Raw genomic sequence first — 144,179 nt, forward strand, 5'->3', positions numbered from 1 at the left:
TAGGATTGGTGCTCTTTGATTTTAGCCTGGAGTTTAGCAACAAAATGTATTTCTAGGGAGAAAAAGTACTGGCTGTTAAAAACCGGGGCTGCTGTTCCAGGCCACAGCAATCCTCACAGCTGAGAGGTGCCCAGCTGCTCCTGTTCCTGCTCCTCCCTGCTCAGGGACTCGGTGACACAGGCTCTGCTTGCAGGCAGTGGACCAAAAAGCAAAGATTTCCAAGCACCAACTCACGTAATCATGTTGACCTGCTCATCCAGGTCAACACAATCCATATGCTGCCAACAGATGATGGAAGGCTGGCACAGAGGTTTCACCTTCGTGCTGTGTGGCAAAAAGGAAGGTGATGCTGGGAAGGGCACGGTATTTCTCAGTTGGAAAGCAACTCAGAAAAAAAATCTTGGAGGCCAACTTCTTCCACATACTTTGTGTTTGAAGTGAGTCCTTTGTCTACAGATCTGTCATCCCTCTGGTTAGCTGATCACCCAGTCATGCTCTCATTTGGCAAGGAAATCCCAGGAGCTACTTGATGGCTTCCTTCATGGGAATAAAATTTGTTCCAAGCAGGAGCAGTTTTCCCTTCAATTCTAAACAAAGATAATTTTTTCAAAGTTTCCTTTAAATCCTGGGGCCAGAGGAATGAGGAGTTAGCACAAGAACAGGAAGAGCACAAGAACAAAACGAAACTTCTCGTAAAGTTCAAGCTGAGAAAGTTGAAAACCTATTAGCTTAGGAGCCAAGCTTGTGATGAAAGCTGTGAAGTATTTTTCCTGAAATAGCAGATATCAGAAATTTTTAAGGGGAAAATAATTTTTTGATGTTTTCCCGGTTGAGCTGGTAGAAGGAAGGTAAGTAACCCCTCATCCCCCAAAATACCATCTCGGGAGAGAAGGAACTTGTGAACAGCAAGAGTTACTGGTCAGCCAGGTGCAATCCAGCTGTAGGATCACAGGCCATTGCGGCACTCTCTCTCCCCTTTGCTAAGCCTGCTGGACAGGCAGATTGCAACATATACAGTGCCTTTGCCTCTCAAATCCCATCTTTGGGAGGACTGGAAGAAACAGAGAAAGGTAGGTCAGTAGAGACTCTGCACATGGACTGTGCATCTGTGGTAATTTTGTACTGCAGAGCAGAGACTGGTAATAGAGAGGTTCTTTGAGGCATTTCTCGTGCACATCTTCTAACTCCCCTCCAAACGGAGAGCTGTCAGGCTAAGTGAGGGCATTCTTATCCACATGAAACATGAGTCAAGTAATGAGTGCCAAGAACTTTGTTAAAAGATGGTTCATGCCTAGAGAGTAGGTCACACAAATCCCATAATTATGTACTACCCTCTAATTATGACATCAAGATTTTAATTTTGTGTCTCTGAAAATGTTTTCAAAGTTCAAGGGTCCTGATGCAATAATTGCCCAAAAGTGTAGAATTCGTAACACTCCTGCTGGTGAAATATCTATTTTTAAGAAAAATATTGGCTCCCATTCTACCATTGACATGACCAATGGAGAGATCAGCTTTAGCTAAAATACAAAAATATATTTGTCTGGATCTTTCTTTATATTTGTTTTGGAAGCTTTCCTGGTTAATTATAGCAGTACTCAGCTCAAGCTGCAAATACGGACTTAAAGAAAGAACTGATGAGTCATTCTTTACTGAATGACACTTTCTAAAGGTAAAGATCTATAGTTTAACTTTATTTTTTTATTCTAACTCTTTCACCCTCTACAGAGCTGTAATCCCTGTAAGGTCGATATTGCTTAACAGCACAAATAGTCTTTGTGAATTCAAGAACTATTTGTACTCCTCTTGCACAATTTATGACTATTGCTATGGAATAGCTCAACCAAAAAGCAAGCAGGACTGGAAATTTCACGCTTGCAGCTCTTGTAAAAAATTGTGAAAGGTGGTGGATAATATTATCTCACTTTTTGGAACCAGAAAAAGTCATGTAATTGGAGTTTGCCAACAAAAAGAGTAACAAATAATGAAACAAAGAGGTATCTTGTAGATGCCTGAGCAGAACTTTGAGGACAAGTTAAATAAGTAGCTTAAGCTCTGGAGACACATAGAATGACTACCACTGCCTTACCCAGATGGTGTCTGTCTTATCTAGGCAATCTCAGTAAAAAATAGAAGTTTAACCTGTCTAATTAACACTGATTGTGAGGGTAAAGATAACTGGGTTCAGAGCACAGATACAAACAGGACCATCAGTGTTGAGAGCTCATCAGTAGCTGCACTTAAGCCCAGTGTTATCAGGAGGAAAACTAGAAAGGAAATAAATTACCAACAAACATATTGTGGCTAACAGCAGGTTCACAACTGACCAGCCACGAGTATTTACAGGCATCTCACCAAGCAGTCAGTAATTAAGCAGTGGATATAAATAATCCTAAATGAAGGGTTTGGTAAATGAATTGCTTCAGTATATCACAATACCACAGTCACAGCTCTGTAGGCTACTGCATGTGCAAAGCCTTTCCTTGTTGTTATTAGTGCTCCCATTTCTGTGATTTGTTTGGGGACATGCCTGTAACTCAGATTTTCTAACTCTTGCAGCAGAGAGGACACAAGTGCCCAGCCAGCCCGAGCCTTTGGCTGTCCTGGCATTGGTAGCAACAAAGTGACCATGAGCATCTCCTCAGTTCAGGTTTCACTATTTCACCAGGCATCATTCTGAAAAAACAATCCATGTCCTTTCCCTCTTTTCCTCTCTTTTAGACTTGCCAGTGTGTTAGAGAGGAACTACACAAGGAGAAGGATTTGCTCAAAGTAATGGACTCAAAGCCAGATGTAACCTGTGTGCTTCACTCCAACTCAGGAGGGGATGTCTCAGGAAAAGGAGGCCATGTGTAGAATTACAGCAGGTAAGTGCTTACTAAAAAAGGTCTACAAAAATACAGTACAGATCTTAAACCCAGAGTGTCTGCTGTACTGAAGGATTAAGCTTATCAGTAGGAGTGGAGAACAGTTTACTTCAAGCATTATTGCTTAATTTCAAAATTAAAAAGTGACAGCTGCAGAATTACCAACTTGTTGGTGTCTGATATACACACTTCAATCTGCAGGCAGCTGACCAGCACTGTGGGGTTTTAACTGCTGAGAAATTTCCCACTGAAGAATGAATTCATGAAGGACTGGTAAGTGCATGCTGCACACGGAATTATACAAGCCCTTTTCGAAGTCAACATCAGGAGCAAGACTGTATTCTCTAAATTTACTTTATAGCTGGTTGCCGTTTCACAGCACTGCTTGTAACACTGCAAGTTCTAAGTTTGCATGGGATTCTTTCAAGCAGTGAGCTGTTATTCATAATGAAAGTTATAAATTCCTTTAAAGATCTCCTGACTTTAAGAACAAGCTCAGTTGCTGCCTTTTAAGAAAATAACTCCAGGAAGCTCCATACATCAAACATATGAGACCTATGAGACCTTTGCAGTTAAAATATTGGTATTTTATACATATAAATGCACACATACTTTTGATGAGTTTTCTAGATTTCTACAGAATTTGAGCAGCAAAGTTAGCTCCTGATTCCTCTTACTGCCAGTATCATCCACAGAGGAGTGTGAGAAAGCAAAAAAAAAGAAAAAAAATTTAAAAGATCCCTCAGAGTTGAGAGCAATTGAATTTTCTAGAGACACTTGTACAGTTTGGACTTACTGAAGCTGTACATGACTGAGGTTCACTCCTTTAAAAGAGGGGAAAGCTCTCCCTGCCAAGGAGCGATGTGTGTCCACCAGCCCTGGGCAGGTACAGCCCAGCTCAGGAGCTGCTCAGCCTCCCCGGGGCTCACGGGTGAGCAGGTGGCTCTGGCTGTGCTGATGTACCAGAGACATCACAGCGTGTCCTGGTTTGCCAAGCTGTGGCAGAGGCTTTTGGTCAGATGTGCAGTATCTGTAGTTATAAAAAGACAGGCTTAGGAAGGTCTGTCTGGGTAATGATGACAACCAGTTTGTCCTCTTTCAAACACCAGCAACTTTTTCTTTCTGTTTTACATCTGAAGTTGTTTAATTTTTTAGAAGTTTAGTGCTTTTATTTTCTGGCATAAGACCCTCAAGCTCATTAGCATTGCCCTATTGAGGGAGGTGGAAGGGAAAGGAGACTTTTTGTTGTCCAATTTTTGCTGGCTCCTTCACTCAATCCTCCCTGTGGTGTTGTACGATTTTAGAAGACAGAGATGTCTTTGTTCCTGAGGCTCCCATGCAGTGTTGCTTTGCCAAGCTTGCACTCTCTGAGCCACGCCGTTTTGTGTGGTGACCTGGAGCCCATACCAGTCCCATGGGCAGCATGCAGGACCTGCCAGTGGCACTCCTGCTGCCCTCCAGGACAGCACACAGCTTTAACACAGCAGCTGCCTCATTCCCTGCTACAAAGGGATCATTTCCTTTGCTCAGGGAAGAGTCCCTTGCCTCACTCACTGATGCACAGACTGAGGCCACACTATGGGGTGGCAGAGCAGGGAGTAAGCAGTATTTTGTCAAGGCAGTGCAAGAAGTGAGCAGCCCCTGAGTGCCAGAGTGCTGCTGCATGTTGCTGCAGAGTGCTGCTGCCCACCACCTCCTACGGCACCAGGGGTGGGCAGTTAAGTAAAGGAAGGTCAAAAGTGCTTACAGCTGCATGGAAGAGAGAAACCCAGTGCCGTGGCTGTGTATGTCCATGGTAGCTGTCTATTTGGGATTTCTATGTGGTTTCCTCACTCTGAGCAAGCCAGGTGTTCCCAGCCTCTGGATGCAAATCCATACAAACCACCAACATTTTATAGTGCATGCAGTGGTGCTGGCCAGCTGCCATGTCTCATTTCTTGTGTTCTCCTTTCGCTTGAAGGAACAGGTGTCCTGATTTAATTCAAACAAGTCTAGGATAAACCAGAGAAAATAGCAGCTCAGAGGTGTTCTCTCCAAGAGACATGTATTGCATAGGACCAGATATTCTGGAATTTTGTTCCCTGGGTATAGCACATACTTAAAACTCTTTAACTCATGCAAATTTTTCTTCTGGCCCACGCGATGTATTGCAGTGGGTGGTTTTGTACTGACAAGGCTGGCTGCAAAAGTGGGGTGGAAGTTCACAGAGGACTTCAGATAGGACCAAGACCTTATTAAGCTGGAGTCTTTGAGGTTTTTCCAGTTTTCTCTTGGATGTTCCATCAGCTAAAAGCAGCACATGTTTTTGAGAAGCCAAGTTTCCTGTATATTTCATACTTTTCTGTTTGAAATTAGCCCTGTGAAGTTCTTAGGCATCCTTGTACGACTTTCTATACTATGCTCAACTTACTACCAGAAATAACAGCCACACATCTCAAATTGCATCTACTAACTCCAGGCACTCTCCATGGCTGGGTCAAGGTCCTCTTCTGCCAACCTAAAAGAAAAGCTGCCTGGGGCAAGCCAAGGGGCAGAAATCCCACCAAGAGTAGCCCCCAGACTGCATCTTGTGGTCAGCCTACTGTCCAAGGCTGACTAGCCCTTCTCCAAGCTCCCTGGGAGCACCGGCACCCCCTCTGCGGGAGACTCACTGCCCGCAGACAGGGCCAGGGACCCCCTGGGATGGGTATTTCTCACAGCAGCAGAATGCCAGGCCCAGCACACCTGCAGATGCCCTCTCCAGCTGCTGTGTGTGAGTTCAGGTCCCATGCCTGCATCATGCTGATTGCCATGTGGGACAAAGGAGTTCAGCTCTGCTTGGGGCTTGCAAAAGCTCCACCTGAAGCAACAGTTTCATGAGATATGCTTGAAGTGATTTAACATCCTTCCAGCCTAAAACTCTATGGATATCAACAGCCGTGAATTAAATTCTGACATGGGATAGAGTTGCCATCATGAAATGCATAACCCTCTTAAGTGATAACAGGCCTGAACAGCTTTTCTCTCTCTAGAGAAAGACTCTGTTACGCAATGGAAAAAACATTCCCAAGCAGACAGCACACCCCCAAAAACTGTGATCTTACCTGTCTTATAGACAGATACCCTTAATTCTCATCTGCCTCCCTGGGCTCAGCTTATCTTATATGGATAAAGCCATGTTGAAAGAAAAGCTGTAGTGAGAAAGCAGAAGAGATGAACAGCAAAGCCTTTGTTAACTGTATTTTGCTGTCTGTTGAAGAAATACTTAGGAAAAAGCTTTTAAATGCTCTTAGCAGTTCTAGTGTCACCATATGTATGCAAGCACCAGCATTGTATTGGACAAACCTCAGATCCCTGCTATTTCTAGTAAAATTTTAAAGGAAAAAATACGGACCAAAAAAAAATTCCTTTTTATGTGACCTTTAAGGTTCTTTTGATGCCTTAGGTTTTAACTTTCATATTTTTCAAATCCTGTACTGCCTAGTGTGTAACTCTGAAGTTTCGTGTGGCCTGTTAGCTGCTGCTCTCTCATGCTGGTTAGACATAACAAACCTCTCTAGGTTTGCTCTCCAAGGACACCCAGATTGTCCTAGGTCCAAAATGTGTAAACTAAGGCCTCCGAAGAGGAGGGCAAACTTGGGGTAGTTACATCATTAACTGGGGTTGCAATGGGAGAATTGATCCTGATATGCAAATGAACCAAACTTATAAAAGTGTGACAAAGAACCCATGACTCAGGGTCCATCTTGGGTGTAGCCTTTTGACTGCCCAGGGTGTACCTTTGAGGGCCCTTCAAATAAAAACCTACCTGTATTCTCTTATTCTTGTCTAGTCTCAGTTTCTAGGTGGCAACCTCAGGCATCACTTTCAGCAAAAGTAAATTATTCTAACATTCAAAAATTGCTATTTTTTATTACTGTTTCCTTTATTGTAACATTACCTCCTGCCATTTCTGTGGTTATATTTTCTTCATCACCTGCCTTATGGAGGTGCCAGCAGTGCTGGGGGGCAGACCTGAGATGCAGTGGTGATGCATGAAGAATATGAAGAATTGCAGTGACCACAGCAGCAGAAAAGATTTGAGCAATGAATTGCAAACTGTAGCTGGCAACAGTGGGATGGGGACTGTAGCAGGTAGACAGAAAAGTCCTCCTCTGTTAAGCTAAACAATGGAGTTCAGCCTGGGCTGAACAGACAGTCAGTCAAAATCCTTGAAGCAGCAGGTCCTGGGGCTGTGTAAAGCAGAGAGGAAATGTGAAGAGCAGTGTAGATGAGAGGTAAAACAGAGCACTGTGCCCCAGCAGAGTTCATCTGGCTTCATCTGTCTCCGCCAGATCAGTAATGTAGGCAACACAGCCTGCTCTGTCGCTGTGCAAGTCATGATAAAAAACCCCTTTTAAGTCTTCCCTGGTGAGCTTCTGACAGAGCAGCAGTGAGGATTTGCTTCCTGACAAGTTCTCAGGCCTCCAAAGGGCTGGAAGGTGGGAGAGCAGGCACAGCTGAAGGTGTTTATGTGGGGGTTTCTGGCAGGGATTTTGTGGGCACATCACTCTCAGGGAGCACAGAAGTCACCAAGCTACTTGGAGGAGAAATATGAAGAATGTTTATTCAGCATTTTGACAGTAAGCAATGTGGCAAAGACTCAAGAAACTTGTTGGCCAAGTCCAGCATCACTGTAGAATCTGTGTTTTCTTGCATGGACTTACTGTGAACTTTGTGAAGTGTTTCATCTTTGTCTTCGAGGCAGCTGCTGTGCACGAGGGACAGAGCATGGCTGAAGGTGGGGCTGTACCCCACTCCCTGCACAAACTGGCAGGAGAGCATCAGCTACGGCTCCACAGCTCCCCTCCACTGTGGGTGGGCTCCTGCATGCACTCAGCTTAGGAAAATGTTTCTTCTTGCTGGAAAGTCAATAAACAGAGCACATAAACGTGGTGATGGATGCCTGCCTGTCCACTCAGTGCTGAAGGACAAGCACAACACAATTTCTTTCATCCCAATATCATCCTTCTGAGTGAGCAGCAGCCCACATTTAGTGGGATGCCAGGATGGCTGATTCTGCTGGGGACTTCCTAAGCACAAGCTCATTGCAATCCATGACAGCGTGACAGAGGACACTAGAAAGAGGAGCTGATTTTTGTACTTGGGGGCATAGACAATGTCAAGGTACCCATCAGAAGCATAGAGAGGTGGGTACAGGAGGAAAGGAAATGTAGTTTCTGCCATAAACCTGAAACAATCCCATACTGCCCAAATCCTGCTTTTTTTCTCCCTGGTTACTGAACCAGTTATTGAGCTGCACCTACCTCCCGTCTGCTTGGCTACATTATTTGCTCTTTCACTCTCCCTATGATAATACTGACAATGGTAGGCAGCACTTCCCAGTGCATATGTGCAATTCCCTTTTCTTGCTGTTTCATTTTCAGACTGCTTCTTGGGCTGATTCCCAAGCCAGTCCTCAGGAAGGTCACCAGGGTCTCTCAGAGCCCCATGCGTCCCCACTGTGGGCTTCCCACTCTGCTTTATCCTCCTCCTCCCGCCTCCAGCTTCTGCTGTCTTTGCTCAGAAAGATGACGTGGGGCTGGAAGCCAGAGGGGGAGTGGTTGGGGTTCAGCAGGAATATGATACAGTCCACACATTTTTCACTTTGGGTCTTGTCTCAGATTTTGGTTTGTCCTGCGATAGATGCAAGTCACTGCATTGCTTTGTGTATACAGAGCAACAAAGCTTTTCTTTTCCTTTACAGCCTGCTTTAGCTTAACTGCAAAAGAGTAAACCATGAACTGCTCCTGCTGTGCAGAGTGGGGATGGCTGTGTCCATCATTCAGCAGGGGTGCTTGTCTGCACAAGCTGTGCTGCCGGCACACGGATGGGTGGCTGGGATGTTCAGGGAACAATGGACACAGGATTGTCCAGAAAATGGCTGGTGCAGAGATGCTGCAGAGCAGTCAGTGCCATCAGTATGGCAGTGATAGCACAATGCTAGCAGGGTTCACTGGCAAGTGCTGCCCTGCTCACAAAGGTCTCCCTGCACAGACGGTACCATGACGGACAGGGTTTCTGTTTCTTACCAGAGATGCAAAGATTAGGATTTCCAAAATTTCAGCATGTACAATCAGGACATTTAAGCACCTGTATGATGTGCACGCTTATCACACAGATGCATGTGACATACACAAAAAGAAAAAAACCACATGATGCTTCTGTGTGGTGCACAAAAATATGAACTTGGTAGAGATCTGCTGGGAAGTGGCACAGTAGTCATGCTGTAGTCTCATACCTGGTGAACCACTTCTCTTTTTCAATAGATGGACTTGGTGGCAGTAGAGAGAAAAAAAATGCATGTTACAGATTAATAAGACACAGAGACAGATTTTATTTTGAACCAAAAGTTAAAATTTTATTTGGAATATCAATATACCCCAAAAAAATAAAAATAAAAACTTCCTTTTATGTAATGAAATAGCCATTTGAAAATGGTAAAATAAAGATATTTATCATACTATTCTCTTCTAGTTATTGTACACATATTAAGGTTGTTTTTCTGAATATAAATCTAGCTTGAGCTTTAAGGCTCCAAAAAGCCTAAAGCATGTAGTGGCCCTTTTGAGAAAGCAGATAAGTCAATCAGAGCTGCATTTTTTCAGCAGGCAGGCCTGTTTGAAGCTGTCCAGGACTGAACAGAAAGGAGATTTCTCAGAAAGGTCACTGCTTCAGGGAAGTATTATTTTATACCCATTGGGAAATACACTCTAACCCCTCTTCATGCAGCATTTTATATTATTATGTCCTGGGGAGGGCCCTGGTTCCCCTTAGCTGTCAAGTTAATGTGCAGATCCAATCTTATTTGTGTTGGCACAGTTGATTTAATTTAAGAAATCAAGTCCTACCCTGTGATGTTTGCTCCGCTAGAAATTAAGTCAATAACAAGACCCTGGTGCTGCCTTTACCCCTGTAAGCAAAAGCCTGTGTATGGTGCACTGACTGCAACAGAGCGTTCACGAGAGCAGGATGGGGGACTTGTCCTTTAACTTGCTTTTAATAAAATAAATGGAATGGAAAATGTATTAAAATAAAACAGTGCAAACCCACTGGCAATTCTGGGTTACAATTCTTCCCTTGTAGAGGGCTCACTAATGCTAGGCTGGAAAATATGACTGAAGACCCACATCAGAGCTGAGTAATGCCCCAGATGGTTCATGTCACCACTCAGCAAAAAGGGAATTTGGGACTTGCATCACCCTCTGCAACTGGGCTCCACCGGGCTGAAGCAAAGCTACCTGAAGTCACTGGACATCTCACCAACAATCTCACTTTCAGCAGGCATTGGAACACGTCCTGAACTTATGCAGTATAGTCTGAAATTATCTTTGATTCTTCCTTGATCAAAGCCATTTTCATTACTTTATGTTTGTGTTTATGGTTCCAATACAAAGATGTTATACTTCTGCTTCTGGTTCCGAAGTACAGGATAGGCTACAACTACTAGAGACATTACCGCAGTAATGCATTATATGTGGCACTGCTTACAAAGGCTGCTGTTTCATGCTCACAATAATTGGTCTCTTACAATCTTTGCTGCCTGAAACCACCTGAATATTGATCCCTGAGGTACCATCGTTTTCAACTAAAATGTCCCAAGGTTTTACTTTCAAGAGAAAAAAATAAGATATACCCAGGACTTGAACATGTTATCAGACCATGGATGTTCCTCCAAACAAATCCACAGACCCATGTTTGCACTCAGGGAGTGACTGCCTAATTAACTTCTGCAGGAGGGACCCCTACATGGAAGCTTTATTCCACCAGCCACCCCATCCTGGGCACCTGGCACTGTGCAGCCCACCTTCCTTCCACATGGCCTTTCCTCATCTTGGAAAGGAGTGAGTGTTCAGCCTGGAAATACTTTGTCCTGGGATATGGAAAAAATCTCCCTGTGTGTCTGTCCTGCAACTTGTGCTCAGTATTTTATTCCTACTACCTAGCCTGGCTCTTCTGAGTGATTCCTTTTGCACACTTTGGCCCTTACTCCTGCAAGTAAAACTCCTATCATTTTACTGTGAGATGCTGGTGAGAGGTCTCTTTTGGAGCCAGCTGCTCCTAGTTGGGCATTATCAGTGAGCCCAGACATAAATAATTTGTGACTCTGAGTTACAGAAGGTCTGTAAGAATGAGGGGTTTCCTTCTCATCACAGGCACAGTTTATAGAGGATGCAGAATTATCCAAGCTTTTGTTCTTTCACTAACTAGTTGAAAATATTTTCCTTAAAGTGTTCACTACACAGAAGTAGTGTTGAGGAAGAGCCAAATTCTGCTGGCAGCTGCCTAAGCGTAAATCCATATTGACCTTTCTGGTTTTATTTCAGTACATTGAATTAATGCATCAAAACATAAAATACAGACTTAAACCCTGGTAGAGTGACCTCATCACCAGTGGAACTTTCCTGACTGTTAACAGTGGATCCCGTAACAGCATTTCCAGCATCTCTCATGGCTGTCACAGGTCTCAAAATTTATATAAAGTTTGAGTTCCCCATGGCATGTGTGAATGCAATAGAATTACAGATTTCTTTAAATTAATTAGGGAAAAAAGGGTTCTGGTAGTGGACATAAAAATCTGAAAATACGATTCCAAGACTCAAACCAGGGGAAATAAGTAGGACCCAATTATCTGTGTTTGTATCTTGTGGCTCAAAGGTTGGAACAGCTGGAGTACTGTTGAGGTGTCATTGTATTAGGGTTGAAAAGCTCAGTGTTTAAGTATATGCAGGTGGGTTAAATGGGATGTCTAAATATGATGCATGTATGTTTTAGGGGAAAAAAAGTAAGAAAATCAGTGTCAGTTGTTTTTTGTCTTATTGTCAAATTCTTTAATGCCAGTTACCACCTTGGGCTCCAGTGGAAAACCTCAGAGGAAAAGCCCAATGGTACAGTAGGGCCATAGGACCTGTGTAAATGCGTGTGTGATGTTACAATTTCTGAAGCAAATGGCAGTGTCACAGCCAGTTCCCAGCGTGACAATAAATGCTCCCTAATTTGTCACTGTACCTTACATGTCTGATCCTGCTGCCCCATTCCTACAAGGGCGCTTGTCTGCAGCCCAGTCACATGCCAGGATGCCCCCTGCATTTGGTGCTGAGCTCCCCCTGCACACCAGGGGTGCACCTGCACTGCCTGCTGAGGAGGTCACTCGGGCTGGCGACTGCACTGGAGCCGCTTCCCAGGCAGCAGGGAAGCTGCCTCTCCCACAGCCAGCCTTGTCTGGGAGGGCAGTGGGCATGGTGAGGAGCAGGTGCTGGAACAGTGCAGAGGTACCCACGAGGGTTTCGGGAGATGGGGAAAGAGCAGGGGAATTTCTTGCTCTGCTGAAGTCAGTGTTGGCATTGCCAGCATTGCCAGCCAGCACCTAGAAATGTGGGGTTTTAATCCTATGCAATTAAGGAAAACAGAGTATGAAACAGGGTAGGCGGTTGTTTGCAACCCATCCCGTTTTTGGCCTGTGTTAAACTTAGGCTGCAAGTCCTTGCCATGCTGGGATGTCACCTGCCATTGATAAAGGTTATGGGACTTTTAAGTCATGAGCCATAAGCCTCAAATTCACAGGAGATGCGCAGGGCTCCTCCCCCTCTGCTCAGATAAAGGCAGTCAGGCACACTGGCTCTGTTCAAAGCACAGCAAAGCCTCCGCTGACTTCAGATAGTCCAAGAGTTCTGTCCCAGCTTCAGCTCCAGGCACTGCACCACTTCCACCCCTCTTGCTCTATCTGAGAGACTTAAGACACACAGGACTGAGGGTCTAAATGGCACAATGGTGGGCTTCTACTAACGCTTATCAGCTAATTACAGTTGACTTTTAATTTTGCCTTTTCCACTCTTAACCAGTCTTCTTAACCTGCTTTTTAGCCAGGGCAAAATTAAACATGAGGAAAAAGGCTTATTCAGCATTATAATTATCTACTCCCAAGCTGTATAACAAAATGGTTTACACATTTAATTGGTTTTGTCTAATATTTTCACGTATACAGTAGTCCTATTAATGAATATCATAGCTTCATTACTGCATATCACATTTTGCTATGTTTTGTACCATAAAATAATGTCAGCACATCAATAACTTAAATAACACAAATGTAAACTCATTTTCTGTTTGTTATAATTATGATTTTAGCCTGAAAAGGCGTTTTGATTTGTAAGACCATTCACATAATATGGAATGCAACTTTATTTGTTTTTCTTTTGTATATAATGAGACACCGAAAGCCCTTGTCATCTCTTAACAGGATACTAAAGCAGCTCTGTTTCATGAATGACAGCACAATTAAAGCTAAAAATCATAATTAAAAAACCCCCTCTGTACTGTACAATCTCAAATTAAAGCAAGAAAGATAATGACAATCTTTTGCATTAGCCAGGAAATGTGATTCTCTGCCACTGGGCTGTTTTTTCTTGTTGACAATTTACAGAATGTGTATATGGGTGTAGTTATAGGTGTGTGTATATTCTATGCAGAACAGCAGTCCCTATTTTGTTGATCTAGTTCTTCTAATTGTTTAGTTAAACTACCTAGCTGTTACAATTTAGAATACTACATTAACACATTTAACATCAAGTTTACATACTTGCGTCTTTGAAATACTAGGAACTTTTACACATTTTATTTGGCTTCGTAAGGACTGGAATACCACAGATAATGCAATCTACTTGTCTTTGAAAGAATATGGCTGTTCTCAACTAACTCTCTAAGGTTCAGAGTGAAATGCATTTCTCCTTATATCTGTAGCTGACTTCAGAGAAGAAAGAGTGTCTTCTTAAGCGGTCAGTCTGATGTTACAGTACAGATTCTGCAGAGATATATATTTATTTAATGAAGGATTAATTCTCTCTGGACTTTAGAGTCAAGCTGTTGCAGCAAAATTACTTCATTTAGACTATTTTTTTCTACACAAATCTCAAGAAAAACCTATTCCAAGTATGTTTTGTAGTAGTATCTCCACATGACCAGAGGAGGGCACTTTGAACATCTTTGCACTGCCCAGGAGGCAGATGCAGAAGCACAGTGATACCCAATGTCGAGCATTCCTGCCACCTCTCCCAACTCAGGCAGGCATCGTTGTGTCTGCAAAAACACAGAGTCCCGATTGTACCACAGGGCTGTGTTCTGAAAACAGTGGGCAGATAAATCACTCTCTTCTCGCTAACTGCGATTTCTTCCAATTTCCCCCATTTAATTCAGTGTTGCTGCAGGCGAAATTAAGAGTAATGGATAATTCCTAAAAATCTCGTGAGGGGAGTTGTCTCCCTCTCCTTCCTGAACATCCCTCTGCTATTAGCCCCTGGTAATTTAGCAAATATTGATTGATTTAACCCTCTATGACTTATCCTGCTGCAGAAATTCCTTGCCTTTAACTGAAAAATGCACTTGGAAAATGCACTCTCTGAGATACGTATTGCAACAGTGCATCTTTTCACATTAGACTCTTGTAAAAGTACTGCTCCTTTCCGCCTTCTGAGGGAGGTCACTCTGTGTCCCAGATCTGCTCTCCTGGCAGAGAAATCAATCTCTTCTCTTTTCCATTCATAACCACAGTGTGGAGTTCAGCCAGTTTCCATGCAGGAAACATCTTTTTGGGCTTCATTTTGGCTAGAGGTATGAACCTTCTATGGAAAAGATTTTAATTCTGCAATCTTGTTGTTATTATAGACAGATTTTTTTGTCACCTCTGCTTTTTTTTTGTTTAACGCAGAGAAATTATTAGGAAGGATTTAGAAACCTTTTTTTTTTTTTTTTTTTTTTTTTTTTTTAAATAAAAGTCTCTCCTGAACCTTGGGGAAACACACTGCTTATTTAATGTACTTTTTCTCTCCCCTTAACATTATTCCATTTCTCTTTTCTTCTGTTTTTTCTTTCCTTTTTTCTTTCCTTTTTTCCTCTTCTTTCTTTTCTCCTTCTTTTCTAGAGCAGACAGGTACAAGAAGGAAGTTGTCTTTCACCAGCAGTCCTTTGAGATAGAGTAGAATTCAGTGAGTCCTCACCATGATAGGATCATAAACTTACTGGGTTAAACCACGCTAACTTTCCCTAAGCTGCCAAGTTTTAACTGCACCATACATATATGTGTTTCCTTGTGCCTTTTTTTCTTATAATTTTGTTTTTCTTGATGACCCTGAGCTATGGCTTCTTGTTTCTACCACTAGTCAACCTTTCTTTCTTTTCTGGTTTTGCCGATATAGGCCTCAAAGAAAAAATGGCAGAAGAGCACAAAGTAGCTGAGGTACATGAGAGAGGACCAGATGATGTTCTGCACGTGGGAATGGCACTGGCCCTGCTGCATCCAGGAGAAGACCAGGTAATTGATCACGCAACCAATCAACATCTGAGTGATCTGCGACAAGGTGATGAACATGGCAAACTTGCGTGAGACCCTGAAGCCAGCAGCTCGCAAGGCATAGTACGAGTACATGACGGCGTGTACTCCATAGTTCATGGTCATGAACCAGCCACCGCCAGCCACCATGTCCTTGTAGGAGTACCAAGAGTAAAGTAACACAGTAATGTGATGGTACCAGTGTAAGAAGATGAGCTTCTGCTTCCTAAGAATAATGAATATTGTATCACCTGTAATAAAAACAAAACACAAAAAAAAGAAGAGGGGAGGCAATGAGAAATATATCAAACAATTCTGTAATTAATGCAGTGCTCTCTTCCCTTTGCTATTGCTGGAGAATACACTACTTTAGAGCATGAAATCCACCTTACCTCTAGATCTGAGAGCCTGTCTAATCCAAGAGCCAGTTTGGCTCCTAAGCTCTATGCAATCTTTAGAAAAGCAACGCATCTACATTTTCCTGTATGGATAACTCCATTTGGAAACTCCATAGGTTTACTTGATAGCCTTTCGCTGCAAACATTATCCACAGAAGTCTGAGGTGAGGTAGGTGGATGTACATGTATTATCTCTAACTGTGAGACTGTCCATTATATACTGTGAGACTAGAAGAGAAATACAGCTTGACAGAGAGCAGAAAACCTAGAGGAAGCAGCACAATGTCCTCTGATTCAAATGTCTACATGCAAACTGGACCTAGTTAAAATCACTAGAGCCTTTTGAGCTAATACACAAAAAAGCTGTTGCATAGGCATCCTACCATAATGAAAGAGATGCTCCCAAAAAGAAATTTGGGTTATGTTGAAACACACATCTCTTTTCTGCAAATCCATCTTACTATTGTAGAAAAGTAAATATTATTCCTCTTGTTTTTTTTCTTCCTTCTGCTTCTCATGATTGCAATGAGCATCTCAATTAGCTATATTGATATGTATGTATGCTACTTGTTTTCCACTGTTATACACACAGTGTTTTCAAAAGGATCCCTGGGATCTGAACCCGGGGACTTAGTTTGATGTGTAAGTATCCCAGGAAATCTAAGTCATGAATATTAGTCATGGATGGAAGCAAAACTGCACTGTCTTCACAAGGTCTATAATAAACCATAATGCTACTGTTCACTTCATTAACTGCAAGATGTTGACTCATATTTTAATAAGTAATCATATGTTCAGTTTATTATTGCTGTGCAGTTCTTCCTCAGTTTTAGCAACTAAATTTCTGTGCATTTGCAGCAATTTAAGCAGCAGGAAACCAAGGGATTCTGACACAGCAAGGCAACTGGTGTCTGTCTTACTCTAGTTTTAATGCTGATGAATTGCTGTCCTCTAATTTGCTGAATCAAATCACCTGCTGAAAGGTAAAGTCTTATTTTTGCTGTACACCTGAACACAGTGAGAGCAGCAGTCCTTTGAGGTTTAATAAGGGCATAACCTTAAATGAAAGCTGGTGGGCTGCTCCCTTCCATTAAAACAACCCTTTCTTACACTAATAAGCCACAGATGAGAACACATGAAGACTGACTTCCTAGTTGGCTTTCACATGTATATCATAAGTATCCTTATCAAGAAACTGCTGCAGAGATACAAATTTATAAAAATCTGGACTGGAAAAGCTAGGGATATTATGGGAAATTGGTTTCTACTTGGAGGAAGCAGACAGCCACAACTTTCCATGTCTAGGGAGGAAGCACCTTACTGTTCATAACTGTACACTTAGATGTGTATTAAAGAATGAAAATTGCAGAATGGAGGAAGAGCCTGACTCAAAGCTTCTTACTGACACAGCTGCTATAGCCCACCCTTCACTTCTGTAGCCATGGGGCATGTGACTGCCGATTATGCCACTCCTATTTGCCTACAAGTAGCTCAGGAAGAGGTACAGACCACATTGCTTTCCCTTCTTGACTGCCCTGCTGTGTATAATCACTGCAGTTTATTCCCAGGCTGAGAAAGGTCTTATTCAACTGCACATTGATCTAACTTCAACCAAGCTGGAATTTACCACTAGAGACTAAAACACGTAGTTTGGGGTTGGTTACACTTACTCAGTTTTTCTGAGACTTAAATGAGATTTTGATGATGATGAGACCCTTCTTGTGCTTCCTGCATGGACATTTCTTCTCTAAAAACACATATATGCATATGAGAGAAAGAGAACTCACCTAGTTCGGGTGCTTTGCTTAGCACAAATGCATATGCCCAGAATTTGCTGACAGGTCCAATGTAAAAACTCTGGTCACACACTGACTGTTTCAGGCCTTTGGTCATCAAAATGTACAGCATATAAGCACCAGTTCGAACAGCACCGAATATACTTTAAAACAAAAAGAGAAAATTAAGAAAGGTCAGTGGACATTCGAAATCTACATGCCATCCCTCCAAATCATTATGAGAAAAAGGCCATAATTGCGCTGAAATAGTAAGTTTGAGACAGCTTAAAAGCTGGAGAAACTCTGCTGGCTTCTGGGAAGTTACTCTAAACTCAGACTTGTAAAATGGAATGCAGCCACATCCCCTGATGAAAGTCTGGAATGGTAACATCAGTGTTTTTTATTTCATTACTACAGGAATGATCCTTCCGTTTTCAGGAGCAGGGAAACATCTATTTCAGCTCTAAACAACATGCAGAGTTTTGATGCTGATGGCTGTGAAACGACAAGAAATGAGTCAATAAAATGCTATATTTGCAACATAATCAGGACCCATTCCCTCTTCGGATTTCCTCAGAGTTTCCTCTCATTTCTCCTTGTATTTGTTACACCTGCAGGAGCTCTGAGCACAGCCAAACCCAGGTAGGATACACAGATTTTGATGAGGAATCTCAGAGCTCGTGTTTTGGTGCACATGCTTGACTTCATCCCTCCACAGGTCATTGCTAACAGAGGAAACAAGTAGTTAAATCAAGCTGTAAACAGCAGATTCACCTTCACCTCATCAAAGTGAGATGCAAGGTAACAGTGTTCTGTAAATGAGAAACATCAAGAGATTTGTAACGGTATTAATTAGTGCAATTACAGAGGGGATAGGTTGACATCCATCTCATGTAAGGAACAAAGGCTTCTGTCTCACCAGCAAGGATCTCTGCAGAAGGAAATGCCTCACTGCTTTATGGCAAGAACATGCCTGCCCATTGTCTACCACTGTAGCTTGGTGGCGCTTCGTAAGGTGTGATGAATACTTGGTGAAGGAAGTAGTTTTCAAAAAAAAAGGAGCAAAGACAGACACAATCTATTTTGGGATTGAGTGTATCTTACTTTATGCCTACATCGTATGTCCTCATCCCTCTACCCAGCTCCATCTTATCTCCCCTCTAACTTCTTTGTGACCTTGACCTATCCTGGTTCCCACTCTGCCTCGCTGTCTTTTGTGACTATTACATGGCAGCAGGCAAAACAAGCCACCTAAAACTGGTGTACAAACACGTGTGGGTAATGCAAGCTACCATTTATGCAAAATGTGTGAAAGAAGGAACAATTCCTCTGAAGTTATAGATTCTCTGTTACTTTTCCTTGTCTTGTGAAGTCAGTATTCTTTAAAAAACATGTTTTAAAACCATTAAGGCAGCTTCAAAAGCTGAGTTCTGTGGCAGTTTCTATGGTACTTGGTCAGACTAGATGGTTCTAGTAAGCCTACTGAACATAAAAACTGCTGACCTAATTTATATATAATATGCAGAGCATATTTAGATTTCCAAATCTGCAGCATTGATACACCCTGCTGCTAAGGAACAATGCAGAGTGCTCTCCCCTGTCCCCTGCACAGAATCTGCAGCCCAGTGGAGTGCCACAGTGCCTGCTGCTCTTTGGGCTGTCAGTGGGGGCTCTATGGCCAGGTCATGCCCATGGAGAAGTGCTGCATCCTGGCTCCTGCACCACTACCTTTAGATGCCTGAGGTTTCACTGCGCCATCAGGAAATTCAGACAATTGTGGGCACTTACCAAGCTACTATTATTATCTGCTATTTGCACAGTGGTATTTGCTCATGGGCTCTACTACCAGATGAGTCCTCTTGTGCTATGTGCAAATAAAAAACACCCTGCTGTGGTACAGGTGTGCTGAAGAAGTTTAGCTGAGTCTGTATTTCCCATTAGCATTGCCCAAAGCAATGCACATATTCCCAGGCTTAAGCAAGAGAGCTGCTGCAGTCTCTCACGTTCATCCACCCTTGCACGCAGAGGAGACAGTGCAGTGCTCTCAACATCTACACAGCCCATAGTGCATCCCCCCCATGTAGGGTTGTTTCCTCCCAGAAATGCCCTCTCAGCACACTTTTCTCCCATCTTTCAGGCATCGGTCATTTTAGCTCAGCAGAGAGTGCCAAAACCTGCAGGAGGAGTTTTGAAATGAGGTGCAACTTATTTTGTGTCTTCTCTTTGGTGTTTAAAACATGCTCCTTTTTGTTTTTCTCAGGAGCTGCATTTCTCATTCCCAAGAAGACAGATCCTGATAGAGATGTGATATGATCACTTCCTGAAGCACTGAACTCCTCAGGCTAGCCAGGGCATGCTGCTGCCTGCTCCTATGTTTTGGGTGGTTGCAAAACTGCGTGGAGAAAGAGCAGGCAGAATACCTAATGATACACTGGTCCTCCCATTAGTAAGTATCTCAGTGCTGACATTAAAAGGGAGGGAAAAAAGGAATTTTAAATTATGAAATCGAATAGCTGTGAGCAATACATCTTTCTCTGTAAAGAAGCTGTACTGCTTTTCTAAAAAACTGTTTGTTACTAAAGTTTTAAAACCAAAGAGAATTCTGTGCCATGAACACAAATGCAAATGAGAAGAACACTTGTTCGAGCAACAGGCAAACAATGATCTAAGTGTGATTGAGTATGGACAGCCAGGGATTTAATCTAGACTGTTAACAGAGCCACAGAGTCTGTGCCTGGTGGGGATTACAGTGTCCCTTTGCTGTCTTTGAGATTATATTGATGTAATTCTGCCTGTCTTTCTGTTTAGCAACTACAGCAGGGCTCTCCCTGGAGTGCACACCCACACTGATTCACACTCACACATTTTTCTACAGTTCCACAGGATGGTGGCTTCCTCTAGTTCCATGACTCTAGAAGTGACTCCAGTTACAGCTCTACATGGTGTGAGTCAGACTAATCTGTATTTTTTTATTGGTAGAAACCAAGTTACATTTTCACACAATTCACGATGGAAGGCTTTATGAAAAAGAAGGATAGCAAACTCCAAGTAACTGATTCAATTACCTAAAGAGACACCACGAGTAGGTAGCTGCTTATGAGAAGTGCTGCATGCCAAAACACTACCTTGCCAACAAGACTGAAAAAAGATCTGATGCATGCCTGCAAATGTGTCTTGGAGCCAGAGAGCTAGGACTGCTTTTTGTGCCTCTGCCACTTAATCTTGTTTGTTCTGTAAGGTAAAGTCAACCAACAAATTTCTATGTTGCAAAGACATGATGTGCAGCAGAGTGATGACATTGCTTACTCAGTAAATAACTTCTGCTTCATTCTCTCCTCACCCTGCTTTCTGCTGTAGCTTTTGTGAGGTATTGAAATGAACTGCTTACCAAAGCAGTCTGTCTGGTGGGAATCATCTGCAGGGATTTTCAAAAGAAGGTAGCAGTGAATTACTGTACAAGTACAGTCTTTTGCAACTAGAGAGACTGATCAGAAATAATCTGCACCATCTAATGCAGCTTTCTCATCTATTCGGGCTCAAAATGTCCTACATTCTCCTCCCTTCAGGCAGTGACTTCTCTGGTAGGTTAACAAAAGCCCAATTGATATTTTACTGTCCATAGTATGATCAAAATATATCCATGAGTAAAATACAAACTAATATTTTTCCCTCTCAAACTTGTTTTCAAACAGGCATTGGTGGGTTGACTCTGGTTGCATGCCAGGTACCCACTAAAGGTGCTCTATCAGTCTCCTCCACAACTGGACAGGGGAGAGAAAATATATGAAAATGTTACTGGGTTGGGATAAAGACACAGAGGGATCACTCCCCAGTTACCATCATGGGCAAAACAGAGTCAACTTGGGGAAATGACTTTATTACCAATCAAATTAGGGTAGCATGAAGAGAAATAAAAGTGAAATCTTAAAAACACCTCCCATGTTCCCTTCTTCCTGGGCTTAACTTTACTCCTGAATTCTCTACCTTCTCTTTTCCAGTGATGAGGGGAGGAGGGGGATGAGGAATGGTCCTCCTGCTACCAAAACCTGGCCACAGAAATCCAGTATTCAGAGGGCCTCAAAACATATCCCATGCATGGGTTAGGTGCAGAATTAAGAAGGAGGCAAACTGAGGACTGGAGAGCTGGGTGATGGAAAGACAGTGCAGGTGTTATTGTCTGAAGCCTATTGCTACTTTCTGCTGTCTCCATCCCACTTGCCAGAAGGGAATGAAGTATTTGTTTCTCAAAAGCCCAAGTGAGCAGCAGGTACCTCAAGCCTTCAGTACCAACCCCAGCTGGCGTTGTAGCAGGCTTAGCTCCTCCTTGCAGTGGAGGTCACTGCCCATTTTTGCTAGGGCTGCTTTCTAGGGACACCCACCCCCGCACTTGCCTCCTGACACCTATGGACACCCCAGTCCAGGATCAACACTGCAGAACTGAGCAGGGAATGTGACTTCCAAATAAGAACAAATTAAAAGTTCAGCATAGAATATAGCAATATGCCCTAAAGGACAGAGTGGAAAGCCTCTACTCTGGTTTAAATCTTTAAAAAAAATTAACCAAATCATGCAATCTGTATAAGCAGAACATGATAAAGATGGCATTGAAGGGGACAGGAGTCTTGACTATGGCTAGGGATGAATGAAAAATATGTTAGCTACAAGCTGGAGGTCGGTAGTGGAGTACCTTTTTGAAAGCATACCATCCTCTGTACCCAGTACCCAGCAACCAGCTGAGAGCAGCAGGGAGCCCTCAGACAAGAACCAGCTGTGCTGCACAAAATTACGGGCTGGTAGGGACTTCAAGCAGAACCCTCCTTTCCCAGGCCTCACAGGCTGTTCAACAGCCCAAACCACTGGGAGCCAGCTGGTTCAACCAGTCTCTGAGGTGTTGGACTACACTGTGCTATGGGTGTGCTGGGCAAGTCCAGCAGCGAGCCAGCCGGCCACCCAGACAGAGCTCCCACAGGTCCAGCTCCAGCTCCCAGTCCAGAAAAGGGAAAAAATTTTATTCTGCCCTGACCTGCTTACATGGTTACTCACAGGAGTCCTGGCAGGTGAGTCTGTGCCCTGGGAGCACAAGGCTATGGCAAAAAGCACAACATCCTCCTTTGTGAAACCCACATCGAGCAGACAGCGGTCCTGGGAAAGCAGCTGAGATGACCACACTGACTGCAGCCTGCTTGTACCATAACAGCAAGAAAAGAGGGGAAGCAGGTTCTTTAGTTGTTTGTTGACTCCCTTTTTTTATTTCATTTTAGCATGTGAAATATTTACAGAGGGAGCACTCTGAATTCAAAGGACGTGTCTAAAGGGCAGCAGGTGAAGAATGTGGAGCTCCCTACACCTTCCTTCATGACAAATCAATCCATGTTCACCTTCCTGTTCTGGTCAGCAGCAGTACTTTGGCGGTCATTCCAAGCTTCCCTTCTGCTGCTGAAGAGTTCTCTCTTAACACAATAAAATGGCCTTTCTGTGTCTTTCTGATTTAAATCCCAGCGTCCTCAGGAAAGAGGAAGGAGTTGTGCTGCTAATGCTGAGGCACAGGAGCGTGGGAAGTACAGTGACCCCTCTGTCTGTCATGTCCGAGCAGCAGGGCAGTCCTGAGAGCACACCCAGAGACAGCAGTTTCTGTTAAAAGGGGCAGCAGAGTATTTCTGTGCTTAGCCAAGCAACAGAACACATGCAAACTATGAAGTGATACTAGGAAATTGCAGGGAGGAAGCATATATAAGAAACAACTCTCAGAACTAATTTTCTTGAAAAGAAATGCAGCTTCATCAAACATACTGAACTCCCCACCAGCACAGTTGTCAAAACAGCAAAGAAACTCAGAAACTCCTGGTATTACCAAGCACCATGTACCAAAGTAGGTGTATGTCCATGTCAAAGAACATCTCACATCATTCAGTCATCCCCTTGCTGTGTTTTTTAACTCATTCCTAAAAATAAGTTTGTAACAAAGCCATTTTTCAACATGAGTGGTAGGTATGTTTACTAGTTCTCTGGAAGTATTTACAGTTTTTCTTCTCCACCTGGTAATGGTGAACTTCTTTCCAATCACTCTTATCTTCTGCAATCTTGTGAAACCTGGTCCCAGAGTACCAGCCCATCAATGATGTGCACCACAAAGGTAACACAGCAGAGACAGGGCTAGGTGACAAATTTCTTAAGAAACTGATAGATTTTGCTGCTGGAAATTAAGCTGTTTGTAAATTTCCATCTGTCTCCCATAAAACCCTGCTTAGGCCACGTGAGAAAGAATGGTAGTTTTGGCTGACTCAATAGACACCAAGGCACCTCCAGAGGATGCAGGCACTGAAGGGGGCATCTGCCAACCAGCAGAGGGAAAGGTTTTTTCCAAGTTTGCATTATTTTTTCCTAGGTGACTTCAGATAAAGTTGGTAGACCAGCATTGGGAAATGGCCTGTTCCAGGGAGGAAGGACATGAGGATAGGTCCTACCTAGCAAACAGGAGTTCTGGGAACATGCATTTGTATGGTGACCACACACTAAATATATGTTTACAGCTCTATTACAGGAAGATAAACTATTATCTGTGTGGACAGGTGAGGTAGTCAGATCACAGTGTGCTTGCTGCGTTGCTGTTGCTACAGTGACAATACTGACAATCAGGCCAGTGGGAAAGATGGAAGATTTAATGAACCATTGGCCTGCTCCTAATCTAAAATCTGTCTTTAAATTTTGTGGTGACTTCAAGTCCCCTAGGATCAGAGTACTCTGGGAAACTGCTAACCTTAATGGCAAAAAGAGAAGACAGTCAGACAAAATTTTAGTAGTTGAATCAGAATGCTTGCGGGAGTCTGACCTCATCATCTGGGGACAAAAAAAAAGAAACTGCATTTTTTTCAGTTCTCCCAGGATGTGGCTACAGAAAGGGTAGTTTCTTTATAAAGTTAAGCAAAACCAAAAGGGAATGTCCAGGCTGAAGGGTTTATCTGGGTAATGACAAATGAGGAAAGGATACACTGTGGTCTGGTTTGTGCTGACCGGAATTATGGACCAACAGCCTACTGACTTTTACTGGTGCCTGGGTGATTATTCAAAGACTATTGTTCCAACAGCTTTTGTGGGTGGACGTGCCAGACTGTTTTGTGGCTGGGAAATGAATTAAGACTATGAGAGTAGCCTCTTTAAGAGCCTGTCCGACAGAGATGACGTTCTGTCCTCCACGGAGAGGGGACTGGTGAAAAACCAGGCCACACACCAACCTTCCAGTGCACTGCAGCAAAGGGCAAGTGAGAAATACGTTTCCTGGCTAATTAAGTTTCCTTAAACTTTTGTGTCCATGGGTTACGGGGTACCACAGAGAGAGAATGTAGGTTCTGTGGGCCCCACTTTCTGGGGGGCTGACATGTGCAGGACCTAGCAAAGGAGCAGCACAACCCACTAGAATTTGCAATTGTTTCAATCTGCTTTCTGATAGCCAAGCTGCTCTTGGTGTTTGTGGATTGGTTAGATTTCATTGCAGCTGTTCCTCCACTTCTTTTTTTCTAAATGAATCACCTCTTAAGTCTTGCTGTGATTTTTTCCCACTGATGGACATATTCATCCACATCTGGCCAGCTCTGCAGGGGGGAGGGAGGAGCAGCACCAACTTCACTGGGCAATGTGTAATATGTGATGGTGCAGTATTAAAAAGCTGGATTTTCCAGATGAAATCTTCTAAAAGAGAGAAGGAATCAATCACGACTATGAAAATCTTAATATACAGTGTCACTTAAAGGTTGTCAGACTACCTAAATGTTATCTCAGATGTGACTCCTGTCTTAGTTTGTCTCTTTTATTGTATTCAATAAAATTGAAGTTACATAAGTTCCATGAATTACCAAAAAATCCTGGATCTTCTTGTATTTAAACTGGTGTAGAAACTATATGGTTTCCTTAGACTTATCTTTGATTGAAAAATCATGATATTTGTACTGTACGGTGAGAAGCCAATCATTAAGTACAAATGAAATGTGACCAATGACTGAAAGCTATCATTTGGCTGTTGCTCCATGTAGTGACTGACATGGAATTAATGGCTCTTATTTTGACTTCACAGAGTTAATGAGATCTGTTGGTAAGTCACTGCAATATAACAAGTCCTCTAAACTTTTCCACAGAAAAGCAGCCTGGAAAAGGATCTGGCACCCAATGTCCTAAATGGTCAGTGTGATGCAAGGGCAACCTATATGAAATATATGAAATATTCAGATAAAAAGGACATCTCCATTCTCTCCACAGAGCAAACCTTCCTCTGCTGTACCAAAATCTTGGTCTCCTCTGCTTTCCAACAGTGAAGACCTACCACTTCCAGACTGGGCTACCCCTGAGATACCAACCTAAATAAAATTCAGGCCAGCAACTGCTTTAGGTCAGACATTCCTGTGTGAAGAACTGCTAAGTACAAAGCTGTTCATAAGCTGGGGTCTATCCAGGTAACTTCCTTTAGACTTCGGTCTGTGTTGGCATCTCCAAGGCCCTTAACATTGTATTTGTGAATTCCTTACAGAACTTTATGTCCTTTACTCGTGTGATAGCCTTGTAAGGTGGTTAAGTATTAAACCCATTTCAAAGACAGACAGGTGAGGCAAACTGAAATTTAATTGTCCTGTCGAAAATCTGCATCTGACTTGGGATAAGAAATGATGTGCAATTTCGTGAGTCCAAGGCTGTGGGTTCAGTCTCCATATGGGCTATTTCCTTAAAAGTTGGACTTGATGATCCTTGTGGGTCCCTTCCAACTCAGGATATTTTGTGAATCTGTGAGTTGTGGTTCAGTGCCCTACCCAGGAGGTCTGTTTGATGAAAGCAGAAAGAGGCCTGACCTCACTCTGTATCAGTGAAAACAGTATAGTTGAAGTAACAGTAAACACACTTCAGTAGGACAAATTTTCTTCACAGTCCTTTGACCTACTACAGATTTTCTTTCCACTTTTTAAAGTTGCTCTCTAAACATTCAAGTCCCAAGTCCTTCATCTTAATTACCTCAGGTACACCTGTATTTTTCAAGATAAATAGTTTATAGACATAAAAGCTATTGGTACACCTCTTAACAACACTTCATTGCTTGTATATTTGGTACTTTGGCGGCACACTTTCAAGATCTAAAAATACAGAGTGAGGTGCACAGACACACAGTGCAAGTTTACAAAGCTGTGCTCTTCTAGAAACACCAACAGCTGAAAACCTTCTGACCTAGCCTGAACATCGGCTGTGCCTTCCACAGAGGCAGTCAGACCCTTGCTCTCCCTCTGTTTTCCCTTAGGAAAGTATGTTACGCAAACACCAGGGTAGATTTGGCCTGACACAGCTGGACAGAAGTGACAGAGAATGTGACCTACAAAGTGAGTTTCAAGAGCATTCACGCTTCTACCTCCTCCCCACTGTCACACCTTCTGAGTTTGCTTACACTGCTGCAGACTGCAGCAACTGACCTTAACTGTAAGAGAAAATATTTTGATTTTCTCCCTCATGGAAGTTTTGCAGTTGTTTTAACTACTGTAGTTGTTTTACACCAGTGAACTCCAGAATAAAATCAGGTATGGATCAGAATCCATGATTGGGTGCTTAACTCCTCGCGACATGACCACATACAAAAGTGAGGTGGAAAATTCAATGCCAATATTCTTAAAAACTCCTGTTCTCCTTTACTTAAGCCTTCAATTGATAAAACTACAAAAATGCAGTTTTAATCCTATTCAGCAGCAAGAGAGTCCGTGGGAAACCCATTTTAAAAGGCTCCTATCCAGCCAAGTCTATGAAGGAAAAGCCTGAAGACATAACCAGTGAGTCAACCTTGGACAAAAACAGAACCCTGAACTCTCACTGTAAAATGAAAAAATCTGGTTATTTCAAAGTCAATCTTTCAGAGGACTGCAATGCCTCCTTTTGTATGTTTGGGATTTAAGACTATCGTAACATTACTGAGCTCCTTTCTGCTCCGTATTGTTTGCATTTCACTGGGGGAAAAAAAATCACACTGGCTAATAATTTTCTCACATTTTCCTTTAAGGAAAGTAATTTTGAGCACAGATGTGAAAAAATGTTACCAAGTTTTCACTGGTGCCAATGAACTATGGTAACTACTTACATGCTCATTCTATATTTAGCAATTTTAGTGTAAAACTGTAACAGCAAAGAAGGAGGGTTTTGCCACAGTATTTTACCCCTTGTTAGCTGTGTTTAGATAACCATGCGCCCAGTTACTACAATTCAGTTGCTAGCAGACAATTGAAAGCACAGGAACAACTCCCTCACACCTGTGTCCTCCAAGGCCTAGCCTATGGATAAAATTATTTGGGACCATTATTTATTCTCTTACAACAAACAGGAAAAAGAAAAAATTATGAAAAAAGCACCTTGGTTCCATGATACACTTTTTTCTTATGGTAACTGAATATCTTTAAAAGCACTTTTTCAAAAATTAACAGAGCAGTCATTTAAGAGCACTTATGTTAATCTCTTTCTTTAAAAAGAACATAGAATTCATCCTCTTCAGCCCATGTGTCTGAAAGGCTGCAAGGTATCTATAAAATGACTAAACCATTGTAATTAAGAGCACAGTTTTCACAAATGCTTCAGACTAGAAAATGTCTTTAACTTCCTAAACTGCCTGAAAGCTTGTAATGATGAATGCCTTTGTTCCCACTTGCAATTTTACCTCTCCAGCTGAGAAAATGTTCTATTTGAAAACATCCACTTTCTTTGGGGAGGTGAATGTGATTACTAGCAATGGGCATTCTCTGTGGCTCTTCTCTGCTCCGAGTTCCTGTATCCATGCACCCCACATGGATGGCCCTCTCATGCTGGAGCTATCCCATGCCTCCACCCATCCCACAAGCAGGCTGCTGCCTCCAGTGCCCGCTGCCCACCCTGCTGTGCTGCTCTGCCCGGTTCCATGGCCACACCATTTGCCTGGGCTGGTGAATGATGCAGCTAAAATGGTCTCTCCTCCACTTTTTAATAACATGATTTCACTGCTCTCATTCATAGGGAAAACAAAGACCGGGGAAGGCAGGAGCCTTTCCATCTAGCCTTGGCACCAGAGAGTGCAAAATGTGGCACCATGCTCTGACCAGCTACTCTGCTCTAGGAAGCCATTTAAAAGGCATTTAAGTCAGTGGTTGGCATCTCTGCTGGATCTTGTTTCAAATACACTCCTTTACAGGGTGAAAGAAAATCCCAGGACTAACTCAAAAGCTCGGAAATACACAGGCTACAGTTGAGAATGCAGCAGGAACTGTACCAATGCTGTATTAGGTACCATTATTTTTATTACAAATTCTATCTCTATAATCCACTGCTCTGAATAACAGAAATGGGTCCGACCAGAACATACACAAATTTAAGGGCATGAGAACACCAAGAATTTAACAAGCCCCAACAGTAAAACCTTCCTTCTGATGTTTTGCTGCCTAGCTGCTCCTCAGCCTCTCCCACTGACCATCTCCTAACTGGGAAGGAAAACAAATGGATCTTGCAGTTCACCCACACAGTCCTCCTTTACCATCCTTGAAGGTGAAGGAGACTCATTCAGGGTGGAGTCCAAGCCACAGTAATGTTAAAAAAAAAAAAGTAGGAATAGGGGGAGATGAGGAATAACACTTTTTTTCAGTATGGTGCTTGCTTATCCTAAAACCTGCTGGTTAGAAGTACTGGAAGTGTTTTATAATGAGGTTCTCTGGCTTTCAGGACCATGTGTGTGAGCACAACCTGTGCTGATCTTTGCAGTTATTATCAGTCATTTTGGCAGAAAACTTTTCTTTGCATAAATTCACGCATACTTTGAGGTTTGGGCTCAGTCCTATCAAAATCCCAAAGCAAATTTCAGGGAATTCTCCTTCCATTTCTAAAAGAAACCCCCACCACTGAACCAAGCACACAAGCCTTGCTTTTCAGACCTGTCTACTGCACTGATCCAGATGCCTTTCTAGAAAGCTTTTCAATGCAAATCATTTGAGTTTTCAGTTGGGACCAAAACCTGAAGTCAGGCCAGCTCAGACTGATTTAGAAACTGTGCAAATATTTCACATGGCTCTAAGAAATAATATATCATTTATGCAGCTTTATAAACCCATAAGCATATGCATACATGCCTGGGTGGTGTTAGGATCCCATGTGATAAATTTTGGGGAAGGTAGTGAGTTCTGTTAAAGTGACGGCTCACTCTGCGGTTTCCACGTGAGGGCAGATACTGTGCGTCTTGCATCTGCCTTTTTTTTCTCCTTGGCAATAAATCCCTCAGTGTGGGGCCGCTCCCTTCAGCCTTTCCCTCTTGTCAGCAGATTTCTTAGTCACAACTCACCTGGCTCCCCAAACCATTTCTTTGTCCTTTTTATTGACAAAACTGGAAGGAAAGCCAGACCTAACTTATTTCTTTCCCTCCCCAGGGACCTCATTAAGCATACCCAAACAGTGACATCTCTGCAGGGCTCTCGATCAATGGACACTGTCATCTGGAGATTTTAATCACATTAACACCACAGCAGAGGAAAATCCATCCAACTCTCTCTTGCTAAAGTGGCAAACTCAACAATTCTGCCAACCGCAGCAACTACTACTCCTAAGACTTATTTGTTTGTGTGGATAAAAATCAATCTACCACAGGTACTGCCTTCCCGTCTCTCCTCACAGAGCCTGAATTACCTCTCCAGGAAATGCAATTTGATCCTCCAGGCCTGCCTTCCTTATGATTGGGAATAGCTATATTCAGACAATCCTGAGAGCAGAGCACACACACAATAAAAAAAAAAATCAATAAAGTAAAATTTTGTGAGCTGGTGGAAGAACTTGCATTGGTTACAAAGCACAGTAGAAAAAAAAATGCTGGGTGTACATCCCTACCAGTAGCTTGTGCAGCAGCAGGGAAGATAACTGGTGAAAGTGAACAGAGTTATACTTGCACAGAGAGCCTTACTCAGAGCACTTGGCAACTATGCAAGGCCCACTGGGTTTTGGTGGAGATAAGCACAGAGCAATGGTCAGGCTGAAGGGCAGCTGCACTCAATCATCACCCAAGGAACACCAGAGGACAGTGTAAGCTGCTTACAGGGACACCCTTGTAACCATACACTGTTGAAAAACACGTAGCTGTTTTCTTACAGAGAATGAAAAATAATTTTCCAGCTTACCCATGCATCCCTGTATCTCCTCTGATTGCCAAAGAGGCAGTTACAAGCTGATCAAGAGTAATTACCTATCATCTAGTTTTACTCTCTTTAGTGTGCGGCTACCTGACATTGTTTCCTGGTAACCTGGCACATGGTGGGTAGGAACTTGCAGGAACAATATTTCTTGATGAAAGCTGTTACTTCTCAAGCAACACCATCACTAAATAGTAATTGGACTTTGTTGTAGCTGAAATTCCCTGGCACCCTGTGAAGGCTGCATACTCAATGAGGTATTTTCCTTTCAAGAAGTATTTCCTAGTTCTTAGATATTTATTTCAGCAAGTTTGGACTGTGGATAGACTACTAGAAAGGAAAAAAAAAATTCAATTTTCAACTTAAGCCTTGTGTTTGGTGCAAAATCTCACAGGAATTAAGGAATCCATCTGAGGATTTCTAAAGTAGTCCATGAAGATTCATAAGCACAGTGTGCCTCTTAAGCAATCCTTAATGAAAGCATCAGGGGCATTTGCACTTGTTCCTTTGTTGTTACTGAAATTATTCTCAGCATCCAATGTCATCTCAAGGCAACCTTACAGTAGGTGCAGAATTGCAGTGATTTAAATGATAATCCAAAAAAGCAGCATTATCTAGTTCTGCAGGATAAATGAAAGATACTTACAGGATCAAATGTATCAAGTTGGCAGAATAACTGTCATGTATAGCACTGAAATGTTTGTGTTCAGGAGTTTGAAATTATCCTACACAAATAAAGCCAAACAGAAACAAAGTAAAAGGTTTAGCAAAGAGTCAGGCCAACCAATGAAGCCAGCCATGAGTAAAGCTGTAAAACTGGCAGAAGACAAAGTAAGAAAAATCTAAGTTACAGCGAAACACTAGCATTTGACAGAATAAGGGAGGCTTAAAGAAGCTAGAAGTTATAATACAACTGTAATGCCAGATCCATAAATTTAATAACAACTGGAGGCACTGAACTTCTTTTTCACTCCGTCCTCAGTGGGGCAATACTCCTGCAAGCTGCTAGAGAAGTTCAGGGATTTGCCTACAATTGGCAACTGTTTGTTTTTTTTTTTTTAATTCAACAACTTAGGGGGAGGATGCTGAATGGTACAAGCACAAGGAGACACATTTGTTTAGAAGAAGCTAAACTTGTGACAAAACAGTGACTGTGCTAAGCCACGGGCCGACACCCGTATGCAGCCAAGCCCTGCGTGCGAGCACTGCTGGGTCTGGCAGTGTTTATTAACAGCTCGTCCTCAGACAAGGCGTTGGATTTGATAGGTCATGCAAGTTAACACCTCTCAGTGTTGTATTCCCGCTGTCTCCAACAAGCACAAGCTGTTGGGGACTTACTCAGAAGAAAACACTTGGAGACACCAGTTCCCCAGGGATTTCCGCATGGAGGAGGCCCTTTTAGCATGCTCACGAACCAAGTATCGAGGCTGAGTAAAATACAGAAGTGCTGCCACATGGGGAGAGAAGGGAGGTTTGATTCCTTTTGAATTAATGATCTACTTTCTCTCTCGTACTGTTCCCTGCTTAAGTCACCAGACAGATGTTCTTTATTCCTCAAATAACATTTCAGTCTGCTCCCTGTATAAAATTTGAGAGGTAAAATTTCACTCTTGGGGGCTCTGCTTTGGGTACCATTCATACTGAGTGGTGACCTGCGATGGCTCCCATGGGCTGGGACAGGGTGAGCTCACGAGAAAGGTGTAATTCAAGGTGACACACTGAGAGTCAACACATTCATTGATTGAGAGAGAGGGGAAAGAACAGGGGCAGAACAAGCACAACAACAGCTTTTCAAATAAAGTATTGAATTCACTTTGCTAAGATGCTCATTTTCCAGCAATAAAGACAAGCAAGCCAAGTCAGAGAGAAAGAAAAGGTTTTAAAGAAAGGAGGGGCAGCTTAACACTGAAAAAGAGATTTTCATAATAATTTTTAGACAATCCTATCCGTATCTCCTGCAAAGCAGAATTAGCTAGGTCTCACAGTGACTCCTTGGTTTACTTTTAAATAGGCATGAGTAGACAAAAACAGTAAAACCAGCCTACATTCAAAATTACTTTGATGGACACAGGAATCCACAGGAGTAACAGCAGAGTGAACAAAGGGGTCAGACTTTAGAAGATGGGCATAGCATTTTGTCACATGGCATCAGTTACAATTCTGGGAGTAAGGACAGTGTTTTGCACTGTATGAATTCACTCTACACAACACTGTTTGTATTTTCCTACTGGAATTACAGTAACTTACAGAAAAGAAACTTTTCTTCTTAAACTGCTAAATCTCATCCAATGGATTTTTGTCTTCAATCATTCTGAATTTCTATTGTTCACCCAATATTCAACTTCAGCTCCACAACGGTAATTAAAAAGATGTTTCTTTATCTGTTACATAAGAAAATCGAGTAAGCATGTAAAGATGAACATGGTCCTATAAAAATAAATTGTTAAGTATGTGTATATTAAGGCTTTTACTGATTTGGGTTCTGAGAAATGTCCTGAGAATATGTATTAATGCTTTACAAATATAGGGAATGTTTCACTTTGAGTTAATTTCTTTTAAAATTTATAAGTGAGATTATTAATTCACCTTAAATGCTGCTTATTAATTTTAATGTTATTTGGCAAACATTCCTCTTTTCAGTAATTAATTTTCTCTTTGAATGTACTGTCAGGACCTTATAAAATTTCAGAGTATTTTAAGATTTTGATGGGTTGCTCAGCAACATATGAAATTAAGTTGTGTTTAAATCTCCATGGCAAGTATTTGTGAATAGCAGCTCTTGTGAGGGGACATAAATCTCTATCATCTTTCATCGATTTTCCTACTTACAAGCATGATAACTAGAATGTATTTCAGAGTCACAAATCCAAGCAACTGAAATCTTTTCTTTAAACATATGTTTTGTCTTTTCTGTTTAATTCAGCTCAGAATTGAGCTCTTCACATAAGGGCGTGTCTCAGGCTACCTTGTCAGGAGCCCTCTGTGGAATGAGTGCAAACCCCTCTACATGTGCTGCTGTGCTTCCAGTAACAGATCAGTCAACACCAGCCCCGTAAAGGCAAAGTGAGTCACCTTCTTTTAGTGAGTCTTTTTGGGTTTGTCTTTCAAATATAAGACCTGTTGTTGTGGGAATACTTTACTTTTGAGGCCGTGGTTAGCTTTGTGGCAAGCAGCTAGCGACCTTTTAGATACATTTGATACCATTTCTACTACTTAGAGAAAGTGCTTACCCGGAAGAAAGACATTTGGAAACTTTGTAGTGACATCTACTCATTTCCACCATTGCTACAAAGCATGGCTGGGTTTGGATTAGAATCTAAGTGATCTCAGGGGATGATAAGAGCCTTACAGTTGTGTGGCTTGGCTAGATGAAGAGATATTCCTTCTCTCACTGCACCTACCAGTCATCGTCAAGCTTAGCCTCTGCCTACAAACGACTGCCTCCCATTAGATGTTTTAGCTTCTTAGCCTCCTGTATTGACATGCCAGAGCTCCCTAGGGAAGACAACCTTTTCCTGTTATTAGTTAGAGCCTTGACCCTGAAACTTCTGCTGTCAGCCCCTAAAGGATGCGCAGGAGAACGGTGCCATGCTGCTGTCCTTTGTGAAGACAAGGCAATCAAACACGTTTAAGCTCCTTGATAGAATGCTACCCATACACAGACTCCTTGGCCTATAGAAGGAATTACAAAAATCCAACTGAGATGTAATGAAAACATGAATTAATGACTTCGTATCCTTCTGTGAGTCCTGGCCTCAGCTTTGCTGATTTCTACTGATGCCAGCATGACACTTCTGATAGACTCCAAGTAAGACATTCAATGAATGGCCCCAACTTTACATTCAAAGTGTCACAAATGTAAAACTGGCAATTCAGGTTTGATGTGTTTTGCAGATTTTTAACACCAAGGGATATTCAGAAATACAGGACTGACCATCACTTTGATTGTGTAGGTAAAACGGCAGTGGTTTCCTTGGGGTCATATGGGACTGAAGAAAGACCTTTTGTGTAGCTTCCTAAAAGCAGGTTCCTGTTAACAGAGAGCAACACAGGACTGCTCCCTCCCGACCTCAGTATGTAACCAGGCTGGGTAAACACACTTAATTAAAGTGTAGACAACAAACTGAAATAGAACAAAAACAAAACAGAACAAATCTTCAATGAGTTAAACAAGTCAACAAACCTGCTAGGGACCAAAAAACCAAACCAGCCCAGCAACCCCAGTATCTCAAACTGATTTCTCAGCAAAAGATTTCAGGAGATGATGTTTTCACAGGGGTTTCCAAGTGAAAAGCAAGATTTACTGTCATTGCTCCTACCGAAGTTTTCAGAGACAAAATGTTCAAAACTAGTCAGTGCTTTCAAAGGGAAATAAAGCTGCTTTTTTTTCTCAGGAATCCGGCTGGCTGCCAGTGTTGACACAAAACTTGCTCTTGACTGGGCTCCTGAATGCTCAGCAAGCTCAGCAGGATGGTGTAGTTGTTTTGTTTATTTATAAGCGTGGCAAGTTTCCTACTGTAGCAGCTACCACATTTAAATGATCTTGGCAAGCGCAGGGCATACAGGATACATTCTGAAGAAGGACCATGTCATTGCCTGGCAGGCAATTTCCTTTTCTTTTAAAGCCCTAAACACATCTTTTCAGCCTCTGCTAAGTGTTACTATTTCTGAGGATATTTGAAGCAGGTAAAATGGTAGGAGTGCTAAAAGGGAGATAAACAAGGAGTCCAGAAAAAAGCCTCACAATGACCTTGAGGCAGAATACTGAGGGCTCTCCAGGCAGGTTTTTTTTCCCTCAGTACAACCACTCACGGCAGACAAATATATTACTTAGAATTTCTGCAAGGTATTGTAAAAGTCATAGCATTTTAGCTTCCCAGAAAGCCAAAGAGGAAGTCTTTTGAAATTTAAGCAGCATTTTCCTGGATCCATAGTAAGTCTGCAGTCCTCTAAATGTATCTGAATTGACCTTTGGAGGAAGCAGGAATGCCTTTCAGACCACGAATGTATAAATGCAACACCCAGTTATGACAGGAGCCAGAAAAAAACCAAATCCAAGTTACTTGGAAAGTTAACAATATTTCCAGTGCTGCTTGCTAAGAGAGTCAGTAAGGCTGTGATCGATGGCCCCAGAAAGAACAGTGGTGCTGAAGCACCAGGTAATGGATGTTCCAATGAACACTTTTATAAGAAGTCTTTGTCTCACATTTTAATGAATTCTTTGCCATTTTTCCTGTTTTCCAGGCAAGAAGTCAAGGGGTTTTGTATGGGATTGCATGTTGCTATGGAAGCTACAAAGGTTTCATGCTCTGTCTTACTGCAAACATTTTGGGTTGGTTTTCCCCCTTCCCTATTTCACTCTTCTGCACACTACTCAGCACCCCAGAAGTGCAAAGCATAGTCATATAATTTTCATAATCAACTGATGCCAACTGCAAATCCAGCAGGGTAAATGCACAGTACTTCTGTGCAGGCCAAACATCTCACACACCCACTCCACTCTGCTTCCTCTTTTCCTAACACACAGAGGAAAGGGTGAGTTCTGCAGCACTCGGGGAACACTTGTCCCTGAATGGTGCTATTTGAGTTGATGGAAGAAGCAAACTATGGAGTTGCGAATCCCTGTCTTAACTGTGCCCTTCTGGCCAATGCTTCTTATCTGCACAATGAGAGCTCACCTTGAGTGCCTGCACTGAGGTGATCTCTGTGGCAGACTGATCCTGGCTGCTTGTACCTTCAAAACCTGAAGGCCACATTTTTCACATCACCCAGCACCACTCAGCAGCTCATGCTGGCCATGAGTTAGCTATTTCATATGATTATGATGGGAAACTCCAATTAGCAAGGAAGGAATGTGCTAATTTCAAATTCCATCTAGACAGTGTAGTGTAAATTCATGCTATTCATTGATCAGTGCCTCGATCTTGTGATTGTGGGAGGAAATTAGCTAGTGAAACTGCTTAAAAACCCCACACTGTGAATGTCAGACACATCTAAAAGTAATTTAATTTTTAAATTTGCTCTAGACATCTTCTGCAAAGGAGAGTTCCAAAATCATGCTTCCCCACCTCAAATTGAGAATTAAACTACAAATGCTTTGTGTAAGCCAGCTAGTTCCTAGTGTCCACATTCAATAGGAAAGTGCAATCAGGACTGGGATCCTGCTGGCAACAAACCACTTTACAAACTGATCCACAAATGAAATGCCATCTAGGAACCAATTCAACAGCTGCTGGGATTCAGACATTTCTGAAACAAACAATGACAATTGCTTACAGGACCTTAAAGCAAAATGATGTCAGACACACAGCCAGAAGTACAGCACCAAGTGCAAGCAAATGAAAATTACAAATTTCCACAGTGTTAGAACTTGCTCTTAAAGTTATCCAGACCGCTAAAAGTTTTGTCTGCTCTGAGATATTCTTTATCGTGTTGATGAACTGTTAAACCCAAGCCAAATTAAAGTTCTTCTGTTAGCATGTCCTAGCTATTAGAAATACAATTTATTCTCCCCTGCCAGTGTTTTGGAAAGTTTCAAGGTGATACAATTTTGGAGAAAAGAAAGAAAAGCCATGAAAAAAGCCAAACTTCTTCATTCCTGCTTTATTTCCCTCTGTAGAGTCTCTCAGCAAAAACTATTCCCATCCTGTGAAAAATAATGCATCATTCACACCTGCTCAGTAAGCAAGCCTGTTTTATGTAGCTGTGAACTAATATAATCAGGAATTACTATATTGATATTAGAAAGATACAGGTAGCAGTGTTTGATAACAGTTTGTTGGTCTGTATGTTGTTGAGTGAGCTGTAACTTACAGTCCCAATAGTCACTGAAATGAAGGAAAATCCTGAGGTCATCTGTGTACTATTACTAGTAATTTGTACCAAAGTTCATGTGTTTGTAAGGGCTACTTTTATAAGCATTTGTTTGTTCATTCATTTAACTTCAGCCACATTAAAAATTAGCATATTAAGCAGATAAAGTGGAATTCAGGTTGGTCAATTTTGCTTCTGACTTCAGCAACTACCAACAACCTGAACATGACATTCCCCATACTCAGTGTGGAGTCAACACACAGCCAAGAGATGTGCATTACTGAAAAGCAGCCTTTCCCTGTGGAGCCACCTTTTTGCTACAGTCACAAGCAATTTGTGATGGAATAACCAGAAGTCAGCTCCTGATATCGATTACAGTGGTCTAATTTACCTGTCATCAAAGCACTGAGTTTTGGTTTACCTCACTGTAAAGGAGATCAGAGTCTTGACTAAATATTCCATATACACGCACACACCCCATATAAACATAGTACTACTAGTAAGTGAGAACAAGACTAACATCTTAATGTGTTTATTTCCATTTGTAGCTTGCATGGTAAATGTATTGCAATGATAACCACTTTTTCTCATGTCCTCCTTCATTTTCACCTTTGTTCTTCAAGAGAGTTATTGATTTCTCCCCTCTTCAAATGCTCTGTGATCTGGTAAGTCAAAGGGGATCATTTCGGTGTTAAGGAGTGGATCAGGACACAACCCTGAACAGCAGAAGCAAAGAAATGCCACTTCTGTGTGAGCCTATTGTCACACTAGCAGTGCTGCTGTATGTGAAGAACCCCAAACCTCTTCAGGGCCTCTCCCAAGGCAGGTGGTGTGAAGAAGTGCCTACCTGAAGACGGCGAGGCTCAAAGACCAGAGCACTAGCGGCTTCCTCAGTTCAAATTTTGCTCGTTTGTTCATTAGGTGCCGACCACCAAATATAAAGGCAGCGTACAGAGCTGAAAAGAGGAATGATTTCTTCCTGCAAAACAAAACCAAAAAACACCTGTCAAGTGTTTAATTAGTATTAGATACACAGCAGAGTCACATACGGACATCACTGCTAAGGGCTTGTGTGCTTCCTTAAAAGGAAACTCTTTTGGAGGCATTCCTGCATCCCAGCTGAGCTTATCATTTCCATATGAAACTACATGCCTGCATACAGTCAGGGCCAGGTGCAGGCAAAATTGACCCTGGGGAAGCTCTGGAAAATGACAGACAAATTTGGCTCCCATTCTTTGTCAGTTTCCAAACACTGAACTTCTGTGAGGAACAGAATAGATATTGCAGAGCCCAGACACACTTTTGCAAGCAAAACACAGCTGGTACTTGAACCAGTTGATCACATTTTGCACTTCATTTCTCTTTTTCATACAATTTTTTGTTTCCTGCAGAATCCTCCCTATATGGCAATTTAGTTTCCCACTGTTTCCTCTAAGAAGACACTCAAAGATCATGAGCACTGCAACACACCATGATGAACCCCACAAGAAGCAGAGAACCAGTGAGGAGAGGTCAGTAGCCCCATTAAGCAGCAGGACCATGCTGGGTGGCATTGCCCTGTGGCATTGCCCTGCCCATGAGTGCTGGTTCAGGAAATCCAGTGCATTTGCTGAAAGGTCAAGCAGGGCTCTCTTAAGGAACTTCAATTACACTCTTCAAATTGCAAGTTTTATTTTTAAAACTGCCTGATAGTAGTTCAGCTCAGCAATAATCACCAAACATTTGAACTCTGCTACTATAACTCATTGTAAATCATCCATTAGAGGTCAAAAATGGACTCAGCCTGGGATTCCTTCCCACACAACACAGTATTACACTAAGACTTAATGATGTACACTATTAATGGTGGCCTAACTGGAAAGGTATCTGTTCAAGAATAGAATTTTCCCTACATTATTTATCATTACATTCACAAATACAGGGTGGACTATGGTTTTGCACCAGGTTCTGGTTCCTACTGTACCCCAAGAAAGAATGAAAAATACTCTCAAGAAAGTTAACTACTTCATCAACATCATGGAAAAGACAGAAGCAGGCTACAAGACCTCTAGTTCCTTCTGACACTGGAATCCCAAGGGCAGCAGCAGCAGACAGGCCTATGATCAGGGCATGGCACACTGCCCAGGCTTCCCATTGGGAGAGACCCACATGGTGGTCTTCATAGGATTTTCAACTGGATGTTTAAATGATAGTATGTTGCTTCACCTCAAGAGAAAGACAAGTATGTGCCGTGGTGTCACTACTGGTACCACCCAAGTGCCACCTCCAGGCTCTTCCCTTAAGATTGGCCAGCTGAGGTTACCCCATGGCAAGGAATCTGTAGAGCACAGCACGATCCTGAGGGCCAAGCATAGAGTGGCACAGCACAGCATGTGCCTGTGCCACCTCAAGGCAGCTGGTAATGGATCACGAGACCCTTGATGGCCAAGGGTCTTCCTGGAAGGTTCAGAAAAACTAAGAAAAGCTGTAGCACATCTGACTGGAAATACAAAGAAAGCACATGCAACCTTCAATCGAGGTAAATGAATTGAATTTTATGTAAGTTTGAAAGCTAAAAGAGAAAACTCCAAAGAGACAGAAGCGTATCAGTATGCATTCTGCAGCATGCCATTTTCTGCCAACTTAGAAACTCTGCTTCTACTGATGTATTTACAGCTCTGTGTTGTAAAACACAGGTAACTGCACGAAAATTCACCTGATGCTCTGAGAAGGGAGGACCCAGTGCCTGTGGTCCACTGGGTAAGCTTTAGCATCCATGCTGGCAAAAGCCCCAGGAAGACCAGGATGACCACAGAGCCCGCACCCTCTCACCTTGTGCATTTAGATGGCCTAATTGCCATGGCAATGGTTATCATGACCAGGTTTTGAAAACCACAAAGCCTCGGCCCTTATTCATATCATAATACAGAAAAAAGCATTCATTTTTACTTCACTGGTCAGGGAAGGGACAGAATCACCAATCTGATAGCATGACTGCAGTTTAGCTAGGCTGGAGATCACTAAATATTTGTTAACCAGTTTGGGTAACGATGAACAACCTCAAGCTTGCTCATACTGAACCACCTAACTATTTAGACAAGATTTATGGGTTACAAGATAGAAGCAAGCTCTCAGTGTGAGTTTGGACTGCATTCCTATCTCCTTCCCTCTGCAGCCTTTTCAGCAGTGGTGTGAAACGCAGCCCATTGCCGCCCTGGGCATGGGTGAGGGAAGGAAAGGAACTGTGATGGACCCATAAATCTGCAGTCCTGTCCAGGCTGCTCCAGGGCACTGGGAGAGATGTCTGCTTGGCCTGATTTTGCCCCTTCAATCCCACAGAAGTCTGGGCTTGCAGCGCTCAGTGCAGACAGACAGCAATGCACATGACAAGGTATGGAGATACACGTACACACATACGGCCACTCGAGCCATGTCCATGCAGGTGCCACACAGGAGGGACCCTGCAGCTCCACACCATGAGGGAAGTGCAAACCCAACTTCACAGCACTGCAGTGTGAATCCCCCACGCCAGAGTCAGGAAAGGTCTGTCTTGCACTGATCTATGCAAGGATCTCCAAAGCAACTGAGAGCAGTGCAGGATGAGATTCCAAGTCGTGCAGGGGAAAAGAATGCAACACAGTGCTGCCATGCAGCTGTCAACACGGCACAGGCCATGCAGGCTGGCACGGCAGGATGTCGGGATTCATGAGCTAGAGACACTTTGCAGGAAGGCAAGCTGGAAACAGTTCAGTTCTAGATCAAATACAGCCGAGACTTCAAAGTAATGGTTCAACTTCAGTTCCAGTTCAAGACAAAAAAAGCAGTCTGAATGAGTTAGCAGTTCAGGTCTATGTTCTGCTTGTCTCCTGTTCTTCCTAAGCCAGATAATCTATATATCTACACCAAGTAACATTTCACTTTGCTTCTTAGTAGTGAAACTATCTTTTGTGAATTCAGTCAGTTTATTGAGGTCAATAGTTACATTACAGTAATTAGAACCAAAAAATTTTAGGTCACTTTAGAGCTTTGTAATGAGTACAGCATTATTGACAATGATGGTAAATTGTACTCCCAGAGTATGCAGCTTTGTATCAGCAGTGGCAGACAAGGCAAGATTTGACTGCACACATGATGGGAACTGCAGAGAGCAGCTGTAAGCAGTTTCAGACAAGGAGGGACACAGTAGTATTATCTCCCATCAGAGGGAAGCACAATACTGAATAATGATTAGGCTGATTTTGAAATCATCACTGTTTTGATGCTTGCTACTTTTTGCACTCAAAGGACTTTGAATTTTCCCCATTTTGCAGCATAAAAATGGTTAAAAGAACCTGGCAGGCCAGATGATAGCGTTACAAAGGGGTTGCAGAGGTATGTACTCTTAAGATAATCTGATTAACTGCATTAGACTGGTATTAACCAGTTTCCTACCAGTGTTTTTATGATGGATTTTCCCAAAGATTCATGACTACAGTCTGGTCCTGGGATAGTGACACAAAGCAATGGCAGTCTGACAGAATTCAATTAGATCTGATTGATTTTAGTCAAAGGAGAGTAATATCATGTCAGAGACTGAAATATTATAGTTTATGACTTAAACATTTTCCTGAAAGACTTTTAAAACTGTATTACAAAAGCTGCAAAGAAGACTACCACACCCTGGATGGGGCCCTGACTGAGGCCTTACACTGCTCGCTGATGAAGAGGAGATGAAGTAACAGCTCAGGGCTGGGGACATTCACTGAGCACAGGCTTAACACCTCCAAGATGAGGACCACAGCCCCAGGGCTATCAGCTTCCAGGCTCGAACAGACCTCCTGCACCAAAGGGTGGAGGGAAGAGAGGCTCTGGGTATCTGGGAAAAAGGCTCTGGTCAGAGGTGCAGTGACTGCCCATCCTCCACTGTGCAGAGGAGCCCAGCTGAGGGCTCCTCACCAGGATGGGAAGCTTATCCACAGCAGAAGGGGGTGACATGGCCCATCACAGGGGCCCCCCTCAAAGGGGTGCCCAGACCCTGCACCAGAGCACCAGAGATGATGCTACAGACCCTCAGTGTTGCAAGGTACACTGTCAAGCTGGCCCCTGCAAGAGAGGCACGTGAGCATTCCCACCTGGCCCAAAGTGTGTATTAATCCATGGAGTTCTGCACTCTTCGGCGTGGCGTGTGGTGTGGTGGCGTGTGGTGTGGTGGCGTGTGGTGTGGTGGTGTGTGGTGTGGTGGCGTGTGGTGTGGTGGCGTGTGGTGTGGTGGCGTGTGGTGTGGTGGCGTGTGGTGTGGTGGTGTGTGGTGTGGCGGTGTGTGGTGTGGCGGTGTGTGGTGTGGTGGCGTGTGGTGTGGTGGCGTGTGGTGTGGCGGTGTGTGGTGTGGCGGCGCGTGGTGTGGTGGCGAGTGGTGTGGTGGCGTGTGGTATGGTGGCGTGTGGTGTGGTGGCGTGGCCACGGCGGCAATGGGGGACCCTCACCACCAGCAGAGCAGATGGAGGGGAGCAATGAGACGTCATTGGGACCCTCGGAGGGGTGATCTGCTTCCACCTAACCCCTGTCACCTCTCCCTGTCCCCTCACCTCGCCCACACACTTCTTTCTCTATTTCGTTCTTTCTGTTCTCTTTCCTTCTCTTTGCCTCTCTACTATTAAATAAAATACATCAATTTTTTGGCATCAATGTCTAACCTCATTTGGTTTTAATCTCGTTTCTGGGAATATTTTGAGCCTTCTAAGTTCCTTCCAGTTTATGCACAGAGACTTAACTTTCCTTGCTTTTCTGGGTGTAAACCGGATTGTAACATATCGAACAAGCATTCTGAAAGATGGAGGTCTGGAGTTGTTCTGGAGCAATGTAACTTTTACTATTAGCTGAAGAGAAACTAAATAGAGCAGAACAATGGCAAAAAAAAATTAACCTTGGAAGTAAAAAAATAAAATCCCTCAAAGTAATTCGGTAACAGACTTGCATCCAATAACTTAAATGTTAGCACATTCATATGTTTGTCTTCAATTCTGTTCTGCAGGGTAACGCAGTAGACATAAAGACAGGGCTGCCAAATCCTCCACATTTTTCTGGCATTTCTGTTTCTCACAGTTGTCTCCCACCTTCCTACATTTTCAGACTTCAGGGACTAAGTACTATCTCTACTGAATACAACTCCATGTTCCTCTGACAAAAGTTGCCAGCTCTTTCCCCCTTTATAGGTTTCTGGAGAACCTATAAAAAGCTGTATTTAGGCTTACTACAAGAGAGGGAGGCAAGAGGGGCTACAGGCTGAAGATGTGAGACAGATCTTCCAGGACAGAAGCACAGAGGTGGCTGTATCATGAGGCAAAGGGACAGGAAGAAGCTGGGAGCCATGATGGGAGAAAGAGAAGAGAAAGGATGACTAGTAAGCGTGGCAGCAAATGAGGGGAGCTGGCAGCCATGAGATGGACATGAAGCTGGGATAGCATGGAAGGCAAGGAGGCTTGAAGCCCTTTCTCTGCTGGAACCCCTGGTAGGGTGCTTCCTGCATCCATGGGCAAACCTATGGCAGAGGAACAGAGACAGGAAAGAGGAAAAGTATAACTGACAGGAAAGAGGAAAAGGAAAAGTATAACTGAAAAGAGGGAGGCAGAAACTGAGGATGATAAAGGAAGACAGGGACAAAGCTTCTCCTCATTTCCAGCCAGAAGTCCCACCCAGGAAAGCCTACTCAGGCACCAAGGAGTGACAAGAACAGATCAGCCACCCAAGCCTCAGGCAGGAAAACACAACACTGGGAAGGGACAGCAAATAATCCAAAGAGGAAAGCAATGGTAAACAAATGGCTAAGGAGTAAGACATCCTGACTCCCTCAGAAGTACTTATTTATAAAATGCTGAACATGTTAGAATTATCGCAGTATTCTAAAATAAGGGGCCAAAGCCTGAGGGTGAGCCTCATGTGCAGCAGCGCGAGACATCCCCCGTCTCTGATGCAAAGTGAAATAACCCTGAATATTGCAGTACTGCTGAAGGAGGTAGTTTTGAGCCCAGATGCACTGCTGCCATTTTTCCCCCTGAAAACAGCAGACTGAGTCATTATTGTAGAGTTCTCTGATGTTAATGAGTAAACTGAAACAGATATGTATATATATATATATGTGTGTGTGTGTGTTATAAAATTGACTATTTCCACAGGATTTTCCTTAATCATCAAAGAAAGTCTTTCTAGAAATGCCCAAAGGACAACCTCATCATGGATTGTTTATCTTTCATCATGTAATACAGGATTATCTGCCTAACAGCATTCAGTAGGGGAGCAGTAAAGTGGTGTTAGCCTCCTCTTTCTACATTCTATAGGATTCTTAAAGCTTTTTTAAATCAAGACGTATTTACTTTGCACATTCAAAGCTCATTTTTAAATTCACTACCACTCCTTCATATGCTGTAAAGGGAGCACAAGGGGTTAAAAAATCCCCACTGCAGTTGCCAGAGCAGAGTGCTGCTGGAAAGTAAATAGGCAGTTTCAGACTCCTGATGTTTTTCTTTTGGCCTTCTTCATCACCATTTTACTCATGTAAAAAAAAAAAAAAATTACTGAAAAAAAAGATAAATAAAAGAATGTTTGGTTATATGAAATATAAGGGAAATTTCCTATTCCTTTCTCCCAGCTTTCAACAGAAAATAACAACAATCACTTGTGTTTATAATTGAAACTGCTAACTTGAAAGTCTAACTGAAGTGCTTTAACCTGAACGCATGTGAATCCCACACCACACCCATGTCCACAGATCAGCCAGCAGGGCTGGTAGCCTTGGCAAAGTTACTTTCTCTCTGGTACTTATTTAAAAATCACACATTCTGTATAAAAAAGGGTGTGAAAACGCTTCTCAGTCTCTCAGTGTTTCTACCTCAGAAATACTGTCAAAGCAAATCTTTCTCTCTCTCTTCACTGATAGAATTTTGACAGAACTGGCAAGAAGAGATCCAATGTGTGGATATGCCAGATCTGTGTATGAAAATATAACCTGTAGTCCTGGCTTAGATTTGAGTTTCTGCAGCTGCTTCCCATTGACCGTAGCAGCCTTTGTAATGGAGAGAGAAGGACACACGGAAGAGGAAGATCTGTCTGATACACGCATGCCAACACAGTCTGATTTATTCCTACAGCTCAATATCCTTTGACATTTATATTTAGCACAGCAATGATGAGAGTCACACACACGTAGGTGATTCACTGATGATGGTCTTTGACGTAAAAAGCTATCAGAGAATAAACAGGGACATATCTCATACCAGTCATCTGACCCCTTGATTTCTAAAGCCTGCCTCTCAAAAGGCCATTCAGCCTCCTTGTGACAGGTACTGTTGGATGTTCAAGTCTGTGCTTCCCCAAAGGCTGGAGCAACTCTCCAGGCGCCTCTCTCCTGTCTGGGAGCAAGGGAAGAAAAGTCAGAGCCCTGGGAACACATATGGGCCAGGGACTGTTATTCCCCCACATGTGCCTTCTCTCTGGGGTCCCATCACCCAATTCATGTCATTACTGCCAGACAGTACATGTGTCACTGCCCCAACTCCTTAGTCCAAAGAAAGGGAAGAAACATGGGGCCGGGAGGCTGCCAGGAGGACTGCTGTGGGAACTGTCCCAAGCACAACGTTGCTGGAAAGGATGGAAGACGAGGAAAACTTGCAGCTCTGTGAGTGCTAACGGCTGAGCTGAGGGGCAGCCTGAAGCCCAGGTCCCCCACTGCCCAGGTCAGAGTGCAAAGGGTGAGAGCTGCAGGGGCAGCAAGCTCTGAAGAGCAGCGCAACTATTTTTTTGTGGTATATCACCACCTCAAAGCCTGCTCTGGTCCAGTGGAGATAGCCCCAGCTCACCACCAGCCAACTTGCATGACCAGTGTTCCAGGGGAGCAAGGGGCTGAGCCCACCTGGGCCTCTGCCCACACCGCATTCAGTCAGACCCAGGGGCAGGAAACCACTCCTGTGTTGGCAGGGCAGCCAACAGCCCTAAAATTACAGAGAGGAGAAACAAGGGCACGGAAGTGTGGGGGCATGGGGGAAGGTGGCTCATGTCCTGCACCTCCCTGATGGTTGCATTTGTTTTGTTGAAATGTTTGCCAGTAATTTGTAACACTCATGTTTGTAAAACATGTTACAGAGTATTAGTCACATACTTAAAATGTGCGCAGCTAGGGACAAAAACAGCAGCAAATTTTTCTTGTTTTCTCTGTGAATGGGAAAATATAAGAACAGCATAGGGGTGAGAAAACAAAGTTAAAATTCAGGAACAATTTTGGGGTTTTTTTCAGCTAGACGGGGCAAACTCAGCTCTGAAGCATAGTCCCCTGTTCTTTATAAGCCTCATATAGGCTTGATGGAAGAAACCATATTCCTGTAAAAAACTCATAAACTGCAACCCCAAATATCAGCCACGTCACAAGAGAAAAGAACCTCTCAAATAGAAAGCACTTCAGAAAAAAACCCCAAAACAAGTTCCAAAACTTTGGGTTTTGAAACCAAGTTGCCAAAATTATCACTGAAAGAAAATCAGCTTCTGGCTCTGCCCCAGATTTCCTCCACCTACGCTTTGAATGGGGACCCACCCAGTGGAGACAGCAGGTGAGTGTGCTTGCTGTGATAACAGCCACTCCTGAGTTTTCCACCTGACACAGACAGCAGTGGAAGTTGCAGCCCAGTGAGTTGGCTGACTGGGGAGAGCCACACCATACCCTCCTACCCAGTTGGCACGCGTCAGCCTAAGTCAAAGCCTGCATCACCCCATCCTCAATGCCACCACACATCCCAGGGATGGGCCACATCCCAGGGGTGGCATCTGACTTCACTGTTACTGACACTGATCATATCTAACAAATATTTTTGCACAACCCCTCCAAGATTTACACTGCCAGTGCTAAGAATTGAATCTAGCCCCAGAGGAGTCACAGGAGCCTACTGGAAAAATGACCATCCCTGTCCCTGTGAAGAGCCTTTACAGAAGCTCACTGTAGTCAAGAGAAACTCCTTGACTGGGAGCCTCTGCTTAATCCATTAGCATCACTCCGACAACATATCTAGTTCTTAAGACAAAGATTTGGGGTTATAACAGGTGACAAATTAGTGTCCCAATTCCCCATGGACCCACCACAGGTTTTTCCAGACTTTGCTGAGACTTTCAGGCAGTCGGTGGAGACATGGCAGAAAGCAGAGAAGCTAATGTAGGTCATAGGCACTGCAGGTCTGATGAAAAGCTACAGTACTTTCACTCTGAATTTCATCAATGTAAATGTAAACCTCTGGCCTCCACAGTAAAAACACAGAGCTAGTGAACACTACTGCAAGTGAACTTGGGGACTACTAACCTACATCCTTCCCAGTTGAAGTCATTCTGTTTGCTCCCACTTCTCACCTGAAAGCAGTTAATGAAGATGCTAGTGGAGGTATGTCATACAGACATAGCATGAAAATAACTAGATCTACAAACCGCCTTACTCCTTTGATCTGCTTTATCTGATCAAATTAATCAATGGTTATGACATTTTGTAATTTTACACTTAAAGGAGTACCTCAACGTAAGTCCTTCAGATCTAGGAAGATCCCTGAAGAAACTCAAAACGTTATTTATATAGACAAGCACTGCTTTTTAAAACTGCTTAGCAGATAGATATTTCTTTATTAAACAGGACAAAACACAACTCAAGTAACAGATCAGTAAGAATACTGAAGCCGCCTTTGCCCATGCACCTGCAGAAAGCCTCAGCACCACAGTGGCAAGCTCACGTTCCTCTACCATTGCAAAGGCAATTTGTAAACATTCTGGGAAGTAGTGTCTATTGGATCTCAAAACATATTTAAGCAAAAATAAAAGCCGTCATTTAAAATGAAACATGGAAAATGCAGGGGTTGTAAGCAGTGTGTTATTTTTCTATCTATCCGCCCTAAAAGACATTCCAGCAGACATTGCTCCCTTCCAGCCTTCTGCAATATGACCTCAGAAAATGATGTTGCTACAACGTCAGTGGATTGCAAAACACAAACAAATAAAAACTGTTCTGGTTTCCCTGAGAGTGTTCTCAGCCAAAATAGATATGCACGATTTTCCTGTAAAGCAGAGCGCAATGTTAGAAACAGGACAGCAAAAAGTAATGCACAAATAAGACCTTACAGCCAGGGCGTGTTGATCACCTTATAGAAAGCATCACCGCGTAACTCCTTCAGTGCCAGAAAACATTAAATTATCCTGGAGCTTTGGAGGAAACCAAACTAAGGGGATGCCTGAAAAGCACAGTAATTTAGAATACTGTCCTGGCTCCGGCCAGGACAGGGTTAATTTTGCAGTAGCCAGGAGGGGGCATGGCTCAGACTCAGGGGTTATTCTACACCATCACATGTCACTGCTGTGTTGTCAGGTTGGAGGGAAGGGAGTCTCTTCCAGGGAGAAGGGGTTCCTTTTGGTCAAGTGAGCATGGCAGAGGGAGCTGTCCAGTCCTGTCTGTTGCTGGGGGTCTTCTGTATGAATCCTTCCTTTCCTGTACCCTCTGTCGTAAGTATTGTTGCTGTTATCGTTTGTTTTCTTATCTCATTGCTCTTTGCAGTAAACCGGTCTCATCTCAACCCGTGGTGCCTCCAATTCTCCTCTGCAGCAGGGGAGTGGCCAGGAGGGGAGCGAGTGAACAGAGCACAGGTTTTAGAGGGAATTCTAAATTGGGACATACCATTCCTAAACTATGACAGATAGACACTTACTTCTCTTCCCCACCTAAAGACCTAAAACCATATACGTGGATGAGAGCGTGCCAGCAATACCATTTGGTGGCCTAGCTTTGATTAAAAGGGGATACTAGTACCAGTGATATTACATTAATGGAACTGTGGAATAAAATGTTTTGCTTTCAAAACTTGTGAATGCCCAGGCGACCTGTGGAAGAGAAGGGAGCAAATGGATCTCATAAAAAAGGACATTTTGGTGGAGAAGCAAATGAAAGAATATCTTCCAACAACCCATACTGAAGAAAAATCAGGTCATCTTGAGAACAACTGCCTGCTCTGACTGGTCCCATAGTACTTCTTGATGCATGATGTCAAGGACTGCTTGATGTATCTAATAGAATCTTCAAGGACATGTGACCTTTGTCTACGGATGAGAAAGCAAATGACAAAGGATGCTAATGGACATGATGCCGTGAACCTGGACCTAAGTCTTGACTGATAGGAAACTGGCAAAATCCAGACAAAAAAATGGGGCAATCTTGTCATTATCTTTTCAGTTACCACTCTAAAACAAAGAGCTCTGCCCAACAGCCATTTTCCTTCTTAATCAACTGGGAATCAGATCAAAACAAACAGAAAGGTGTTTCAGCAGAGCTCAGAACCTGCAACAGCAAGCAATTCAGAGTAGCCAGAATGCAAATTTACATGCTGCTACCTCCTTTCAACACAATGTTTTGCCACTTGTCCAACATGTCCACTGGCAGGGAAAGTAGCATTAGCTGGTTATGTTATCATTACCAAATGACATTTTCGTGAACTACGCCTCACTACTGCTTACGAGTTTCTTGCTTTTCATTCCAAGTGGAGGCTTCAATTCTCAGAATAATCTGCAAATAAATTTGTGGGTACTTTCAACCTGGCACAATTCCCATGTCACTGACTGTGACCTATAACTTCTCCATTAAATCCAGAATTGCTTTACCTGAAATCAGTCAAGGCACTATCTTTACAGGAGACCCTTTCAAACGCAAAGGTAGAGGCACACTGGCTTGAATCCAACTAAAAGTCTTTGAGGAGCATATTAAACACCTTGAGAAATACTGCAAGCAGTAAACCAGTGGAAGTAATTTTCTAATTACTGTCAGAATTTTCAGGATCTGAGGTGGACAAAATTTAAGAGGCAGTATGACATTCCTAAACCTGTAATAGAAAAAATGGGACAAAGGAATGTAGCAAAAGCTGTACTATTACCAACACCTGTTCCTCAGCTAAATATCACAGCCTGGCTGTGTTTTGGCCATTTCCCGCAGATATCCCACTTGCACTTCTGAACAAGTCCAAAACAATCGGCATAAAGCAGCAGGAGTGGCACAAAGCAGTACAAAGTACATGGCATTAATGTAGCTTATCTCTATCCTGTCAGCAATATGGTTGCGACAGCTTGTTCTGGCTTTCCACCTCTGCCTACAGCATCACACTCAGCACACGCCCCTCTGTCTCTCTCAACAGGTGGCACGACCCACCGGCTCTCCCAAACTAAAGAGTCGGAGTCTTTGTTTTTGTTTCCAGCCACAAGGGTTTGACTGACTGCATTCTGCCCTTAGCCACCCCGTCACCTAATTAGCTGGGATACTAAACTGCTTAGTAGTATTTCACTTTCCATCACAGTGTAAGAAGACCAGGTTACTAACGGATTAGGAAGTATAACATTAAGGTGTTACATATACAAAGAGAGTTGCCTGTCCTAGTCTCTTCTAAATCTTGCTCAGAGGGGACCTGTTAAAAGACAGGAGATGCCAAAAGGAAAGCAATCCTGAAAAAACAAGGTGATGAATCTGGACTATGGTGGAAGTGGCTGCATACATGACCCAAGAGAAGGAAAAGGAGCATTATGAGGAGAGAGCAGTGATTGACATCCAGCTCTTCTGGACAGGCAGACAAATGGAGCAAGCAAGGGCATAAATATGAATATATTTTTAAACAATCCACATACATCAACAGCCAGAATTTAATGGCTGTGGTCACTAAGGGATAAAAAGCAGAACCAGCTCACTGCAAATGAATAGGAAAGCCTGTTAGCATGTCAGTGATACTGCTTCAGATTCTTTTCAAACAGGAAGCAGCCTCCCATGAAGGTAGAGAACTTCAATAAGTTACCTGACCTTGGTTTGTTCCCAAAGGTCATATAACCAAAATTTGGTTTACATCTCCAAATATATTCTGTTTCCTGTTCTTTTCTTTAATTGGATCGTACACCACTGTAACTTGTGGATTTTGCTCAAATTTCTCTCCATGGCAGGTTTACTAACTTACAGGTGGCCTATAAAGAGGTAAAAAAAAAAACCTGTTCCAGTCAAAAGCCAGGCTACTCCTACATTACTTTCTGTATCACATGGCTACTATAGTAGAATACTCTCCATGCTCATCACCTACGCTTACCACTTTTCTTTCATGGGGCTCTTGTAAAGTCAGCAGTAAATCTGCTTCCTGTATCTGCCCACCGTTTCTCTCATGTTATGATCAGATGACACATGAATCCATTTATATTGGTATCTCATTCAAGGATGCTCTACTCCCTTTGCAAAAAGAATACAAGAGTCCCTTGGCCCCTGTGTGCAGGATTTGGTGGGCAAGAGAGGGGGAAGAAAGTTTGACACTGTTCTCTCAGAGGATGCCCCGAGGTGCTCCAGTGCTTTACAACTCTTCCACCAGAGCCCACCAGCCAAACAAAAGCAGCACCCAGGCACCGGTCACCCTCACTGCCCTGCACTTGGTGGCCCCATCACAAAACTCACACATGCAACTGGGAAATCTTTGATGCTTTCTTGCTGAGCCTGCACAATTTAAACACCTACCACAGTCTCCGGGGGTGGGGCACTCCAGTTTCTGGGCATTAAGTACACATTAACAGTAGCCTGCTTTTATGAGCCTCTCCTCGGGAAGGTAAATGCTATCTCTTTGAGGTTGGTAATGATCAACGAAACTGCACATTTGCCACCCAGCTAACCTAAGTGCCCAGAGAAAAAGCTGCAAACCTGTGTATTCAACAAGTTTTTCCACTTCCATGATACCCTAGAGCAAACAGCAGTTTGCTAATGTTTACTGCTTTAGGTTTAGCTTCTTCTGTTGCTGTAGCTTGCTTTGAGATCCATAAGTGTACACATGCTACAAACGCGTATTAGAGACTTCCACAACTACTCTGCATCTGGAGCGACACTTCACTCCAGCCTATTTTCCAAAAGGCAGACAGTCTTGGAATTGAAAGCACCAAGGGGAAAGTTTACTCATGTTTTAGGAAACTATGCCAGTGATTCCCCTTCTGCCCCATTTCAAGGGGTATTCTACTTTGTTCTATTTCTCCAGCTCACTGGGACTCCAGCTCACTAAAAACAAAAATATTTTTAGAGCCCTTGACCTGCACCACCACTGAATGACCACCAACACAGACATGCCCCCATGTTTGCCTGCATCCTGGCCACAGTTGGGCTGCATTGCAGTCAGCCTGTACCTGCACTGAGAGCCAGCAGTGATGGTCTTGGGCATGAGCTCTGCTTTGCTTCTTTGGGGCTCCAAGCTGCTACATCCACATGGTCAGCACAGTGCAGGGGTGCACCAGCTCACATGGACATGTCCAAAGCAGCCCTTCATTTTGGTCCTTCCCGCTGGTCTGAATCACCAAGGTGACACCATGTACCGAGGGACAAGTGACAGAGAAAAACCTCTGAAGAAAAATATTTGAGTCCTCTGTCTTTTGCCAAGAAGGAATAACATTCATTCATGCTTGAAGTTTTGGTTCAGAAGTTTCAGTCCCGTTGGTAGAACAGGTTGGGCCAAGCAAAAGCACAGCCAGTTTGTGATTCATTGCAGATTTTTTTATTTCAGCCTACAGTTTATGTTTTAGTCCCTCTACCTGTCTACCCTGTCAATAAAAAGAATCAGCAACTCCCCACCTCAGACATTTAGCAATCTCACAGAACACCGGTGACTTGTTCAAAGACACATCAAGCCTGTAGTAGCAGAAGTTTGTTTTTTTGGGGATTGAATTCTTACAGCTTTGAGCTTCTCATCCACATTTCTGGAAACTACTGGATCTGTGTTACAGCTGCCACTCTACTCATCCTGCCCCACCCCTGGTAGCTTTTGCCCTAAATAAAACAAGGATATTAGCATGGCTACAAACCAGATGACAGACCTAACTAGACTTCAGTCACAACCGTACCAGTCATTATTACTTAAATCAGCCTGTGCTTCCTTGTTCTTCTATCTCTGTATTTAAACATTGTGTTGATATACGCCAAGTTCCCTACGGCACTGTAACACACTTTATTCATGTCTCACATGTGCTTGTTTGCTTAGATGGTGGGAAGAATAAATCCCACTTCTACTCCCCACTCACTCCTGTTAAATAATACCAGCACTATGGATAAAAATTAAATACTACTGATAATACTGCTATTAGTAACATACTAAATTAGCCTCTTAAATAATAAAGAAAATGGATTTGCTCACAAAACAGGTAAGTAGCTGAGAATGTGGCACCATGTAATTGAAACTTAACCCCACTGCTACATTTGCATTCACAGAAAGACCACAAACTTTGAGTAAAACTATATTCAAATGATTTGGCTGAATTTGGTGCTCACAGCCTGTGTTAGGCTGACACTTTTCTGAGAAGGCTCATGAACTGGTTCCATTAGACCTTCTAAAACCTTCTGATGACAGGATGTGTTAATAAGCAATGGGATTTGGGGTTAATAAGCAAATGCAGTTTGGGAGCTCCTTGAGACCAAGTAAAAGCTGGTAATGTGTCCATGTGAATTTAATGGCTGCACTGATCCAAAAGAGCAACAGTGCAAAAACATTCTCAAGCAGCTGCTTCTCTTCCTCACCATTGCATACTAAAGCATTTTAAACCATGCAGTTGTTTAAACTATAGGGGTGGCACATTAAGCACCCTTCCTGCATACATCCTGCAGCCAAAATAAAAATGTGAAAATCCTAGTACAAAACCTAATCATCCTGCAGCTAATATAACTGAAAAGTGACAGAATAATGTCTTGATGTCCTGGCATGGCTTATTCTTGTATGCTAATGCACTTCGGAGAGAGTGAGCAGTCCTGGAAAACTCTGCATCCAAAGCTCCACAAACCCACCAGCACTTGGGCTCCTTCACTATTTAGATGGTTTCCCAGCAAACTTTGTGAGCTTTCTGAATGGTGTCTCTGGGGGCAGAGTTTTAGACCTAGAGCTGCAGTTCCTTCCTTACACTAGTCAAAAGCTCTTCATGAGATGTCTCTGCAACTTCAGGTCAGCATCCTGCAAGAGAGCTCATCCCAAATGCTCCCACACCCACTGCTTCTTAGTCTATCTGGAAAAAAAAATCTCTGCTTCCTCCAAATTAAACATTTTACAAAGAGGTAAAATGGGCTGGAAAATACTTGTCTCTGATGAGGAAGTCAGACAGGCAGCGAGAAGGTTGGGGAACTAAAAATCCCTGCAGCTGCCTGCCAGCAATGGGCACGCATCACTGCTCCCGTGGCTCCCTGGGCTGCAAGTGTGTGCCACATGAAGTAAGTCCATACCTGATGATTAAATTTCTAAATCATCGTTTCCATGCAGTGCCTGGGGGCAAAATATAGGGCTCTGTCATCCTTCCTGAAGCTGTTAATACTGGACCAAAAAAATTAGAGGAAAAGAGTGGAAACAAAAAGCTGAAGGAAACTAAATTCAGATGATGGCAGTGAGTTGGGTCAGTGAAGGCAGCTTTTTCTTTTTTTTCTTTCTTTCCCTGCTCAATGCCAGACTTGTTTAACAAGACTCTCCTTGGTGAATTTTCTTTTGTAATTAACAAATGAAAAGGAAACATGCTTCTCTGCCTTAAAAGAAAAGACAAAGAAACAATGCAGCTGCCTTTTGCAATCCATTTCCATTTTTAACATTAGGAAAAGGTTTTGCTGCCTCTGCTTAAGTACAGTCTTACTTTTCAGCCTTCTTTAGTTCGGGAGGGAGAGGGGGAACAAGCAAGTGTCCTAAATGATTGAGGATTTCTGCATTCATATTAAATGATAAACACCAACAAAGTAACAGTGAGAAACAGTTTCTAGCATGCAGGCTGGGCAAACCTATCACAACAGACACAGCAGGTGGCTGATCTCACAAGGCCTCAAAGATTATCTTGCTCTTCAACCTGTGCTAACCACACATGCTTTTAATTTTTTTTTTTTTAAAGATATTTTGATGCCTTACAAAGGCTCACACAACTCTTCCCTGCCTCATGTCTATTAAAAAACCCTGGCAGGTTGAGTTTGCTCTCATGCAAGAGGGAAGGTGAGAAAGGTATATAATCTCTTCAATTTTCTTGGCACCAGAACAAACCCACAGACGCCAGCCACCACTAAGTATAGGCAGGAAGATGACTCCCCGTCATTAGGACATCCAAACTCTGGGAGACTCTGCTTTCCAAGTGCAAAACTGCTTGCCTGCTTCAAAGATGGGGCTTGGCAAGTTTGGGGAAAACAAAAATTACGGACTAGGTGATGGGCTGCATGACCCTTGAGGTCCCTTACAAAATTAAACTAGGCTTGGGCACTCCTGCCTGTACCCCATCACTTCCTGCATGACTGTGCTGAAAGTGATCACTGGGAGCACAGACCCAGGAGAAGAAAAGCTCGATGGTGCTGGGTACGGCTGGGTGTGGCGCACGAAGGTGGCAGACAAGTACTCACCTCTACCCTACAACAGAGTACCTGCAAAGAGAAACATGCAAACATAGCACTTTTAATTTGCAAAAGCTTCTTCCAACACAAATCCCCCAGGCTGCAAGGCTGGGACTTGTTGAGCAAGATGTACACAGTGAAACTCTGACTGAGATGCCTGCACAGCATGACAACGTAGAAACGACAATATACAGCTGTCCTCTGGGCAGGAAGCTTCCTACAAACTGCATACCTAGGAGAGCTGCAGAGCTATCAGCAAGGAAGGGAAATCTAGAGAAGGAAAGAAGGAAAGGAAAAGTAAGTTTGCAAGCATTAAGAGACACAAAAATCTGCCCTTGCACAGCCACATAGTGACTGTCAGCCCAGCTCATTTGCTGTATCGTCTTCTGCATCCTTGTAGCCCAGTGGCAAAGAATGGCCTCTATCTCCAGGGCCCCTGAAGAGAAGTGCTGTCTAAACCACTCAGACACAGACACCAGGAGCTGGGATGAGGCTTGAGAAATGTCTCATTACTCTGGACCTTGAGCGGCTGCAGTGGCAGTGGGATCCTCAGGGATCCCAAAGTGTCCCTGTGATGGGATCAAGCCTGCCTCCAGCACAGTGCTCTGCAGACCCACGGGTTCTGGCTGCACCCATAATAGCTGGTAGCTCAACCCAAAACAAATAAATTAAAATAAGATTCCTTTGGGGCTGACTCATAGCAGAAGTGTAGTCTTTTACCAGCCTGTGCTTCCCTTCCCCCATGTGTTCACCTCCCTCACAGGAGAACGATGAAGAACTCCAATTTACCAGTGAACAGGCTCCCACACCTCCCCAAGCCAAGCCCAGTTTTGCTCAACACTTCACATCCCCGCAGCTACACAGACAGTTTAAAAGGCTCCAGTTTAGAAGGCAACTCAGAGCCAAATGGTTAAACACCTTACTTGACAAAGCTCACTGAGCAGTGCCCATGCACAGATTCCACCTTCTTTTTATTTGTTTTGCCGAAATGCTTTGCTGCATTAGTGCATTGACTGGGCTGACAGTGCGTTCCTGGGAACTAAACAGTAAACTATGTGCTAGCCCATTCCTAGCAAATTTGTCCCTTGTAATAAGAGCATATTTTTGTCTGGCTTGGTTTGGATCAGTGGCATTTGTTATACATCACTACAGAATAAAAAGAGGGTAAAGATTTCAGAGTTTGACCCTACACTGTGTGGGCAGAAAGGAAAAAGGGAGGCTGGCTCTTAGTGATAACAATATTTATCTGAGCTCAAGACTTGGTAAGTCTTGAAGTTTTTACCAATTGATGTTGACAAGCGTTTTGTAGTTTCAATCCCCTTCCCAAGAGACCTCTTTAAGAACAGCACTGCACTGCACTGATGGCACTTGGCAGCTCAGCCATTGTGGCAGCTGATGCCAAAAGGGCTGACAGGGAATTAACTGAGTCACTCTCTCACTTCAGGTCAGCCCAGGTCATGGCTGAGGTGATGTGGAGAGACCTGCACCAATAAACCTGTATGGGTGGAAAAAGGGCTGCCAAGCTGGTGTTTGCTCCCAGTGCTAAATGTGCTTTTCTACATAATTCTCTAGCTGTGACCATGGATGTATCAAAAAAAAACAGAATCACAGAACCTTTTAGGCCAAAACACACCTTTAAAATCATCGAATCCAACCATTAACCCAGCACTGCCAAGTTCACCTCTAAACCATGTCCCTAAGCATGACATCTACACGACTTTTAAAACCACCAAGGACAGTGACTCAACTATTCCCCCAGGCAGCCTGCTCTAGTGCCTGTCAACCCTTCCTGTGAAGAAATGTCTTCCTAATATCCAATCTAGACCTCCCCTGGTGCAACTTGAGGCCATTTCCTCTTGCCCCATCACTTGTTACTTGGGAAGGATGTAAACAGTATGGAGCCATACTCCTCTTGGTGGCGCCAAGCAGTAGGATGAGAGGCAATGGGCAGAAACTAGAACACAGAAGTTCCATCCAAGAAAGAATTTTATCATGAGGGTGACTTAGCACTGGAACAGGTTGCCCAGAGAGGTTGTAGAGTCTCTTCTCTGGAGATATTCAAAAGCCATCTGGACACAGCCCTGAGTAACATGTGCTACGGGACTCTGCTTGAGCAGGGAGGTTGGACTAGATGATCTCCAGGGGTCCCTTCCAACACAAATCATTGTGTGATTCTGTGAAAAAAGACCACTCCACACCTCACTGCAACCTCCTTTCACATAACTGTCGAGTGTGACAAGGTCATCCCTAAGTCTCCTTTCCTCCAGGCTAAACAACCCTAGCTCCCTCAGCCACTCCTCATGGGACTTACCCTCTAGACCCATCACCAGCTTCACTGTCCTTCATTGGGCACAAACAAAAGTTAGTGCAACTTATTGGGAAGGGAGGGCAGGGAATGACCCTTGCTTCAGGCATAAACTGGCAGAAAGCACCGATTTCTATAGCTGAGAAACACAGATCAGCAACTCCAAGCCAAACATAAATGCTGCAGGCAAAGCTGCTCTACTGCCTGTCAAAGAACAAGCATATTTGTATCCTGTCCTTTTTATCTGCACAGGCCCAGTGGGAAATAACAGAGAGAGGATGCCAAACACTGCCAAAATACGTGGTGAAACTGCACAGAAGCCAGAAAAGCTTTCACCTCTCTCTGACTGCCAGAGAAACACTTAGGTCTGGTCCAAGCTTAGGGGCATTAATAGAAAATTCCTTAAAATTTCAGAGCACTTTGAAAAAGTTGCGTATTAATTGGTGGACCCTGTTTTTGTCATTTGACATCCCTAAGTCAGACAGCAAAACTCAACAGCTTTAACAATCTTACTTTATTTCTTAGTCTCCCAAGTCCCTATCCAATGGTTTTTCTTGATTAAGCAACCTTTCTTAAGGGACTGATCAGCTTTCAGTGATCTCTCTTCCTGTGTGACTTATTCACAAGCAGAATTGTACTGAACATCTATTCCCCTTCCCTGGGGTTGCTTGCAGTACCTCTGAAGTGTTTCATTCTGCCTTTTCCTGACTGGATTGGACAGATTACCACTCCCTATATGGGTGTGTTGACTATATCTACATTGCTTAGTAAGTGAAAAAGAAACATTTCAAAAAGCTATTCTTCATCTAAAAAATTCACATGGCCCAGCCTTCAAGAGTGAGTTAAACAAAGGTATCTCAAGGGCGGAACTACAGATCTGACCGTGTTCCTGCTGTGGTCAACCACAGGAGTCAATTCAAGCCATTTACAACCTCTGCATCCTTACAACAGGCATTAGCTGGGAGTCAGAAGGGGATAGATATCAATGCAGGCTTGCCTTCCCACTTCCTTGTGTGATTTCCACTCACTGCACACAGGTGGCATCATCCCTGGTCCCACTACAGCTTAGCTTCTTCCCAAGAAAAACTGAGAAGTCCCTAGGCTGCTGAGGAACATTCCATACAAAGTAAGAGCAAGTTGCACTCTACTAAAGAAAAAACCCAATTCGTCTCTTTCTATTAATTTTTGGCCTGTACAACCCAGCTGAACCCATTACAGTTCATTTCACTGGCATTTGTGCCAGTGCTACAAGACTGTAATTTGCACTGGTGCCAGGTTGTCTGCATTGCGAATCTGCATTGTACAACCCCATTATACTTACTCCAGTGCAGGTTTCTCTAGGGTGTGTCTGAAGAACAGAAACAAAACCAGAACTTACCAGGAGCAAAAGTAACTGAGCTTCATCTTTGGTTTACGATAGCTCACTGGATGCATCATGTATGTTACATATGAAAGTACCACCTGATGAACTTCACTGTAGGTCACTTGAAGTATCTCAGTTTAGTTATCCAGATGTAAAATAAATGTGTATTTTCTATGTCTGCATCATCTTCTTAAAACTTTGGAGACCCCCACCTCCTGCAACGTCCTGCAACACAACTGTTTGTTGGAGCCTGCTTACAGCACAAAAATCAGAGATAATAAAGCCAAGAGGGAAAACTATCTTTTTCTGCTCATTTCTCATACCTGTGCAAAATGCCACAGCATTATGAGACACATAAAGACATGTTAATATGGAGAGATTCACAGTAACAACTACCCATATACAGTACTTTTCCTAACAGTGGACTGTTGGTAAATGCAGCTGACTTCCAGCCGTAATTACTACATAAAGTGGTTCACCTGCTTTAAATGCCTGCGTAACCTCGTTACTGCTCACATTCTTCTCACACTCTGCCATTTTACAGACAGAAGACTGCGTTAAAGAATAGACTTGGCCACAGTCTTACCTGTGCTTTTGAGTCCCTTCTGTGGGGAAACGCTGTCCAACAGCAGAACTTAGCAGGAACAGATTCAAGACTTCTTCCCCTTTCTCTCTCCTCCCTGACTCACTCTCCTTATACCCAGGTCTCTATATAGCCAAACTAGTCTTGATACTGGGTCGCATTTGGTTTTACCCAAGTCAGTGCCAACCCTCCTGCCCCACAATCTTTCTTACCTTGCAGACTTTTTGGTGTCTGTGGGAGAAAATAAGGCACAAAATATTGCCCAAGACCCTGCCTCTACTCAAGTGCACTTCTGATTATTCACTTCATTAACTGACTGTATCAGGGAACTGCAGCATCAAGCACATCACATGTAGGGCACATCTACATTCTCCTTTTCAATATGTCTTCGTGATTTGCAATGTATTTCTCTCATTTAGAAGCAGAATAACATTTCCTAACATAGACTGAATTTATTCAGATGCATAGAAGTCAGCTGTCTTTACCACTCACAGATGCACTTCAATGTAATTAGTTTCATGACTATTCTCATTTGAACTTTTGCCACTAAAATGTTAATGAGTAAGACCAGATAGTGGCTTGGAAATGGGATATAGATCCTTTCACAGTTTGCTAGCTTAGATCTGGCCCATGCTCACCATGACCAAAGGTCATTACTACCTGAAGACTATTTGATAATCTGCATGAGACGAGCTGGTAGTATTAAGCCCATGCTTAGCAAGAAACAGCCTTATCATTTCCTCTCAGCAGAAACACAAAGCCGAGGAGGGACACTGCTACTTTTACACAGCTGTGGTCAGAAAATTTCAGGACACTTCACCCAGCATCTTTCACTGGCAATGAATTCCATGAAGGTGAAAGAGAAATAATTGGAGTTGAAAAAGCTTGTGGATTTTTTGTGCAAGATACAATTAGCCTCTCTGACTCACTGTCAGAGATTGTTTGCTTTTAGCACACTTGTAAAGAGAACAGGAAAAATAAATAAATACTAAACCCATAAAAGATCATACTGTGTCTAAGGTTTAGCCAGTCACTCATTAGGTTCAGAAGTGCATTTAGGGATGTGAACCATGTTAATCCTGATATGTTGTGCCCTCTTGTCAGTCCAGCAAATGAAAATACACACAACTTTCAGCAGTAGCCAACACATACTGTATCCACTCCTTTAAAAAATTATACTCTTCTGTTTGGTACTGATATAATTCAGCCCATACATAAGCACATACGAAAATTAATAAATTCACCCTGACAGCGTTCCAGTGCAAGCCTTAAAATATATTGCTACCTTTTCACAGACAGTAAAATGTGACAAGGACATGCAACAAAATTATTTGCTTAAGGATTTAAATGAACTGGGACTTGTTAAGTTTTCATGGGGAACTTTAGGATGGGTAGGCACAACAAAATTATTCAAACAGAAATTCCAAGCACTCGAGCTGGCAACCCTTCTCTTATGACTGCACATGGGGCTTGACCGAGGTTATGTTTCTCACTAACAGGATGATACCTCCAGCACCATGTTCCTTCACCTTGCCATCTAACTCTTGCCTTTACTCAGAGTCACAACACAGACGCCCAACGAATCCTGAACAAGCCCACTCCGCAAGCACCGATTTTGACAAAATAGGCAATGTGTGCAATAAATGCAATTGCCTAGCCTACCCTAGGCTTTCCCCTTCTTTAGTCTCTGAAGAACAGTTTTATTTGGACTGGATTATCTTCTGCAAGAGATTAATGGTGGGAGATCTCACAAACCCTCACCACTGTTTTGGCCACGAAAAATGAAATTAAAACTGCCAAGTGGCACCCAGTCTTCTGTGGATTTTACACTATCATCAGAGCACTCTTTCAAATGTAGTTACAGGCTACGGTCTTCCAACGTCCACATGTGCAGATGTAGGATAAATGACATGCTTGCAGGGTGCTGTTATTTCATCAATTTTTAAAAATTAATGATCAAGACTTAGTTTTTAGTCATCATATAAGATAGTAATTCTAGCTTTTTTTTTTTTTTTTACAGAAAAAGGATTGCAGCTTTGGTAAAAACCAGTCACTGCCCTAACTGGGAAGTTGTCATATATTTACATTTACATGCATATGACTGAGCCTCAGCAATTGGCAATACATGAAAGAGCCAAGAACAAGTTTTTGAGCGATGTTGTCTTAGATGTCGCAGGAGATAGTGACTGTAAATGCCTGCGGCTTTCAGATGCCAAGATCTTGGCAGCCAGTCTGGTTTTCAGAGCAGAGCTGCTCAGTACCCTTTGCAGACTCTCATAAGGTGTTTCTGACTAGGAAACTCCCAGGGAGATATTATAACCATCAGTCACTTTGAAAACCTTGAGACCCAGCAGATATCCAATATTAGGTATCTCACTTCATGCACATTTCAAAGAGAAACTTTCACATTACATGGTGCAGCCTTAACTCCATAGTTACTGGCCTGCTCATAGGCACTCTTTTCCTACCATTTCCAGATTTCACACAAATATTGCAGCAGAGTAATGAATGTCACGTTAAGATTCAATTTAATTAGTTAAGAACCCTCCAAACCTGACACCACATAAACAAAATGGCTTTCGCCTAAATTACACAGGCACCCTTCAGTAATAACCCAGCTGCTCTGTGCTTTCACTCGTTCGTCTCCAGCTGGGATATGGAGTCACCCCTTTGGTCCTTGCATAAACACCTGCTTGCACACAGACAACTTTCTAGGTAAAACCCTCAACACTAAAAAAGGCTTCAACTAACAAAACCTTTGAGACACTACGGTGTCTTGATGAGGGACTAGTGCTTTTCTCTAGGAAGCCACACCACCAGTCAGTGCTGTCATCTCAACTACAGCCGCATTCAAATTATTTGTTTATTGACTGAAATACTTATTCTAAACACACTGGATGGCAGCTTCCAAAACATATTGATATTACAAGGCAAAGGCAACAGAAGAATTACCTCAGTGTAGCAAAACCGAACCTGAATTCAGTGACTTGACAGGAAGAAAGTGCACTTTTACAGCACTGCTTGAACACAAAGCTTTGATTCTCTAGAAATGGGGCACTTTATTCTGTACTTATATTTTTCCTCAAATAGCAAGGTATGGTACTGTTGTACTACTGACAGATCTTTTCACTGTTTGCAATGATAATTCCTTTTTTTTCAAGTATTTGGGATTCTTCTGAAGTGGGATCTTCTGAACTTCACAGTGACATTCCTGAAATAACTCTGAAGAAGAAATAATGAGCCTCCCGTTACTTTACAGGTTCTCTAATACAACATAAGCAGCTTTACAAGGCTTAGCTTGTCTCTGCTGACCTAACTGCATATTTTATTCCTACAATAAACTAAAATAAGCAGGCTGCTTCCACAACAATTGACTAATTAACATAGTGCTTTTGTTACTTTCTTATTAAAAAACAATCCTAGTCTTTCAAAAATCAGACATACCAAGTAACAGCAGAGAAGATTACTAGAAAGAGAGATAGACAGAGACACACATATATCTCAATGAGCAGATCAGTGTGCTACAGTTGTTTTGTGAGGTTTGTTTTTGGTTGCTGGGTTTTTTTTTTTAATTTCCAGCCATTTAGGGTGGTTTATTTCATTGCCTCTGATTCATTTTCTCAAGTGCAGACACTGCTCAAATCCCTGTTGGCTGCTGTGTTTGAGCACTCTCCAATCAGCACTACGGTGTTTATATGGGATCTGTCTGCTACTGAGTCACTGTGTCCCTGCAGAGAGCATGAGGTCACTTGCTGCTAGATCAGAGCACCCACAGGGACCGCCTGGAGCTCAGCTGGACAGGGGAAATGTCTTTTACGTAAGCGACGGGCTCCTCTCTGCTGCCCACCATCAACTGCACTGCCTCTGCTCCAGAAGAACCCAGTACCGGGCTTTTCACTAACACAAACTTTTAGGAAAGACAGGCTTGCAAAATTTACTCTCTGGAACATCTACGTCTCTCGCACTGCGTGAAAGCGATAGCTACACACCCCCAATATATACACTGTGCCTACTGATGTTGGGAAGTATAGGGGGGAGAGGGCATTTAATTGGAACAAACCCCAGAACTGCTTTCTCAGACCAACCCTATCACACCTGTGATGGCAGACAGCATTCAGATGTGATGTCCCCAGTCTACTTCTTTTGTGTTTGCCCACAAAGGAATCAGCAAACAGTGCTTCTAAATTGTTATCATTAAACTCTCAGAACTAGTGTCTTATGGAAAAAAAAAAGACGAGGCAGCATTCAACTCAGTTCAAGCAATCGGGCAGAAAATTACAGGTTGATGCAAACTTAATTCACGAGGGTTTAATAATTTTTTTTCAAGTATTTAGTACTATTTTATCTGACAATTTGTTTTCTGAAACCCAAGTGGCTGCTCTGAGTAGCAGTATTTGATCAAAAATTCTGTCATCCCCTGGTTTTATCCACAGCTAACACTTTTTGCTTTTAGAGAAAAAGTAGTTTGCTACCCATACCAAAGCTCAGTGGCCTCAGTGTTTTTAGCTTCTTCACTTCCCTCATTTTAGCTTTACATTCTGGCTGAATAATTTGGTTAAAGGTATAAGTAAACAAATATAATCCAGAGAAAAATGAAAGGCAATGGTATCTCTAAATACTGTTATATCCACAGCAACAAATAAATAAATCTAATGTAATAAAACTATACAGGTAACAGACTGAACATACATTTAAGCTGATCCTGTGAACAACAAGAGTAAAGAAAGGGATGCATCTTGTCTCCAGCAGCTGTTTACATGACAACGAGCCTTATGTCCCAGAATGCCATCATGAACACCGGTAACACATGAAATGGTACAAATGAAGAACTATGAATGGCAGTTAAAGTAATACAATTTCTGAACCTTGTTTCACTACTGATGTTCCAGAAATTCTACATCAAAGGCTTCTTCCTAGAGACTGATAAGACTATATGCTTTTTCTAAAGATGTGACTATCACAAGAAGAACTGACAGGAAACACTTAAGGAAAGGACAAAATTTTCCTAGGCACCAAAACATTCTACAGTACTCTCATTATGTAGGTTACTAATTTGCTTCAATGCATAATCAGGCTTATTACCAGTCACAAATGCTGTGCATAGGACTTCGCTTCTCAGGCACAGACCCTTGTTCATCCTCCCTTTACAAGATGGAAGAACTCTTCAGTGCTCAGTATTTTCTTTCCTTTCTGGCACTAACATGACAATTTAGGATAAAATCATCAGATAAATGCTTCAATCTTTCCTCAGAGAGCATCTTCTGCGGCCCTTGAATCATCTGCAACTCTTTCACAACTTTTCCATCTTTTCAACAATACTGTCAATGCTGGATACGTGAATAATATTCTTTTTTCAATATCCAAAACAGTTTTTTTACCTTTATTCCATGTTAGTCTCTTTGGACATTGACTCGAGCATGTTCTGTGGAAGGAAAAACCTGACCTGTCCATAACAGCAACAGCTGATGCACCAGCACATCCTCCAAAAGAGGTGTTTGAAATCACAGGACCCTCAAGCACTGTTGGAGTGAGAGCTCCTCTGGACTCAGGCCCAGAGGGCAGCCAAAGCACAGGGATTGAATTAAAACCTTTGGACAAGCTGAAATACATGAAGCCACACCAAAGTGAAACAGAAATACGGATTTTTTAACTTTTAGTAGAAGTATATGCTAAGAGCCTTAAGCATTAAAAAGCTGCAGCAGAGACCTTAAACACAGTTCTTGCTGCAGCAGTGTTACCTTTTCACAGAATTCTTTTACTTCAGACAAAATATAGATAGAACTATACTGCTCACATTTTTTAGATAGAGTGTTCACATAAACAATAAGAGCTGATAGAAACTATATACACAAATCTTACACTTGTGTAAGACTTAATGACTGTTGGAATTAGACCAGGATAGGTTAAGAAAAGAAAAACTAGAATCATATGTTAATCTTTTGGTCAGTTAACAAATATAATCTACATTTCTGTAAGAAAAAATATAGAGTCTATAGAGTCTAGAGTATCGAGTCTAGAAAACAGAGTATATAGAGTATATAGAGCATATAGAAGAACAAGCTGGTTTTGCCTGCTGTTGCTGTTGCTGCTTGCCTTTATCATGTAACCCCCTTCGAACTCTGCCTTCAAGAAAGCTACAAGACTTATAAAATAAAGAACTTATCCCAACAGCAGCCTCCTCTGCTCTTTTACCCTGGTCCAAGAAGGAAGGGTACCCCATCAAAAGCTCAACAAAGCACACTGGATGTACAATTAAACACTGGCTGTGTGCACTTGATTTCTCTAAAAGGCACTTCATCAAAGATTAAAAATAATCAAGAAAAGCTGGGATTTCCTCCCTCTTGCTATAAAAAACAAATATGAAAGCACTCAGAGGTCGAGGCACCAGACTAACTGCAAAATGGTTAAGCTACCCACAAATGTTTCACTGGAGGTCATTCTCAGCCCTTGGGAAGAAATATGAAAGCAGACAAACTTAGGATAGCTACAACTAAAAGCACCACCTAATACCTTAACCACTGCCTCATCAGAACCATGGCCCAGAAGAGCTCCAAAGTGCAGCTCAGTTTAACACATGTTTTACGTATCTTTCTTGGGATAAGGAGGCTGAAGCATCAAAGGAAAGGCTTTGCAAACAACACACTACGCAATTTTGAGGTGAAATTTTAATTGCACAAAAATAAATGCCTTTGGCATTATCATTACAAAACCAAGTTTATCTTTGTCCTCCTGCCTGTTTGGATTGCTCGATTGTGCAAGTGAACTAATCGCCTGGTTGTGCAAGTTCCAGGAAGGTGACATTTTTTCAGCAAATACATTTAAGAAACTGAACTTCTAAAACATAAGATGCATGAATGTGATTGTTTGTTTTCCTGTAATTATTCTAGGCTGTAATTTAAATACCATCCTTCCAAATACAACTATGTAAAAAAAAAAATTCCGCATCATGTGCCTAGATTCAAAAGGCATTTTTTTCTATAGGTATGGATATATTATCAATCCAATCTCACCCTTCATGTTGGATGATCATAAAGTGCTTTTTAATGAAAATTTAGGGGGCAGAAGCCAAGTGGCACTTCACACAGAAACTTGTAATCCAACCAAAGTGATCTTGACGCACACATCTCAATCACGCCACGAAAAATCATCTTACCAAACAGTGCATGTATCACCAGCCAAACAAACAAACATACACTAAAAAATTGATTTTAAGTTTGAACATGTATTTCTTTTTCATTTACCTTTCTGTGTCTTAAGGCATTTTTTGGCAGTAATCCCCATACTGTGTCATTTCATTGTTTCTCCATAAAAATTGCCTTTCAGAAGTTTACATGTATGCATGCATCCATCTCTACAGCACAGCTACATACTCTGGATAATCCAGATGAATAATCCAGCAAATATCACAAAAACGTATAGTTTTTAACTGCAGACTTACAGGGGGACTTTGAGAACAACTGCCTGCACCCTCCTCTGAATTAGCACTACAGAATTCTAGAAAGATCTTAGTCATCTTGGGCAATTCTAGAAGCTTTTAGGCTTGTGTGTATATGCAGTCAAATTCCTCCTTTGGATGCCTCAGAACTAATGCATCTCTGAAGCCAAATGAAACAACGATACAATTCTGAGATCTTCAACAGTGATAAAGCTTACCAGTGGCATCAAGCTGAGTTTGATAGCATTGAAATCTGTGTCTGGTCTCGCTCCTTCTCAGTCAGGAAAATGGACATACCAAGCAGTTGCCAGAACAAAGCCAAGACCAATGTTTACCTGCTGCTCTGCTTTGGTTACTGCTATTAATTATGCACAAATTCCTTGAACTTTCAAGGGGTTATGGATACCCTGATGTCCTAGTTTCATTTTGCTGGCACTTACTAAACTTTCGAAGGACTTGCCTGCCTCAGATGGTCTCATCCTCCTCCGATTCGAAGTTATGTCCTTACTATTACTACTGCAGCATGACAACAAACAGAAAGCCCCAAGGCAAGTGGCACAGCTCATCCCACAGAACTCAAAGGATTATACACGGTAATGTTTATTTGTGCAACACACACAACTTCATGTGTGACCAAAGGGCAGGGGAGTGTTCCCCAACCAGTGTGGCAACCTGCAACCAGCAGAAGCCATAATCATAAGCATACTTCTCTGGGAATGCCTAAAGGGAGGACGGTGCCAAGCTCATACCATGCTCTTCCTCCCATGGCTGGCAAGAGGGTCACAATCTCTCTGCAACTTCTCTTGCATAACTGAGGACTGAATTCAGCCCTCAGTTTTTTTAGATAGCAAACTGAGCTGAAACACCTTTCATCACACAAGGCAATTTGCCTTAATCACTTCTGAGAAGGTGTGTGTAGGCAGGTGTGGAGGTAAAATCAGCCATAGAATCACAGAATTAGTTAGGTTGGAAAAAACCTCTGGGATCATGAAGTCCAACCTTTGAACACCATCATGTCAACTAGACCATGGCATGAAGGACCTCTTGTCCTGTCACTTGTTGCCTGGGAGAAGAGGCCAACCCCCATGAGGCTACACCCTCTGTTCAGGTAATTGTACAAGAGAGTGATAAGGTCCCCCGAGCCTCCTTTTCTCCAGGCTAAACAACCGCAGCTCCCTCAGCCGCTCCTCATAGGATTTAACTCTCCAGATCCTTCACCAGCTCCATTGCCTTTCTTTGGACTCGCTCCAGCACCTCAGTATCTTTCTTGTAGTGAGGGGCCCAGAATTGGACACAGCCCTTGAGGTGTGGCCTCATCACTGCCCTGGTCCCACTGGCCCCACTGTTGCTGATACAGCCAGGATGCCACTGGCCTTCTTGGCCACCTGGGCACACGCTGGCTCGTGTTCAGCTGGCTGCTGACCAGGACCTCCAGGTAATTTTCCGCTGGGCCGCTTCCCAACCTCTCTTCCCCCCAGCCTGTAGCGCTGCCCAGGGTTGTTGTGGATGAAGTGTTAGGACCCAGAACTTGGGCCTTGTTGAAGCTCAATCAACACCCCACTCCCAACCAAAGGTGCAATTAAGGGAAAATTCCCAAATGGCTCCACCCACAGCATTGCACAGGAAATGCAATGGAAATAGAGCGCTGTATTTCTTCTCCAATTATTTTCTGTTTACATGAAGCCCAGCATTGAAGAGACCCTATAAAGGCAAACCCGTAATTGCAAAGAGCTCCCCAGGTTAATCAGGTCTGCAAAGAAAGGTCCAGACCATGCTTCATAGGCTGTTCTCTTCTTCTTTTTCTAATTCTCTCCATCCTGGCCTGAAAGGAAGAGGTTTAAAAATACAAGGCCCTTTTCTACAGACCACTAAGCAAATTCAGGTTTAGCCATCTTTACACTTTCGAGCTGTAAGGAGTGATCCAAAAAGATTAGACAGAATACAGCAAATTTGTTTTGGCCTTACAGGAAACGGCAGCTTGAAGTTCCTTGCAAATAAGCTAACTTTTTAAACCTTTGAGATGCTGATCAGGTTTTGGTAATTTTTTTTTTCTTCTGGACTCATTCTCCAGTCTTCCTGCTCATTGCCCTGCTATTTTAACTGCCTAAAATATACTGAATTGAACTAAATCTAATATAGAATTACGTAATCATTCTAACAACTGAGAAGTACAACGCTAGCGGATTCATTCATTATGATCTTCTAAAATTACTTCAAAATTTGTGTTCTGTGAAGGCTGTGACTGAGCCTAAAAACACTGCAAACCTGTGATTTTTCTCTCCCCACACAGACACTGAAGTGCAGAGAAGAACAGATGGATCTCTCCACAGTTCTGCAAGCATGGGAATGGGGAAAGAGCATGCAGTGTCTACATGAGTTTGCAGCTGGGGCTGTCCATCATTCTTCTACTGATAATAGGTAGTATGGAACAGCATTATTGTCATTCTGTATTGGACACTCTAGTCTAGTCACACCAATCTGTGCAGGCTCCTGCACCACACCTTTTGTTACTGAGCTTATGTAAAAGTTACTTAGCTTATGTAAAAGTTAAGGTATGATTTTATCACCTTCTGAAAGATCACCATTTAAATACAGAGTCTGTCTCCACAGTTAACTCCAATGTGAAGTCCCATGCAGAGCATCCAGATTCCCACACATCACATATTGAAGTTTCAATGCCCTCAGGAATTTGGCTACCTGATTTTGCCTTATTTGATCTGTCAGAAAATTGGCAAAATACTACTGTGCCTGTATTTGGTCTGCTACATCTATTGAATAGTAGGACAGTTATTATGGTCCCACCCATGGAGAGCAAGAAGAAAAAATACTAAATAACAGAAGAGAGCCTGGGTGTCTCAAGCAAAATTATTATTTTATAACTGAACAGCAGCTGTATTAGAGATTAGCTGTTAGTAGAAAAAAACGTGGCTCTAGAGAATAACCTAAAGACAACAGTGATCTTTCTTGGGAGAGCTTTTCCTGCAACGTAAGAACATTACATCTCATTAAAACCTGTACTTTTTTAGCTTAAACCTTTGTGCTTTTTGATTCTGGAAGTCTGTACTTGATACTTTATTACCTACTTACTTGACTTAAGACTGGGTTCTGACTTATGAATCTACTTGCAGAAGATGACTGATTTATAATGCTGGAAACTCTGCTAATATATTCCAGACCACATTGCTAAAATGACAGAAGTTTAAGAATAAGGTCTTCTAAATTAACCTCTTATCAGACTTAGGAATGTTATTCAAACAATACCAAAAATGTACTGTACATAACAGAAGAAGCCACAGAATGGAATTATATACAAAAGAACAGTAACAGTGTTGTTCTATATTTCACTTGGAAAAAGTAACCCTAAAAGGTTTTAAACCTTCTCTGAATTCAATGAAACGAACTTATATGAACTTAAAAATGTATAGCATGTTGGGATTTTAGACCTAGTTCACATTCACTGTAGGAAATTAATAAGAACCAAAATAAAAATTTTTCAATATTCAAAAATTCTAATATAGTTGAAACCTGGGCCTCAATCTTTCACTTTGTGCATGCAGATTTGCTGCATCTTCACCCTGAGGTGAACTGAAAGCAGCTCCCAGAGTGAGAGAAAGGGTACTATCTCATGCAGGACCACAGCCCAGGCTGGTACCAAGTAAAATGCAATGACATAAAACACAAGAGTACACACCATGCATAGTGAAATGGAAACAGGAGTTATCCCCATGTGTCAGTGACTGCAGGTACAGTAAGTCTTTACAAAACAATGCTCGTTACATTTGCTTTTGAGCAGTGCCATAAAATTGAGACACTGCATAATGCTGCTCAAGGATGCCACCATTTTCTACTCAAGGGCAATGAAACATTAGTGTGACTGCAGCCTACTGGATAACACACTAACCTCTGATGAGGAGTCCAAATATAGTTATTTGCCTGACCTGGGTTAGAAATAGGATTACCATTTAAATATATTTCAGAGTCTACTGGAATAAGCTATTTCACTCTACAGTTACCTAATGGCACAACAGACTCCTCTCTCTACAAAGCCCTCGGCACATTACAGAAGTGTTTATTGCTTCTGCTTACAAGCCAAAGATCAAAAGATATCTTAAGCTAAACAGATAATAACATGAAGTGAGAGGCAAGCCATGAAAGTCATACGGACAAAGCACTGACAGCAGGAACCAAAGACTACAGCTTTGGTTAGATCGGTTTCTTCATAGCTGCTTAATCACTGAATTCAACCAGTGAAAGTGCTGTGTAGCCCTTCATGAACTAATAAGCACCCAGAAAAAATTTAGATGAATACTAATAATGGTGTACTTATGGAAAATCATAGAATCACAGAATGGTTTGTGTCAGAAGAGACCTTCAAGATCATCTATTTCCAACCCCCCTGCTGTGGGCAAGGACAGGTTCCACTGGACCAGGTAACTCAAAGCCCTCTCCAACCTGGCCTTGAACACTTCCAGGGATAGAGCATCCACAGCTTCTCCGGGCAACCTGTTCCAGTGCCTCATCACCCCCACAGTAAAGAATTTCTTCCTTATATCCCATCTAAATCTACACTCAGTTTAAAGCCATAACTCCTTGTCCTACCACTATATGACTTTGTAAAATGTCCCCCTCCAGCTCTCCTGTAGCCCCTTTGGGTACTGGAAAGCTACTGTAAGATCACCCCAGAACCTTTTCTTCCCCAGGATGAACAAATCAAATTCTCTCAACCTGTTTCCATAGGAGAGGTGTTCCAGTCCTCCGATCATCTTCATGGCCTCATCTGCACTCACTCCAACAGGTCCACGTCATGTACCCAAATCAGCACTCCCCCTTGGTAATTTGTCATTATTAAACAGAATTTGTCATGTGCAAGTACCGCAATATGCCTGCAATACATCCGTAAGATATCAACATCATCACCGCTTAAGATTCAAGCAGATTTAAACAGACACTGAGATGGATTTACTCATAAATCAGTCAAATATATAAATTCCAGGATTTGCACACATTACCTCAAGTTATTAAACAATGAAGGGTGATCCAAGGAAAGTCAGCAGACATGTAGTGCCAACATACACTAAAGAAAACAAGAGACAGAAATGCTTGACAAAATATTTAGGGAAGTCACATAGGAATAATCTCTGTAAGAGAAACATTTATTTGTATGGCCTTGAGTCTCTTCTCTTTTTGAGTTAGTATTCTTTTACAGTGGCTCATGGTACAGGAAAAGCTTGTCCTATGAAAGCTTTGCCTCAGTAAAGCATGGCAGGGCTGGGTTTGCTTCCTGAAACACAACAGCAAAACTGCAGCAGCCACAGGTAAAGCCTTAAAGACTGCTTTTGTACTTTTCAGCCACAAAAGATGCCCCTTTGAAAAGATGAACAGTCAAATGAAAAGCACTCCCTCATTGTGTGGCTACAGTTCTACAATTCTGAGTAAATCAGATAATCATCAATAGTCCTTACATTACAAATGAAACACTGATTCTATTTTTTTTTAAATAAGGTGTACATATAATGTGCATTTAGTTTAAAACCTGATTTAAAAGATCAAAATGCCTGAATACTGGAGTACCACCAAATCCTACCTAGATTACTTTTTAATCACTGCAAATCAGGATAGAAATTGCCAGCTAGTAGAAGGCAGATTAAATGCTAATGTAGTCTAGAAACTTTGAAACTTAAAATTGAATTAGTGGAGAAACACTTTTAAGCCTAAAGAAAAGATGTCCAAACAACACAGAAAAAAGTGGTGGCTGATACTTATTCTGTTGTGCTGTAGCCAGCAGGATGTTTCTCCCAGGGAATCTGAAGGGGGCTGAAAGCCTCTTGTGCTAGGCTTCACTTCAGTGAGCAAGGTCGCATGGTCTATTGGGCAGCTTCTCAGACCTCCTTGGCTGGTACAGTGTTTTATGCCTCATTTGAACCAAACCAAATCTGTTTCTTTCTCTCTCAATCAGCCTTCCACCCACTGCCTCTGCCTGGCAGACACATACAGACACCATTTTCAAAATCAGCCAGTGATGCTGCTTGCAACAACAGCATCAGGCTCCTTTCTGCGGATGGTTTTAAATTTTAGTCCAAATGCAGGTACAAAGTCTATGTTGGTTAACAGCAGCAGAAAGAAATTAATCCAAGTATCTGGGAAATACAAGTACTTTTTCAGAGAGCTGCCAAATCTGAAGCTTTAAAAAGTATCAACATACAGTGCAGGCCAATAAGTAGTACTGGATTAAACAGGAATGCTAAAGGTCTATTAAAATCATTAAAATTAACAACTTGGACTTAATAACCTCTAACTGCATTAAGATGTCTCAACATGCCTGTAAAATAAACAGCTGGAAAATCTGATCTAACTATCCATGTAACTAATATATGGGTATTTCCTTGACTCTGCCTGCAGCCTAAAGCACCTTCCAGCGGTACAAACCTCTTCCTTTATCTTACAGAAAAAGCCAAGTGGCCATCTTAGGGCTGGGGAGGAGATATGGCACAATACTGAAGAGTTAGCAGTTTGGAGGCCAACCAGGGTGGGAGCAGGCTTAGGGCTTCCAGCCTACAGGGTACTCTGGTAAGGCAACAAAACCTTCTCCTCAACTCTCTAAAAGAGGTAATTTGAAAGCTGAGTGGCAAAGTCCTGGTTTCCATTTTAAACTCTGCATTGAAGCAGCTTTTCATTCCAGAAATTCATCATCCAGCTGCACAAGGGAACGTTAAATGCCACCAGGAGCAGGTGCTGCAGTTTGGAGGAGGAGAAGAGTTCATCTGTTCCAGCACCACCACTCACCCAGTCCTGTGAGAGTATGTCACGCTGAAGAAAAAGCTTATTGCTCACCTTAGGCAACAGAAATGAAGAAATATTTCAGTAGAGCAGACCTCGCCAGAACACGCACTACCACTAACTGATAAAGATAAGGCATCTTTATTAAAGCTCTCATATTATTGTCTGTTCTGGTTTCTGTTCACTTGGGCAAATAAATCTCAATGTACGACTTACAAATAAGTCATGCCAAATGCTCTTTGTCAGAAGTATAACACTAATTCAGAGGAAGCTGGGATAGAGGAGATGGACTAATTTAATGTAAAACAAAAGCTCTGCTCATCATTTAGTTTTCACTGTATGGGTTCATGGTGACAGGCACTGCTTTTGAGACTCAGTAAAAACAAGCGGCTTTCAGAAGGATTTGGACAATTTTCTTCCCGTTTTCAAAAACTTCGTCTGCTTTATTGCCCCACACAATGATATCATCAATGTACTGCAGGCGTTCCAAAACTTTATCCTGCTCCAGTGTAGTCTGGGTAAGTCCATGGCAGATGGTAGGGCTGTATTTCTACCACTGCAGCAGTGGATTTCAGGTGTACTGCATGCCCCTCCAAGCGAAAGCAGACTGTAGCCTGCATTCTGCTGTCAAAGGGATTGAGAAAAGTGCATTAACAAGTATACAAAAGTATGTGTACAAGCACACATTGTCCTGATATTGTCTGAATACATACTTGGTCCATAAAGTATTCAGAATCAATGACAAAAATGTAAATCCTAAAGTGAGTAAAGCTGGGCCCAAGCCCATAGCATTGCCACTGAAATGCCTGGGGGGCTTTCAGAGCTTGATTCAAGAAGCTGACAGTCATTTCCACTATGAAGAAACAGGTAACAGAAGACACGAGAGAAGCTGCAAGTTTAATTCCCTCCAGCACTTACAAAAGTCACAATCAAAAATGCCAAGATTTTTCTGAAGTTTCTGTTTGCAAATGCTAAGTATCACTGATCTCACTGAATCTGAATACTGAAACCTGCAATAAGAAATCCTATGAATACTGTTCAACTTGAGGAAAACAATCATGCTTAAAAAGAACCAAAAAGGCAACTCTTTCCAGGCTGAAGTTCCTCAAAGTGTCCATGTACTCAGAAGCCTGGTTCTGTTCAGCCACGGCTGTGCAAAACCAGCACAGAGAGGCTGTAGTTTCAACACAGGGAGGGTTCTGAAGGCACCATTGACGCTGGATTCCTCTTGATAATGTTGGGGAGTGCTGTCTGTCTGCACCTAGACTGACACACAAGTGGTGAGCAGGAAGGAGAAGGCACAGAGGCAAACAGCATGTTTCGTTTACAGCAATGTTGCTGCAAGGTGATGCTGCTGTTGTATGATCTCAGGGGAATTCATACATAATGCTCTTTGAACCATGAGGAAGATGCTGTCTGCTAATTAGTTCCCTGGTAATTGGCCATGCAGTATCGTTCCTTGCATGAGGACTGCTGATATATTGGACATCATCTGATTAAAACAAGAGAAAGGAGCATTATGTGATCGCAACTTAATGAGGTGGGCTTCAAACTAGACCTAAACAAGCTGGACAAGAAAAATAAATGGTGGCTTGTTCAGAAGCCATTGAAAAGACAAGACAGTTGCAACCATCTGTGCTACTCATACAAAAGTTTAGGAGCCTGGGCTTTAAAGGGGAAAAAGTTGAAGACATACTAGTTGTTGCATACTAACCTGGACGCTCATTTTAGGACTATCACTTAGGATCGCTGGTATTTGAGAAGAAATGTCAGAAATGACCTGTACCTCCCGAAGTACATGAACACTGCGTATCAAGAACAGGCATTCTTTGAAGTGGCAACAGACACGGACACTTAATGGCTCCAGGGGAGAGATCAAAGTGGGAAAGCATTCTGGGCTGTGAGGATGCAGGGCTGCTGCAGCACAGCTGGGGAAGAGCAGCCAGACGAAGCCCTTCCAGGAGCACCCTACAAGCAGGGTCGGTACTAAGCAGGGCCTCTGATCACCCATACTTCTCCTAGAAAAGCAGGACACTGGGGACCCAGCAGCTCTGCCAAGCTTCTTAGCCATACCCATGTACAACTCCCACTTAGAAAGTCCTTTTAGACACAGGCTGCCTGTGTTAGCATCTTCTGCAGGTGAAAATACAAAGCTGCCAACAGCCCATTCACTTAAGAGCTGGACTTGATGATCCTTATGGGTCCATTCCAGCTCAGAATATTCTGTGATTCTAAATTTAAATTCATTGTTCAAAACAGTTTGGGGGAGCAGGGCTTGAAGAGACAGCAAGACCAAATGCAGGTGGTTGTGCAAAATGCCAGGCAGTGATGCTGGGGACGGCCCTGCCCAAGAGCAGCATGTCCCTGCCCTCCCTCCCATGCCAGGGGGCTTCAGACCCCCAGTATTTTGTTGCTGTTATTCACTTCTGGGTGAATGATATTAACATTTGTATCCAAATGTAAATACCTCCACCAACACAGGAGCCAAACACAAACAGGCCGATTATACAGTGTCTGGGGCACAGCCCTCGTAACAGAGATAAAAATCAACACATCCAGGGAACAAGAAAGAAAAGGCAGCGCAAGAGTGAGTCAGCAAATGTAAGCAATATGTTAGTCAGGCAAGCGTTTCTGAATGCACCACAAAGCTGCTCACACTGCAAAGTCACAGCCCCGATAACCTGGAAGACCATCCTGGTGTGAGGGCCCCCACCCCTTTGTGAGGGGACCTCTAAATTTTCAGACTGGTTTTGGGAGGGCTTTAATATAGATTTTTTCCATTGCCCTCACCCTCCCCCCCATCCTTAAGCCTAAGGAAGGAAAAAATCTGTGCCATGTTTAGAAAGACAGTGATGTGAGCATGGAAATCTGGTAAAGCAGAGGAGGCCAGCTGTGCTGCTGTGTCAGGTGTCATGATAAAGGCTGCAGGTTTCCAGGATTAGCCTGGTCACTTTGCAGGCCATGAAATGCTCCACTGAGCCTGTTTAGCCTGTGGTTTGGCTCTTCCTCCTGCCAGCCTGCATTTCTCTGCAAAACAAGTGACTGAGTGCCTCAGAGTACCGCTGTGACACGTCCCCATCAGCGCAACAGCCATGGGGAGCAGGGCCGCACCGCTCCTCTCTGCGGCCACACACATCACAACCCACTGCACTGAGTCCAAGGGACACAGCTGCAGAAAGCAGTGACGGGGAAGAAAAAGCAAGGCACAAAGCCAGGAAGTTTTACAGAAGTCACTGGATTTCACGTCACCAGCAAACTTATTTGCAGTTTGTCTGATCTAAATCCTGTTGTTCCACCACTTTGAAAATGCAGACTCTAATTAACTCACACTCATATACTCTGGCGCCTGAAGGATACTTGCTTTTGTAAATGATATTTATAAAGCAAGAGCTATTTAATACCTGCTTAACATATATCCATAACCTTCAGAATGTCTTCTATGAGTCAACACAGCCTGACTTGAAATGACATCTTTCCCCTTTCTGTTCTGTAAGGCTTTCTGCAGTGTCCAGCCACTATCCCAGAGCACAGCAGAAGGCAGCCTAAGACACTGCTCATATTAACTCATTAAACACTGGGTAGTTTTATTCTCGAAGAGGAGCACTTGCACAGAGAGGACTGCATGTAAGCCCATCTCTGGGAAACAAGCCCTTTTCAGTTTTGTCTTCATGCTTTCTAGCGATCTCCCATATATAACCATTTACTCCACAGACAGATCCTGCATTTACAACTCTTCATTGGTATTTCTGCAGGAAGCCTGTAGGCTGGTGGCTTAATCCAATTTCAGCAGCACCCAGATTTCTATCTGCACCAAAGCTACAGGTAATGGTAGAGCCGTCTCACTTCTCATCCACAAATATTTACACCCTCTTCCCATTCACATCACAGATACATCTCTCACTGACTTGGATGAATCCCAGGCCCCAATTTCAATAATGAAAGTCCTTGACAGTCTATAGTTCTCCAGACGGGTGCCTTACCCACTCTGAATGAAGCAGGTCAAGCAGGATAGTCTAGGGACCACACCACGGGGCATTATCACAGCAGACCATGGGATCCAGTTAAGAGAGGGTTGTTTGTCCAATTCACAAGAGTGTTTGTCCCCGCTCCTGCAGCTAGAACAAAACAGCTCAGACTGCATGGGTGCAGCATTTTGGGCTCACCAGCACCTAAGTATAGATGCCATCACAGGTCCTACTTAAGACACATCACCTCCATGCCGTGCTTTTTCCAGGACTGCTTTCAGGAAAGCTACACAGGCAGCCTGCAGGCAAGGCAGCTGGAGCAGTGGGACAGTTTACTGCCTCCGCTGGTCCCTTCCACTCTGCCACAGGAGACCAAGGTCCCAGGAGGAGTCATGAAAGGCAGTTCAGTTTACACAGTTGTAGCAGTGCTTCCATGTGTGTGGCATGGGGCCAAAGTTCAGCCCTGGGAAGCTACTCCAGTGCCAGCAAACCCAAGGCAACCCACCCTGATATCATTCCCTTGTGCAACCTGGCTGACAGGGAGGCTGTCCTTGTTGCCTCACAGGCTGGCTGACATTCAAGAGGGAGCATTTGATTCAGCAGCCAGGAAAAATGCATGATGGCACCAACTTTGTCTGTACATGCAATGGGAGACTCTCCAAAGTTTTGGGAACCAAAGTCTTGCTTTCTTTTAGTGTCACACAGGACTTGAGAGCTAAGAAGAGACACCTCAGCTGAAAGTCTGGAAATGGTTATTTTCATCTGGGAAGCCTTCCAGCGGCAATGGCTGTGGGCAACTCTCAGAGCAGCCCTTGTGACTGTACGGATCCACCACTTTCAACACATCCTTCCTGTTCTTAGAAATGCTGCATTATAGAGCTTTCTGTCCTTAAAGCATCTAACTCACCAAGAATGTGACTGTGGAATTCTGTCTCGACCTTAGCAAAGGGAAAAAGATAACTTAAAATACTGTAACTCTTCATGGTAATACAGTGAACACAAATGTCCCTCTTCCAAGATGTACAGCTATTTTACAACACGAAAACTACCTGAAACTCCATCGAGTCAGGACTCATTCTTGAAAATTTAAACAAGATAAGTGGGTCAAAGATGTCTGAAGCCAAATTCGTATCCCCTGTAAACAGATACAACACTATCTCGTTTAATGGAAAGGAGTCTAACGCTCTGCCAGCAATAAATATGGATCATAACTAAGGTCATCAGGACACAGCCTATGAAGACAAAATGCTGGACCATAATCATACAAGCATAGGCGAGATGGCTGTGGTCTGCAAAAATCTCCCTCAATCCTACATGCCATTTATTGGAAACAATGAAGACTGCTCACAGTACTTCCAACAGCAATGGACCACCCACAGTATCTTACACATGTAGCATGCTTACCCTGAAGCCACCAGCATTCGTTAGGGAAGATGCTCCATGACACCCCAACAGCTGAAGCCATGGGTACTGCTAAGGCAAGAAGAGCATTTGGAAAGCCCAAGGCCAAAATCTGTGCTCCCAGCTTTAATGCCAATACGTGATAGATGCTAACAGATCCTATTTTGTTACCCTAGTCCATTTTTCTTCTCCATCAAGGGCATGCCACTACAGAGAGCAGAGGAAGGAGCTCTGCTTGTTCACCCCCCAGTAAAAAGCTGTGGTAGCTCTTATCAGCCTGGTGTGTATTTTTTTCTAAATGCAGGCACATTTTTCTAAATGTAGGCACAACTTCTTTTCATTTTATCCTAACATCTTTTCCAATTATTCCATTTACAGTAACGACCATTTCAAAATATGTGAATTGTCAAAATTGTTTTACGTACCAGATGCTACATTAGGGTTACATTAGCCAACACACGTAAGTTCAGGAACTAAATCTTTTATACTGAAGCCAACTGCTGTTTTACTGTGGACTTTTTAGTATTTTTCCACTTAGTGACTGGAAAGTGGCTTTTAAAAGAGAGGGCCCTTTTATACCAGTATACGATGGGGCTGGGAAAGCTACAAGCAAACATTCTTCTTTGGTTATTACTGCCTTATTCCAGAAATCAAGGACCAAGTGACTTTATCAGAAGGTGGCAGTGGGACTACCCTGATGCAGTGCTTTTTCTGTTCAGCCAGAGACAGCTCAGGGCCAGGCCCGTGCTGCCCAGCTCCACCAGCCCAACGCCAAAACATGCACCAGATGATTCCCACCCTGCAGGGTGTTTTACAGAAGCATCCAGGGCTTGCCCAGCCACCTGTGATGCTGACTCGACTGCTCCTAAAGGGGAAAAAGACATACAGAACATGAAAGAGGAATGGGCAAAGGGTGGTAGAAAGTAAAAATCAGAAGAAAGAAGAAAATGCATCATGGGGGAGAAGAAGGAAGAAGGATCATGAGAAATAACTATGGTCTAGTTAGTTCCCTGAGTCTCTACATTTGGTAAGAGAGGGAGCGGTTTTACAATAAAACTTAATTCTCTCCGTTGCCCACTTCCTGATGACTCAGACACCTTACATAGCAGGCATCTGTGGTCAGACAAATGCCATCACCAGCGCCTGCAAGGTGCTCCTAGGACCTGAATGAGTGAACAGTAATAGAAACTGTCTGTAATCACCAAATACCAGAATCTCGGAAAATAAACAAAACATCCTGAGCAAACATCCCGAGCAGGATCAAAAGACATCATAGGCAGAAGGATCTGGGAAGGGCATTCACTGTAACTACCATCTTTATGCAGGGGCACCATTACACAAGGACCAGCTCTCATGAACATCAGGGGACTGGTTTTCAGAATGTTACTTACAGCAAAATGTTTTCCTTTATTTCCTAACAAGTGTGAGCATCCTGGGTACAAGACCAGTATCTTGTTTCAGACAGTGCCAACAGCAACATCTTAGGAAAAACTATAATGGGGAAATGCCCTCACAAAATAATGTAAAGACAACACCGCATCCTGAAATACTTCTACCTGCTAAACAACCTGTTTCATCATGAGTCTGAAATCAGTGCTGCACACTCTCATCAGCAGTTCCACTTAGCACATCCTCACAGCTTCTGCCTTTACCTAGAAAAGGCAGTGAAGCCACCCGGGGGTTTGGGCTGGCCGCCTGTGAGCACGGAAGATGCCACACGCATGTGGAACAGGACGGATCCTCATCCACACCCGTGGCCGGGGCTGAGGTGCAACAGCGTCCAGGGCAGCCAGCAGCCCCAGAGCTACTGTGCCAGCAGAGCAGAAGTCTTTGTGATGGTCAAGGTAGACAAGAGCATCTAGAGATCCATGTGGTGGACAAAATAGCTTGGAGTTTTCTGCTTGGCTGTCAAGCCAAGGAGGGTGAGGAAACAAGAAGGAATTGAAATGTAAGATGTCTACATCATTTCCTACTAATAACTAATGTTTCTTTTGCTTGTGACCTGCAAAGACATGGAAAAGGAGCTGGACAGCCAGCTCCTCCAGGGAGAACTAAAAGGAAGAAGAGCCATGGCTTTCAGCTGCCTGGAGATGATGTATGTTGGCAACAACAAAATTCCCATTAATGTTTACAGAGGACCTGTAAACATTCAGAAAGCATTCAGAAGAATCACATCAGGGGACCTAGAGGGTAAATTCCCAATTAAAGCTAAAAGGAAAAATACATAAGGAAAAAGACAGACTTTGCAAACATTTGTTAATAAACCCACTATCTGAATGGCACAGCGCAACAACTTTGGCATCCCATTTTTGTTTATACTTAGGGGATTTTACTGTTATCTTAAGCAGCTCTTAATGGCTCTAATAAATAAAAAAAGAAAAAGGAAAAAAAAAAAAAAACAAAAACCTGAAACCCAGGCAATTTTATTAGTCAGAAGGTAAGACTCCTCAATAATAGCACTCTGATATTTTTTCAAAAATTAACTTGGCCCATTGTTTCTTCCCCTTAAAACTTTCATTGGCACTCCCTGGGATTGCTCCTTCCAGGTGTATTTATACTGCTGGTGGCTCAAGACATAGACCAGACCTTTGTCCTTAATAACACTCTTGACTGACCTTAAGTTTTATGTCCAGGGGTAACTGAGGCCATCAGATATCAAAATCAACACATTCAATTTGACAAGCTCACAACCTGGATGATGTCCAATTCATTTTTTACTCACTTTGCAGACTTCACATACTGAAACTAATTACCAACAAATTTTAAAAATTCTATTTAAAAGTTATCATCAGTCTGAAGTTTTATTGGACTATCTGAAGGACAGTTCCTTTCATAAATTTGCAGTTAAAAATGGTCTGGACTTTTGCAGTTTAATCCCATGATACCAACACTAAACTGCCTTGCCTCTAATATTACAGCAGCTCTTCTCAGTCCCCAGTTACCACAATCAAGGAGACAAACTTTGCCCCACATCCTTGGCAAGAATAAAGTATTCTTCACTGCTAGTACAAGTGTAAAGCTACATAGTAATAGTGTAAGACCATTGTGTTTTCTGTACTGTTCTAATGTAGTTATATACAGGTCTTACCACCTCAGGATCACCTTTGTGACATGGCAGAAAACCAACTCTGAATATCCCCAGAAAGGAATTATTCCCTATTTTGCAGCAGGGCAAATGAGGCAAAAAGAGAAATTTTCAGAGATGACACAGGTCCTTGATTTCCATTAAAATGAGGAACTCAGGCACCTGACCAATGCCCATCTTCTGAAAGGTGACTATGGCTGCCTTCAGTTTGAAGTCAGGCTCCCCATATCCTCAGGTATCATTCCCCTCCATACCATGCACTGCATAAACCACTGCGTGTCCTCTGCAAAGTCCCAAATCCTCTGGCATGAGGTAAACCACTGACTTGGATCTCCCCCTCTTTTTCCCCACTCTGAATACCAGCTCTTTCCACAGGAGGTCAAGGACTTCTCAGCAGATGCAAGCTCTGCCCATCATTTCATGCCATGCTCTGTAGGACTTGGGTCCCTTCCCTAGGCAAACTCAGGTCATGTTGATTTTGGAGTCCTTCCACCTTGCTCCTAGTCCATAAGCAAAATTCACAGGAAAAAAATTGCACAAAAGTCAACAAGACTTGCAAGTGACAGTTTGCAATGGAGCACACAGTGCAAGGCACAACATGAAGGGCAGTAGCAGGTACCACTCCTACTCTGGATCTGAAAGCAATCATACCATTTGCAAACCTTGCACATGAACTGATACAATTTTCTTCTGCTATAAGCCTGGGTGCAGCACAGCCTCGCTGTTTCCTGTGCTGTTGACAGATTATGAAATGTTTAACTGGGTGTCCCTGCAGAGCTCCCCATGGGGCTGCACCAGCTTTCCCCAGTGAATCCAGGAAGTCCCAGGAAATGTGATACTGTGACAAAACAGGAACAGCACAGCTTGTAGCAGCAGCAGTCTGGGATGCTTTGGTCAGTGATGGGGCAGCACAGTAGAAAACAAAACCCTACCACTCCAACCCAGGGCAAGGCTCAAGTGGGCTGACAAAACTGTTGGCGAGAAAAAATTTACAGTACAGAGGTAATGCAGTTACATAAACATCTCACATGTTGATATAGCCTAAGCCAGTGAAAAGTTTGTATTTCACACAATGCTAATGTATAGTTAAAAATAACCTTTCAATCTCTTCTCTTTTCCATTAAAAGAAAAAGCACCTAAACTCTTAACTAAACTTTCCAAAAAGTGTTTTGGAACATCCACGTTCCTGAATGCCCATATTCCCTTCTAAAAATGATGGCAAGTTCCTAAATTACTCCTTGCTCCACTCATACAAGTTTATTATTCCCAGAAGTACGTGGTGTTTCACAAAGTAGAAGAGAGTAGAACTCTCAAGAGGTTTAAAATCACAGAAGCAACATGATGACAGATGTGTCCACATTCTAGGAACAGAGTAAACAAAAGGCCAATGCCTATGTTTCAGTGGTAGGCTGAATTCAGAAGACATTGATATATTTATCTTCAGGATGACATTTTGGTGTCCACCGTATTTTTTTTAAAATGTTTTTTCCCAGGACCACCCAGACAGAAAACACCTGAACTCTGACAGGAGATCTGCTGTCATTCCTCATTCCTCCATCCTTTCATTTTCAAGGAGCCAAAACCCTGTGATACTCCAATACATCAGTCTTTGGCTCAGAAAGGCCTGCAGGATGAAAGAAAGGCAAAGAAGTGGGTATCCTCTAATCTCTGCCATGCACTGGTGGCCCTGTCAGCTTTATGGCCAGTTTGCACAAGAGAGCAGCAAAAATCCCCTCTGGAGAATGACATGTGGGGGCCGGCTAAATTCTTGGGCCAACTGAATTCTGCTCAAGTAAAACAGTCTCTCTGTTGAAAACAATTCACATCTTCCGTTTGACTCCTTGCTGCAGCACAGAGGAAAGTACAGGGTGACTGCAGTGTCCCTCTCTACATCCGTCACTTGGCATCTAGTAAGAGCTCAGGGGAAAAAAAAAAATGTAATTTACATCAGGTTTTGGCTGCTACGCACACATGCCTGGAGAGATATGCTCACAGCCTCTCACTCTTGACTTCTGCATGAGGTAAGAGCACCTTTAGTGGATGAGGAGAGCTTGTTCTGCATGTAGGAAACAAACCTGTCTAGGACGATGGTGCTTGTGTGAATTATTAAAAGGCAAGTGCATTTACAAATCCAAATTATCTGACCCTGTGCCCTTCCACATCTACCTCTCATTTTGACTTGAAAGAAAATCACAACAAAGGATAAATTTCTCTCAGCACTGGCTGCATTTTCTGCCTCTGCCACATAAAAGTTTTGGTAACAAAAGGTTAAAAATAACTTCCTGCACAGATGTTTTCTTTCAATACATAAACACTTATCCTCATCTAAGGTCCACAAAGTTGATTTCAGGATCGAGTTTGAGTTGCCAGATCCCTTTAAAACCAAAAAATTCCCAGCAGTCCTTATGCAGTCCTTCTCTCTTTACTGAATCATTACTTCTGTTAAATAACAAAACCAGCCAGCATCTGCAGCAGAGCCCAACACCTTTTTTTAGGGAATAATCAGTTTCACTTTCATCCTGCTCATCCTCCTCCCCCTACTACCTGTAAGCATGCTGCCGGCTGCCAAGGGTTAAACCTTGGCTTTTCAGGAAGCAAAACAGGAGAGGAAAGAGAGAGAGGAGCAAGGAGAGCCTGCCCAGGGCAGCAGCTGGTGGGAGGACATCGGGCTGGAGCAGAGATATCCGGAGCGCTGCAGCAGCCGACGGAGCAGCAGAGGAAAAGTTTCGGTGATTTTAGGCAAGCCCTGGCGTGACGTCAGCTCTCCCAGATAATCTCAGCGCAGTCAGCACAGGCCTCCTGCCTCCCCATTGGTGAGCCCCTCGTCAGCAGACATCTGAAGATAATTATTATTGGCCAGACAATTATAACAGGAACGACTGTCACTTCGTGCTGATGCCTGAACCTGGTGCTCTGCAGCACGATGGAGAAGGACTTTGGCAGTCACCACTCCATCCAGGCATTTCTGTCACTTTGCCTTTCCTAAGCACTGGCCAGTTTTTGCTGCCTCACTGGCTGCAGCTGGGAATGGGGATCTCAGTGCAACAACGCTTCTTGCTGTATGTCTGACAGAACTGTGACTTTTCTTCAAAAATATTAATATACTTACCCATATGAGATAAAGGACTAGAGCTGCTTTAATTCTCATGCAGCAGTTTAAGGAACTGCAGACTATTTACTTCATACCACTTCCCTCTTTGAAGAAGTTTAGGAGGAGGTGCTGGGAGAGTTTGACTTGAGAAATCATTTTAAGCAATTATTTTCATAAACATTTGACTTAATCCTGAACATACTGAAATCACACCTCTCATGGTTTGAGCACAGTATGACAGTATCTTAAAGTGATACTGTATTTTATATTTAAAGCTACTCGATGGCACTATACTTAAACATGTATCAACAACAGCTTTTCAACAACATAAAGTGTAAGGAGTTTCATGACAGTAACTGGACCTGTTTCTTAACCTCCCGAAATCCTGACATTGTTAGTTTAGGGAAGGCAACTAACTGGCAGCTCTTACCACCAGAGGCCCGCAGGCTGCAGGTCCATCTTTGCAGCCTCCAACCTTGCCCTGCCGCTCCTGCCTCCCTGCATGAGAACCAGGCAGTCCAGGGCTATACCATAAAGGAGTGCATAAATGTAAAGCCAGGCATTCAGGGAGGCATGAAACCCATCAGCTCGGAAGTATCAAGCAACAGACTACTCATTTCCCCTCTGTGTCAAAACAGCACCCTCTTTACAGCACTGCTAGTCCAGGCCCAAGCTTTAAAGAGGTCTCAGTGCAATGTGTGTTGCAGGATAGGGTCTTCCATATAGTGAAGCAGGAACATCTGGAATGAAGCAAGGAGGACCTCATTCACTGCCATTAGACCAATATGCCGTCAGATGGGATTTTCAGGAGCAAATGCCAGCAAGGAAACAAGCCCTAGGATGGGGAAGAAAAGCCTGGGAGCCAGCTACTGCTGAGGGCAGAGGACGTGTACTTGCTTCAGGGAGTGATGGAGCTTGGAGCAGGCTCAAAGGACCAAGGCAAAGGAGGGGCAAGCCTTGGCTGAACAGAACCAGACCTTGCACCATGATCCTTCCCAACCAACCATACCAGTACCTAGGGGTGTATGCCACTACCTCCAGGCTTTGCATTCAAGCTTTTCCAGCTTTAGGCCTACACAGTTTTAATTAGAAGGGCTGGATAGTGCTTTAACCAGCTCAGAACTCAGAGGATATGTAAAAGGATTCACGTCCATCCTCAAACTAGGCTACATCTTCATACGCAACCTAGTCAGACTCCAAAGATACATCTCAAATTCCCAAAGTCAGGGTCAACTCCTTACTGCCAATTCATGCCCCCTAACACCCTACAGCCTTCTTTTTGTGTATTTTTTGTGTTGTAAGGTAACAAGACATTGTTCTGAGATGAGGTAAAATAGTAAATGCCACACCTACAGAATTTGTTTACCTTCATGTTAGACATTGTAGTAGTATTGCACCCTAATTTAAATAACAATTACAATATAAAATCCTGACACAGTCTTTCCTCAAACAAGTCCCCCTTGTCTTGTCTTACTGCTCAAAGAGCATGTTTACCCCTACAAACTACTACTTAACAACCTCATCTTGGATGGCTCTTATGTTAAGGATGTGTACGTTAAGGCTACACCTACAAAGTGCAGGAGCCATTGATGTCTGCATACACAAACCTATTGAGTCAACCTGACAGGAGTAAAAAAAGCTGCTGTATTTTACCATGTAAGCTCCCTGCAAAACTCAAGCGCTTGAGCAGGACCTGTTTCATTAAGCAAAGGCATTTCTTAAAGATAAAAATGCACAGTTTAACCTGGAACACAGAAGAGTCTTCACCAGCATTTTCAGGAAAAGTCTGCCACGATAGAGACCTCAGAGGGCACAGCTCTATTTCATTTCCAGAAACACTCCCAGGACACAGGAAGATCATTCTCTTTCACTTTCATGAGAATCAAAGACATTAATTCATCAGTTCCCTAAGAGAAGGTGAAAATAGACTGAAAAGCATGTGGACATGTATGATTGTGTCTCTTTAGCTGTACAGCAGCAGTGTAACACTGACAGTCTCCTCCTCTGAACCTGGAAAGTGGGAGCCTGGCGTTATGGAATCCCAGCTAGCGACCTCTGCAGCACGTGAAACTGCCAGGGAGACTTTAGTAACACTGCTTAGTATTTATGTAGTACCTGACATCTTCAAGGCACTCAGCAAACATTACCAAAATCATTAAAGCACCGAGTAAGGGCATTTCAGCATTATTATCCCCCACTCCCCTGGTCTTTCTCTGCTGGGGAAACTGAGGCCTAGGAGAGGTTATGTAACATTCCCAAGGTCACATCATGAAGCACAGGAGAGCCAAGGAGAAGATGCAGGAGTGCTAGTTGCTAGGAATGTTCTTTAAAATAAACTGCACCTCTCCTGGGTTATCTGGCTATTATATACACTCACATATCACCCCCTCCATCCTCTTTTACCAGAATATCCTATTCTGATGCCAATTTTCTTCCGGAACATGGTCAGAAAGGGAAGCATCCAATACTTCCAGCCCAAGAATATCTATGTGGTCTCCTTTTTCCTGAAACATGAGTGACACCAGGCACCCCTCAAGAGGTAATGAGCTCACCTGCAGAACAGAGGGAGACATACATGCACTTAAATGGTCATTTTAATTACACTGCCCTTAAAAGTCCCTGGACAAGTCACTAAAGGATTCTAGCAAACCCCTAGCTGAGATCCACCTAGGATCCTGGACCATTCTGCCCTACAAATGCAGGCACCAAAGCCTGGGCCCAGAGACAGTCCTATCCTGCCATTGTCACATGAGGGTGGCATGGGGAAGGTCCTCACTCGGGAGGTCAAAGGGCAGACAGCCCTGCCAAGGGAGGGCATGCAAGCAATGGAAAAGTTGGAGGCTAGCTGGAGAGAGAGACCACAGAAGCAGCAGAAACAGCAAGACTGGGCACTAGGCAAGGCTGGTCAGGGACAATGCATCAGCAAGGCACAGGAGAGCGAGCGCAGACTGTGAACACAGGGCCAGTGCAGGTGGACAAAGCCAGGACAAGGACTGGGGCAAGGTGTGGGCAAGTGCCATGGAGAGAGGGATCCTGGCCCCGAGGACAGCTCAGAGGGCCTGGCGGAGGGACAAGGACAGCTGGGGCGCTCCCTCCATCCTCGTCTCCCTGCTGCAGGCCAAGGCCCAGGGATGCCCCCGGGGCAGTGCCCGGCAGAGAGCAGCTTCCCGGAACAGCCACTCCCCTTCGGCGGGCCAGGATGTGAGCGTGCCTGTGTCCCCTTGCGAGGCCATCAGGCTCCGGCTCGCCGCGACCCGGGAAGCCCCGACGGGTCCCTGCGCAGCCCCGGTCCCGCCGCGGCTCGGCTCGCCCCGGCTCCCCGGCCGCACGAACACGCCGGGAAAGTTAATAACCGCATGGCTGCAAATGAAGTTTATTAGGAGCTGAGGGAGGGGGAAGGCAAAGGGGCTCCGCGGGGAGCGCGGGCAAACGCGCAACTTGTTTGAACGAGCCTGCAGCGCGGGGAGCGGGAGGGTCGGGCAAGGATGGAGGCATGGGAGGCCGAGGGCAGAGCCGGGGCACGTGTGCGGCTCCGCGCCGCCGGGCCAACCGGAGGGCCAGGGCGCGGCGGGAGGGGGCGGCGGCGGGGCTCGGGGCCCGCAGCGCACCGCACCGGCGGCGGGATGCCCCAGCCTTCTGTAACCCGGCGGGGTAGCCCCCGCCCGGGCGCGCAGGTAGGGCCGGCGGCAGCGCCCGTGTGCCCGTGCACGGCGGCGCAGAGCCGAGCCGCACCGCGCCGGCCGGGCGCAACCCGCGCACCCGGATGGGCTCAGCGCCTCCCCGATCCGGGCGGGCGGCGAGGCCCGGGGGCGGCACTCACCAGTTCTCTTGCATCCACTGGATGGCCGCATGCTCGTTGAACTGCTTCTCGAATTCGTATTCCTGCAAAGTCAACACTGACATGTTCATTGGCCCGGTGGCTGCGGAGCCGCTCCCCGCGCCGAGATGCTGCCTGCCGCCGCCTCGGGAGCCGGGCCCCTGCGCGCCCGCCGCCGGAGAGCCCCCGCCTCTGGCCTGGCCCGCCCCGCCTCAGCGGTACCCCGGGTTTAGCATAGCTCCGCTCCCCTCCGCGCCTCTCCTCCCGGGCCCGCCGGTCTCCTCCTCTTCTGCGGCCGCCGCGCAGCGCCCGGGGGCGGCGCGGTCTTAGTGCCCGCCCGCCGCCGCCGCCGCCGCCCGGGACACCCGCCCCCCGCCGCCCCTCGCACAGCACTGGCTCTCCTCAGTGAATAGCGCCAGGGCTGCGCTCTTGGTTGGGAGGAACTCCCTCACACACCCCAGGCCGTCAAAAATAACTACAAAAATAGGAAGCCCCCACCCCTGTGCTGACTCCATGCCGCAGTGTCTTGCGCACCCTCGCCGGCCAGCCGGGAACTAAAGAATCACAAGCTTAGATTTAGCCAGAAGGGCAGACGCATATACACTGCCCCAGAAGAAGCCTACACACACCCCGACATGTCCCCTTTTGCATTTAGATCCCAGCGCACCTGCTGCGGGTGCCGCCATCCGGCGGGAGTGGGCTCTCTGCCGCCCTGCCCGGCCGGGTCCAGCTTGCGGGGACAGGGGTTGCAGCTGGGTGTCCCCATGCGGGTCCTGCAGACAGGGTGCCCTGAGCTCCATGCTGTGCATAGACACGCTTTTGGATGTTACAGTATGCATGGGGCTGGTGGAGCATAGGGCAGAGACCCTAAGTCTAACCATCACCTGCTGAGCTACTCTCGCAGCTGGGTCACACGGTGTTTATGCAGCCTTACTTTTGCCTTCCAGTTGCATCTGCCACTTGCTGATGTCTCCAGCTGTGCTCTTCCGATGCCGGCAGCATCAGCTCGTGTGCTGCAGTACGAGCCGAGCTAAAAGAGTGGCCCCAGCCCCCAGTGAGCTTGCAGTCTTAAGGCAGGGCGAAAACAATGTCAAGAAAGCCAGCCTAAGCAAGCAGGTCCAGCAGGGTCAGCACTCTCTTGACTCTCCTGGACTTCCAGTTCTCAATGACATGGAAGTCTTTAGTATCATTAAACCCAAACACAAAGAAAAAAAGAGAGCCTTCAAGTATTGAGGCATCAACAGCTTACCAGCTTGCATTTTGGCTGCCATGTTCTTCAGAGTCATGTTTTTCAGCACATTAGCCAGAAGGCCTGAAGACCTTCTCCCTTACACTGGCAGCTTCCTAAAGTTGGTGTCAGAGCTGGTGAGGTGCACAGGATGAAGCTGAAGGTTATGAAAAGTTATGACAAGGGCTCCTTTAGGGTTAGAATGGCCATGGGGCTTCAGATGAGGTTGACTATTGCCTTCAGTGTTTCTGCCTACCTGGAAGCTCAGCTGCCAGCCAGACTCGCAAAGCATCCATGTGGCATTCAGCCTTCATTCCGGAATGCAAGACATCAGCCAGAGGTTAACTCACAGCAACACTTGAAAATCTACTGTAACAGTTTCAGGAAATACATTAACAGCCTGGAAATACTAAACCCTACTGGGATTCATGTGTCTCAAAAACTCTCTGGGGACTTTTCCAAGTTTTCTATAACTTACAGGACTTCTGCATAGGTTAAACAATCTGCAGTGAATCTTACTTCCTTTCCTGTCCTGCTCTACCTGAAAATTTCCTCTAGCATGTGACTATCTACAAGTTAATACTGAAGCTTGGGGTCACTTGGAAAGTCTGCATGAACAATGGAAGAACATATAAAACATTCTTGGCCTTGAGGAGTTTGTAAGACCTGCTTCTAGTTGATTATATTGATTGCAGCCAAGAACACTAAACAAAAACATACAGTCTATTTTGCAGGGAAGTAACTTTTATGTAATCATATTTTAAGTCATTTAATTAGTTCTCACATAAAAGCACAAACTTGAAGTGAAAGTAGGCAATGCCTCTCAGGAGAAAGGATGTCGGGAGAATGATGTGGTCTCAAGAGACAGGGAGGACAACGTTAGTCCCTCTGTACTTGTTCATATGCATACCTCTATACTGTTGTGGTTTTTTATGGGGTGCCCATCTCGTTCAGTAAGTGGATAGTTATTGAGCATTACTTTTTATTCCCTTTATTTAGCATGTCTCCTAAGGCTGTGTAGAAGGTATAGCAGGTAAATGATATATTTTCCACCAGATATATGTTTATGCCATTTCTGTTTACCAAAGACCCTTTGGTTGAATAATGCAAGCAGCTTCATTCAGGATTTACAGATAACTCTCTAACCAGGCTGGGCACCTTACCATTATAATTTCTGCTACTAAGCAAATACTTTTCCCTCCGTGTCACAGTGTTAATTTATTGCAAAAACCATTAGGCTTCTATTGCTGTAAGAAGTAATGTTGAATAGTTTGTCTTGCTGATGTGTAGCTAGGTCTCAACTAAACTCTTAGCAGCTGCTGGGAAATGAGATGCTATACTGCTGACAAGTCAACATAAGGTATAGTAAGTGGCAATGAGAGTTGACATTGTGATTTAAACATAACATCAATTACTAAAACACACAAAGACTTGAAGGAGGCCTGTGTGCTCGAGAGCTTATTTCCACCTATATCAATGAATACATCAAAGGATTTAACCTCTCTGTCTGTGATTTTGCCATACTTGAAATGAAAGCGACATGCAATAATGGAAGCCATGGAAAACTGGGTTCTCCTATATACCCCATAATCTAGAAACAATTCAGTGATCCTCTTGGATAAGGTAATGGGAGTTAGTATCAAAAATGAATGGCCCTAACAAAGAGAAGGATTTCATCAAGTGCCAGGCAATGAACAAAAAATGGCCAAAGGATGTTTATGGCCAGCCCAAGTCCTCCTGGAAACTCAGGCCTGCAAAATTGTTTGTGCCACAGCATTATTCAACCATGGGCAGCTGGGAAGCTGCTTGAATGGATGCCATGCTAAGTCTAAGCAAATCCTATGAAGCAACTGTTGTACACAGGAAATGTTAGCATGTAATAATTAATAGTAAACACTAATCTGAATTACAATGTTACAAAGACATTTAAAGCAGGATTATTGTCATCTTGAAGGTCTGTAAAATAGCCTATGTCTCTATGTACTCCCTTCTGTCATGCTACAGTATCCAGGGACTTCAGCTTAATCACGTGCTTAGAAATCACCTGTGTGCTCTGAAAGTGCCTACATCTGAGCTCTTCTGAAATATTTTTAGTGCAGCTCATGCCAGTTACCACAGAAAAAGATGATGGGCAGGAGCAAGCTGCGGAGTGCACGCTGGGGCTGGGCATTAGCTCCAGGGTGCAGGCCTTGTGGGTAGCTCCGATGGAAATCTGTCTGTCATTGTCAGGGCTATGGTTTAGACTGGCTAGATAAAAGCTTACTGTTGGAAGTGGGGTAATTTTATGTTTGTCTTCACATGATTCACCTCCTCAGCCCCCTCAGTATTTCCTTCACAGCCATAAGAACCAGAAGCATTCTTCAATTTGTGCTGAAGCTCTAGGCCGTGGTTTGCGGCAAGAAGTGGGAAATATCTGTGGGTTTGGATCACATGACGTGTTGTATATAAAGCACAATCCAACAGCAAGACCTCCCTCATTATAGCCATTTCCATATAAATCACTGAATTTGTATTTGTGTGTGCTATCTTTGCACACACTAGTAGCAGTTCTAAGCATATCCCAGATGGTTTTCATTCATAGGCAAAAGACATGAGTCTTTTTCTGCATTATCTGCCAGTACATCTGCAGACCTGTGGAGTGCTTCATCCATACAAGCTGGGGAAAGCACAACACCGACAGCATCCTTCCTTCCCTACAGCCTTGGGTAGGATGATATCAGTAAATGTGAGAGAAAATAAATTGACTTTCATTGCTCAGAGCTCAACAAAAAGAATCTGTTTTGTAAGGCAAGGAGGCAAGATGCAGAAGCAAAAGGTGAAAAATTTAAATATGGGCACATATTTGGAGCTGGATGCCTGTGCTGAGGTCCTGTACCTGTTTGCCTGCTGAGGTCATGATAAAGGTCTATGGCAGAGATTGGAACAGGAACTGACTTATGGAATGTGATGTTAATCCATATATTTTCTTGACATTCCTATGTATTACTATTTAATTGAATGAAGTTAAAAATGGAAAATTTGGTTGAAGTAATGGGGTCTGTGCAATCACATTCTAAAGACTATTTTAATTTTACATTACAGTACAAAAGAGACGCAGAAGCAGAAAACATGGCTTCATATGCCTCGTGCTGTTATTACAGGTGTCTGGGTAGGTATACATATATTTTGGGTGGTGAGTGGAAAGATATACACATAGCAACAAGTGTGTGTACTTCAACTTTAAATGTATGTACTTTCTTATAGTTTGGATTTCTTGGAAGCCTATTTCTGCATATTTCATGATCTTGGAAAGTGAGCAAAAAGCTGACAGGTGCTTTGATAAAGTGGCTGCAGAGCAAAATACTGGGCACCCTGAAAATCTTGTTGTTGGGTTTTTTCTTCATGATTTCACCCTCTAGCAGTGAGATTGCCTGCCAACTGTGATTAGGAAAGTGTCATCAAGCAGGCCTGGACTCTTCACCTGCTTCTGCTCTGTGCAGGTTTAACTGCTTCCAGAGCCAGCACAACTGATATCACTATCACTCCTGAACAAATCAGTTCACTTCCTTCTGTAAAAACCCGTGATAACGCAACAGTGGCATTGCCAAATGGCTTATGGGCTCCATCCCAACTGTTTCAGCTTGCAGTACAAACAGATTGCGATTCTGCTGCAGGGTTTTGTGCTGTATCTTGCAGTGCCTCTGGAAAGACCTCCTGGTCTCAGCAGGGACTAGATGTGGTGGCACACTTGCTGTCTGAGGTAATGGAGTCAGCAACGGGATTTGGAAGTGGCACCCACTTGCTGCCTATTTGAAGATGAAAATTATCACTTGGGCTCCTTCATAACAGGAATAGGATTAATGCCTGTTAATTATTGCATAACTGTTGGGGTTATGATTACTTACTACTGTTTTTAGATCAAATGTGAATGTGCTACACAAGTGCCATGTAGAGATTATTAAAATGAAGGACAGGACTAAGTCATAGTTATGCTGCATAATCTTCCTGCTGCTGATGAGATCATACAGGTATGCACAAAGTCTCACTGATGAGAAAGAGTAAAAAAGAAGGTCTCGCTCTTCCATATAATAATGAGATATTTAACCATACAAATATTTGATTGTATTCACTTTTAAGGATTTATCAGAAAAGTAACGGTGCCTCAAATAATGCTTAGGCTGATTCTTCAAGACTGAAAATGGGAAATGATTGCTGAGCTTTTCTCTTGTTCTTTCACTTCATCAGTCGGACTAAACCCTGCAGTCAATGAGGAAGGGGGTGCAAAAGATGAAGAAATCTTTATAGTCACCTCCTTCAAAACTTTTATTTCTCAATAGCAGTCACTTGCTCTGTGCCATCTGGAATCTGTGCAAAAATAGTATATAAAAGAACTTTACTTTGCATTTTAGAGATGCATGCACTTTAAAGTACAAGAAAGAAATATTTTATAGAAACAGTTGCACAGATAAGCTGTTTTTAAAGGGCTGCTTTTAATTTTTAAACATATCTTTGAACGTCTTCTGCACATGTATTTTTTGGCTTCATAAGTGCTTTTTGTTGGCATAAAAAAGTGGTCTGTGATAGCATTAGATGGAATACATGCAGAAAGAAGGACAAATTATGATGATAATAAAACTACAAGGATTTTTGTAGGAAGTTGGTGGGGTCGAGGGTAAGTTTTCATACCCAGCTGTATGTTAAATCTGCTGTCACCATTTCAGAGGTATAGGGAAGTCTATGGGCAGGCTCTGCCCCTGCTACTCAAGTATTGGATTATCCTATATGCCAGCAGTTTCATCAGTGTAGCTGGAGCTATGTTATGTCACGGCTGAGGACCCTTAATATTAGTTGCTTCAGTCTCAACTCATTTTCAGAGAGATTGGTGTCTGGTACTGCTGTTTAAGATGTCCTCCAGTATTCTTCTTGGCCTCCAGCAGCTGTTCCCCTAAATCCCATGCCCTCTGTACCAGCCCTAGAAATGTGCTGCATACCCTAGCCTACCTACCTGTGGAAGCAGTCACCTGCAGTTGGGTACATAACCATGCCTGTGTGCCTCAAACTGTTTGCATTCCAACAGAAGAGCCACAGGAATGCCAGTCCTTTGGAGGATGAATGCTATTTGAGGAGTGTTCCAAAATAACAGGTCATCTTGCTCTCTGCACTCCAACCGATTGCCACACTGGCAGGAAGAGACTGCCTGGGTGGAAGGGCTGAGCCAGCCTGGTTGCTACAGAAGGGGAGTTTCTGCTCCTTGCTCTCCCATTGGTCATGCATTCCCCCTGCTTCTGCACCCCTGGCACTCCCCATCAGCTTATGCAGCTCACTAGAGTGGGTGGGTAACTAATCTTAAAAAAAAGGTAACTAGCCTGCAGTGAATTGTGTTGGCTCCCTGAAAGGTCAGGTCTGACTCATAGAAAGGGTGAATAGTGTGCTTGGTGGTGCAGCTGGAATTGGGATGCTCCCTTGCACTCTCTCAAAGGGGCTAGGTGAGCCAGCAAGTTGTAGTGGCCAATTCTTCAAACATCTCCAGGGGCAGGGAAGAAAGACCACGTGCTAAGTATGGCAAGGGTGCTTAAGTGTGACATGCCAGTTCTCTTTGGGTTTTATATATTACTGAATAGACAGGTTGTTCCTCAGTTTCAGCTATCTGCTTGTTTTAATCTTGTTTTACTGCTTCAGTGGTCATCTATCTACCAATCTGTAAACTGGAAAATGCATATTGCTACAGCCAGGTGTTGTCCAAGGATAAGCCTGCAGCATTGCAAGCTTACAGCAGAAACAACTGCTCACTCAGAGAAGCAGAGTGCTTGAAATAGAGTAGCCCTGGGCCAACTATTCTGATCAGAAAGGGGCAGGTTCAGGTTGGCTCAGCTTAGTTAACTTGTGCTCAGTGTGGCTGAGGGCTCTGTTTAAAGTTTGGCTCCCAACTGGAAATGAGCGGTTTCAGAGTTCCGGTACGAGGGCCATACGTAAGTTGTCACATGGACATAAGGTAGGACATTAATATATCAGTTTAGGTAATATTGAATATGAAAAAACAGTGATAAAATCTGGAACTATGGGGGCTTTTAAAATAATTTTTTAAACTACAGATATCAGGAAAGATCTTTCCAGAGATAAGAATTGCCTTCCCATAGGAAGATACAGAAATATACCGCTGTCTTTGATCCCAAGATCCTTTTCCCAGTCATTTCTCTCTCCCTTTTCCAGGACAGTCAAAAGAAGAGAGATGAATTTTCCAGCATGCTTGTATGACTACTGGATGAAGATTTGAATATGCATAGGTCAGATATGAGCACTGATCAGCTCGAGGACCTGACCAGAGGAAGATTCTCTGCATTTCCATATGAGGCTCCTTACTAACTTGCTTAGGAAGGACAGCAAATCAATGTATTTCCTATCTGAGCCCCCTCATCTGTTCAAATCAACACCCAGAAGACAGGAAATTTCATCACTTGCTTCTTATGTGTATAACTTGTGTCATGGCATGGTCTCTGAAGGTCAAAGTGCTGATTCTTTATTACAGGAATCAACAGAATATTTGTTAGGCTTCACTCAGGCCCCAGAAACAGGCATGCATAAACACAATTTATGGTTATACCCCAAAACTGTGAACTTAAAGGGTCTTATTCGTTAAGCCTAAATGGGTCAATAGCAGAGTTTCCAAGATGCTTCTGACAAGTCACTGCTCTGCTTCATTTTCTCTCTAAAGAGCAAAGCTCTCCCATCACAGCTGACACAGAAGGCTAAATTCGTTATTGAGTTTTCTAAGTAGGGAGAGCCTTAGAAGGAAAGTGTTATTTTACATGCAAAGCATAATTTTTATGTTGCTTATCTGTTACATACGTCATCCACATAATTAAAATGTACCCTGTTCATACTGTTCATAGTGTAAATGCTTGTCTGTGATTTGTGGTCATCAGTGAAGAAAGATCTAGATGCCATAGTGCTGTAGCTAGGTGTTAATTGCTGTCATGTTGTACAATATGACAATTGCACTTGCTATGATACGCTACTGAGACAAACAGAAAACTCAAGTGTGCTTTTAATCATGCTGCAGAGAGAGAGCCCTGACTGGGGAGAGAACACAGAGCTAAACTGAACACTGGGAGGCATCACAGGAAGAACGGGTCCTTGAGCTCTCCCTTGCATGAGGAAGGTACATCTCCTGATTTGTAAGTCCCTGAAGGACGTATATCACTTTCTCTGCACCTGTTGGCTGAAAAGGAAGAATGCCCTCCCTCTGCTTTTTTTTCCCTCTGCACAGGCTAATAGAGGGGAAAGGAAGCAGACCTGTCCCAGCTTGGGAGAGGAGGGGCCTCCATGCCCTACTTCACCTCAGGCCCCTGGCTCACTGTTGAACTAGGCAGAAAAGCTAGTTAGAGGTTAGAGCTGGTGGGTTTTTTGTTTCTTGCAAGGCAATCACCTTGCTAACCAGTTAACTCCCAAATTAGTGGAAGGTTTTTACAAAGAGAGAACGAGGGCCAAAATCTTATCTGTCATAAATCCTGACCTTGTATCAGTTACCTCTGAATCTAGTACCTGAGTTTAGTGGGAAGAAATAGTAAACTTCAGCTGCCAGTTCAGGAAGCCTGCCTGATGTACATATCCAAAATAAGATCAAACATAACATTGCAAAAAAAAAAAAAAACCAAACAAACCACAAAACAAACCAAAAGCAATGTTCTGGCTGTGCTACCTTCCTTTCACCTGCCCAGACTAGGTGCTCACATGCTCTGATGCTAAAAGCAGATGCTGTGCCTCCCTTGAAAGTGGCAGGGACCAGGGTGTTTTTAAAAGAGGAACCCAACTCCTCTTAGGGTGCATCTAGGGTCAGCAGGAGCCAGTTCTGCTGAGTGTTGAGACATCACCAACCATATGAAGTTCAACAAGGGAAAGTGCTGGATTTGGCACCTGGGATGTACATACAGACTGTGGAACAAGAGGCTGGATGGAGAGCAGTGCTGCAGAAAGGGCCCTGCAGGTCCTGGTCCATGGCAAGCTGACCATGAGCCAGCAGTGCCCTGGCAGCCAGGAGGGCCAAGCGTGCCCTGGGGGGCATCAGGCACAGCATCGCCAGCCGGGCAGGGGAGGGGATTGTCCCACTCTGCTCTCCTCTGCTCTGGGGCAGCCTCCCCTCCAGTGCTGGGGGCAGGTCTGGGTGCCACAGTATAAAAAAAACATTGAGCTGTTAGAGAGTGTCCAAGGGAGGGCACTCCTCCCCCCAAAGGAGGGCAATGAAGATGGGGAGGGACCTTCAGGAGAAGCCTTAGGAGGAGCGGCTGAGGTCACTTGGTCTGTTCAGTCTGGAGAAGAGGAGACTGAGGGGAGACCTCATTGCAATTACAGCTTCCTCATGAGGGGAAGAGGAGGGGCAGGCATTGATCTCTCCTCTGTTGTGACCAGTGACAGGACCTGAATGGGAATGGCCTGAAGCTGTGTAAGGGAGGTTTAGGTTGGCTATTAGGAAAGCATTCTTCACCCAGAGGGTGGTTGTGCGTCGGAACAGCTCCCCAGGGAAGCGGTCACAGCACCAAGCCTGACAGAGTTCAAGAAGCATTTCGAGAGTCCTCTTGGGCACATGGTGTGAGTCTTGGGGATGGCCCCGTGCAGGGCTGGGAGCTGGACTCGAGGATCCTTGTGGGTCTCTCCCAGCTCAGCAGATTCTGTGATTCTGTGATTCTGTGATTCTGTGATTCTGTGATCTCTGCTCCCAGGAACAACCTGCTGCTGTTGCTGCCTCTGCCGCTGGCCCAGCTCCCCGCTTCTGCTGGGTGGCTGTGCCCTCTGCTGGAGCCTGCGTTTTGGGCGCTGCTGGGTAACGACCAGACCCAAAACAGGGCTTGGGCAAAGGGGCCAGTCAGTGCTAAAACTCACGTAAGCCCTCCACAGCCCCCGTCCCCGCAGCATGTGCCCCTGAGGGCTTCCCCAGGCTGCTGATTGAAGGGATGGGGCCAGTAGCAGTTCTCCCCCCGGTTTTAAGGCCCCGTTGGTTGCAATGGTGCCACTGTTGGGTTTGGGATAGACACTGAATAAACCCCAGGGCCAGGCACCTGAGCTCTGGTGTTCTGCTCCCAGGTAAATTTTAGGTGCAGAACACAAAAGCTCTCACCATTGGTTCCTCTCTGCTTCAGTGGGAGTTTAATTAATTCCTGCAATCTATACAGCAATTTCCAGCCTGTTAGCAGGCTTTCTTCCCCAGTGCCAAGCACTGAATAGAGGGATGGCAAGTACCAGCCTTAGGACTGAGAAACGTTGATAAGTGGGTCCAGCTGCTGAACTAGTTTTTAGTGTTGCTTCCTCCTTTATTTAGCAGGGAGAATCAAGACTCTTGCACCGAGAGGTAATTTGGAGGTTGGATCTCTAAGTTGTGGTCTGTGAGAGGCTTTTGTCACAGCTTCACTGGATGTTTGAGCTGTGCTGAGTTCATTACTCTGTACCATCTTTTGTACTGTCCTGAGTATTGTTAGGTACTTGCAGGCTACTTCCTGCTGTTTCCATGCAGGGAAATACAACTCATATGGAGCTAAATGAAGCAGATACAGCAAATAAGATGCTGTGCTTATGCAACTTATTATTTATAAACCTTAGGGGAATTTAGCTAGTGAAATGCATTCTAGTGAAGGATGTCTTACTCTGGAAAATACAAGACAGGAACAGGGGCACAAGATGGATGAAGGTACTTCATGAAACTCATTTGCTAATAAGAGACAGATCTGGGGAAGGACCAGAATTACTGGGGCAGATTTTTACTGAGGGTCAACCACTTAACTGTGTGGAAGTCAGTGGAGGTAGGGCAGTTGACATCAGCTGGTTCAAGTCTACTATGAATTCCATCACAGCTTTTTACTCTGCTGACAGCAATGTAGAGAAGGACTCTGTATGACCTCCAAATCCAGTGCAAACATCCCAAATAATGTTTTCATTAAATTGTTTTGCAAAGACCCCTGAGAGATCAAAACAAATAATAAAATGTGTGTTATTCTTTCTGAGATGTCCTTGACACCTGTGATCAGCATTTTGGGGATAGTTTCTGCTCTCACATTCAAGAAGGGTTGTGGGTTCACCTTGAATTTACCTTAGAATAGTTAGGCATTTTTGAGGGGAGACTCCCTGGTGGGGAGATTGTGCCCCAACAAAGCTAATGTTCATGCACACACACAGTTACCGTGGTCTATGCGTAGTGACGGGAGAGATTTCAAACCAATTGCAGAGCGCAGCTGGAAAACCCTCCCATACTGCTGGCATTCTGGCATCTGTAAATGAAAGCTCCCAGACTGACTTGCTGTGGACAGGCTCAAGTGTCCCCTCAGGAGCCCTGAAGAAAGTGTCCATGTTGTGGTTGGGGTCTAGACAAACAGACCTTGTCCTTTCCACAACTTGTGTAGGTCACAGTCACTCTTTTGCTCAGATAAGTAGGAAACACAGACATATTTTTTCCATATTTGTTCTTCAGTTCTCTGATAATATCAGTCCTTTAGAAGTTTTTCCTGGTGGTTTACTTCTACAGGCTTTCCAGTTTCATTTCATTTCCCAATTTAGTGACCTGAAACATGTCACCCAGAACTAGTAAGCCTTGATTTTGGGATAGTTGAGGGAATAAAGATGACAAATAGCACTACACGCTGCATAGAATAAATTATTACTCAAAAAATTCAATAAAATAAAAAACCAAATACCAAACAGAGCAGAAAGAAATCACATCTTTCTACCCATCTGCACACACATGCCCCAAAACCTTTCAACTGAGCTTGGCATTTTGTACTTCTACACCACAGATTTTTCTCAGCATAAATACATCCTTGCTATAACTCCAGTGACATTAATGACTGCCTTTCATGCAGGCTACATTTAACCTCAAAGGCCCGATGCACTTGTTGGGATCAGCACTGCTCAAAGGAGATCCTCATGATTTTCAGTCTCAGGCAAAGTGGTCAGACTGGCTGTGAGACTGTACTTGTGATTTCTATCATCTCGCTGAACCTTTGGAAATTTCCTGTGAAATGCTGCACCTGAGTGCATTCAGAATAAAGCCCTGAATTTCCATAAAAGCTCCTAGACTTTGTGTTTCAGCCCTTACTCTTTTGTTGTGATGGCCAGGAAGACGATCTGGAGTCAAATCAAGTCCCTTTTGAAATCAATGGCAAAACTCCTTTCATCTGCTTTCTCTGCAGGGAAGCCATGCTTTGAGCTAGAAGAAAAATAGCAGGGACAAAAAACTACTCAGGGTCTAGGAAGTGTGGAGAGAAAGGAAACTGAAGTAGAAGGGGAATTATTTTTTGGGAGAGTGTTAGATAATTATATTCATTCAACTTTGTCACCACTGATTTTTTGTATAGAAATAATGAAACAATAAATTTGTTTTTTATGCCTGTGTTTTGAACTACTGTGCACCTTTCTTTACCATACACATTATTAAAGGTAAACAACATTAACCTTCGATGTAAAATATCTCCTAGGTATTTCATAAATTGCAATGTAACATGCAACAAAATAGCATTTTGTATATTGTAACCTGTTTATAACACTGAAGTAAGGCCAGAGATTAATTCAGAATTGTGTGTGCCTACATGTATCATGACTGACATAGACATGCCTTTCATTTTTGACAGCTGAAACTAAGGACAGTTTTCCTGCTGCCTTTCCAAAGGCATTCATCTGTAATTCCAGCCTGAAGGTCACCACCCTCTTTTTCTAGCAGAACAAACTGTCTCTACAAAAAGCTGTGTTGTAGCTCAAGCTGCAGGGAAGACTGAATCAAAGTACAAAGCATGATGATGAAAATGCAGGTTTCAGGCTTTTCTAGCACATCTGTAGCCCCTGTCCTCCTGCTGGCCATAATAATCACCTCCTTGCTCCAACACCTGTTTCTTCACTACCTTCACATCTTCAGAGCCCAGCTGACAAATGGTCACCTCAGTCAGATATTAAGGAACTGGTTGATATCTCCTTTATTCAAACATTTCATAAATACAGGTGACATAAGGACCTTGACTGCAGAAGATATTTTAAGGGCAAATCCTACTCTATAAATGATAAGCATCTCTCACCACCTTGATAAAAATATTTCATGGATCTTCTGGCAAGATTTGTTTAATTTGTCCAAACCCATGTGTATTTACTGAAATCAAATCTTCAAACATACAATATGTCATTTTTATAGCACCTTTTCTTCAATATCTAAAACTATTTCAGATCAGAAATTATTTTCATTTAAATAGTAAGAAATAAAAAAATAAAGAGGGGAAATAGCATTATAGCCAGACATCCACAATTGGGAACTATCTAGGTTACAGCATGAGCATAGTTGTACCATAAACTTTAATTATTAAACAAAAAAGAAAAAGCAAGACTGGATTAAGCTTTGTTAGCAAATGCAGCTAAGTGTAATAGAGAATTCAGTCTCAAGTGATCACACATTAATTCAGCTGAATTAAGTTGGAACCTATGTTTCCCTCTGCCCCTGATAACATATTTTAGGATAAGCCAAAATTTCATGTCAACGCCTTTGAAACCTAAAGGGGTTTTTTAATTGCTTTTTCAGCTTATGAGTAAAATTAAAGGCCTCAGAGCGCTAGAGAAATATTAATTTGTTGTCCCATTCTTTAATTTGATGGGGGAGAGGGGGGAAGAAAAAAACCCCAGACAGACAGTTATAAATCAACTTCAAGCTTATTGCTTCTATTCCCAACCTCACTCTGGCCCTAAAGGTCTGGCCTGGGTTCCCCACAGTATCACTGGTGCTCCTTTCCTGCTTTCCCAGTTGCCTGTGTGTGTCTCAGGCCCCTGCTACTACTCTGGATCTTTCAGCCTGCACCGTAGATAATAAAATGGGAAGCACTGACCAGTGTGGCCATACGTTTCCTTTCTGGTTTTTCTGCTCTCTTTTGTGAAAAGGAGACCTTTTATTCTTTCTTTTCACATCAGAGTGTTGGGAATAGGCACTGCCAGAGCCAGCACTGAAATGTCTCAGCTCCGCTGTACACAAACGAACCTAATTGAACCCGCACACAGGTACAGCTGTAATTTGTGAGATGTGCACTGAAGCGTGCAGGCAATGATCCCGGCATCGTAGTTGACAAGCAGAACAATAAGGTGGTGTTCTGTGCAGCTTGGATGCCAACAACTTTCTCAGCTCCGTCAGAAAAATGGCAACTCAGATTTTATGAACCAGGGTTTTACTGCCAAAGGTGCCAGGCTTCTAAGGGCTGCATGAACACACCTGGGAACTGACTGAGTTGAGGTACTGTTTTATTCCTACTGCATTGTTACAGGGTACTCGTTCTGTAAGGGTTATGTTTGTGCGGAGTCAGAGAGTGCAAAGGGTGTGTGGGAAAACGTGCTTTTCTATTGCATGAGCCATTCCCCTTCAGCAAGGCAGTAAGGTGTGTTTGAGAGCCTCAGACAGGACTGAAGGCAAATCATCTGGCTCTGGAAAAGAATTATCAAAAGCAGCACGATCATGCTGGCCTCCAGAAGTGGAAATGCAGATCAATTTCCAGCTACAACCCTTCCTTGCAAATTCAAGTAAAGGCAGTCATGGTGATCTCTGGGACCTGGACATTTATCTCACCAGAGCCTGGATGCCAGCATTGGCCATGTGTGCCAGCAGGCAGCTGTCACACAGTGATGAATTCTGGCCACTAGCAACTGGGATTATATTTAAACCAATGACTTACAATGGCAAGATTTTCACTCCTGTTGTCCCCTAAACTGACCTGAGAAACCTAAAGTTTCATAAGTAACTTCACAGAGAATATCAAGGCTCATCAAAGGTGAGGTAAAGAACAAAACCTTCAGTCATTAGGTCTTATTATTTAATGGCAGCTGGTCACCGTGGTAGGCCCTTCCTCCTCCTGTACTTTGCACTGTGTACTAACTGTTATGTGTGACTTTGTAAGGGACAATCAGTGTGTTGCTGAAATGCTTTTTTAAAATTTTAATTTCATTAAGGTATACTGGTAACATTTCCAATCCATTTTCTGTATTCATTATCTTTGCATTCCCAAGTAATTTAGTTAGTTACAGCAATGCCACTAAGAAGAAAAAGATCAACCCTTTGATCTCAGCTTCTTTTATCAGGCTCAGAAATACATATTCTATCTAACCTACCTCTAAGGACAAAACAGCAGCAATTAAAGGTGGAAATCACAATCCAAAATGTCCTCTGTCCCACCATCTGCTCAAAGGGAAGAGGGGAGGTCTACTCCCCACAGTTGCTATTTCAGTACAAATAACACTGTAATGGACCAGTTTTAGCAACAACAACAAAATGAAAAGTACAGCATTCCTGTTATACAAATACAGTATCCACATAACTTTGGCAATAAAATGCGGAAGCCTAGCATGTGCCTCTTATACTAATTATGGCTGATCCATGATAAATACTCTAATTGATGTCTGCTGCCTCATAGGCATAAGATATTATTCTTCTGAAGGACAATTCTGTGTTTCTTAACATACTAAGTCTGAACATTTGAGCGGCTACTACATGTGCCTGACTGTGCAGGCAAGAAATTGTGTCTGCACTTCTAGGCAAAACCAGGATTTGCTTCTTCCTGAATTCAGCCTGTCCTATGTCTAGTAAACAGCAGAATGGAAATGTTTGGCAAAGGAGGATATCTGCTAAGAAACGTGGAGAATTAATATTGCAAAAGTCCATGTTCTAGATTCAGTATGTCTGAATTTTGCACAATCCTTACTTATGCCTTTCATTATTACATCTAAAAAGCAAGCTAACAAGATGCACTTCTCTGGGAGCAGTGGGAGCTGCAATCTTCCAGACACAATTTATGCACTTATGCATTTGCAAAAACCTTCCAGTGATTCTGACAGGAGACAGGCTCTTGCATTCCATAACAAGGTGGCAGCTGACGAATATTTATTTTTTCCTTTAGTACCTATCTTGTCTGCTTTAATTGGCTGCTTGGGAATGCACTTGGAAACCTGGCACAGAGCACTGACACTGTGGTGCTCTGAGATGGGGGTGGGTGCCATCAAAAACATTTGCTTTTTAAACTTGAGTGGCAGTGGGGGAAAGTTAGAAGATGACTGGTAAGAAACAATAAGGCCTATACATGTGATCCTGTAGGGAAACTGCATTTTCCTTCTCTCCTTTCCTTTCTTTTCCTTGCTTTGCTCTTGTCTTCCTGGGATCTACCTTCTTTGACGTAGGGGGTATTTTTTCTTTTACATTACATAGCATAGTGGGACTGCCATACAGAATTACAAGAAACAACACCACCGCCAATAATAATAATAACAACAACAGAAGCTTTCCTGGAAAAAAAAAAACACTGACTTCCCAGAAAACTGAGTTCTCCTGTAATAAATACAATTACTTCCTCCCAAGCTGAATTTGGCCTATTTTGAAAGATACTGAAACAGGAAAATAACCTAATTTCTTCAAGTATGTGCACTCCAGTGGGAAACTTTGCAGTCATTACCTTTTAAAAATTAGGCTATGAATTTTTCTCTTTGACAGTTTCTAATAAAAGTTAATATTTAGTAATTTTAGCCATCTTGTGGTAAGATTAGAACCGCTGTGGGGAGGGCAGAACAGAGAAAACTCTCTTTTCACTACAAGTTGCTGAATTAACTGAACCTGAAATGCTTTGTAAATGTGTGTCTGTGCCAGAAAGAAAGAAAACAAACAAGGTCTCTTCAGCAGGTTTCTTGCCTGTCCCATTTCCAAGTCAGTTGGCAGCTCTCTTCAAATGGAAAATATGCCAGGTAAGCTAGTTTGCCTGGTGTACAGATCTCTGGCAGGCAAAAATTTTGGGTACTTTTAGGACTGAAGGCTCTAGTAATGTCTGCTATGCAGTCAACATTATCAAGAGTAAGGATGCCTTCAAGTCCTGATATAAAGGACTCAAAACATTTTGGTTTTCCACTTGAATTAGGACAAAACCAAACTGTGTAATCTCCAAATCCTCAAGGGCATAGAATTACGTTTCTGTGCACAGGTTTGTAGCTTTGGACAAGTCACTCATTACATTAATAAGGAATTTCTGAGTGATGGTCAGAAATGTTCTCCAATGGAAAAAGCTTGGCTTTCACCATGAATGCTTCCCTTGCTTGCCAGCAACCCCCTACATTCAATATATTGTATATCAAAACACAGAGTACTTGTATAGGCCTGATTTTTTTCCCCAATGTAAAGGTTATTCAACCACAGCAAAACAGAATTTCACCTCTATAACAATGGCAACAAGATGACAATGTAAGTTCATTCTCCCGTGTTATTTTCTTCCAGTGGCAATGCTGTCAGCACTGCTGGGACAATAAAATATCAGGGTTTATTAAACCAGTACTAAACCTAATAGTTACAGGAAAATTGCTCAGTGAGTAGCAAGACCATGCAAATATTACTGTTAATGGAATATTCTGTTAGAGAATTTAAGAAAAAAGAGTTACAATTGCTTTGCACTGCCTCTGGGCAATGGCTAATTGCATGCTGCTGTTACAAGCATGTTTTGCTAGCAAGTCTAGAGTGTAGATACATCAGGAATGTTACCTGAGTGCAACAAGTGTGGCACCTCTTTCTGTTTTAAGGATGCCTGCATCTCGCAGTTGATGGCTGTGTAAACTGTGTGCCCCTGGTCCAGCGCCAGTGCGGACGTGTCTGTGTGTGCCTCAGCAGCTGCCAGCTATCCAGGGGCAGCACACAGAGGCCTGTGTGGCTATGAATGTTACTGTGCTGGGGATGGATCTGTGAATAATAGCTACTGTAACTGTTTGTGGCAGATCTGAAAACTGACGAAATTGTGACCGAAGATGCGGTAGAAGTTACTGCTATGGAGGGAGCAGCAATTCGGCGTTGTGGTCCCATGACAAGTTTTGGCCTCATCACTATGTAGGGCAGAGCAGCTGCTGTAATCACAAATGACGGCTTGGGATTCCTGGGCTCCTGAGGTCTCTGAGAAGGCTTGCAATCACAGGCTGGCCTAGTTTCCCCCTCTACCAGAAAGGTGGAGCTCATTCACCAATGCTTGCCTCAGCAATGGTGGGGAATATCAATCCTGAAGCCCCCTAAGTGATGAGGAAACTCCTTCCAGTCACTGCTGGCCCCAGCCAGGAGTTATCAGAGTGACACATTAGTGATGTTCAGAAGCTGTGCCAGTGCTGCTGCAGATCACATTTGTACCAAACCAGCACAGGAAGTCTGCCTGCAGCCTCTCACAGGAGGAAACAATGCTTCTCTGTGCAGTTACCATCAACCTCATATCACACATTCTCCTGCTTTTCCCTCCCTTGAGTCAATTTATGTATCATATAATTTTTTTAATTATTAAACATTGTGAATAGTTTGAAAATGTCTACTTAATTTGTTTTTTCAAAGCTGCATTTTCTCACATGTATTATACAGGCATTAGGTGGCAGTATGGACTGGAGACTTCAGCATGGGGCAATGGGCAAGATATTCATATTCCTAATTCCAGTTGTAAGATGGAAAGATTCTCTAAACTTTCTCTTTTGCCTAAAAAATGGAAGTGTGAGTAATGGTCCCCTGACATCCTGTGAAGATTAATTAGCTAATGTCTTCACAGAGCTCTGTGCATGAAAAATGTACTCCATGAGTACAGAAATAGTCAACAGTTTTTCTTTTACATCAGTTTAATGTCACATATTTTGTCCTTGGTTTCTGCAGTGACACATTTGATCCATAATTCAGCCCATACATTCTCAACTATTCTATTTTTATATTTCAGAGAGATACAGATTGGAATTTATAGCTAAATCTAACTTCCCAAACCATAGTCTGACAGGAGATAGCAGAGCTAAGTACACAGTAGTTAGTGAAGAGCTGACAAAGTGCTTTCATAAAGTCATCACAAAGGTGGAAAAAACCCAGTGGGTCATCTAATCCATCTCCTTGCCTCTGAAACATTTTTCTTTATGGTACAGTTGTACAAATGCTGTATCTAAGATGGTGAAAATGTTGTTAGAAGTTTTCTAGGGAAATCTGTCTGACAACCAAGGAAGACACAGATTTTCAGATCAGTTTCAGAACTAATTTTCTCCAAGTTTTAGCCTGTAGCTTCCTGGACAACGTGCCTCAATCCAATCTGCATCAATTTTCAATGAGCAAACAGGAGTTTGGCCAGAGCCTGTCAAATATCAAAATGCCTCAGCTAAATTCTGATCCAAATATACTTTGACCCATATCTGGATCCTGCTTGAACTAATTTCAGTGACTCCAAAGTTACCTTGTATTATTGATATTTCAACTCACATCATGGTGCTTTTCCTCCCAAGAAAACAGGATATTAGGAGGACATCTTCACCTCATGCTGTGCCTGGGGCCTGGCAGCATACCTTCCTACAGGTCTAGACTCTGAGCTTGTGCTTTTACATGTGAAATCCAGAACTAATGCCATCTTTTAAGCTACCATATCGCACTTCAGACTCATTTCACTGGCTCTGTATTTCCATCTTTGCACATATCTTATCTTTCAGCATAGCTGCTTTGTACAATTCTCCCTTCCTTTGGATTAGTTCCATCTTTTCCTCTGCCTCAATGAGTTAATTTGCATATTTTCACTCCGAATCTCACACTGTTATTCTGTGCCTGTGTTATTATCTTCTACAGCTTTTTTTTGTATCTTCTTTTATATTTCCTCCAGGGCAGTTACTTATACTTTCACATCATCTGCAGTTTCCCTTACTCTCACATTAATGAGAACACCTGCATAAAAACTGAGCCTAACACAAATCCCTACCTCATCCATTTTCCTTTTAGGATTAATTTCACTCTCGTGTGTTTGTATAAAACCCCACTCTTCTCAGACGTCCTTGAATGGCAGGGAGTTACTTGCCTTCTCTGCTGCTCTGATTGCTCCATGCCTTACACACGTTATTTGCCCAACCAACCCTTTTCACTTGCAGTATTGGATTCCTTTTTCATTTCAATCTCAAACACAGTAACTTTCTTACATCTCTCTTGACAGCCAGTGTGCTGTAAAGTATCTGTTTTCTATGTACATGTGAGCAGTCTAGAACAATTTTCTCAATGTTCAAAGCATTTGGTTTTAGGTAAGACCCTGACCTCATGCTTGTATTTATAGCTCTGTGGATGACCAGGCAATTTTAACTCACCTATTGGTTGAGATACTCGTGGTAATTTTCTTAGATTCGTGGCTCCCGAGGCCAATGGGGATGATTCTTGAGCAGCACTCCCCCGTGCTGACTCTCATTAAAGTGTAGCTGCAAGAAAAACAAGAAAAAAAAGTTTTGCAATTGCTACCATAACTTTTAATGAGAGCCTTACTGTTAGATCCTGTGCCATGTTTCTAGTCCCATTTTTCTGGCTTCAAGGCTGCAGGAAGCCATCACCAAATCAACTCATGGACTGCAAATTAGTCACGCTTTAACTTTCTTTTTATGAAATACAAATTAGCTCCTAGGTCTTGGGTTTTCTGCCCATAATACATATTTTCCACCTTCTTAATTGTTCTCTAATTCTTCTCTGAACCCATTTCAGTTTGCCAATATCCTTCTCAAATGACAGAACTGGACACAGATTCCATTAGTGCTTTCTCCAGTGCCAAATACAAATATCATCGCTCCACTGCTATTTGAGATACCTCTGTTTATACATCCAAGGACTGCATTAGACACTACCCTGTCCAGGAGAAGCTTATTACCCTAGCAGCTCAAATTACGCTTCCCATCCTTTACAGAGATGCTGCTTTTTGGGATGCGGGAAGATTTCCTCCCCTCATTTTTATTACAAATTGCACCCAGACCATGTATTTGAGTAATAAACTTCAGTTTAAGCCTTACTTTGTTTAGCTTATTCTCAGTTTATTCAGAGAACCACGTTATCCTGTCTGGATTTTAAGCCCAACACTGCTGCCATTGTACACTTCTTTGGTTTCTGGCAGTTAGTCAATGATCAAGAAGCAGCCACCAGCTGACCACGCTGGAAGCACATATGCTTGCTCATGGTTACCTACTTGTAGGTACTGAAGACTTGTGACCCATCTTATTTTTTAAGATGTGCTACGGTAATTTTGTGGCAGCCTTATTTATTATCAAAATATTATGTAAGATCTAATCAAACTCTTAACAGATGTCTGAGCACATTATATCCCCCAATGTTAGCCAAATTTATCCTATCTTTATCTAGCAATCTATTTCAAATATGAAAGCATCCATTTAAGCTCTTTAATAAATAGCAAGTAATAATTATAAGCTCATTAATTCTCTCCTCTATTTTATTATTGAATCCCATTTAAAATATTTTACCCAGAATGAATGTCAGAATGAGAAATAGCAGGGGAAAGCATCTGAATCATGCCATCTTCTGATTGTAAACATTGGCACAGAGCTCAAGATGCCTCTGTCTCTAAATAGTTATTTAAAATTCATCCTAGAAATATTGAGGTCCTCAACCAGCTCATTTAAAACTCCTGGCCGTTGAGAAAGCAGAATAGTTTATTTCTCTCATTTTAATGGATATTTTAACAAAGTTTTTGTCTAATGTGTCCCAGACTTCTCTGGGAACACAGTGAGACTGTCTATCACTGATGGCTCCATGTATCTGGTAGGTGCCCTCAAGACTTCTCTCAGTTGCCACCTACCCCTGGAAGTAGCAGTATCCCAATTGCATCTGTATTTCTCTCTCTGAAACTAATCCCCCCTAAACAGTCAAACTGGTACTTCTGCTCAAAGGCAGCTCTCACAGGTGTCACCTTAGCAAACACTCGAGGCATCTCCCAGCAGCCCCTTGAGCCTGGTTCTTGCACAAAGCTCAGGGGGGAGTCTGAGGCCCAATATGCCCTTTCCAGGAGGTGACCTGCAGTGTGAAAGGCAGAGGCACGTGCTCGTTGGGCCTTTTCAGTTTGATTTGGTGAGATGGGAGCTAGCTGTTGCCCTTTTCCTCAGAGGACATTCCTCCTTGGAGTGTCTCTAGTGGATTACCACCAGCCTGGATTTAGAATTAGGCGAAGGCTTCAAGCTGCACTCCCTAAAGCATTTGTCTACACAGCTGGGACCAAGGTCTAGCAAGGACACTCTTCCAGGAGTTGCTCATGGCCCAGCTGTCCCCACAGCCACGGGTGTGTGGAGCCCTGCCAGCAGCATGCTCTTGGCAGAGCCCGTAAAACACCTCTTAGAAACTCAGCCTCAGGGAAGGCACAGTTCCCCACCTCAACTGCCCCGTTTAGCCCATGTTTTCTGGTGGGAAGCAAAGGACGAAAGAGAGATATAGACTTTTAAGTTTATATCTCCAGTTAAGAAAAAAAAGATTCAGATCCTGTTTCATACATGACCTGGCCTGTGCTTTATTCAGCAACTTCTGTGTTAAGAAAATATTCATCAGGCAGGGGAAGGGGAGAAGAGGGTTAGAAGCTTAAAGCTGTTCTGCTGCTACACGAAAGATGGGTGTGAATAAATTATACAAAAATAATCCACCGAAAAAATAAATAGAAAAATAATGCTAAGCCTATTTAGACGTGGTGATTCTCACTCTATGTTTTATTTATGAAACTGTAATCCTAGGACAGTAAATAGAGCTATTCTTTATCCTCCCATGAAGATAACGTGGTAGAAAGAAAGGCATGTAGCATGCAAAAAAAGCACGCAAAAGGAAGAAACTGATCATGTAATTAAAAGAGATTTCTTTCATGGAGCTTAAGAATGTTTTAAAACAGCATCACATAATGGAGATTGATAAGTGATTGCTTTCACAAAACATATAGTACACTAAAAATGGGAGGAAAAACCCCCTAAACCTGTCATGTTTTACCTCTTTGACACTGCACAAACACCCTGTGTCAAGTATAAAACCGACGGTTTCAGCTGAGACTTGTTAGTAGGCACAACTTCAGCTGCTGCAACTGAGAGAAGGCTTGTGTATGCCTGTGTGAACGGGCTCCACACAAACTCCTCATTTGCTCCTCAATTATTCTTTCTGCACTAGTTCCCAAGAACTATTTAGCAGTCCTGGTCGCTCAGCAATCTCCTGTGGTTTCCACACCGAGGTAAACACTGTCATGTGGGGCCTGAGTCTTTGCCCTTAATACGCTAATTGAAACTTGGCTTTGGGAAGGAAACAAAATGAGGAGAACTGTGGTGGGTCAGAAACCAAAGGTGAATTTTCCTGGCTGGCCAAAAAGGTGAATTTTTCTGGCTGAATGAGGTATGTCCTGATTTTGTGCCAAAACAGGGCTCCAGGTTGAGCTGGAAAAAAATGTAAACATCTCCCATGGTTTTGGTCCGCCACCCAGCAAAAAGCACATGGTTGGCTTATACAACTAAGACCCCTCCCTGCTCTTGGCTTTGTTCATCCAAAGCTTGATTGCACCCTATGAAGCAACAATTAGCAATGGCACAGAATTAAGCTGATTTGTTCTGTGAATTCAGCCATTGTAATAGCTTCTGCTCAGGATTCCCACTTTCATCCATTTAATAGTTGTGATTTTGGTTTGACAGCTTAACCTGTGTGGTAAGGAATAGTGTAAAAACACTTTCTCTGGTAAGATGCACCACAACCCTCTCCTTTGCTGTGACAGTGGTATTTCTGGGAGAAGAATTTCTTGCACTCTTCCTGGTTCTGTGGGAGTCCACTGGCAGCTTCTCCATAGCCTTCTGCCCCCACTTTTTTTGGAGGGTATATTCAATGAGAACACCACCCATGACTTCCTTGCTTGACCTGCTGAGCCACTTAGAAACTCACAAGTCTCTGGGGCCAGATGGGATTGACATGAAGGTACTGAGGAAGCTGATGGAAGAACTCAACAAGCCACTCTCCATCATATATCATCAGTCCTGGTTAACCATTGGGGTTCCAGATGACTGGAGGTTGGCCATGTGACACCCAGCTACAAGAATGGTTAGAGAAGGATCTAGGGAACTACAGGCCTGTTAGCTTGACCTCAGTGCCAGGAAAAGTTATGGAAAAGATCATCTTGAGTGTGATCATGCAGCATGTACTGGGCAACCAGGGGATTGGGCTCAGCCAGCATGGGTTTAGGAATATCAGGTCCTGCTCGTCCAACCTGATCTCCTTTTGTGACCAGGTGACCTGCCCAGTGGATGAGGGAAAGGCTGTGGATATATTTACCTGGATTTCAGAAAAGCCTTTGATACTGTTTCCCATGGCATTTTCCTGGGGGAGCTGGCAGCCCATGGCTTGCACAGGTGCCCTCTTTTCTGAGTCAAAAACTGGCCGAATGGCTGGAACCAGAGAGTGAGAGTGAATGGATTACATCCAGTTGGTGGCTGGTGACTAGGGGGCTTCCCCAAGTCTCAGTATTGGGGCCAGTTCTGTTTAACATCTTTATCAATGATTTGGACAAGGGATTGAGAGCATCCTTAGTCAGTTCACAGACAGCACCAAGCTGTGTGGGAGTGTTGATCTGCTGGAGGTTAGTAAGGCTCTGCAGAGGGATCTGGACAGGCTGGATCCATGGGCTGAGACCAACAGTTTGTGGTTCAATAAGGCAAAGTGCCCTGTCTTACACTTGAGTCACAACTACCCCAGGCAGTGCTACAGGCTGGGAACAGAGTGGCTGGAAATCCTCCCAGAGGAAAAGGACCTGGGAGTGCTGGCTGACAGCAGCTGAACATGAGCCAGCTGTGCCCAGGTGGCCAAGAAGGACAATGACATCCTGGCTAGTATCAGCAGTAGTGTATCCAGCAGGACCAGGGCAGTGATTGTTCCCCCGTACTGGGCACTGGTGAGGCCACACCTCGAATCCTGTGTTCAGTTCTGGGCCCCTCACAACAAGAGGGACATTGAGGGGCTGGAGTGTGTCCAGAGAAGGGCAGCGGAGCTACTGAAGGGTCTAGAGAGTAACTTATGTGAGCTGAGAAGCTGAGGGAGCTGGGGGTTTTAGCCTGGAGAAAAGGAGGCTCAGGGGAGACCTTATTGCTCTCTACAACTACCTGAGAGGAGACTGGGGCCAGGTGGGGGTTGGTCTCTTCTCCCAGGTAACCAGTGATGAAAGGAAATGGCCTCAAGCTGCAGCAGGGGAGGTTCATATTGGACATCAGAAAGAATTTTTTCCCTGAAAGGGTGTTTAAGTGTTGGAGCAGAAACTGCCCAGCAAAATGGGGAACTGATCACCCCTGTGTTCAAGAAACATCTGGACATGGCACTTAGTGCTGTGGTCTAATTGACAAGGTGGTGTTCAGTCCAAGACTTGGTCTTGGAGATCTTTTCCAACCCTAATGCTTCCATGATTCTAGGTGTAGAAGTTTGCAAGCAGTCCTACTCATTCACACTTTGTGGCATATGTCTGGCAATGACAAGAAATAGGTGATGATTTACTTCAATAAACTCACAGTCACAGGACATACAAGAGCATTCCATAAATCTCCATTGATGGTGAAAGGCAAAATTCATCGGTATTTTGGTTGGACTTTTCCTTGAACCTGGAAGAGGGCATGAAGACTATTCCAGCCATCTAATTTAAAAACAAAAATTGAATCTAATTCCTTAGTGTGTTTTCAAGTCCACCCTTTGCTATGAATCTCTAAAGACTTTAAGGCAACTGCTAACCCATCAGCATTGAGGAAAAAGACAAACAAGGGGGAGATAGTACTGGGAACTCCAGGCATCTTCATTTTTTCATAACCAGAAATGCCATGTCCCTATCTCAGCATCACCCCGTGCAAACAGGGTGCAAACAAACACAGTCATAAGCATCCTTTGCCTCACTTAGAATGAGAAAGAAGGAAACAGTCCTTGAGAAAACTGAATGAAGAAATAGCACAGCTATTCATCTAGACTAGCTGGGACTGCTGTGAGAGGCAGTACTTCACACTCACATACCATATGCACACACAGACTGATGGCCGAGAGCTGCAGCAGAAGCAAAAGTGAGATGGGAACAGAGAATGATTTGGGATTCTGTAGACCTGAGGGGACCTGTGGAAGGAGGAGTGGGAGCTCTGTGTCAGTTTGGCACAGGAAGGGCAATTTTTAACTGGGACTGGAATCACTTGGAAATGCTTTTCAGCATCCAGTTCCCTGAAAACAGACGTAACTCCTTCCAGTGCAGTCCTGTATACACTCCTATTTTCCACGTACACCAGAGGTAAAGGTTGAGATGCAGCATCTTCCAATGCTGGAAGTTGCACAGCTCACTGTTTAGCTTCCTGACAGTGACTCCACTGCCACAATGACAGAATACAGCAGATGTACCTAAGTTAGAAACTCTTTAGCTACTGCTGCAGCTGTAAAACTCAGTGCTGAAATACCCACCCTGCTGTTCATTCAGTTTCTCCAACCTATTTTGCAGCATTTTCTGCAGTCCCTGATGTTGTGGGTACAACAGACAGATGTTACCCACTCTGTTGCAAACTAAGCCCTCCTGAGCCAGCCGGAGGCACCACAACCCTGCAATGCCTGTTGGGAATGAATGGAAAACCTGTGTGGTTAACAATTCATGTCTCTATCCTGCCTCTCTGCAAGAAGGATACTGAGGACTGTTGCTTACCTTTGTAGTGCTTTGAGAATAATGTAAGCAATTTTCTACCCATCTAAATACATTATGCCTTAGGAAATTAGCTGGTGCGCAGAGAATCAGATTATGCAGGACTAGAAACAGTGTCTACCCACAAATCGGAAATAAAAATCTTGACCTTAACTTTTTGCTTCTGCAAAGGCCATCTGGTGGTCAATTGGGCATTGGTTATGCAAGTGATGATGTGCACACACTACAGAGAGGCTTTACAGAAGTGCACAGCACTGCAGCAGAGATCCTCCAGCTCCTGCTTCACAGCTTCCAAGAGAGTAGAGCAGAAGTCTGCTCCCCAGACAGCAGTCAAGTGGATGCTGGCAATATTTCTGAACCAGTGATAGCTGCTCAGTGCCCTTGTGTGAATGAATATGAACTTCAGCCAGCCGTTTTCCAAAATTATCCGTTCTATTACTTCAAAATTTGTACTTCAACAGAAGCCAAAATACTGCCTGCAGTTATTAGAAGAATTGCAAGCAGAAAGGAAAGGGCCTGGGATTTGCTTCTAGGATGGCCCTGCCATACATGATGCTTGGATAAGAGAGAGGACTGTTTAAATTCAAAGGTGAAAGCCTTTGAAAAAAATATATATAATTGAAATAAGCTGTGTGGTTTAATTCCAAGCAATTTCAGTTTCTATATATTTTTTTCATATTGTAACCAGCCATTTATATGCAGCATAACATAGTTTGCAAACAGCATTAAACTATCAGAGAAATTTTGACACTCCTGAGTAACACATAAAATAACAAGGTAGATTTCCAGTTTTCAGTCTGAGAAAACAACAGCAGGCTACCCTACAATAGGGAAATTTGGATTTCATGGTGCACAGGCTGTCTACTTTTAAACTACCTTACATTTCAGTGTAGAAACCCCATCAGCACTTTACCATTGTTAGTGGGTTGCCTGGCTAAGAATTAATTCCTCATTTAGATGGCTCTCTCTTATATGCCTATGTGGCAATCGACTTCTGTTCTCACAACCAGTGACAACATCAGTATCAGTCCCAACCGATAAAACCTCTTCTTCCCTTTCTACTTGCTGGGCTGTAGCTCCTGGCTGGAACTCTGCACTGCAGAGCAGACATTAAAAATCATTTTTCTGGAAACTGGGTGGCTCAGGGAAATGTCAGTGAGTGGCTGCCTTTGCTTTTCAAGCACTAGAAAGACTCCAGCTGGTCCCTTAGTCTCCTGGTTAAAGGCAGCTGAAAGCAGCTACCATCTGCTTGCATAATGTTTCTCTCTGAAGACTTGGTATCACCAGTCAGTCATAAATGCCTGTGTCCACACAGGCTACATATTTCATTTTCAGCAAGCAGTTTAAGGAGTCTAAGGGGCACGAAGATCTATGAGTTACAGTTTTAGCCTATGGATAAGTAGCAATTTTACCTTGGCAGTAGCTGTATGAAAAAAAAATGTTGACAGTTATACAACATAATGCTGACATCACTCCATCTTCTGTGTAAGCAGGTAGGGAGAGAGGACTGTGGTCTGGGCAGAAGACTGCATGTACCACCAAACTGAATTTGTCTTTGGAGCTGTCTAGGCACAGGGAGAATAACACTTTTGGATCTACCAAGGACTTGTTCTATCTTTCCAGCAGAACAAGGAAGCTGAGTCATGGAGCTCCATCTGTGCTTTGCCAAGAGCAGTATGCCAAGGGAGATCCCAGCCCCTTCTTACATGCTCTTTCAAGCACAATTCCTTAGCTATTTAGAAATGTATATGCCCAGCACTTTACACCTCCATTTATAGCAATTTCTTAAACAAAAAGCTGATTTTTGCTGTTACCGGCCCAGCTCCATTCCAATTTCCAGAAAAAAATGTAAAGTGAATATCACAGGGTAGATATTGTGCTCCAACTTCCACTCAAAAATTATGGGGTTTTTTCCCAGTTAATGCTGATGGCTGAATTTAACAGTCACAACTGGGGCTGGAACTGAATTAGCTGCTCTTGTAGGACAGTGCCCACAGCTGTCCCTGAGAATGCTAGTTCTGCTTATGCCTGACTCCCTTTCATGTAATGAAAGGAAAATGACATCGGCAGAATTGGTGACCACTTTCCTCCTACCAAACTGAACACTGGAATTAAAAAATCCCAATCTGTGGCTGGATGCTGTATGCAGCTGAAGGATATTATGTTAGATCACTGTCTATCAGGTATAGCTAAATGCGGTTTCATGCCAATGTCTCCTACAGTGTTTTAAGTGGGCTTTAATTAACTACTAACTATTGGTTAGTTAAATGTTTTTAACTGAAATTAAATCAATTACACTTTTTTCCTTTTCCCAGAGTGAACATGCTCTGTGGTATGCGCGAGTACCTTCTTTGCTTTGGGTCAACTGGATATTTATTATTTATTCAAGTATGCAAAGAGCCCTTTTGCTCCTTTAATTCCTACTCCACTATCCTCACAAAACCACATCTTGACTCCTATTCTATAGTCCTGATGAGGAACATGGATTTCACCATGTGCATGGTGATGTCAATTTAGGAATAAAGTAGCAATACTTTGGAACTGATAGTATCTTCTCCTTCCATTATAGAACTTGGCATCAAAGCTGGTCTGACTCAGCCAGCTCTTTCCATTAAAAGTTGACTATCAATCTTATTATTCAAAAAAACCTCCCAGAGATGCTTATCATAACATTTTGTCCATAATCAATTAGAAGGTGCATTTGCTTTTTCCAGGTCATTAAGATATTTGAGGCTAAGCAACTTCCAGACTTCATTAAAAAAAAAAGTCTGCAAAGTGTGATGGAAATTTGAACCAGGGTTAATTCCTTGCACACTTCCATCGATGTGACTGACAGGGAGCCTGGGAGGTCAATTGTCTCAGAAAAATACAAGCACCTCCCATGTCTTCCTCTCTGTATAACTGCTTGTTTCAAAACCTTATCTGAGAAACAAACGCTTCTGCCATGGCAGAAATGAATGGGATTAAAAGTAACATTAAATTAATTTTGTGTTCAAAGCACCTTGACCGACAGTCTGAGCGAGTCACTGTAAATGCACAAACTTCCTCCCACTCTTTCCCATAAATATGCCTCAACACTTGACAGACCTCACAAGTAAATGGTGGATTTGTGACCTTGACTATCTCAGCTTTAAATCAGTGCCTAGCAGTACTACCAAGCTTGGTTTATATAATCAGATAAAAATAGGTGGCAAATCCTATTTACTATTAGGCAACTAAGTGCAAAAGGTATGAAAAGTTACATCTGGTCTAGTCTGTTTCCTTGAACAGGTTTATAGGACTGGCTTAAATGCATGGGTTATTCCAGCAACCATACTACATCAAACCTATGGAGACCTATTAAAAAAGCAATGGGAAATAGTGTGGTAAAATATTTGGCTTTGTTTCTTTCTGCCTTCTGCTAACACAAAACTGCAGCCCTGCCTGGTGACCAAAATTGTGCCACTGTCTGAATGGAGGCACAATCAGAATTGAAGGATTATTTTCTGATCAAAACAGGCAGGGCTGTGTTTTGCATATTTAAATTGTGGGGATTACATTTCTTCCCAGCAGCATCTCATGACTACTAACTAACTTACTGCTCTTTCAGATTGCTGTAGCTTCTCATGAGACTGTTTCCCACTTGAAAACCCAACTCGAAATAGAAAGGTACTGCTCAGCTGCTAAAAATGGATGTAGGCAGGTAGAAAAGACCTTCTGGTACAATCACTGGGCACAATATACAGGAGCAGACTTAAATGTATTAATTTATTTGAGTGAAGCAGAAAGGTAGTGCTAAAGGACCTGCAGAGGCATTGCCATTCCAGGTTCTGTGACCTTGCTCAATGTTTCAAAACCATCTTAGCAATTTTATCTATTGTACTTGCCTGGCAGACATGCTGCCTTTCTGCTAAATCACTGGAAGGAAGAGGATGGCATTTACAACTACCACTGTCTGCCTGCAACACACAGAGACAGAGAAAAGATGGAATTACCTAAAATAAACCATTTTCTCCAGTAAAGTGACTTAATAAAAGAAGGGCTAGTAATATGATGTCTGTAGATGTCTGTAGTCTTTTTATGCCTGTATTTCTTCAGATTTTATCCGACAGCCTGCCTATAAACCTTGCCAGAATATCTGGACTCCCTTTTTATTTGGCAGCAGATAAGGCAGAGAGGCCCTTAGATTTAATATATCTTAGAGATAAGAGGTGATAATACCCCTAAATGAAAGTCCTGGAGTTGAAGTTTGCTTACCTACCCTGACTTCCTCCAAAACTCCAGATGTAGCACAGTTATATCTCTCACAGTCCCATGGTATGAAGTTCACCAAGGGAAAGTGCTGGATTTTGCAGCTGGGATGGGGCAACCCTGGGTGTATGGACAGACTGGGGAATGAGAGGCTGGAAAGCAGTGTCATGGAAAGGAGCCTGGGGGTCCTGGTCCATGGCAAGCTGACCATGAGCCAGCAGTGCCCTGGCAGCCAGGAGGGCCAAGCGTGCCCTGGGGGGCATCAGGCACAGCATCGCCAGCTGGGCAGGGGAGGGGATTGTCCCGCTGTGCTCTCCTCTGCTCTGGGGCAGCCTCCCCTCCAGTGCTGGGGGCAGGTCTGGGTGCCACAGGATAAAAATGGCATTGTTAGAGAGTGTCCAGAGGAGGGCCATGAAGATGGTGAAGGGCCTTCAGGGGAAGCTGTGTGAGGAGTGGCTGAGGTCACTTGGTCTGTTCAGTCTGGAGAAGAGGAGACTGAGGGGAGACCTCATTGCAGTTACAGCTTCCTCATGAGGGGAAGAGGAGGGGCAGGCACTGATCTCTTCTCTGTGGGGACCACTGACAGGACCTGAAGGAATGGTCTGAAGCTGTGTCAGGAGAGGTTTAGGTTATTAGATCTTAGAAAATTGAAATTGAAATTGAAAATTAGAAAATTAGAAAAAAAGTTACTGGATATCAGAAAAAGGTTCTTCACCTAGGGTGGTTGGGCACTGGAACAGCTCCCCAGGGAAGTAGTCACAGCACCAAGGCTGAGAGACTTTAAGAAGCGTTTGGACAATGCCCTCAGGCACATGGTGTGACTCTTGGTATGTCCTGTGCAGGGCCAGGAGTTGGACTCGATGATTCTTGTGGGCCCCTTCCAACTCAGCATATTCTGGGGTTCTGTGATTCTGGGATGCCACAGGACACCAGAAGCACATGATAATGGACAGCCACCGCCCCAAAGGAGGCAGAACAGGGTGGATGGGAGGAGGATCTGGCAGACCTGCTCAAGGAGGGCTTCAGAGCATGGTAGCAGGAGCTTCTCTGATCACCTCTGCTGATACTGCTACATCTGCCTTTTGCAGAGCCTGCAAAAGATGTATTTTGAATACCTGCTTTCTGGCTCTAGACTTGAACCTTTGATGCTAACACTTGAAAAGTAGCTGCAAGTCTTCTAAAAGAAGTAGTGTTTTGACTGTACTGCACTTCAAACCATACACTGAACATTCACTTTTACTACTACTTCGTAAATAAGTTTATCAAAAACATTAATAAGAAAAAAGTTGTGCGATGACAAAGTTGATCATATCCTGCAGGAGCAGGATGCTCTCCTTCCTCTCTCATCTACTTTTTGAAAAGTAACTCTGAGAGTTTTGGTATCCAAAAATAGTATCTCAGAGTTGACATAGTAGCTGTTTCCTGCAATGACCTATTTTCACCGCAAGCTTCAAAAAACCCCCACTTGCATGAGCCTGGTTAAATGTAGGAGAAAGTAACTTTGCACTCAGTGAACAGGAAGCCCCTTGTTCCAGCACACCCAGGGTCACACAGTCACTGTTGCACAGCTCCTTTTGCCAGCCTTGAGGGGCAGAGGCACAAGGCACAGCAGCATCTCTTTGCCACCAAGGCAGCTGCCTCTGCCAGCTGGGCTGTCCTCAGCAGCAGATATGAATTGGTACAGCATGGGATGATACACAACAGCTTTTCTGCTTTCTCTCTCATGTCTTTAAAGGCCACTGATGATGCCAGTAATGGACTGCCTTTCACAGCTTGAATTTATGTTTTCAAGCTGCTGTGTAACCAGCTGAATGGGTGAAGGCCTTCTTCCCTTCTTTTGTTGCCACATAACTCACTTTTCTCTCCTATCTCTTGTCACCCTTACTCTTTTTTCTTTCAACTTTCTTGTCCTATGTAACTTTTCTTTACCTTGCTGAGCCTTATTGATAATGAAGCAACAATTTAAATAGTTGACAATTGCAAAGATATTCCAGAATATTCTGTATCCTTGCCAGATGTGTTGCTAATTTAATGTTGTATATTACACTTGGCAATTCCTTCTTTGTTTTATTTAATTAAAGTTTAATTCCCACTAGTTGTAAAAAATACTATTTTTCTAACTCAGCTTGTGTTCTATCGTGAAACTGTATTTTCAGGTACAGTTTTATGTTTGTCCACAAGAATCCAGCTTAGAAAGGAGCCTAAATTCCATTTGCAAAAATGCACTGTACTGTCATATTTTAAGAGTAATGTAACAGTTCTTTATGGACAAAAGTACAGTCAATATCTTTTAGGTATTTTAATGAGATCTAGTCCCAGCTGAATAAATTAGTATTCAAGAAACTGAATTAAATTGAGATTCCCAACACCAAGGTTAGTGGTATGATTGACATGCCTGAGGGATGAGATGTCATCCAGAGGGATCTGAACCCTATGAACTTTGTGAGGTTCAACAGGGCCAAGTGCAAAGTGCTGCACCTGGGTCAGGGCAACCCCCAGTACCAACACAGGCTGGGAATGAACAGACTGAGAGCAGTCTTGCTGAGAAGAACTTTGGGGTGCTGGTGGGTGAGAGGTTGGACATGACCCAGCAATGGGCACTCAGCCTGGAGAGCCAAACGTGTCCTGGGCTGCATCCAAAGCAGTGTGGGCAGCAGGGCCAGGGAGGGGATTCTGCCCCTCTGCTCTGCTCTGCTCTGGTGAGACCCCACCTGCAGTGCTGCATCCAGCTCTGGATGGACATGGACCATGTTGGAGTGAATCCAGAGGAGGGCCACAAAGCTGATCAGAGGGCTAAAGCACCTCTCCTACAAAAACAGGCTGAGAGAGTTGAAACAGAGACAGATGTTCCCACCAAATAAGCAGGAGCTATCCTTGCCAATATCCTTCTGCACAACAGCAGTGACCTCCTCCCTCTCTCAGTTGTCCCCATGGCTAAGACCAGCTACAAACTCAGAAATGCCTCAAAACTTCTCTTAATGCAATACAGGTCAGCCAAACTAAGATCTCAGTGTTCAGGGCTATAGCTGCCCATCCTGCAGATACTATCTGATCTTCTCTGCTTCTGACCTGTCTCATGTAGGAACTCTTCATTCAAAGCATCTTTTCCTCCTCAAGAGAACTAGAGAGTTTAGCTAACAGAATGATTTGTTTCTGGGATCTTGTTTCAGCCTCCCAATACATTGTACTAGATGCCCCAAAGCAGTTAAGTAGGTAAAGAAAATCAAACTTCCCTGTAAAGGTAATGTCTACAGAGGGAAGGCAACACAGTATGAGCACTCCCTGGAACTCCTTGAAGCTCTAGATATGCTTGATGTTTGCTGTCTTTGGGACAGGGCAGCTTGGCTCTGTGTGGCACTGGATATGGTTTAGTGATGAACGCAGTGGTGCTAGATTAATGGCTGGACTTGATGATCTTAGAGGTCTCTTCCAACCTTAATGATTCTATGATTCTATTGAGAGGTACTGGCAGAGCTTAGCCCACTGCACCAAGCACTTAGATTACATTTGCCAATAGGGAGTTGGATGTGGAAAAGCAAAATGCTCAGCAGTGTGCAGGCTCACCTTCTGTTTCATGCAAACACAAAAAGAAGAATTTTGCTGTGTTTGTCTTTAGAGAAAATTGATTTGGAATGGCCTCCTACATGGCAGTTTGCTCTTTGCTTCCTTGGAATTAGTTTTTTTTTTGCCTGTTTCAGACAGATGATCACACTGTGCACATACTACTGAAAATACAGAGTAAGTAATGCTTAACACCTACGGTCTGCTTTTGCTTTGCACTGAGCCACCCATAGGCAGACCCCTGCAAAACTGAAGAGAGGTTAGTGCAAAAAACAATCAAAATGCTGCCAATCACTGTGTATTAGCTATTCCCAGAAACACAGCTATCCACAATAAGGGAAACACATGGATAAACAAAGTAGTTTGAAATCCTGCCCCAATACTGCACATAGGACATGACTATGAGGTTGTAATAATGATGATAACACCATTTATCTGGCAGGGAGTTACTGTTTTCGTAAACCAGTATACTACTGAAAGAAGAGACCTGTGCCTCAAGATACTACAGTGGAAGTGGCAATTAAGAGTAGATAGCACATTGTCCTCTTTATGATAAACACAATTATATAACGTTATTATGCAGTGATATTTTTCATAGTCTGCTTTTGCATATGTGCCATTTTAGAAACACAATAAATAACTGGAGATGTTCTTCCCAGTAGATTGGACTGCCTGAGGTTATTCCCATACTAGAGATTCAGTTCTCATAAAGCTTTAAATAAACTGAGACCAAATAAAGGAAATCAAATGCACCATTAGAGGAATAGTAGAGGATTTATTTTCTCAAGGCAGTGCCCTACAGGATCTGTGCATCAATTGCAGATGTAAGTACAAAATGAACGCAGTGCATTCCAAGCTAAAGTGCGCTGGTAAATGGGAACTGCTAACAGTAGGCTGGATATATATTGCTTCACACCTGCTTCTCTGTCCTTCACCATGCAAAAAGGGACAGCTTTTCTTCTCAGTTCCTCCCAGTCTCACAATCCTTTTGCTTTTCCATGCTAAGGACAGAAACAAGGACAATGGAAAGAAAGACACAATAATCACTCACACTGAACTTCTTTCTCTCAGGTCTGTTTAAATTTTTTTCCCTCAGTTCTGTTGTGCTATCTGCTGACAGGAAAACAAAGGGTGTGGGTAGACTTAAAAAGGGGATTGATTAGTTTTGATGTGGGAATCAGAATTAAAATGCCAGCAACTATTGATGAAATTTCCTGCTTAATTTGTAAACTAGTGAAAGGAAGAAAAGTCATGAAAAGCTTGTGAGACAACTTGCAAGAGTGTGTTGATCTAGTCAACTATACTGAATCAAAACATTGTAGGTCTTCACAGAGAAAAGGAAAATATATGAGTAGTGCCTTCAAAATAGACATTTTCCAACAGGATGTTTCAGAGCGATCCGGAGGATTTACTTTTTATTCTCCTTCAATAAATTCACAATTAAAATCAGATTCTTCATCTCCATTAATCCTATCTGAGACTTCAAGTTTAGACTGTGAACACTTCACCTGTGTTCAGGAAACTGTAATTTTCTAAAGCAGTATTTCTTAAACCTTTTGCAGATGCATCTCCTTTTGCAGTTTACACAAGCCAGGATAAGAGCTACTTTTACCTGCTGACAGGACATCAGTCACACCACAATGGATATTAGACTCAATTGTGAGGATTTCTGACTTCTCCTCTTTGATCCCGAGTGACCACAACATACTGTTTGAGAAACATTGACTTGGAATATAAGAAATAAGAGGGTTATTTGTGCAGCTGCTGGTTTTTTTCTGCAATTCATAGAACAACATTGTTCACATGAAGTCCATCATCTCAAGATAACTATAAAGAAAATATACTTCATAACTATAACCCTCTAGAAAGTAAAATATTTTTGGGACTACTATGAACAAACCTGAATTCCCAGACAGTTCTGCTGTTTGAAAAATTCTACACAAGTTTATGGTGCCTCATTAGCAGGAAGCAGTTATCTTCAGTGCCAATGCTTGCCCAGATATGGTTCTGTTTAGCAGGAAAGCAGGAGAGAGATTCTGTGACCTAATGAAAAGTATTACAGAAAATAGTCCTAGCCCTTGCAGAAGCTTCCACAATAGAACCAGTCTAGAGAGTAGTGCTTAGAGGGAAGACACTGCATGGTTTGAAGTGTGTTATTGTACAGTTCACCCTAGACTGTAGATAAGATCTACAACTGGATACATTATAACTGGGAATTTTAAAGCAAGCAGCAAATGTTTACAAATGGAGAAAAAAAGTGTCACTGAACTACTCTCCAGTATGGGGGTTGTTTAATGAAGTGAGTGAAGGGATTTTCAGCTTTATAAAAGACATTTTTATAGTTGGACTGTGTTTGTTAAACTTGCATTAAATTAATCACTGGTGTAATCCCAATGACATTAGGCACTGAAATCAACCACTGGTTGGGGCTATCCAGTTACTACAACTTCAGTTAGATTAATTTCCTCACCCTGAGACTAATCAGGGAAGCACACAGGTCTCAAAGAGGGAAAAGAATGGATAAAATTGAGTAAAGACTGAAGTTTCATTTAGATGTCTACACCCAAATTAAAGCCCCAAGTTAGCAGGTAGGTCTTAATGATGGAGGCACTGTTTTTCCATAGATATTTCACTCCCAGTCTTGACAAATCTGAGCACATCAGCTCTACAGAGTGCCCAAGTGACATCAGGGTCCAGAAATAAGCAGTCTTCTGGCTAAAATTCAGTGCAGTAGATATTTCTAGATTGCTGTAGATATCCTGAAATAAAATAATCTGACTGAAGAATATATTCCATCCCATTAAAACAGCAGGAAAAAAAAGCATCTGTGGGTGGATCATATAGGTGAATGACAGGGTTTGAACACCTTGTTGTGCCCTGGTCTGCTCAGTGGCCTTAGGGGAATGTTGTTTGATTCACTCTGGGTGGTGTGTGGGAGAAACAACAATATTCTCAGGAGCTTCAATGACAAACTTTTACTTGCAAACTTTAGAACACTAAGGTAGAATAAGGTACTTGGCAAATTTTAAAACAACATCCAGACAAAGTAAGGTACTTCATAAACTTTAACTTAGCAAATGTAAACTTATCCAACTTGAACTTACCCAGACACAAGGCACTTACTGAGGCATTGACTGGAATTTTTTAGTCTGGCTTACAATATATTTGGAGAAGAAGTTAGAATAAGTCAGAGAGAAAGAAAGAAAGAAAAAGAAATGCTAAGAGTAGAAAAATATCCCCACCCATGGATTCAGCCACAAGACTAGATTGTTGCAATTTAGCTGTTGGTAAAAGTGATGGTCACAGTCTTGTTCTGTCAGAGGTGCGGAAAGCCCACAAAACATGAAGTCCAATGGGTTAATATACATTTAGGTTTAGGTGGAATGCCCAGGTACCTCCCCCTGCGTGGAGAGTTTTACACTGTCTGTTACAACAGTGTGGATCTGTTACAACACTGTGGATCATGCCCAGTCCTTTGGTGGAAGGCCCCAGAAATGAGTCTGGGGGCACTTTGGGGGTCTTTGATGGTTTATGAGCCCTTCTAAGATATGAAAGTGACCTCTCACATCAGTGCAGTTGAGCCAGTTATGCCCCATCAGAAGGGATGAATAATATGAATGTCCCAATACCTACCAGGGGATGGGAGGAAGTTTACACTGAGTCAGTTGTGTGGGGGAGGACATTGGCACGATAAAAAGCACTGTGAGATACCTCACAGGATCTGCTTCTTATCAGCCCCTTACCTGTCTCAAACCCCAGTTTCCTACTAAACAAAGGTTTGTTGTGGTCCTCCTCCGGTGCTCAGCCCTCTGCATCTGGGCTGTTTCCGCGCTCATCGTCAGCAAAGCAACCACGCCTTTTGCAAAAGGCCAATAGCTTGAGCCATTAACCATTAACTTTTCAGTCTCTCACACACCTATGGACAACCTTCAGGTTGCTTATGGAGGAGAGAAAATATTGTTTGTAGAGACATTTTTGGGAGTTATAAATATGTAAATGTGTTATTTATAGAATCTGAATAATGACTACTCCATATGAACCCTTCATGCAAAAAAAAGCATTAAACCTAAGGATCAAGTTAGTGCCCTCCATTGATGTATCTTTACCTTGATTTCACTTGTGTTCAATCTATTGATTGCATCTACTTTCTACCCAGAGGCTTATTATATTAAATATAGCATGCCATTCCCTTGTACTCTATACATAAACAAGATTTACAATTAAAAAGAAATGTTTTATGACAAACACTGACCATATGAAATTCACTTGAAGTTAATGGATACTCACCAGGGAGAAAAGAGACAGGTGGGGTTTTTTTCCAGCTTAGATAACTAGAAAAAAAACATTCCCAAGACAAACATTAAAATTTGTATCTGTATAGATGAACAAAAATCTTTTTGTAAACTAGTTGCAATGATGTTAAGAGATCTGTTTTTATTTCTATTCTGTATAATAGAAAAGAAATTCACAGCCTGACAGGGTACCAAATCTAATGTAAAATCCCCATTCTGGCATCAAATCCTGATTTCATCACTTTAATGGAGCCTCAGTAACTTAAATGACTTCAACAGAACCTTAAATTGTTTTCACACCTCTCTCTTAATTTCTTTGATCACACTTCTGTCAGTTGTATTATGAGAACTGGTGAAGTATGCTCCGTGTAAATTCAGACTTGGCCTTTTGTACAGATTTATAATTGGAGATGAACATTCCAGAGTGATATAAATAGCCATCACAACCTAATTGAGGACAGCCTCAGTGTAAAGGACTGAGAGATAAGAATGAGACTACACAGAGATCCTCAAACTTATTATTTAAAAACTAATTAATACAATTTATTTTGAAAGAAAGAAGAGAGTGATAAGAAAGAAAAACCTCTTCTGAAATGATTTCAACTACTGCAGCTGAGAGAACTCTGTCACCCAGATGTAACAAATGGGGTTCTACAGTCAGGAGAGGAATTCAGTAAACAGGAGGAAGGTGTCACTTGGCCAATTAAATCAGCCAAAACTGTAAAATCTCAAAGGTCATGCCCAAGATAAAGACAGCACTAGGATAATTAATTAAAAATTTGAGAATTGATTTCCTCAAAGAAGCAAAAAGTGAAGAAAAGACAAGAAAGAAATTACAATCAGTAGACAAAGATGTACAAAGTTTTAGGGAAGAGAAAAAAGAGGACACATTAAATGTAAAATGCAGACATAAATTGATAGAAATTAAGAAAACCCCAAAGAGTTCTAGAAATGCACAATGACTTTGTAAGAGAGATTAATGATTTAATTCTTTGACATTAAAGCCTTATCTGGACTGAGGATGGTACACTCATGGAATTAATCTGTGGGTAAATGAAAACTTAGTTATTTTGAAAGACAGAACACTTGGTGGATGAGAATTTAATTCCAGCTCCTCGCAAGTAAAATTCAGACTCAGAAAGGGAGAAATTCCTCATAACCATTAAGGATTATACACTTCGTCGTTGCTATTTATGTGGAAAGTGATGACACTAAGATGAAATGTTGGGATGCAGAAGTGTGAGACTGGAGGATTTGATCTAATAGATTTGCAAAGGGAGCTTTTTAAAAATGACCATTATTTTTTAAATTAAAACTAGCTTGGTTAGTTCTCTGCATCTTTAATGACTTTTAAGATATTCTAAACTATTTGTACTTGTGAGGAAGAGGAAAAGATGCAGTGTGACATTTTATGTGCTGGTGCTGTAAATGTTCACTAGTTCCATATACAAACATCAATCTGGTACAGCTAATCAGGATGTTTGGGTGTTGAACTCTGGCAGCAACCAGTGGATGAACTCTGAAGATCTACAATCACTGCTTTTCTTTTAAGGGTCTGACAAGTAGGTTTTTAGATATTTGAATGAGATTTTTAGGACAATCAAAGTGACTACAGAAAGAAATCACATGCACTGAGAGCACTCTGAGATTATGGGATAAATTCAGCCCTGGGAATCCTAGGGGAAGCCAACACTATAATTGCCAAGAGAGAACTCTATGTAAGCTCAGGAGGTAATGCTGAGAATGCTAAGCACAACAATGAGGAGACACAAAACAAGAGTAGTTTAAAGACAATTGTACCACATCTTTTCTGTGTCAATAAAAAAAATTTGCACTGTTTTCAGTAAGTCATGATCAAAATTTACTGGAAGAAATGCTCCAGGACAAGGTTTGCAAGGAGAAGGGGAGATCTTGACTGTAGGCATAAAAAGAAATATTACTAGTATTTACTACACCTAGTCTTAGATTCTATAGAATCTCCTAGAATTTCCTGTTCAAAATAAATCCTACATAGAGCTAGTTGAAGCAATTGCTACTGAAGGTACCACACATCTGCAAGACATGCATTAAACTCCAACATCTTTTGTAAGATGAAGCAAAGAACTGAGCATTATCATAACTCAAAGGTAATTTCAACTTCTTAATTACATCAGCTCAATTGAGTCAACAAAATTGTAATAGTTTGAGAAGGGAAACAGAAGCCTGGCAAATGAGAAAATATTTTTCTCAGTTTTACGATTTTCAGTGTTTCTATCAGAACCAACAAAAGGTAACGTGTCTCTAGCCAGACAAAAATGCAGGAGAATATCCCAGCACATTTTTCCATACCTGACCTACATACTGCACTACATCTTCCTAAAGTTAAGCAGCAACCATAGATACTTCAGAGATTTTCTTTCAGACGGAACATTCCCAACAGTCAGCAAATGCACCATACTGGTATAAGTGGGAGGTGGACTTTTCTAGTATAGACTCCCATTAAAATTTTCTCTTGAGGTATGTGCCTGAGCTTCACTGAGTGCTTATATGTCAATGGAGATAAAAAGTTCCTATTTCTTGTAGAAAAACAGCTGATCCTAAAGGTCTCTAACAAGGAGAACAAGTTGTCACATTCCATAAATGCACCATTCTGACATGTGGGCAAACCTATTGACTGAAGGTGCAAAAACCTAAGATTCTGCGTTCATTTTCACTGAAAAGGTCAACTGTGAGTTCTTTTTTTTCAAGAACAGTAGGTGCTTCTGGAGTTTTCTTTCTCCCTTAATAAACCTTATGGAGGAAGAAGTAAAGGTCAGGAGCACCGGTGTAGGAAAGACTACTTCAGCAATCTAAAAAAGAGCATTGAAGAATGGGCATGAGAGTAGCCTCAGAATATGTAAATGCTCTTCCTCTGCTCCCAGTTCCTCAGAGGCTGCACAAAAGGCACTGGGCTTACCCTGATTTAGGAGGATGGACTAGATAACCTCTTAACCTTCAGCCCTATTATTTTCCATGAATCAGCAGAAAGAGAAACTCCCTCGGTTCTCGAGGTTCCAAACTCCCATTTTTCTTTTCAGGTGTCTAAATTATATAAACACATGAATCTTATCACTAGACACAAACCAGACCCAACATAATTACAATGTACATCAGTTATCGGTAGATTCTTGGTCCTGCCCCTACTGACTTTCTTAGGAGTGCAAACATATAAAATATACAATGCAAATCTTGTCATACACACAAAAATTTAGGAATAATCACTGTGGTGGTTCTGCTTGTTGGATTTGATCATCAGTAATTTTGTCAATTTTTGTCATCAAGGAAAGCCCATTTTGTTAATACATTACCAATGTGAGCTAGGATGCTTTCAAGGTATCTAACAACTACTGCAAGTGTCTAAAATACCATTTATTTCAAGCCAACTTCATCTTTATTCATCAAACAGTACCCTATAATTACACATATTCAGAGACTTTAATAAATAGATTTTTACTGCCACAGCCATCTTCACCATAAAAAAAGATGTCTAGCTGTCAGGCTGGCAAGACTTTCTTTCCTTACAACTGTTTTTATTGCATTTTGAAAATGAGATTGTAGGACAGCAAAGACAGGTGAAACGGATTCTTGCTCAACACATACTGAACATAAGGGTTTGCTCCATTTTTCCTGACATTACTTAGCTTTCTTCAGGCTGCATTGTGTGATCTTTTATGAAAGTCACTTTGTGACCATTTCTGGCAGTCACAAATTAGTCTCTGCTGTTTGGTGATGCAAGACAACCTGCTAGTTCCTTGGAGAAGCAAACCAGCAGCACCACAAATGATAAACTTCCCAAAGTCAAACATGTTTCTTGTTTCAGCCTTGTCAGACAAGCTACAGAGATCTTTAACTTCAATTATTTGTAACTGCCTGGAAGTCAGCATAAGCTGTCCATATGGGAAGCTTGACAAAGCTGTCAATAATGCCTGTTTCACTGCAAATCTATGCCAAAGAACTTTCTGCTTGTATAAAATTAGACAATGATTTTCATTTTTCATTTTAGTTCCCTTCTCAGTATTTTAGGAAGAAAGGAATGGGCCTACCATTAGGTAAAAATGTAAGTCGAGGATGTATGCATGAGGAAAGCACAGACAGCAATGAACTGGCATGCATAACATAGTATCCATTACTGAGCCCCTGGGCATGTATTTGACTGAAGCTACTTTCAGTCAGCTTGCACATTTTTGCACACAATTTATAGTTGAAAGTATGTGTTGCTAGTTTGGGAGTTTAGGCAGGTTAAGTCTGGCATCTGATTTTCAATAACATGTAGGAAACACTGGAATAATTTACACTCCCATAGCACCACTATACACTCAGAGTAGCACAATTTAAACAGTAAACTGTATGAGTTTGCATCTGGGATGCTGCATTAATTTATTGTATATCTCTGCAGTTTATTTCTGAAGTAAAACCCAGGCTCTCTTGAAATCAATAAGAATTTTACCACCTGCTTCAGCACAGCCCAGACTTTATCCTTATGATGTGGGCTTGCACAGCAGAGGGAAAGAGACAAAAAAGACATCCATAGCATTTTTTGTTTCATGCTCTTGGCTGAAATCGTCAGAACTTGAAGAAGGAGCCTCTCTTAGACAATACTAGTTTTTAAATTTTAATTTTTAAATTCAGGAGGTCTAGTTTGGTCGCCTGTGGCTTTGGCTACAAAGGGAGATCCTCTGCGGCTCAGGGAACTCCAGCAGCATAGGAAAAGCATTGCCCTCCTGGCAGCAGCTGCTGCAAGGGCCCCTTCAGGCTGTGAAGAGCTCAGCACACACTACCAAAAGAGGGAGAAAGGAGGTATTGCCAGACCAGACCGTTCATCCCAGGCATCTGCAAGCCTGGAAGTGGCAGGCTGTGGAGCTTTCCAAGCGGGCCTGTTTCTCACAGCCCAGATTTGGCACCAACTGAGTGTTGTTCCTTGGCAGTGTCCATACTGATTAAGATCACTGAAGCAAACAGGGAAAACAGCCCTCTCATCCCTGAAAGCAGTTTCTGCTCTGCTAGGGTTAAGCAATGCAGAGAAGATGGATCTCATGTAGTTTCCTTTGGGAATTACCAACACAGCTGCCTGAGTCCTGTGCCTCTTTGTGATTTCTCACCAACACACAACTAGTGTAAATGATGTGGAAATGCTCCTCCCCATGCAATTACAGCCCTTTTAATTACCATGATACAAGCACTTCCACACAGAAAGCACTGGAAAAGCTGCTATTACTCAGAAATTTCCCCAAGGAAAAGTCAGCCATGAAAACTAAACCATTTACAAATTTTGTCCAGAATGCTAGGTGTTTTCCTCCTGGGACATCTCACATCCACTTAAGACTATAGAACAGAGGTAGTTATTCTAACTAGACTATTTTACATTGAGAAGCTTGTGATCCATGTGCTGGTTATCCAGAGCAGGCACAGGCACATGCTGTGCTGAGCCACACTGTGCTACACATATTGCTTGGCCTTCTGGATTGTGCTGTGCTCTACATATGCCTTAAACCTAAACTCGACTAGTTAATCACAATGGAAAAGCTTGATGGTTACTATCACTTGGCACCAGTGATGATGCCACAACATGTCCTTGTCTTTATCTTGAAAGGAAGCAGCTTATTTTACTTCTAAGAAAGTCCTATCAAAACTTGAAGACTTCCATGCCAGTGAATCTCACCCCTGATGGGAAGTCCGCACAGTGTGCCATGCCCTGACCATAGGTCAGTCTGGAGCCACATTTGTCTCGAGGTTCCCAGCGTCAGAAAGGACACTAGATTTTATAACTTGCTATCACATTTGAACGAGCACTCCTGGTGCAAGACAATGTAGAGAAGGAATTGTGACATCTTTATTTTCTCCTATTACCTAAATACTCCTGGAGGCATATTAGGGTAGCTAATTAATGTTAATCAGCAGAAGCAAGGATGGGAGGATTTAACCCTAAACACTGCAAAATAGCTGACTTTCCAAACTGTTTTTTTTTTTTCTTTACATCACAATCCCATCTGCTTCTTTGAAAACTCATATGCTTACATCCAACCAGCCAATAATCCCACCCTGCACTTTGAGAGCCAAAGTTACTGGGTAACAGGTACTCAGGTTGCTCATAGTTCACTGAGATCAGGTTTGATACCAAAGCTTTTCATGGAGTCAGATTGCAGGCTGCAACTGCGAGAGCTATCCTCTTCTGAAATACATCCCACTCAATTTAGCAATGATACAGAAAGAAATACAATGTGAGAATTATAAACTCCTAGTTAATCCCAAACTTGTGTGGGATTTGCCACTCCGGTTGGATCTCTGTAAGTCTATGAGGCCTGATCAGATTCATCCAAGGGTATGCAAAGAGCAGGCTGATGTCATCACAAGACCTCTCTCAATGATTTTTGAAGAGTCTTAGGAATCTGGACAGGTCCTAGCAGACTGGAACCTGGCAGACATTTTCCCAATTTTCAAGAAGGCCAAGATGGATGGCCCTCGAAACTACAGGCCTGTCAGTCTCATTTCAGTGACTGGTAAAATTATGGAGAATATTCTGGAAGGCACTGAAGGGACAGGCACTGATCTCTTTTGCCTGGTGACCAGTGACAGGACCCAAGGGAATGGCCTGAAGCTGTGTCAGGGGAGGTTTAAGTTGGATATTAGGAAAAAGGGATTCACCCAGAGGGGGACTGGGCACTGGAACAGATTCCCCAGGGAAGTAGTCACAGCACTGGGTCTGACAGAGTTCAAGAAGCTTTTAGAAATGCTGTCATACACGGTGTGATTTTTGGGGTTGTCCTGTGCAGGGCCAGGAGCTGACTCGATGACTCTTCTATCTCAGGATATTCTATAATACTTCATGATTCTATGACAGATGCCTTTGCTTGCTGAGTAGCACAGACAGAATCCTCTGTGTTCGTTGAAATTGCCACTTGCAATGTGGAGGAGAAATGGCTGTGAGCTCATAATAAGAAGGGAAAAATCAGAGAAAAATACATCAGCACATGCAAAATTAGCAGCATTAGTGCACACAGTAAACATATATTTTAGAATCATAAAATATTCTAAGTTAGAAGGTACCAACTTGACTTCCTGGAAATCTGATGTCAGCCCTAGTTGCAGCTCACTTTAGTATGCTGCATTTAAAATGCTTCCCTTGTATTTGTAAAGGTTGTCTGAGTCCCCAGTTCAGAAAAGACCCTGAAATATCTTGAGGAGAGAAGTTCTTGATTCCTCAGCCCAGCAGCTGAAATTCAGGCATTTGTAAATGAGTTCCTGTGTTGTGCCATCCCTACAGTCCCTGCAGGCTGTGATCTGGGGAGCTGGCAGGATACTGCAGCTGGCAGAGCTCCTGCTCCCTGAGCATGGGAGTGAGCAAGGCACACACTGTCAGCTTCAACACCTGCTAACTGGGAACAGAGCTCACAGCAGTGATGCAATATCCATCCTATCACTTGCAAAAATACCCACATCTATATCCACGATAAAGCTGAAGTCATGGGTTTCTTATAGTCAATTTTCTGGTGACAGCTAATGTTGCTTATCATCCCTGTACACCTCGTGCCCTGAAAGTTCTCTGAACAGCAGTGGATGTGAACGGCAAATTCTCTACTGCAAATGCACTGTGAATAACTTGCTGAAGACCTTATTAAAGAATATTACCTGTGATGAGAGAGGTACCAATTTGGAGAAATCTGCTTTGCCATAATGGGTTCTCAGAGCTGCTTTAATGGAGAGTCTAAGATTACTCCTTTAAAACATATAGAGTTTATTACTACCTGGCTTTTATTTACGCTTTTGGCATAGAAGTGCTAATGCACAAACTGTAAGAAATCCTATTTTTGTCCAAAAAGAGCCTGAGCAACAGTGAACTCTTCTCAGCAAATAGGCCCATACACCACTCCTGAGTATAAAAACAGCCATGAACAGCAAGCAGTTGTCCATAGTTTATTCTTCAATAGATTGTATCTGGGAACAAATGGCTTTTCAAAAAGCAGGAGTTTCAGGAAGCTTAAAAGTCTTTTAAAGCAGGATTTTCTATTTTCCATCTTAAACACAGCACTGCATTCCTGCTCAAAATCTTGTTAGCACAGCTGAGAAAACATGCTTGATAAAAAGGCATAACCCATCAACTCTAAAGATGGGATCAGGTCTTAGCATACGGAACTGAATTAAGAAAAAAAGCTTCCAAAAATATTTGTGGGAGACACTGACTTTCTGTTTCTAATCTTCTTTCAAGGTTTATCATGAATCTCTTCTTTCTTGCTTATTTGCATGTCTTTCAGTAATTACCTCTTTCCATCATTTAGTTTATTGCTAAGCTCCATATTATTTGATATAATTTCCCCCTATTATTCGATATAATTTCCTCTTATTATTCACCTAGCTTTTATTCTTTATTTCCACCTTGTGCCTGCATTTTTAAATGTCCTTAGGATTCCTTGAGGGTTTATTCTTCCAGGCTGCTCACACCCTGAAATGTTAGACCTGACAGTTCAATGTGCCTGTGATCATTCTTCGCTGAGACAAGATGTCTTTTCTTATCTTCCCAGCTTCCCCACAGATGCAGAACATCGTGTGTCTTTCCTTATTCCCCTTCAGAGAAGAGGCAAAACAGGGTGCTTTTTTTCTTTTTTTTTGAAAGAGGGAGAGAGAGTGAACAGGTACTGTTCATGTTTCTTCGGCTACCTCTCCTTCTCCTGAAGTGATGAGCATCTCAGCAGGCCCCAAATCCTTGCCATTTCCCTTGTAGTCTCTACTGCTGGTAAATCTTCCCGTTTCAGCACTGAGGAAAGAAACACTTCTGTTCACAGATGGTCAGAGAAAAAAAAAAAAAAAAAAAACCACAGTAGGATTAAATCTACTGCTTCTTAATTATTTTAAGATTTGAGCAGTTGGTGCTGCAAGAAATCAGCCACATGACCTCTTGCCTCCAAAAGAGCCTCTTGCTTCCAAAAGAGTTTCCGCTTGAGTGCTGAGCACAACTTCATCTTCAAGTAGGAGTCTGACTTGTCAGGTTTCAGAGGAATAAAATACTTTAAAAGTCTCCTTTCTACCTCCTAGACTGTCAGGTAACAGCATTTTGCAGAGGTAGGTGCAGAAACAAGCAAAAGAAGCAGCCATTGAGTGGCTTTGTACTGCGCCATTGTGAAAGAACAAACAGCTTTTTTCGAACAGACTTCCCGATCTGTGAGTCTCTCTCGCCACACACAGACACACATGAGAAATGCCTGTAGGCTGCCATCACTCCTGGTAACACAAGGCAAATGTATTTATGCTTGCACTGTTGGACAGTGTGTTATGCAACGTGACACCATACACATGCCTGGGAGAAGAGTTTAGAGCAAGGAACATTTTGCTATTGAAACTTGTTTCAGTTGAAATGGCAGAGCAGAGAGATCAGCAGAGCAGTGCAGTTGGATGTAGCTGCAGAGATTACTTGTGACCCCTGTGACTGGTCAATCAGGCAAATTCCTGAAGCACTCAGTGTGGGACAGCCACCACATCTCCTGCAATGCCTAGCAGGAAGCATTTTGTTACAGTGACAGTGCAACTCTTCTGGTATAACATTCTCCCCCTCTGCTTCAATGAAATACATCACTGGTTGCTCTACATAGAGAGATGTGTTCTCTCCCACCTTGCCTTCTACTTAATTTCCCCACTAATATCAACCTGGAGACTTCTTATTCATAGGTACTTATATTCCAGGTCCAGAAGAAGTCATAAAGCTAAAACTTTATGTCCAAGATTAAACTACCGAGATGAAAGTAACCAGTCCAAAAGTCCTATGTAGCATCTCCAACCAAAAGTCAGTAGGTAACTTCAAAAGACCAAGAACTGAAAACATTATTGTGGTGGGAAAGGGCAGGAAAAGTTAAAAGTGGAAGAAGAGCTCAGGGCACAGGCCAGCAAATACATATTCTTATTTTAAAGTCATTCCCACCTTAGGCATACTGAGATATATGTTACTTAATACAGTGTCATGAGGATGGATGCACACCTAACTCCTTCCAAACTCTTTGCTTCCTGTTGCTAAGTGGTTACTTGTTATTAAAGACAAACAAAACACATTAGCAGTATTTGCAATGCAATACAGTCATGATCTGTTAAGTGAGGTGGGGTTCTGGAATGTTCTGCTGGACCCCTGACGCTTTGCTGTACCTTTCATAATGTCACAACTGCCTACTTGCAGACAGAGAGCACTGAGGAAAAGGATGATCCATGACCTTGTCTCACATCAGCTGCTTTCTATCTAGCACAATGTAGGCCTTCTCTTACTTGAGAACTCCTGGTATTCCTGGAGAAAATTGAACCAGAAATAGTTATAATTCTGAAAATCTCCAGACTTCAGGGCTGCTTTTGCTGGATTCAGAACACCGGGGTTAAGGCAGACCTAGCAGGGGAATGAAACCATCTGTGTATTGACTGAAGAGTGTATTTTACATCATCTCTGAAACTAAGGATTATGAAACTGACAGGAGAGGGAAATCCATGGTGTTAAAAATAGGATATTCATTAACGTTTGAAAAGCAAAAAAAATATCTAAGCTCATGATTTCCCCTCTTCATCTGTAATTCCTATTGTTTATAGACTATTTTAATTAATTTTTTAAAATCTTGCAACCTTATGAACATAGCTGAATCTAAAGTCAGTCTTTGGAGAGTTTACTAGCACCTAAATGCTTCTGAATCTCAAGAGACTTCCAGATGAAACACTTCATCTATGTCACCATATTTTTATTTTCCTGAAAGTGGGGCTGATATTTTTTCCCTGTGATAGATACCAACAATTATCTTTGAGAGAAAGATTGTTCCGTGGTTAAAAGCGTGGCCCAGGACTCTGGAAACCTACATTTCCATTTGTATTCTGCTCTACTACAGGTGATCCTTATGATGTTGGGCTATTCATTTGATCATTCCTTGGCCCATTTTCCCTTCTCTAAACTGAAGAAAAGAATATTTCCATGCTTCATGGAAGAGTTATGAGCATAAATTAATTCATATTTATGAGGTACTAAAGGGATACTGATGAGTACCATTAAAAGGCTGACTTACAAATAAAACCCTCTCTGTGTTCTGCATTTCCCCTGATATAGCTGTTTTTCTTTACTTCTTAAAGCAAGGACTTTTTTTTTCAGAGTAGTATTTTTTACTTGTGACATTTCTTGACTTTACTTTGGAACAATAAGTACTTGTACATTGCAGTTCCAGCAATTATTTTTATGCACGATATGCTATATATGAAACTTCCAGTGTCCTTTATAGCCAAATAGAGTAGAATAGTTTCTTTTAAGATTTCTTTTTAAAGCCTGTGAAAAAGCACCAGACTTGCAGCTGACAAGGCAGAAGCATAGCACCTTTACACAAAAAGCAGAGGGAGGATAGGAAGCAGAGAGAAGAGCATCTTTTATGATTATCATTCCATCCTCGGGAGGGCTGACTCATGGGTGAAACTGCAGAATAAAACCCAGTATGTATAAACTCTGCTTTCTTACTCCATCTGCACAGTAGAGGTTTGCAAGGTGTCACCCAAGATGTGACATTTATTTTTGGTGACAACCAAAAAATAAATCAGGCTGAAGTCTCTTAAAAGAAAGCAGAGGAGACTATTTTTCTGTTCTTGATAAGTAAGTAAGCTTGAACCACTTTGTTGGCATAAAACCCAGGAAACATTTAGCAGAATTTATCCCTGCTGAGAATTTAAATACCAGCTTTGCAAAGGAAATAATGTGTACAAGTTAAGTTTCTTTTGTTGACTGAATGTACTTATTTCTCTAAATATATTTATGAAGACACACTAGCATTATGTAGAAATGAACCACGCAACACTATTCTAAAATTCACACAGGAAATAAAAGCTTTCAAAACATGCAGGGAAAGAAATCCTTTGACTACTATAAAAAGCAGTTTTAAAAGCTTGAGAAAAGAAAGCAGTTCAAAATCTTTTCCTATGCTTGAGCAGTATTAGGAATAATAGGAAGCAGTGTGACACCATTCCGACAAGAAGACTGTTTAAGTAAGCTCCTAGTCAGGGGAATTCAGTCAGCCCTCCAATTACCCTTCCCTCTGAAAGTCATTGAGCTGCATGAAAAAGAGCCATAGAAGAAGGAAGCATTTTAAGCCACATAGTGCCACTTGCAGGTCAAACAGTCCACGACAGCTACATAAGGCAAGGATAGAAGCACACAAATCCATAGCTGTGTAATACAAGCTTCAGTGTGAGATTTGGTAGAGGCACTCTGGAAGAATTTACTTGACATCCTCGAGAGAGAGCAAGTTTGAACAAAGTTAGCTTTGTCACCACAGAAGAAGTTCTTAGCATGTATCTGAGAGTAACTGGGTTGCATGTCCAGGTGACTGGCAGCACAGCAGGATGTCCTGGTTTTCCCAACACAGATGTAGCTGTACAGAAACATCAGCATGTTGAGTAAATGCTCTTGGATGACAGAAACAACCAACGACACAGCATGTGGTCAGCTTGGGACTGTACCACGGTGAGTCCTGGCCTTGGGGAAAGGCACATGTACTTTTAAACCATCTTAATCACTCCTCAGGGTTTCTCTGGCTCTTGGTGCCAGTCCATGCTGCCTTGTAACAGGTCTACACTGCACTGGCAGCAGCATTCCCTCTGGGGCGGCTCTGTTGCATCCTGTTCTTCCCCTTTGCTGAGGGAGAAGTGTAGATTTGATCATTTAGATTTCTGTCTGCCACGAGCTACTTTTCTGTAAAAAAAAGATGTCTGTGAGGCTACTCAGGCCAAGGGCTTGACTCCTCACCTGGAGAAAAAAAGAGCAGTTCAGGCTTTAGAATTCTCCAGACATCATGTACAGAGGAATCAAGGGAGAACCAACAGTCAGGAGGGAAAGGAGGGCAGTAGACCTGCCACTCCCTGCACAATACGGTTCCTGGAGCCTCAGAAGCAGGCAGAAGGGCTGGAAGGCAGCACAGCCATGGTGACACTAGTTCAGTGTGTTCCACTTGGCACGTTCCCCAGGCTGAGGTCCAGCAGAATTCCACCTCAGGTGGCACTTTAAAGCTGCTGGCTGCATTTGAGCAGCAGCACAGCCCGCCCTCCCCCCAGGGCTCCTGTGCTCTGCAAGGTTTGAAAAACGAAATACAGGAATGTTGGCCTCTGGGTCTACATCCCAATTTGTATTTGAAGGGAAGGGGATTCAGAGACTTTCTGTTGAGTTTGGAGGAGGCAGGGAGTGGAGAAAAATGAGTTCAACACATATGTAAGGGGTGGCCTTCATCTCGCAACAGAGATACATTCCTGCTGACATTTAAAATTAGTAACTTGTCAATGGCGCCTGAATTATACCCTAAATATCATATTCTGGCACATCCATATTGCGCCTGCATGAGATCATCACTATAATATCCTAGCCACAACTTGGGCTGATATAAAAAGTCGAAGTTGTAAGAAGTGAGAGACTGTAAATATACTAATTACTTTCAATCAGTAGGGTGATAGAGCACTTCAGCAAAAGAAGACAGCCTGGGATTTGTGCTTTGGCTCATATGCTGCTGGACTCTGACCCACTCAGAGAAGTGGGAAAGAGAATTTTTGGATCTTGAAAAGTCAACAGAACCTTCTTGGTTTTGGTTTTTAGGTGCAAGGTCAGTTCATTGAATTGTTTCTATGAAGTATTATGAGTAGATGAGAAGCTGGGAAGATTAAATAACGGTATTCACTAAATTAAGTGGAAATAAGAAAAATGCTGTGGAATTAATGCAACATACTCCTTGAAGTAAAACTTAATTGCTCTATTTTAGTAGTAGATTATAAACATTTCACTCATTGACAGAGAGATAATAATCATAGAACCTAAGCTCAAAATCATTACTTACTATTTTCAGATCTTTATATTTTTGCAATCTTTGTAATCAAGTATTTTGTTTTAAGCATTCTAGAGCAGTTATAAATATACATATTCTATACATTTGTATAGGATTCTCCATGACAAATTTTGATAGAAATTTGCTAACTTACAACGAGTTAAAATTCTGCTGAAAAGGTCTGAACCTAAATTATTAAAAAAAGAAAATGTGCTACATGTATATGCATACAGCATTAACTTGGGGACTCAGAGCATTGTGTATCTCCAGATTTACTTTGTTTGTTTATTATGACTGTAGTACAGTATTTAAATGTCAAATTTTGGCAAGTCTATATTAGAACAAGTACAGCAGCATTCTAGGAAAACTAACAGTGTATTAACATCGTATATTTGGGCTCTCCATCATTTTCTACCACTGGACTTTCCAGAACAAACACAAACTTGATGTCTAATTGGAATAAATGTATTAAATTATTTTTTTAAAAGTCTTGCAAGAGCCTCTTCAGGCTAATTCTTGTAGTTCAGTTTCTTTTTGTAATTACAGAGTGCATTATTTTCATTCTGCATCCAGCAGGACAAGACGACTCATTTGCAGCCAGTGCCCCACTGCTTCTTTCTTTGGACTGACAGGGAACCAAGTCCTCTGATTTCTTCTCCTGTGCAGTTAGCACAAGAGCACAGGCCAAAGACTGAGTCTCTCTGCACCAAACCAGCTGACAGCTGGCATGGCCAGCTCCAACCCAGATGTACCACATCCATCTGGACTTCTTCGGACTTCTGAAGAGCCCTTTGTGTACAGCTCCACCATGCTCCTCCAGGTTTGAGATTATGGTCCCTCAAAGCCAGCTTTGGACCAATGCTGCTTCATTTGATCTCTGTTGAGGCTCAGCTAATATGCCTAACAGGACCTGAGCTACTCTGCACAGGTTTGCAACTCATTTATCAGTCAGGGGTTTAACAACTGCAATGGAGAGCTGAGTGTCCTGGTACTAAATCTGGTCAGGTACTCAGCACCTCCTCTCTCAGACACTGTTTTTGAGGCCCCAAATATTTAGCTCCTTAAGGAACAGGACAATGTCCCATTTATTTTGTTCCTCTAGTTTTAAATCCTGTATTAAGGCTGTACTTGTTACCTGGCCAGCCAAATAAGACCGTGACTATTATAAGTCAATGGCTCAGAAGCCTGGGGTCTAATACTTCATATAAATTCTGGCACCACTCAATTTTCTCAACAACATGTTCTCAGAGTTAACTGAAATTCCAAGGGGAAAAAAGCATTTCCATATATTAATGGGGTACGGAAAATGCTGGTTCTGCCTTTGACAAAGTTTTAAACAGATGTATAATTCTTCTCATTAACAAACTGAAAAGGTATGCATTTTCTGTCACAGATGCAAATGTAACATTTGTATGGATCAGTAAATACTTTTCCACTGCAATGTAAATAGGCTTGACAGCTTGAATCTGCCACAAATCTCAGTGATAATTATGCAAATGTCATACAATACCAAAGGAAAACAGTTTCTTAAATATTCATGTAGGAATATTTGTGCTTATAGCAAGATACATAATATTCAAAGTGTACTGACCAAAAAATATCTGTGACAGCTCTATTGTGCATGAACAGTAAGCAATACTCAGTGCCATCCTTCATACTTGTGGTCACAATAATTATTACAAATCCTTCTTGCTAATCTGCCTCCAGGGGTATGGCTGTGTAGTCCACCCACAAGAGATCCAACAGCTAAGTATGCACTGCCACATAGACTGCCAGAATATGCCACTATGTCACCACCACTGTATGCCACAGAGGGCTGCTTGAGGACATGCTCGCTGTCATAACCTGAAGGAAGAGGCATTATCTGTGACAAAAGCATCTTTCTTTTACTGGGCCTTTCAGAGTTCTCGGAAAAATTCTCACCTCATTTGTATGTCCGCAGATTAGCAGCAATTACTATCTTCAAGGGAATTCCATATATAAAGTTTCACTTTGGAGGGTGATGAAATCCACTCAGTCCAGTATTAGAATTGTAACATTTTTGCTATTGTAACAGTAGGCCTTCAGACTCACTCTCTTAGAAGTTTGTATCTTACA

The 144,179-nt window shown here is 42.8% G+C and overlaps 1 protein-coding gene across 4 annotated transcripts; it reads right to left on the reverse strand.

Moving 5' to 3' along the window:
• Nucleotides 1–12,811: 12,811 nt before the first annotated feature.
• On the reverse strand, nt 12,812–89,801 carry ELOVL6 (ELOVL fatty acid elongase 6). 4 transcript variants are annotated; one of them, XM_048303853.1, is made up of 5 exons: nt 89,531–89,603; nt 88,114–88,262; nt 38,195–38,326; nt 17,396–17,547; nt 12,812–15,461 (listed from the first exon to the last, which is right to left on the reverse strand). In XM_048303853.1, exons 2-5 carry the CDS (start codon nt 88,221–88,223, stop codon nt 15,037–15,039), a joined length of 819 nt encoding a protein of 272 aa, XP_048159810.1. In that variant the 5' UTR covers nt 88,224–88,262; nt 89,531–89,603; the 3' UTR covers nt 12,812–15,036. The 4 variants fall into 4 exon arrangements, with proteins under 4 accessions (XP_048159810.1, XP_048159811.1, XP_048159812.1 ...); XM_048303854.1 differs by lacking the exon at nt 88,114–88,262 and having other exon boundaries at nt 89,531–89,801; XM_048303855.1 differs by lacking the exons at nt 88,114–88,262; nt 89,531–89,603 and adding an exon at nt 87,455–87,498.
• Nucleotides 89,802–144,179: the final 54,378 nt, after the last annotated feature.

Source organism: Corvus hawaiiensis, chromosome 5 (genome assembly GCF_020740725.1).
Source record: "Corvus hawaiiensis isolate bCorHaw1 chromosome 5, bCorHaw1.pri.cur, whole genome shotgun sequence".
Classification (NCBI taxonomy): Eukaryota; Metazoa; Chordata; class Aves; order Passeriformes; family Corvidae; genus Corvus; species Corvus hawaiiensis.

Coding starts and splice junctions, on each gene's coding strand:
- ELOVL6 (XM_048303853.1), bottom strand. CDS start 88,223: ATGTTTCAGGAAAAAGGAGACCACATAGATATTCTTGGGCTGGAAGTA. Junction 17,548..38,194: donor TTGAGCCTCGCCGTCTTCAG/GTAGGCACTTCT, acceptor TTTGTTTTAAAG/TATATTCGGTGCTGTTCGAA. Junction 15,462..17,395: donor AAGCAAAGCACCCGAACTAG/GTGAGTTCTCTT, acceptor TTTTTATTACAG/GTGATACAATATTCATTATT.